Genomic DNA, 115,439 nt, shown 5'->3' with positions numbered 1-115,439 from the left:
GAAAAAATTTGCCCGGGGGTTGGCACAGAAGGGACAAAGTATATTTCTAGGTGGGCTAGTTGTCTCCCAAATTAAGATCGCTGAAGCAAGAGGGGGGGGGCTGAGCTTTTGGTTTGGGGAAATGCACGCCCTTCCTGTCCCCCCCATTGGTGCCACCCAATATTGTAGCAGAATAAACATATATATATCATGTTCTAAAACACCAATGCGTCTTTGCAAAGTATCGCTAATCTAAATTCTTTGCACTGTTGCAAGCTCATTTTGTGAGTCACTCTGGGAGAAAATAAGCAAGTCTCCATGGTGACTAACTCCTGCAGGATGGAGGGAACATGAGTAAAACCAGCTTTCCCTCCACTTCCAGTCATTTTTCGCCTCCTGTTTTGACAAAGCTTAGTTCTGGAGAATTTCTCCACTTTCTCCATCCCTGTGGTTTGAATGTTTGGTGTAAATAATCTCACCCTTCCCTGCTATAACATCATTCTTCTGACTCAACATCTGCCATAAACCACAATCAAGGATCGGCCTGATGAGCATTCATTTAAATGACAGGTCTCCCAAGTAGGTTAAACTAACATAAGCTCTAGCAGACTCGCCCCATGCAAGAATTTCCATGGTGGAAAAAAACCAGGTTGTTGTCTTAAACTTTTCTCAGACAGAATTTCTGCTGAAGAGGATGGGCTACCGTGTGCTAGATCCAGCGTTGCAGCATTAGAAATCTTCCTATAAACTTGACGGAGTACTAGTATAAGTGAAAACAAACCTTGTGCGACAGAAAACATCAGTTCTGCAGCGACTTTCATTCCAAGAAAACCAAACCTAAGGTGTGAACTGAGACCCATAAAATCTCTCCCAGCTGAGATTGGGGTGGGTGTAACAATACAAGGGTGATATAATGTAGTGATCTATACACACAAACATGAGAGAGAGAGAGAGAGAGAGAGAGAGAGAGTGTGTGTCTTCCTCAAGGCTTCTTGTTGTTTTGATGTGTGAGAAGAAAGCTTTCTCTACATGAGATGCTACAGTAGGACAAGGCCAACAAAATCATCTGTGCACTGAGACTCCGAGGTCACAGCATCAGTAGGATGCCAGAAACGCAAGAACATTGTTTGCACAGTATATTCAGGGCCGGCCCTACGGCCAGGCTGGGTGGCGCAGGGCACCACGGTGCCGGCCTGCCAGGGGGGCGTCGCGACTGCGCCCGCCCGCTGGCCAGCCGGTCCGCCGCGCAGCTGCGCCCACAGCACCCGCGCTGTGCCTGCCTGCCCGCCGCGCAGCAGCGCCTGTGGCAGCCGCGCTGTCCTCGCCCACCGCACTGGGAAACGGGGCGGGGGGGGCTCCGGAGGGATCTGTCGCACCACGGCACCAGGGGCGCTTAAGACGGCCCTGAGTATATTTGAAGCCCATGGCATATATTTCACCTTAATTTGAGTGGAATTGTATTAGCCTATCCATTTGCCTTCCATTCCCATTGTGGCCATGTGCCACAATAAATGTGTGCTACAAGACTTTATTGTTTTTGACCTTAGGAAATTATTCTTTGTACAGGTATGGATTCTGTATGTGAACCGGCTTCAGAATTCTGCATTTTCATTGAACACTTGCTTCCGCTTCCAGATGGTGACAACATTCTGTTACAGGTGCACAATTAGATGCATGTAAGACAGGGCCATTGCCTCAGTACTTGTGTTTTCTCTGCCTTGATTTAAAACAAATTGATATGACTTGGACTGAATATTCCTATTTCAAATGCACGCACAAAAAATTAGAGAGATCAAACCTGTACCACTGATCTAGGATTTCTAGGATTTCTCAAGATTTCTGCCTTTGGAGCACATTATCTCAAATGGAAACTATTTCAGTTCTTGAATGTACAGCTCCCTCATCCCCACCTAGCAGCACACACACATTCTTCTTCATTCAAACAATTTGGTCACATAGGTGAATGTTTCGTCCATAAATGGACCTCAGCCAGAAAATTGAGATCAGTTCTGCTGTAAATGTATCTACGGTAATTCATATCAGAGGGAGAGTGTGCACAAATTTCTATAGCTATAATACCAAAATGGCCAAAAGGGTTCTGCAGTTTTAAATATGAGCCACTAATTTCTGGACATGCTTTTCCAATTTGCAGTAACTGAAGGCAAGCTGAGGTCTCACTAAAATAAACTTCTTATTCTGCACCCTGAGAGTTTTGCAACAAATGTTCTATGAACTGTCAAAACAACTCTGGAAACGCAGCAAATGCTTTCATAAGACTCACATGATACAAATGTTTGACACAGTGATTCCTGTAATGATTGTGAAATTTTTGTTTAGTCTATTTTTATCCAGCCCTTTCTTTTCCCCCTTTTGGTTGATTTTTTTTTTACTAAGATACAGGAAGAACTAGTTTATCCAAGCCCCTTTTTTCAAGGAGCTCACAAAAGCATTCAGGGTTATTCTCTTCTATCTACAATTTTATTATAGAATGGATCGGACTCTTATACAAAAAAAATGCTTTTATTCAGTGGCGAACGGTGCCGGTTGGCTGCCCGGGGCGGCACCCCCTGGGGGCAGGGCATTGCCGCATGCATCCTGACGCATGCGTCGTGATGTCATGACGCATGACGCACGCACCAGGACAGACTGCGCATGTCAGCACATGCGCAGTCTGTGCGGGTTGGTGCTGCTGCTCTGCTCGGCCGGCACCACTCTGAAGCAGAGCGCCGGCCGAGTGCGTGGAGGAGGCGAGGGACAGGCTAGGGGCCGCGGGCACTGCCCCCGCTAGACTGGAACTAGGGGCGGCCCGCCCCCTACGCTCCTCCCTTGCTATGCGCCTGCTTTTATTAAAACATTTATATGCAATGTGGATTTCTGGGTGGTATGCAACGTATGATGAATACAGTAAAATAGAAGCAGCTTTTTAAAAAAGCAGATTTTAATTTAGAGTATAGGAGGCGGGTCAGGTGCAAAAGCACAGACACACACATATTGAAGAGTGTTAAAGAGTAAATCTTACAGCAGCCATTCCATCAGGTTGCAGTGAGGGCTAGAAGGGAAGCAGGAGAAGGCAAGCAGGGCCACACTAACAACTCTGCTGGGAAGTCAGTTCCACCAGGCTTCTCCCCCTCCCTTTCACCTAGCAGCTTCCATTCTATCAGGCTACAGCTGCAAACTCTCTGTGGGCAGTTTCCAGGTGGGACATAAGGACATAAGTGCAGAAAGAGTAATGGCTGTTGTGCTATAATCTCCTAGCTCTTTAAAAGAAAACACGTTTACATCTTTCAAGCTTAAGTTGTACACTCCCAGCTCTGAAATAGACAGGGTTTTTTTTTAATATATTCTGTGTGCTAAATATAATTAAGGTGCCCATGTGCCCTACTTTACAGAGGACAGAACTCTGTTTGAAGGTGTCCTCTCTTTGAAGGGGCTGCTGTCCAGACTCATTCCATTTTTAAGATGAAGAACCTAAACACAGCAATAGCAGCACCAAGGGACTTAAATTCCCCACCACCAGTTAGCACCTGAACAGCAAGGGAAGCAGGCACACAGCTCACCTGGTTAACTTTCCCCCTACGGGGCAATTACGGTACTGTAATCATATTTCTATTAATGTTATTGCAAATATTTCCAAACAAGCTTCTATGCATAAAAATGGAGGCCGTGATAGATTTTATTTTCTTGGGCTCTTTGATCACTGCAGATGGTGACAGCAGTCACGAAATTAAAAGACGCCTGCTTCTTGGGAGAAAAGCAATGACAAACCTAGACAGCATCTTAAAAAACAGAGACATCACCTTGCCAGCAAAGGTCCGTATAGTTAAAGCTATGGTTTTCCCAGTAGTGATGTATGGAAGTGAGAGCTGGACCATAAAGAAGGCTGGTCGCCAAAGAATTGATGCTTTTGAATTATGGTGCTGGAGGAGACTCTTGAGAGTCCCATGGACTGCAAGAAGATCAAACCTATCCATTCTGAAGGAAATCAGCCCTGAGTGCTCACTGGAAGGACAGATCGTGAAGCTGAGGCTCCAATACTTTGGCCACCTCATGAGAAGAGAAGACTCCCTGGAAAAGACCCTGTTGTTGGGAAAGATTGAGGGCACAAGGAGAAGGGGACGACAGAGGACGAGATGGTTGGACAGTGTTCTCGAAGCTACCAACATGAGTCTGACCAAACTGCGGGAGGCAGTGGAAGACAGGAGTGCCTGGCGTGCTCTGGTCCATGGGGTCACGAAGAGTCGGACACGACTAAACGACTAAACAACAACAATGCATAAAAAGTAGCGTGTGCAGACTGTAAATAAATCTGTGTCTTCTTTGGGGTGAGGCATTTCCTCTTTTTCAACAAACCAAAAGTGGTGGCTTGGCCAGTTGTGGCATTGGTTGTTTTGTCTCTGGTTGCTGGATATCATGGGTGGGTAGTATTGACTGGTGAAAAGGGACTTGTAGATCAGCATAATCAAAGTTCGTGCAGATATGTGTCATGCATGCATTTGCACCATGCACCTGGCAGTACTTCTAGAAGAAACTGCAGCAGGGTGTAACTTATCTCACCTTTGCAGGACAAGCTACGTCAGCCAAATCTCTCTAAACAACTTGTCTTCCAGCCTGGTGATTTAGACATTAAGTCCTGCTGACTCACTACCAACTTGCAAGTTAAGTATTGCACAGGATTACTGCTTTCTAGGCCCATTCATTTAGAAGCAAGCCCCACTGAATTAAATGGGGCTTTCTCCCGGGAAAAAGCACACTGTATATTATTAAAACCTTGGGCCAATTACGCCAATGCATATCCATTGAATCCAGGGATTGAGTTGTAGCTCCACACAAAGTATTGTCACTCCCAGATAATTGATACAGTCTGTGGATCTCAGTTGCCAGTTTGCAAAAGATTCCAAGCTTGTTGAGAGACGAGCAAGGGCAGATGGAAAGGAATTTGAGATGATCACACAGGATGAGTTGAATATATGCTATATGGTAATTTATGGACCTAATAGGTATCTAAAGCCATTTGCCACTATTGCTGTATGTAGGTTTTATTTGTTTTTTATCTTATATTTTGGAAATGTCCACAGATTTGTTTTTTTCCTTTAATTTTTTGCCCCCCCCAATAGTGTTTAAAAGGCCATGGAGGAGTGCGCCCACAGAGACCCACAGAGGAGAGACATGTTTTATTGCAGCTGGGCAGAGGAATGCGTCCAGTTGCGCTGCTGCAGACAATAATAACACCCCCATAAGAAGCGCGTCGCTGCCGGCTTCCAAAGGCTACATTGGAGTCCGTGACCCCACAGAAAGAGACGGAGAGGGCGGGAAAAGCGGAAAGACTCGACAGCCGATTGCTCACCGCTGCTTTGGTAGGCCAAGTTTGCAGGACAAGGCCGCCTAAACTCTGCAGACTTTGCACCCTACTGAAGCGGGGAGGCGCCGTCCGCCCTTTGCTCCTCCTCCCTTTCGCTCCCCGGCGGCTCGGAGGCGGAGCTGCGCCGAAGCGCTTTTCTCGCCCGCGCGGACGCCGCTTGCTAGCAGTGCCTTGCAGAGCCCGTCGCTGCTGCTGCTCCGTTTGCTGCTCCTCAGCCGCCATGGCCGTCTGGAGCGGGTCCGACTCGTGCAACTCGGTCCGGCCCAGCTTGACCTCGGTCTCGTCGGGGGAGCTGCAGAGCCTCCGGACGTGCAACTGCGAGATGGCCGTGCTGCCTCTGCAACAGCTGGCGTTGCTGCAGCCGGAGTCCTTCCAGCTGTCGGGGGGCGCCTTGACCGTGCGGAGCCCGCCGAGCCGGCGGCTGGGAGGCGGCTTCACGGTGATCAGCGACGGCTCCGTCCACGTGGACGGGCAGTACCATTGCAAACTCACCGACTACTTCAAGAGGTAGCTTAACTTCCTTCTCATTCGTGATTGGTGGGGGGGAGGCACCCTTCATTTTGGGGGAGTAGGTGTGATGCCTCCACCTTCAGATCCAGGCTTCCGCCCTGCTAGCTGGGAAACTACACCTGTTGAATTGTTACATGCCATGCGGGCTAGCAAAGACACTGGAGCCCTTGTGGGGAGGGAGCGAGAATAAAGGGAGACTTATTTGTAGGTCCAAACCCCTATAGGTCATCTTAGACCAGAAGCAGGATTGGTACTTTGTGAGGTTGCCGGAACATGGATGAAAAGTATAAAAGCTCTGGGTTTATGGCAGGTGGTGTGAAACTATTGCAGTATAGTAAGTAGTATTTGGGGGTGTTTGTGCTGACTTGGTTGGTTTGTTGTGGAAATGGGCTGGAAAGAGATGAAATAGGTGTGGGTTCATAGGAAGATGCCATATACCAAGTCAGACCAGTTGTCCATCTAGCTCCCTGTTGTCTACACTGACTGGCAGCTGCTCCCCAGGGTTTCAGGCAGGGGTATTCTGCATGCAAAGCAGATACTGTACTCTTATCACTTAGCTGGGAGGGTCATTCCCCATTACACCATAGCCCAGGGGTTATGGAAACTGCTTAGCGGGTTTTACCTTATATAGATAACCATCTTTTACTGCCTGCTCTTTCAAACAGCAGCAGTAGTAGCTTACTCCTGTACCAACTTCATTTTCCTTATTGTTCTTATTGTCACCTAGCTGGGGATTTGAAGCTCATTTGCTCTCTTTTCTCTGGGTGGAAATATCAAAGTGCAGGACTGAACTAGTTTTTTCAGCACTGTGGCTTAGCTCTGGAACATGTGAAATGTCAATTATCGAGTGCATCTGAGCACGAGGAATATGCCTTTCCTTTTCCTGCTCCCAGCCTGAACATATGAAGACTGATAATGGCAATTACTCAAGGTGTGTCATCATACAAAGGTCGGCAGGTTAATTTGTAAAAAAGGAAGTATCGAGAAGGTCATTGGGTATTGGATAAGGGTGAATGCTAGGCAGCGCCTTGGAAAAAGAGTATCCAAGGGACTTTGGGTTTTATGATCTGAAGGGTCCTTTAGTGGTTAACTGGGCATCACCAGTTTTCCACTGTGGGGTGCATTAGAAAAGACATCAGGCTTGGTTTTTCAAACTAGAACTCTCAAGGTTCACCAACCGGAACCAGATGGGAAATTTCAGGAGGACATAAACTTAGGTCCCATTCACCCCATACATATGTGCATTTTGCTACCACTTTAAACAGTCATGGCTTTCCCCCAAAGAATCCTGGGAGCTGTAGTTTGTTAAAGGTGCCGAGAGTTGTTAGGAGACCCATGTTCTTCTTGCACAGCCAGGGTTCTCAAAGTGATTTATCAATCAATGCCTCTTTGCAGGGAACCGGGGGAGGGGACTTTAGGAGGGATCTTCTAACAACTCTTAGCAACAGGGCCCATAATTATTTATGGGAAGCCATGACCATTTAAAGTGGTATCATAGTGGTTTAAACGTAGGTGGGCGCAAATGTGGCCTTAGAACTGACGGAAAGGGTGCATTTATCCTGAGTTTTCGGGAGAGACAAAGGTCTGATACTATCATTGGCTGTCTCCCAGGACCTTGGGATCCCTTCAGCCACCCACAACCCCTCAAAGGATAGAGTGCTTCACTCCCTTTAAGTTTTTCCTTTTTAACTTGGTTTCTGCTGAACATTAAAAAGAAAATCTTAAGGAACAGGATGCCTCAGAACACATGCTGAGCCCAGGGATTTCTTTCCTTGATCTGAAAACACCAAAGCAGATAGAGAAGGGATTAGCACAAGGCCGGGTTATTGTAGAAGATCCTTTTTCCCCTCTTTGCTGTTTCAGCTGTTTCTGTTAAGCTGCTGATTCAAAAACAGTTGCTGAGTCACTACAGACCACCAGAGGTCTTGTAGATCTCTGTCTGCATGCTTCTCTGCCCCTCACTGCCTTGGGATTTTCCAGTGCTAACTTGACAACAGGGTTCAGAAGGATAACCATACAGTTGCGTGTTCAGACCCAGAGACCTTCCCCCTAAATAATTTCACACTTGACTCAAATTTTAGTTTTGGCTTTTGGCAGAATTTAGGCCACAACTTTATTGATTACAGAAAGTGAGTGGTTGCATAGGCTCTGGTTCGACTAGCTCCCTGCACCCTTGCAGGTAGCGCTGACCCAGGGCACCAGCATAGGTCAGCCAAGGGTGAACACCTGGAAAGCCAGGAACAGACTATGTCCGCCACCCAGATCTCCCCCTGGACTCAGGCACAGGCACAACCCCCTCTCAGGGGTTGACCAAACCAATTGAGTCCCTGGATTCCTTTAACGGAATACCCTCCACATAGGGATAGCGAGAGCGTTCTCCCATTCCTATCACCTGAACCAGTGCCTATCCGCAACCTTAAAAGTTGTGACGATTTGCTACATGGCAGGCAGAACCCAAAAGGCAACAGTCAATCAGCCAAGTGGGGAAAATTCCTGCCGTGCCCCTGTCCCAATGACAGATGACACACGACGGTATAGCAAGGTCAAACGCAAAATCCCTAAAAGTAGGGAGGGGTGGGCGGGTTCCGAATGCACGCACCGAAAGAGGAAGCTCTAGGTCATGTGCATGGGTATTGTCAGAGGGCCTGATGTGGCTACTCTAGAGTAACGACTCCAGCATAGTCTTTTTAGGCTTTTATTAAGTGCTGATTATTTACAGTGGTCAGAACGATCTATATACATGCTTAAGGTGAGGTGTCAGAACCTCCGAATGGCGATTGGCGCGTTTTCTTCCAGCAAAGAAGCTTTGGGAGACCCAACCTCTTCCCCCTACGTTTGCGTCGCAATTCCGGAGTTGGGGGGATTGGCCTTCCCCCCGTGCTCCCATCTTCCTGTCCCACCTGGGGCATGGGCTCCGCAACCTTGCCTGAGCCTCGGACACCACTTCCTGACTCTCCGCTGGAGGCAGAGCTCTCCCTACTCTCTCCAGCGCTTGGGGATGGGCTGGAACTTAAGATGGGAGGGACTTCCCTGTATCCCTTGTCCCTCACAGGTATATATAAGTCCCTCGATCCGTTTAGACTGCACCCCATTGGCCAGATTGAACCCAACATCGAGGGACCTACCAATCGGGTGTTGTGGCTGACCAATCTTACCCACCCACAACACAGGCGGTCGGTCTCCAGGCCTCACCCTCTTTGAGGGAGGACACAATTAATAGTAATATATTTCATGCCTTGTTTCTGAACTTCTTGGCAGCATCTAGCTGGTCATCACCATGGAAGCCTGAGTGGGGAGGAAAAGTCGTAGCCTGGCACCTAAAAAACTGATATGATGATGCCACCAGGCATATTTCCCTGGGAAGATCCATTTGCATATTGGGGGGGGGGAAGGCACCCTACAGAAAAGGCCCGTTTCTTGTTTGGTCACCCTCAGGTGAGGTACATGGAAGAAGGCCTCTGATGAAGACCACGAGGTCTGGCTTGGTTCATATGGGGAGAGATGGTCCTTGAGGTATCGTGAGCCACATAAGACTTTATAGGTCGAAACCAGCGCTTTGAATTGAGTCCGGAAACTATAGTCAGTAGCCAGTGCTGTCTGGCCAGGATTGATGTCATGTGCTCAGACTTTCTAGTCCCAGTTCATAATCTGGCTGCTGAATTCTGCCCAAGTTATAGTTTCCAAGCTGTCATCAAAGGAAGCCTCATGTCTAAGAGACATGAAACCCCCTGCTTGGCAGGGGGTTGGACTGGATGGCCCTTGTGGTCTCTTCCAGCTCTATGATTCTATGATTCTATAAGGAGAAAGGGAATGAGGAGGCAAGAGGAAAAACATGGGACATTTCAGGGACCAGCGTTTTCATTCTCTTACCGTAGCTCAGTTGGTTAGAGTGTGGTGCTGGTAATGCCAAGGTTGCAGGTTCGATCCCCGTTTGGGACAGCTGCATATTCTATGATCATTTCAGGGAAGCAACTCTGAAATGGGAGACTCCATAGAGTTCCTGCCAACTCTACAATTCTATGAGCCTAGGACACTTCGTCCCATCTGAGCAGATGGGGAGGGCCTTGCAGCCTGGAGAAATAGGCCCATGAACAGAGGTAGCTGCCCTATACAGTGTCGGACCATCTTGCTCAGTATTGCATACACTGGCTGGCAGCAGCTCCCAGTGTTTCAGATTGATGTCTGAAAGGGATTAAACCTGGGGCCTTTCTGCATGCAAATAACTACAGCCCCTCCCTCAAGAGCATGCAGTGGTGGGCATGCTGCCACATAGGCAGCATTTTTTCATATTGTTATGAAAAACAATTTTTCATATTACATTTATTTATTTTCATATTTCACATTTCATATATTTCATATTGTTATTTTTATTTATTGTTTTATTTATTGTTTTATTTATTTATTGTTATTTTTTCATATTGTTGCTTTCCTCAATTAGAGGCTTAAAAAAATTATTTCCTTATTGTGGGGCAACTACCTTCCCCTATGTGTAACCTCTTTACTTCACTGTATCTGAAGAAGTGTGCATGCACACGAAAGCTCATACCAAAATAAAAACTTAGTTGGTCTTTAAGGTGCTACTGAAGGAATTTTTTTATTTTACTGTAACCTCTTTGTTATTTAGACTGGTTCTCTTTCCTTGAAAACTACAGGGTGTGGCAGCTTATCCTTTTATTCTTATTTACTCTGGTTGTTTGAAAGAGCAAGCTGAAATCCTGTTTGGTTCTTGTGTTTTGTCAGGCCTACAATGCAAAGATTTGGCCTCTCTAAAACCAATGTTGCAGGCGGGGGTGAAACTCTTCCTTTGCTAAAACCTGGCTCTGTGAAGCTGTTCTTGCTGAAAATCTGGTCGGCAGAGAAAAGAATGCATCATAGCCTTTGGGAATCTTCAGCTGTAGATGCAACTTTTGCCTTGTGATCTGAGCTTACTGTATAAAAGAACAAAAAAAGACTGGCTGGGTGTGAGACACTATTTGGAATGTCTCTAGAGGGTCTGGCTCAGTTAACATTACATTACTGTATTGAGAAAACGAATCTGAGCGGTTATTTAAAACTGATGGTTGCTAGGCTTAGCTAAAACTCTTTCAATATGTGGCAATTAGTTTAAACGACAGTTTCCCAGTGTTTAGAATCTAAAGGTGAAATAGTTATGCATTGCTTTGTTGTTGTTTAGTCATTTAGTCGTGTCCGACTCTTCGTGACCCCATGGACCATAGCACGCCAGGCACTCCTGTCTTCCACTGCCTCCCGCAGTTTGGTCAAACTCATGTTTGTAGCTTCAAGAACACTATCCAACCATCTCGTCCTCTGTCGTCCCCTTCTCCTAGTGTCCTCCATCTTTCCCAACATCAGGGTCTTTTCCAGGGAGTCTTCTCTTCTTATGAGGTGGCCAAAGTATTGGAGCCTCAGCTTCACGATCTGTCCTTACAGTGAGCACACAGGGCTGATTTCCTTCAGAATGGATAGGTTTGATCTTCTTGCAGTCCATGGGACTCTCAAGAGTCTCCTCCAGCACCATAATTCAAAAGCATCAATTCTTCGGCAGTCAGCCTTCTTTATGGTCCAGCTCTCACTTCCATACATCACTACTGGGAAAACCATAGCTTTAACTATACGGACCTTTGTAGGCAAGGTGATGCTTTACTTATTCATTCCATGATCCCAAAGTTTTCTGCAGGAATTGCTATCCAGTTTGAATGCCCTAAATCCCTTTTACAGGCAAGTACTAGTATGGGACAATTCCTCCCCCCCCCTGCCCCCAGCTCAGTACTAAAAAAAAACCCCAAGGGCTTTTCCAGATGACCTGTTTGTTGGCATTCAAACTCAAAGCTTTTAGTCTTTATTGTCCAGACTTCATTGAGCATTCATTCCAACTTGCTTGTGGAGTGTTTGCAGGTCTTTCCATTGACAATTCGTTCATGCCACAATTCTCAGTGGATTTCAACTTTCCAAACCACACAAAGTTCCATTTTAAAAAAAAAAGTGGTTTGATTGAACTAGGACAACAAAGCACTTAAATCCACTTTAATTGTGCCAAGCTTAAAGTTGCAATATGCTCTTGAGTCCCCGGTCCAGAGGTGCCCCAAATTTAATCTTTATGGCTATTTCTGGAAGATGGCAGGAATGTGTATATTGACACCTGAAAACAGCCATTTATCCTTTTTCTCAGTGGCTATAACTGCTGTGTGTCCCACAGCTCATTGATATTTGGACTTCCAAGATCTTCCATATATACACATGGGTGATATACAATAATGCTTCTGCAGATCTAAGATGCCCCTCCTGCCTTTGCAGCAATTTAAATACTTGCATTGATGCACTGGGAAGAGGGGGAGAATAATTAGGTGTGGAGGAGGGTCAATCTGTCAAAATCCTTAAAAAATATATAAAACAATCAGAGTAGTGCAAGGGATGGTGTGGGTATGAAAAGCGACACTTTATAAATACGGTATGCATTTTATGGCAGAATTTGCTGCAAGTTCTTTACAAAATCCAAATAGATGTGAGCTACGAACTCTGAAGTTGGACGCGGGTGGCGCTGTGGTCTAAACCACAGAGCCTAGGGCTTACATGCAGATCAGAAGGTTGCCGGCTCGAATCCCCGTGACTGGGTGAGCTCCTGTTATTCGGTCCCAGCTCCTGCCCACCTAGCAGTTCAAAAACACATTAAGTGCAAGTAGATAAATAGGTACCGCTCCAGCGGGAAGGTAAACGGTGTTTTCATGTGCTGCTCTGGTTTCGCTAGAAGCGGCTTAGTCATGCTGACCACATGACCTGGAAAAACTGTCTGCGGACAAACGTCGGCTCCCTCGGCCAGTAAAGCGAGATGAGCGCCGCAACCCCAGAGTCGTTCGCAACTGGACTTAACTGTCAGGGGTCCTTTACCTTTACCTTTTTTACCAACTCTGAAAGATTTAAGATTCTGGTATATGTATATTATATGGGCGAATATTTGTGAAGACAAGCATAAATTAAAATGAAATATTGGTTAGAAACATCTGCTTGGTTACCAGCTACGCTGATTTTCAGCGGTGGAAAATTAGGCCCATTTGTCTTGGTAGATGATGTTTTCAAAAAGACGTAGTGACTTGAGTCTTTTCCAGTGCCTTGCAATTGGCATTTAAGAAATGGAGTACAATTTTTGCACGGACTAACTTGTATCTAGCACATTTCAAATTAATCACTTTCAGGGGATAAACAGCATGACTGTGGTTCAGCCAGAAAAATGACTCATGGGAGTCTGTACCACCCATCCAACTTTTCCTGTGTCTGACTGGTATCCTGCGTTACCACCTTACACAGTCCAACAACCACATCATAAGCTGAGGTGGGGAAATGAACCTGGCTTGTCGGTTGTACCATCTCTGTACTTCCAATGCATTAACAATTTTAGTTTTAAACTGTAGCTGGGGAGATACAAGCTGGGGAGATGCGTCTATATTGTATGGCGAGCCAAATACCAGTAGCCGAACCCATGCAGGATTAGCGGTTTATATGGTGTGAAATTGAGTAAAAATGGCCTGCTTGAAAAAAAAGCAAACCACTTTGCCTAAACAAATGTGACAATGTGTTTACAGAAGCAGCAGTAATGATGCATTCTGTATTTAACTGATCTAGTAATATAAACAACCTCAGATATGCAGATGACACAACCTTGATGGCGGAAAGTGAGGAGGAATTAAAGAACCTTTTAATAAGGGTGAAAGAGGAGAGCGCAAAATATGGTCTGAAGCTCAACATCAAAAAAACCAAGATCATGGCCACTGGTCCCATCACCTCCTGGCAAATAGAAGGGGAAGAAATGGAGGCAGTGAGAGATTTTACTTTCTTGGGTTCCATGATCACTGCAGATGGTGACAGCAGTCACGAAATTAAAAGACGCCTGCTTCTTGGGAGAAAAGCAATAACAAACCTAGACAGCGTCTTAAAAAGCAGAGACATCACCTTGCCGACAAAGGTCTGTATAGTTAAAGCTATGGTTTTCCCAGTAGTGATGTATGGAAGTGAGAGCTGGACCATAAAGAAGGCTGATCGCCGAAGAATTGATGCTTTTGAATTATGGTGCTGGAGGAGACTCTTGAGAGTCCCATGGACTGCAAGAAGATCAAACCTATCCATTCTTAAGGAAATCAGCCCTGAGTGCTCACTGGAAGGACAGATCCTGAAGCTGAGGCTCCAATACTTTGGCCACCTTATGAGAAGAGAAGACTCCCTGGATAAGACCCTGATGCTGGGAAAGAGTGAGGGCACAAGGAGAAGGGGACGACAGAGGATGAGATGGTTGGACAGTGTTCTTGAAGCTACGAACATGAGTTTGACCAAACTGCGGGAGGCAGTGGAAGACAGGAGTGCCTGGCGTGCTCTGGTCCATGGGGTCACAAAGAGTCGGTCACGACTAAACAACAACAACAACAGTAATATAAAGCAGAACAAGTTGCTTTTTGTTTCTGTTACCATCTCTCCCTCTGCCTCCCATCTCTCTCTCTCTCTCTCACCCCCTCTCCCCCAAAATGCCTCTACACTCACTATCTTTATTCCAGTTTGGGGACTTATTAAATAATAATAATGAAATTTTAATTAAATAATAGAATGAAACTTTAGAGTGGTTTAAAGTTTCCATAGAAGGCAACCGCATGGATCTATCCAAGCAGGCTTAAGCATTTGACTGAAATAAAGCTGAGTCCCAGAGTATTGGAATTTTAAATACTTCTGCTTGACCTCTGTGGGGCTAATGCATTTTCTCCTATGGGGCTTCCATGGTTTGCACTTAAGAATGTACAGACTGGTCACTAAGCATTCTAGCTAACGCTAACATGTCCTTGCATTCAGCTGCTCCTTGCCCTGTGAGCACAGTGGAATGCAAGAGGCTTAAATGTGTTTATCTCTTTTAGAAAGAAAGAAAGGATTCCTTCTAACAAAAAAAAACCCTGGTTAAACTAGTTTGGTCAGGCTCATCAAACTTCAGCTTGGTGCACAAACAGAGCAATCGATCAATCAAACCTCCTTTGATGTCTGTAACCTAAAAGAGTTTGTTTGTTTTTAAAGTTTAAAACCATGACAGGGACTTAGTATCTGCTTCATGCACGAGTTGCGAACCTTTTTGCACGAGTTTCAAATTTTGAGGAAGTGCTTTGGGCACCTGTCACAAAATGGCTGTCATGGAGCTTGTGGGATAACACAAAATGGCTGCAGTGGGGAGCATGGTAGAACGTAACATGGCTGCCATGGGGCTGTGGCATAGCACTGCCTTAGGGAGAGGACAGTCATTGCTGCTCCCTACACCCTGGACAACCTCACGCTTGCTGTAGGAAGTCAGTTGTTATTTGCTGGTCCTGACTGTGGAGATAACACAATATTGGTTTTCTCCTGCCCCGCACCCGAAATACTGTTTCTGTCTACCAATAGGGGCAATTCCCCAGTACTAGAAAAATATACATAATGTGTTCACAGTCATCCTCGGACACACATATTTCACATAAACACAACCACACAAACCAGCATACAGGGCCCCACAGAAGGCCTCAGAGGGTGGCTGTGGAGCCCTCAAGTTCCGGGTTGGTAATCCCTGATGTGTGATTAATGGATGCCAACTCTCATAGTTTCAGAAACCAGCATTTTAGTCCTGGCATGTAGGCACTAGATCCAATTTCCAGAGACGTTTAAACCTGTGCTTTTTAAAGGGTGGATTTTTTAAAAAACTTGTCCTTCTTTTTACTTCACTGGACCAACGCCAGAGTACGTGGTTTGAAGACTGTGGTCTAAAGTTCCAATTCAACTCTCTCATGGTTGAAGAGGAAGGTTAAAAACACCAGAAGCTTGGCTTCATAAAGGGAAAAGGTGACACATCCTTAACCACATGTCCTCCTCTCTCCTTTTTATGACGCTGTTTTTGCTTTAACAAACAGTCACATTGAAAAGGATAGCCTTCAAAACAGGAGATGTGGTAATTCCTGCCTAATTAAGTATACTGGGCGCTTCAAAAATAATAGTTTCCTAACCAAGAGTGGTTCTACTTCACAGTCACTTTAAATTTGTTTGCGGGGTGGGGTCCTTCTGTAGAGCTCCATTTTCACCCCTCTGTCCACGTAAATGGCCTTTGGTGGCTGAATACCAGAAACATTTTATCTGACTTGTTTCATTTTATTTCTGTGCTTCCTGCAAAGTTTGCTTTAATCCTTAACTGCCGCACGCTGAAACTATTTCTGTATCCTGCTTTTCAACTAAGTTGCGTTAACACAGCTTTCTTCTCCCGAACAGATACGTAGAACTCAACACCCACTATGACTATAAAAACTACAGAGAGACTATACTGGGTCGCCCATTGGTATTCTTCTTCAACGTCAGAACAAAATATAATTCTTCGAAAGGTAAACCTATGTGTGAACCTTTTTTGTAAAGGGCATATTTTGGATCTAAATAAACTCTTTGTGTAAAGAGCCATGGTTGAATTTGAATCCGGTATGGTTAAATACAGTTCAGTGACGCCTTTTTAAAAATGAAGCTGTCACCATGCGACATCCCTATAAGATTGGCAACTTCGATTTATAACAGTCTTAAGCATGTAAAAATATAATTTGGTTTTATATCAGTGAAACATGCCTCCTGCTGTGACACAGTTATGCTTGCCCAGTGGCAGAACCGGTTTTGGTCACTGGTGGTTTCCCAAATTGCTATTTGGTTGGATAAGGATGTTTCTGCTGGACCTTCCATGGATGAGTACTCTGATCAATTTGAAAACTTGATCCCAATTAGGTCCACCTCTCTGTGGACTACAAGAGCTCCAAAACTTACTGAAATACCTTAAAAGCACATAAAGCTGGATCTGGGGCTTTTTCCCTGTTGAAATGTTTAGAGTACCAAAATTAAATAGATCATGGGCTGAGCTTGTTGTGCCCGCAAGGATGTCGTATCAGAGTGGCTGCCTTAGGATAAGGAAGGTGGTTGGGGCTGGCAGTCAATCTCTGAAAACCAGCGACATAGATTCCAAGAAGATACTGCTAAATAAGTCGTGATTAAATATCAGATTGGAAGAAAGCATAATCAGAGGGCTACTCTTTTACATTTCATGGGTTTTGAGAATCTCAACTTTCACTTAAATAAGCTGGACCAGGCGGCTTTACTTTAAAGAGAAAGTTGGGGTTCACAAAGCCTGTCAAATGCATAAATGTGGTTTTGGTTCCAGTCTAGTATTTAATCATGGCAAGTTTAGCAGTGTTCTCTTCAGATCTATGGAATCTGAATTTAATACTTAATATATCTCCTCCCTAAAACATAAGGCAGTTTAACCTTAAATGGCAATAAAACATTTTAAAGGGGAATAGGAACTCAGATTTTTGCAGCAAACCAAAATAAATTTAGAGACTATGGGGAACAGATCAAAATGGTGTTGAACTAGGCCAGGGGTCCCCAAACTTACACTGCCGAGGGCCGGTGCCACCAGCGCCAATTGCGCTGTGGGCCGGAGCACGCAGGAGTGTGCACCCATACGTGTGTGCACACGTGATTTCCAGCGCACTTCCGGGTCACCGGAACATCAGAAATAGCTTGTGTGCATGCACATGGGCCTCCTCCAACCTAGAAGCACGCCGGAAATGATGCTTGTGCATGCGCACAAGCTATTTCCGACGCTCCAGCAACCCGGAAGTGGGCAGCTGCGCCGTTAAGAGCAGGCGACAGCAGTGGGCGGGGGTGGTGGTGTTGGGGGCCGCATAAAAGAGCCTCGTGGGCCACATCCGGCCCCCGGGCCTTTGTTTGGGGAAGCCTGAACTAGGCTCTCCTGTGAGCAGAGACCTTCTGGAAGGTGTAATTTCAAGTGGCTTAATTCCTGTGTACAGGCACTGGAGGTCCATGTGCAGTACTCTTTGAATTAATGATCTCTTTAGATAACACAGAGTGCTAAAGAGACTACGGGATCTATAACAGCAGCAGCAGTTATACGTCCGATCAAATGTAACTATCAAAGGATTGCTTTGCATCTTACAAGATTAGCAGGCAAACAAGACGTACGTTTGACATACTTGGTAACGTGAGAAAATGACACACGTTAGACTGTGTATAATACATACTGTATGATCCATAACAGTGCCTCCCTAAAGCAAATTCACAGATTCAGAAAAGGTGCATAGTCCCCTTACATAATAAGACGTGTGCCATGCTCACACGTTTGCTAACTTAGTAGTGTGTGATTTGCAGCAGCAGTCCACAGAAGAGAAGAGAACCCTAGCAAAACTTTGTGTATATGTTTAAGAGCAACATCTGAAATACAATAGTAAGGTCTGGCTTTAATAAATAACAATAATTTCTAATCCATCCTTAGAAAAAACATATGCTTTGCTTGTGAACACCCGCCACCCAAAGATGAGAAGGCAGATTGAGAATGGAATGAACAACATAATATCTTCTGTGATTGGAGAAAGTTACAAACTTCAGGTGAGTTAGACAGAGAGGTTGTCCTACATATGACTGTTATGTTATCTTTCTTTCTGTCTGCACCTGTGTGATTGCTCTGTGATTGGTACAAATGTGACTTCCATCTTATTTCTATAGCCGTGCTGGTGCTGTGCTTTTAAGGAAGCTTAAAATGCAAAGCTGCATGTCCTTAGAGGTTTTTCCCCTCCAGGGCTCTTCCTTTGTTTTTGCTCTAACATTTCAGGAATGTGGAAGCAATTGTAAAGTATAAAACATGGTTGTTTAAAGGGCTCTCCCTGTTAGACTACTAAGTCCAGGGTCTAAAATGACCTAGCTGCACCACTGTTTGCTCTTGGGGTAAGATTAATCCTAACCTGATTCCAAAACTTTAATATAAGTGGCTTTCATAACTAGAGGTATAAAAGGTACAAAATTTGGTAATATACCTTCTTTTTCTTTGTACAGTTTGATTTCCAAGATGTTGTAAAGAATTTTTTTCCTCCTGGAGCCCATCTGGTCAATAAAGAGAGCCTGAGCTTTTCCTACGAGTTCAAATGCGACGCCTTATTTGACTTCTTTTATTGGTTTGGGATCAGCAAACGGACAGTTATGGTGAATGGGAAAGTTCTGAATTTGTCCAGTACCAATCCACAGAAGAAAGAGATGATAACAAAGTTTCTGGATAAAATGAGTGAACCAAACATGCGGTCAAACAGCTTTTCAGACAGAAAGTTTAGTGTTACATCCAGCGGTAAGTTGGTGTCGTGTTTTTAAATGAGATTTTTAAAATCTGTATCTCCACATACTATTCACAGGTCACGATGATTGAACTGCTCATGGATCTTTGATTTGAAGAAACCCAAACCCTAAAATGGAGGTTTGGTTTGAGTCCCGAATACTAATTTGGGGTACTCTGGGAAGTGTGAGGGAAGTAGGGATCGCCTAACAACTCTCAGCAGCCATAACAAACAACTGATTCCATGATACAGTATAGTGTCCACATCAAGGGAAGTAATAGTACCGCTGTATTCTGCCTTGGTCAGACCCCACCTGGAGTACAGTGTCCAGTTCTAGGCACTAGTTTAAGAAGGATATTGACAACTGGAACGTGTGCAGAGGAGGGCAACCAAGAGGATAAAGGGTCTGGAAACCAAGCCTTATGAGGAACAGTTGAAGGTATTGGGTATTCCTAGTTTGGAGAAGAGGTGAAAAGATAACCACCTTTAAATATCTAATTGGAAAATAGAGCAAGCTTCTTTTCTGCTGCTCCAGAGGGTAGGACCCAAACCAATTGATCCAAATTACAATAAAGGAGATTCCAACCAAAAATTAGGAAGAACTTTCTGACAATAAGAGCTGCCCAACAGTGGAACAGACTCCTTCAGAAGCTGGTGGACTCTCCTTCAATGGAGGCTTTTAAAGAGAGGTTGGATGGCCATCTTGTCAGGCATTTCAGGAGGTTGGACTAGGCAACCCTTGGGGTCCCTTCCAGGTCTACAGATCTATGATTTTATGAGCCTTTGGGAGAAGTCCTGACTGTTTAAAGTGGTGTGATACTGCTTTGAAGGCAGAGTGCAGATGAGGCCTAAAAATAAGTTTTGACTCTTCCGGAATTACAAGACTAAGATATTTTTATGCCTACTAGGTTATATGCATTAGAAGGTTTCTCAGTTTTGTAGGCAAAAGGATTACAGTGGCCTATTTCCTTAGATATGTTGTAATTCTCCTCCTTGTGCTTTCTTGCAGCTTCAGTAGATGATGTGTTTAATGGCAACCTCACACCACAATCACCTTGGATGGAATCGCCTTTTGTAGTTTGGACACTTCCAGGGGCTCAGGAATCGGAAGAAGGATCACATACATACATCAGGTTTTCATGAAGGAAGAAATCCACCAAAGTGGAATTGTCTTAATTACAGAATGAAAGAAGTTATGGAAAGGAAGACTTCTGTTTTCCTTTGCATTTTGCCCAGAAGAATAGGGAACTTTTGCATTCCTGCTGTGTTTGTTGGTTCAGGAATAGCCACTTCTGGTTCTTAAAACAGTGCTTGCCGAGTTCGTCTTTCAACATTATGAGCTTTCTGGAGGATAGGGTTTTCTTGTTACTGCAGTCAGAATGCATATAGCTAGAGTCATTTCAGTGATTTTTAAATCTAGATTATTCAAGTGGTTTTAAATTGCAAGCTTTTTAAACACCACTAAAATCATGTGTAGTATGTTGCTAGCTTCATTATTGCTCCAGCGCTTAGCACTGTCTCCAGTGGAAAAAATTAATGGGATACAGAACGGCTTTTGAGGCTAATAAAATGCAGCTACACTTCCTGCAGGTTTTTTTTTTAAAAAAAATGGCTAATGGTGACCTTAAAGAACTAGCAGAGGGAATACTTGAACCCAAAAGCTTTTAGATGATGATCAAAAGTCCGTGGGTGCCCAGATTTGTAGTTCTGTTCTGGCTTGGAGAGATGAAACACCCTAGATAAATGTGACTGCCATTCGGAATGCTTGAGAGACTATTCTCAGCTCCATTACACGCTTCCTATATCTCCCCAAGTCAAAATAGCTTATTTTGTGCTTCATCTTCCCGTAGGCCAAAAGGAGAGCTAATCTACACCATAAACTGTTCATTTATTTTCTTCCAAAGCACTTAAAGGAATCCACTGGGAAAATCGGGCACTATGTTTTTTAAATTACTTTTTTCCCCTTGCATTCCCTCAAGTAATGATCACGGAAGTCTCTGAAGTTCTGATGCAGCCTCTGTAAAAGGCCATATTCCTTTGATACTGCTATTTTGTATTAAATGCTACATTTTGACACTAGCATGCCAATCATGGTAGGATTTAAAGGTTGTGCTTTTTAAAAACGCTGCATCAGTTCTGAAGAGAAATGCATTACAGTACTGGTTTTTTTTTAAAGTACGGTAACTTGTAAGAAAACCGTCACACTTGAAGGCAGATGGAATGTGCATTGCTTTCTACATTAAAGCCTAGTTCAGTCATTTAACCTGTAGCATAATATATCTTCTACTCAATCTTTAACTTGCCTTCATAACATACCTTAAGCAGATGACATAGCAACAGGATTTTCTTCTCGGGAGCTTCGCCAGTTGCTGTAAATGGAGCACAACTGTTCTTAACTTTGCTCCAACCCCACTGTTGATGGCAAAAGCCATCTTACACATAGAGCGGATCACTGTACATCAGAGAAACATGTAGGTTTTCAGCCATAGGAAGCAGACATTGGGCCACCATGTCCACATAATTCTGTATCATGCAAAGAGCATATCAACCACATCTTCAATTTCTCATTTGGTTCTATATATTCAATACCATGTGGACGCATTTACTGTCAAGGTGGCATACGATTGCCTGGCAGAGAATCTCCAGGTGTGCTCTTCACTTGTATTTGAAGATTTTGTGATGTGGGAACGCATATTGTTCCTGAATATTTTTCCAGAAAAGCCCACAAACTGAAAATTGGCCCAAATAGCACTTGGCTAGAGTTTCAAGGACTCTGATAACTTACCCAAGAGCTTAACTGCCCCTTTCCTTCTGAGGAAGACTCTTATTTCTCTTCTGTAGATGGGGCATCACACTACGTAGTAATATGGGTGACCTGCACTGGGATATAGATTAGGGAAAATGTCTGTTCCCTTCAGACACTAATGGAACTAATGAATATAATATATGACATGTAGGCTCTCCCTTGGAGGTTAATGACCTTAGACTGAGCACTGTTTCTTGTGAGGCATCCCATAGTAAAGCAGGCTACTTTTTAAGAATGGTGTAGTTTTCATCTTTCAGTCAGCCAGTGGACAACATGACAGTGTTAGGTCTTTCTCTGGTGAATATTTTGCCTCCTCCCCCACTCCGCAGCATAATATTTGAAAACCAGTTTTATATTGCTTAAAGTATAATGTCTTCCAACAGTGGAAATGCTGTCTCTGTATACTGACTGATTTAAACTGGTTCTGTATGGGACTTCAATAACTATTGTTTTTGTCTTGTTTGCTTGGAAAAAGGAATCCTATGAATGAGTTCTACCCCCCAAAAGAGCAGGCTATTCAGTGCCTTTGTATTTCTTCCATGTACAATAAAGGGAGATTTTTAAATAGGTGTCTTCAGTTTTTGTTCCTTGTGTATCTATACATGCCACATAGCAAGTCATAAGAAGCAGGATTCATCAAAATGACAGGAGTAGGTAGAAGGAATCTACTGGTGGTGGCTCCGTGGATGACTTGCAGTAGATCAGCAAGGGATTCTCGCTCCCAGCTGTTCAGCAGTAGCAACAGCAACAAAAAGCAGCCTGTTCTGAATTGGATTCTGACAAACTCCTGTGGTAGCTATGATATTTAGGAACTCCACTGTAGAATTGTATGCAGGCGAAGCTGGTGTATGGCTGATTGTGTGCTGTAGAAACTCAGCTCCAAACTCTTGTGTCACTATTTGTATCTGCCTCCAGCTGGTGAATCTATAACAAAGTTGATATAACGAACTTGCCCATGCTTGGGATGACTGTGACAATGGTTGATAAATTCATTACTGGCCCTTCCAACAGCATGTCCCAGGGTGCAAGTTACAACAATTTAAAATTGAGAATTAAAGGCAATGAAAACAGGTAAGTCACAGGGATAGGATGGGCCCTGAAAAAACACATCTCAGGTGTCAAAGGCAAAGAGGTGCGTCTTTAGCATTTGCTGAGGACTGTATAGTGAAGAAGCAAGATGAGCCTCTGTCGACCTAAGTAACAGATTCCTCCAGAAGAGCCAATCAGAGCAATAAAATTGCTGTACTCAAGTCTAAAAGTCATGGGCTGAGACCCAGAGTTCTTGTAGGGATCATGTAAGTGACTGCATCTCAGGGATTATATTGGGAATCATGCATTCATAGCTTTATGTGCGGTTTGAGGGGAATGTTCTTGAGCTGGTGGCTCCACCTGAACAGACTACTCCTGCCTGGGTTATGAAATGTATGGCTTCTTAGTGTATATCCTGTGGGATGTATGTACACTCCATGATCCTCTACCTGGCAAGCACGTTTCAGTCTGGGTTTCAAGAAACAGGCATCTGTTGCCATTTGTTTCCTGCCTGGTTGTAAAACATTTGGTGTCTTTGACCAAAAGGGCATTCTGCATTCCTCTCTGGCAAACATCCTCCCAAAGTGCCTTTGATGTAGATCTACTATCTTTCACAGGTTTCTGTGTGTGTTTACTGCTTTTACAATTTCCTGCTTCTGCTCCTGTTCACATGCTTTGTAGTGTTAATCAGGGGAATGTGAGAAGGGGGTAGGATTTCAGGATAGTCGCTGTTAATTATTCACTGTACTAGAATCTTATTGGAGCATTTGAATCTTGGTGTCACCTTAATTATAATAAAAATGGCCTGGAGAGGAAGGGGAGTGATTCATTCATTCTTTTCCTTCTCTCTCTCAGGCTACTTGCTGGTCAATAGCTCTGTTCCTTTGTCTTATTTCCAATGTGGTTTTGCCACAAGTTCTAACAATTACTTGCACATGTGCATTGGGGCTTGGGGCTTGTTTCTTGAATGGTAAACCTCCAGTTCAGGTGACATCTTAGTTTTTGAAACTGACAGCTTTCAAAAGCTAGCTCTCTCTGTGTGTGTGTGTGTGTGTGCGCGCGCGTGCGTGCGTGCATACCCTGTGTTTCAAAGTGAAAAGGCAATGTTCAAATACAACCCTGTGTTAGCAATTGTATATATGCACAAAGTAGTTCTTCGGATCCAAACAACTTGAGGGCTATTGTTCCCCATCCCACCCACTTGGAACAACTTACGAGAAAATTCAGCCTGAAAGTGGTTGGGCCTGGTGCAGAGGAAAGAAGTCAGATGAAAAGCACGGGTTCCAGGAGCAATATACGGGCCCAACAGCATAGGAAGAGGGCATAGAATTGAGCCTTCAGTCCATGGTTCCATGATGATGTCTAGGTTTGACTAGGAAGGGGCAACCATGTCTCATGTAACTGGCCATACAACAGCCCTGTCCCTGCAGCTCTGCACTAAACCAGTGGGCTGTTGCCAAAACGTGTGGCAGCTTTGCATGCTACAAGAAAAGGATACAGAAGCTTGAGCTCTTATACTTTCAATGAAGGATCAGCCAAAGGCTTTGAACGGAAGCAAAGTGTATGAGATGCTACCATAATGCCCTTTTCGTAAACCATTTCAGATAGTTGCATCACGCTCGCCTGTGCTAGCCGATGAGTGACTATGACACAAGAAGCTAAATTTAAATAATGAATTCAATTCTGTCTGCAATGTGAAAAGCACAGCTTTTATTTAGTAGTACTGGGCAAGAACCTTGACATATCTCAATGATTCGAGATTAATGGAGTGGCGGATCAAATGTATTATGCAAGCAAGTGCTGTTGTTCTATTTGCTGTCCAATGATATAATACACTGTGGACCTTAAAAAAACATGTTTTTACCATGGTGAGATGAAATATTGCAAGAGCTGGCTGAATCACCTCTTCAAAGGGATTACTCAGATATTAGTCATGCTTTCTGACCTAAAACTATCCAACTCACCCCACTACTATATTCCGTTACCACCACAGCTTCTTCAAATTAATGTTAAAGCACCAATGATTTATACTGGATACATGAAAACATCCCCCAGACTAAATAATGGTAAGATAAAACTGAACCTTATCAGAGACATGAGATTTCTCAGCTGCACAGAGTCTTGATGACTCTGTTCGGTTAGAAAATGTAAATGCCTGCCTTTTCATACTACCAGTAGATAAAAATCCCAGTTAATTTTGGTATCGGCTGTATTTGAGAGGGGTAGTACAAGTAGCAGTCAGTGTGACTTGCCAGTCTCAAAGCAGAAATTTGACTGGAGAATAATCTAGATGGCTGGAGAGACCAGGGTTTCCACACTACCCAAAGCCATTCTTGTCTCCAGTAGCAGCAGATTATGGGACTTCAACGCTGTGTCTGTTTGGGGCAATTTGTAGGATGCTGGGTGACTTTTGTGAGAATCTAAAGATAATGCAGTCCCACACCACTTTAACTTAGGTCTGGTGTGAATGATAGATAGCAGTTACAGTTCAACGGGTGTCAAGGTGACAAGGGAAAATCACTGGCGCACTGGTAACTTTTCACCAAGACACTTGTAGGTGGTCTATGGCGTGGCTTGAGAGGGAAGTACTGGAAGAAGTTGCAATTGGAGTCTCCTCTGAGAGTTCTGAGCAAAACCTGAAACTCGTATGCATCAGGCATGGACATTCCAACTGAGCTGGCAACTTTGGCTAGAGCACAATTTTTTCCTAACACTCCTGGGAATTCTATAAGATATATTAGGCCTTTGCCACATTGACCTTGCTTATTTACAAAGAAATGGACTAATTCCTTCACTCGGCCATACTGCAAATAGAGCTGTATGGAAGCAAAACAGTAATGGGGGAGGCATACTGAACACAAATTAGTAATAATGATAATACTGTATTAGAACCGATTTATTAATTGCCTTCTAAACCACTCTCTCAAGGGTACGGAAACATTCAAAGGGTATGTGGAAGGGGAATAATATGAATAAAAAATGAGACACAATGTTTTGATGGTTTAGTTGGAGCGAACCCTTACAAAATAGGATAAAGCATTAGCATTTGGGAAGCATGTACATTTGCTATACTGCTGGCAAAGTGATGGGGGGAAATGTGCTGAAATCCCTTTTAAAGGCAATTATGCTGAACATTGATTTGATCCATGGTTTCTGCCATAAATGTGTATACTGAATTGGATTAAAACTTTGCTTGTTTGAAATTGCAATCCTACATATGTTTTATTGAAATTCATTGAGATTGTCTTCAGAGTATCCATGCATTGGAGCTGGCTGTATGAATTTCAACCACTGAGAATTTTTGTTGTTGTTTAGTCGTTTAGTCGTGTCCGACTCTTCGTGACCCCATGGACCAGACATGCCAGGCACTCCTGTCTTCCTGAAAATTTTTATCTACATATAAAAGCCAGTAACATGACTGGGTTCCCTTTGAAGACCAATACTTGACTGACCGGGTGGCGTTGTGGTCTAAACCACTGAGCCTCTTGAATTTGCCGATCAGAAAGTTGGCGGTTCAAATCCATGCAATGGGGTGAGCTTCCCGTTGCTCTTTTCCAGCTCCTGCCAACCTTGCAGTTCAAAAGCATACCAGAGTCGATAAATAGGTTCCGCTGTGGTGGGAAGGTAAATGGTGTTTCTGTGCGCTCTGGCACTTTTCACGATGTCGCGCTGGGCCAGAAGCAGTTTAGTCATGCTGGCTACATGACCCAGAAAGCTGTCTGTGGACGAATGCCGGCTCCCTTGGCCTGAAGTGAGATGAACACCACATCCCATAGTTGCCTTTGACTGGACTTAACTGTCCAGGGTCCTTTACCTTTACCTTTACATGGCTGAGAATATAAACTCTGCAACAAAACATTCCTGGGCAAAGATCTCCTATTCGGTGTTGCAGACAGTCATGTCCTTTACTTGAGAGATTAGATTCACCCTGTCCCACCACTCTGCAACAGACACTAAACTTTCTATGGTCAATGCCAATTGAACACACACCATTCTCATTCAACACTTTCTGGGTTTTCTTGCACCCTTAGTATTTTTCCCCCGAGTTTTTTTCTGTATTTCTGCGGACCTTGTTCCACCAAGTATGCTGATCATGCTCACTCTAGTTCCTCAGTCCACTCATTTTGTAACCCTGTTTGCCCTCACCAGCTGTGTTCACTATTAGGAGGAGTGACTTCTGGTTACATTTTCCCCCAGGCACACCTCCTTAACAACAATTCTCAGGTAGTAATGATGGATATCGGAATTTATGTATAATTATGCCACTTTTCCTGCAAGTTTGTCAGACAATCCAGCCTGGGACTGGGCTAATAATGTCTGGCAGCAATTCCCACAAGCAAGCTCTTAAAAAGATGAACTCATTACGTTTACTACTCTGCAAAACTTGTTGAAATCAGATGTCCCAGAGAGTGGTATGCTAGAACATTGAATAAGATTTGGCAGAATAAAAAGTTTTCATGAATATGAACGGCTCCAAAACCAGCTCAATGGATTCTGTAACTAGAATGTTGCTTAAAAGCTTTTCTGTGCCATGTGACCTTTTTGGCAGAATAATGACTGAAAATGTATTACTACTTTATGCCCTCAATTACTTCCTTTTTTAAGTCCCAAAATAACAAATTAAGGTGCAACATTAATATGTCTTCAATGCAAAGCAGCACCAACAGGTGATATACATCTTCCCTGAAAGTTTGGAGTCTGATGCTGTACCACAAATGACTATTTGCAACATAAATTCTCAAAATGTATCCAAATGTGTAACATTTTTAAGCAAGGTAATTAGTAGGGGAAAAACAAGAGCAGGCAAAGGCAAACTCGGCTCTCCAGATGTTTTGGGACTACAACTCCCATGATCCCTAGCTAACAGGACCAGTGGTCAGGGATGATGGGAATTTTAGTCCCAAAACATCTGGAGGGCCGAGTTTGCCTATGCCTGGCTTATATGAATGAAATAATGCTAATTGCATGCATGCTTATATGATTACATTGCAGCAAGGGTCAAAAATTACGGCAGACTTGGCTTTTTCAACCGATTGGAATGTTGCAGCTAAAAGGCAGTGAATAGTGTTTTAATACAGCTGCCAGCATTCCAACAGAGAAAGACATTTCCAACATTAAAAAAAACCAACTAAAACCAAAGTTAGAGGCTTAAGAAGCTCTTAGGCAATAATACAGTCCATATATATATATATATATATATATATATATATATATATGTGTGTGTGTGTGTGTGTGTGTGTGTGTGTGTGTGTGTGTGTGGGCAGGGATGGGGGACCTGTGTCCCTCCAGATGTGCCCTAAGGGCAATTTACAGCAATGCATGCAGTTACAGGTAGGTAGCCGTGTTGGTCTGCCATAGTCGAAACAAAATTTAAAAAATTCCTTCCAGTAGCACCTTAGAGACCAACTAAGTTTGTTATTGGTATGAGCTTTCGTGTTTTTTACTTTTACTGGAAGGATTTTTTAAATTTTGTTTCAGCAATGGATGCAATATACAATAAATACCAACCAGGCTTAGTAGCCATGCCAGCCTTATCCTCCATGAATTTATCTAATCCTCCTTTTAAAGCTATCCTGGTTGGTGGCTATCACTGCCCCTTGTAGGAGCAAATTCCATAGTTTAACTATAGAGTAACTATAGAGTATGTGTTGACTACACTTTGCGTTTTCGGGAAGAGAATGTCATACACACATACCATGACCATGTACTATGAAATAACAAAGTTTGTGTTTATTACTTAATAGGAAGCTCCAACCAATCATGCTTTTAAAAAATAAGTGCAGCTATGTAATACATGCACTTTTGAACATGTTAGTCTCATTCACAGGGTAACATTAAATCTGCCATGTGGAATGGTCCCATCTGGTACATGATAATTTTTACTATTTTCTTACAAACAAGGAATTAAGGGATAGCGACGATAGCAGGCATATGAATGATGGGGCCATGCTGACACATGCCTAGTTTTCTGCAGCCCATGTTTGAAATGCTAGCGTGGGTAACTACAAATATCCAGATAATCCACTTGCACTGCAGTTCTACTTAGCCTTCACTCCAAAACCAGCAATTGCCATTGTCTGACATGCCACTTCCCTGCCCCACCAAGACGAAACTTTCCCTATCATTGCATTTTCATGCCCAGCAAAGAAAAGGTGAAGCTCTTAAATATTATTGCAGGCAAGCAATAATAAAAGCAGCAGGAATCCTGCATAAAAAGTTGGCAAACCTAGTCTGCCTGCAGACTAACCAAATATAATCAGTCCATTTGGGATAGCTGGGGACAAAAGGCAGTCTAGATTCCTGAGCAGAAAAAACCCCCAAACATTTAGCAGGGTAAACCAACTCAGCTGCAAATAAAACGTTTTAAGTGTGCTTTATGTGCAATATACAACATGACTCAACGTTGCAATATAGAACATAATGGCGATGGTGAACCTTATGGAAAATTCAATCTATATTTTTTTATAAAAAAAACAAAACTTTTTTTAAAAAAGCCTTTTCAGAACGGTTTTTATATGTGTGAAGATCCCACCATGGCATGGGCATCTATCCAAAAACTCCACAATTCTAAAAGAACAGGTATGCCCATCTATTACAAAACAACAACAACAACAACACGAGCTGTCGGGCATCTTAATAAACCATGGACTTGTTGCGGCATAAGCTGTGGTGGGCTTTAAAAGGACCACTTTCTCTGGCCACCCCAGAGGCGGCCTCCCTCTCTGCCCTCCTGCTGTGAAACCTCACCCTGCCCTAGCGAGGCACGAAAGGGTGTAAAGTCACCGGCTGGCTCCCTCCCTTGGTCACAATAACAAGCCCGGCGCCGGGGCAACCGAGCGGGCAGCAGCGCCCAGGGAGTCCCCCGCCGCCTCCCGACAGCTCCGCCGCCCGTCTTGGCGCGCCATCCTCCCTTCCCCATCTCGCCCCGTGTCTCTTCTGCGCACCCCCGCCGGCTGCGGAATACAGCGCTCGGGTGGGTTGGAGCTAACCCGGCCCGCATGGAGCCCTCAGAGCGCGAGGCCGGCCCTCTCCTGCCGCCCATCCATGGCACCGCCATGCCGCCGCCCCCGGCCTCCATGCCCTATGTCCCCCCGTGGAGACCCAGGTCAGCGCGACCGGCGCCCCCGGGTGAGAAATCTTTCCGCGCTTCGCTCAGAGGGTTAGAACGCGGGGCGGGAGCAGGGGGGGGAATCTAGAACGGCCAGGACGCGCAAGCGCGAGGAAAGGAGCTTGCGCATTAGCCACCGTGAAGTTCTTTGCCCTTAACTCCTTGCCAGATAACTTTGCTATGGGGGCGGGGTAGGGGTAGGGGAAGCAAGAGTTAGGTTGAATTTGAGGCGGGGCGGGGCGGGGGCCATATATTGGTTTGATTATGTTATGCATGGTTAGGGTCACAATATTATGCATGCCTGGAGTGTTTGGAATACTTTATTAAAATATACAAGCCAGTCATCAGGGCAGGCCCAAGAGATTCTGGCACCTGAGGCAGACCACAAAACGGCGTCCTTCCCCCCTCTTCCGCCAGGGAAAAAGGGATGAGTGAAAATCTACATCAGGGACAAGAGGGGAATAAAGATCTACATCTGGATCTGCTGCCCCTGTGGATCCTGCCGCCTGAGGTGGTTGCCTCACCTTGCCTCATGAGCGGGCCGGCCCTGGATACTAGCTCTTCTCAGGTTATAACTAGTCATTTCATGGTTCGCCTCAGATGCCAAAATTTCTTGAGCAGGCCCTACTGGTAACCAACCAGCCACATGGTTAGAGTGTTGGTCTTGGACTGGTAAAGACCCAGGTTCAAATCCCCACTCACCCATGAAGGTCACAGTGTGACTTTGGCCCTTTTCTCTCTCAAGCTAATCTACCTCACAGGGTTGTTGTGAAGCTATGATGGGGGAAAGGCCACCATGAGCTCCTGAGACAAAAGGCAAAATAAATATGAATTATGGAAGTTTTTTAAAAATTGCATACTGTATTAGTATATGTAATTAATATAAATGTACAAAGTGTCAACATAGCAGAATGCTTTTCTTTGAGCCTGAAATGTGTGGGCCTATGTAAACATAAAGACACAAAGCCCTTTTAATGGTAGAAATCAGGAGTACCATGAGATAGGGGGAAAAATAAAACTTCTTATCCACTGGCATTCAAGCCTGGTGCTTTCCAGAAAAAAAATGTACCAGTTGAATTCCTGCAAGTCATGTATTCCTGCAAGGCTTAGCAAATTTGGAAATAATATTCAAACAACTGGATGAGTAACCCAGAACTTTTGTTTTACTCATTCACACATCTTTTCTTGCAGGCAACATTGCTCAAAGAAGTAAATTTAGTAAAACAATAATTAATTTAAAATTTTTTTGAAGTGTATTAACTGTACCTAATTGGCACATAGGCTGTCTAAGGACAGTCTGGTCAAAATTAAGCTTTTAAAAATCCAATTGATTGTGAGGATGAGAAAATTTTTATTTAGTTTGGAATACACACAAGAGGATTTCTTTTTTTTTTTACCATTCTCACAGTTTATGTTCACTCTTACATGGTTGGTTGTTGTGAGTATAATTCTACAACTCACATTATGAGAAGAGTATATGGGAACACTTTGATAAGTGGCAGAAAGTTCTTGGGAGGGGTAGGGCACTGTCTCTTTAAATCAAATCAGAATGGATCCTGAATGTTGCTTTTGTAAAGGTTCTTTGCAAAGGTAGAGTGCCAGTTGGCTGGTTCTGAGAGAGAGAAAGGTCAATGCAGAATCGGCAGTTTCGTGAACTGGCTAAAATGTAAGGCTGTTTTCTGTATCTGTGATCACCTCAATGTGACAATAACCATGCAACTAACTGCTGCATGGTTATCTCTTTTTTAAAAGGAAATAATATCCTTTGGGAAGGGCAATCTCAATCAGGTTCACCTCATGGGAAAAGGAGGACTTTCCCCTGTGGCCCTGATCCAGATTACCCCCTTCCCAATGGCTAATATTTGCATTGAGAAACAAGCTCCCATTGGTGCCAAGACACTTCAAATATTTTTGGGGGAAATAGTTCACCCACTGTTTATCTCATTACTGATTAGTAAAAAGAAGTTACACTAGTAAGTGTTTAGGATTTATAGCACTTACAGTTGCTGTTTTTAGTAGGCAGACTAAAGTGGGATCCCTATGAAACGACAATGAGACACGATTTTGTCTTTAATCCTGCAACAGATGCTGGTGCAGATTGGTAAGATAATACCGATTTAACTTATTCAAACCATTCAAGCATTTAAAAAAAAACATTTGCTGTTTGGCTCCTTTTTTTAGCATGTATCTTAAAACATTACCTTCCCCTTGCTGTATCTGATCAGCACCACTAGAAAAGGAAAGTGAAGATAAAACATTGTGTAAAGTAACAAGTAGTTTGGCCCTATAACTATCATGTGGAAATAATATTTAAAATGCTTCACTATGGAGACTACAGTATATAGAACCCTCTGCCCTGAATACAACTAGAAATTGAGCCCCTGTTACCTTTTGGGTCTGGAGTACACAAGTTGTTTAAGGCTGTGAAATTCTGGGCTGGAAGGGTCTCTGTGCACTTTTAATGTCCATGTAGAGACATTTGGCAGGGGGAGCTCTTGCTGTCTTCTAGAGGTGGCCTTGCCACGTGCAGTATGCCACCAAAAGTAGCACAAGGAGCTGGCAGAGCAGAGTTGGCCCTTCAGATGTAGTTGGACTCCCATTTCCAACAGCCCCAGCCAGCATAGCCAATGGTCAGGGATGATGGGACTTGTAGTCAAGCAACATCTGGAAGACCAACTCCCCCCACCCATCTTATGAAACCATCACAGCTAGCAAATTTTGCTTTCACTGCTCCCTTTCCTTCCATTCACAATTCCTTCCTTTAAAACACTTCCTCTCTGAAATGTCCAATTGTCTACTCTGACTGGCAGCAGCTGTCCAGTGTGTCAGGTGCAAGTCTTCTACATACTCTGATTCTTAAACTGGATATTCCAACAACTGACTCTGGAACCTTCTGCATGCAAAACATATGTTCTCGACAACTGAGCTATGGTCCCTTTCTCACCTCTCCCTTGTTTCTGGTTTGGTCGCATCCACTTCCTCCTATCCTTCCCAATGGAGGTAAAGCCTCAGCGCGGTGGCAGCAGTGGCGAAGCTGCATGCTCCAGCACCGGGGGCAGAGAGCAGGCTGGGTTGTGGCTGGTGCGCCGCCCGCAGGGGCATGGTGCCCGGTGCGATGGGGGGTGCACGCGGCACGTGTCCTGGGGAGGTGACCACGATGGTACGCCCTACCTGATGGTGCCGGGGGCAGTGCACTCCCCCCCTTCTCCCCCAGTGATGGCAGAGCATATGTTCTGCATGCAGACGGTCCCAGGTTCAAGTCAAGTAGGGCTGCAAATGACCCCCATCTGAAACCCTGGTGATCTGCTGCCAATTCTGTGTGAAGACAATACTCAGCTAGATGATCCAACTAGTGTAAGAGTTCTTAAGTACTGTACAGTACTTAAAACAGGAGCAGTTGAAAGGTAGCAGCCATGATTGCATTTCATTAACATCTCAATTGTTTCTTACAGTGCCAGAGCAGGTAAAGGGACTGTCATTCCCTTTCAAGTAGATGAGCCTACTGGAAGGAATAACTACAGAGATGAGTTCTGTTGGAAGCCTTATTCCAAGGCTGAACCTATAAGGACTGGCTCTGCATCAGGCATAAGGAGACACAATCCTCAGCCTGGAGAAGTAAGGAATGCAGTTGTTCTTCCCAAGGTTTTACATGTGCTTTGCATTTTACTTTTACATGAAATGACCTATTGGAGAATATCTGATTTTGGAAAACCAAATTGTCAAAGAAGATTATCAGGGGAAAGGAAAGACTTAGCAACCAGAAGCATGCAGCCCAGCTTTATGCGTGTTTACTCAGAAGCGAGTTTCACCTGAGTTGAATGAGACGCCAAGTAAACATGCTAAGAGCTACTTAGCTTCCGGGGCAGGTAGCAGCTGTGGGGAATCCAATCTGGATTTAAAACACTGTCAAGGCAAAAGGTTAGACCTGCTCTTTCCCCAAGCTGCAATCCCACTATGGGTTGGGCTGAGGGGGTTGCAGTGTCTGAGAGTTAGTAAACAAAAGCCAAGAACCCAGGAACCCAGGGGTCAGCAACATTTTTCAGCCGTGGGCCGGTCCACCGTCCCTCAGACCGTGTGGTGGGCCGGACTATATTTTGAAAAAAATAATGAATGAATTCCTATGCCCCACAAATAACCCAGAGATGCATTTTAAATAAAAGCACACATTCTGCTCATGTAAAAACACCAGGCAGGCCCCACAAATAACCCAGAGATGCATTTTAAATAAAAGGACACATTCTACTCATGTAGAAACAAGCTGATTCCCGCGGGCCAGATTGAGTCCGCGGGCCAGATTGAGAAGGCGATTGGGCCGCATCCGGCCCATGGGCCTTAAGTTGCCTACTCCTGCAGGAACCCATTGTATGCTTAATGTCACATCTAGTTTGGCCTCAGCAGAATTTGGAACAGTCATGCACAAAGCATAGGGTCATAGCTCAATAGCAGAGCATGTGCATTGCATGTAGATGGTCCTGATTCAACCCTCGAGAACTTGAGGTAGGGCTGGCAAAGAATCCTATCTGAAACCTTGAAGAGTTGCTGCCAGTCAGTGTGGTATATCATTGTTGCAGGAAAAAAAAACTTATTTGCCTGGAACCGAAACAGTCACATGGTTGGCTCAGGCAGGTCTCCTTGGGGAGAGCACTTGTCACTGCTCTCTAGACCTCCCTTGAAGATGGTGTTTACAGAGGACTCAGATGGCAATCTCTATGAGGAAAGGTGGTCCTTTAAAGCCGTATAATTGGGCCCGGAAACTAATTGGCAACCAGTGTGGTTGTTCCAGGACCAGTTCATAGTTTCTTGTTTCAGTTAACAATCTAGCTTCTATGTTCTGCACTAAAACTAGATGGACCGATGGTTGCCCAAGGAGGAACTCAGTGAGAACTTTTGAGCACTTTGCTTATTCACTGTGGTTATTAAACCACAGTTTGTTCTTAACTGTGGTTTAATCTGACATGTTTATAGGTATTTTCCTTAGAAAGGGAAAAAATGATTATCGAACAACAGAGCATAATAAAGCACAAGACCGGTTTATATGAAATGCATCTTTAACCAGCAATTTCATATTCAGTCTCTCTCCTCCCCCTCCCCACTTTCTACATTGTTAGCGGTTCCTGATGTGGCAAATGCCTCGAGAGGAAACACCAATATCTATAGAAAGTTTTTCACCTTGGACGAAACCTATTAGTAAGCAAGAGATCGAGGATTTATTAAAAAAACAGTATAAAACATCTTACGCAAGAGATTATTTAGGGATACAACCAGGTGAGGACTTTGGCTTCCCTTCCTTCTTTGACAATATTATTATTGAGGTTATGTTGAGGTTTATGGTGGCATCTATAATTGAAAGCCGAAGAGGCATGTTTCAGTCAAAAACAGTCTGGCATGGAAGATAGCATTTAACTTAGATTCTGTATGTCCTAGAATCAGAGAATCACGGAATTTTAGAGTTGGAAGGGACCACAACACCCTGCAGTGCTGGAATCTTTTGCCTAATGTGGAGCTCGAACACATGATCCTGAGATTAAGAGCCTCATGTTTGGTAAAGAAATCATATGCATATGTCCAAGATGATCAAGGGTCTGGAAACCAAGCTTTATGAGGAATGGCTGAAAGAACTGGGTATGTTTAGCAGGGCCGTCTTAAGCATGTCGGACACCCTGGCGCCGTGGTGCGGAGATCGCTCCAGCGCCCCCGCTGTGGCTGGTGGGCGGGCACAGCGCGGCTGCCCTGCGCCACCCAGCCTTCCCCTAGAGCCGGCCCTGATGTTTAGCCTAGAAAAGAGGAGATTGAGAGGAGATATGATCGCCACCTTCAAATATCTAAAGGGCTGTCACATGGAAAATGGAGCAAGCTTGTCTTATGTTCTGGAGGGTAGGATTTGAACCAATAGCTTCAAGTTACAAGAAAAGAGATTTTGACTCGGCATTAGGAAGAACTTTATGGCTGTTCAACAGTGTAACAGAATCCCTTGGAAGGTTATGGACTCTCCTTCCTTGGAGATTTTAAAGCAGAGGTTGGATGGCCATCTGTCATGGATGCTTTAGTCGAGATTCATGCATTGCAGAGGGTTGTACTAGATGAGCCCTTGGGGTCCCTTCCAACTTTTTTAGAAGTAAGCCTCATTAAGTTCCATGGGACTTAATTCCCATGAAAGTGTGTATAGGACTGCAGCCTAACTGGCTTTCTGACACTTGCTTTTTGCGTGATTTTTCCTCCACATTTCTTATAAAAAGAAATTTATTTCCTCTTTACATTTGCTGCAGCATTACTCTTTCATTTCAGGTGCTCCAAGAGATGGTGCTCCTGCTCCTTCGGACTGGAAAATGTTAGTCCCCAAGCCACCAGATACTGAATCCAGGCATCATTACCAGCCCCAAGTCAATGCTCCGGAGTTAAGGGATTATACTTGGAAATATGGATGTAATGCGAAGCGCCATATTCCGGCGAAAGGCACTGGTGAGGATATCTTTGGGTACAATAAAATAGATGAAACTCTGGGTTTGAAGCCCAGTTTTGGAATTTGGTTCATTGAACCCCATTTTCTTGCAAACATATGCAGACAATACTTTCAAGGTTAGCTTTGTTTACATATTTGAGCAGTGATGCTGAGGTGTCCGAAGAAAATGAGAGAAAGAAAATGTCTTCTCCCAAGAGCCACTTTGACCCAGTAGGTTGCATAGGAGAATTGCGCTTACTATGGAGTAGGCTATGGTCTTGGCATCCATCACAATGAAACCATGGCACCAAGTATGTGGGCCGTGGGGGTCAAGGCCCCTCCCAAAATTTCAAATTTGAGGGCCGCTCCCCCAAACTTTTCCACCGACCATGTGTGCACACCATGGGGCATCCACACACACGTCAGCATGCCCCATGGCATGCATGGACAACACCTGCACACCGCCGGGGGTGCTGACATCATGCAGCCCTGGGTCCCCTCAATCACAGGGGCAAGGCAGCACATGTGGTTAGCTTGAAGGAAACTCGCCACTAAATTATTCTATCATTGCTTTCTTTTTAAAGAACTTTTTATTTTTATTTTTAAAGGATATTTCCAAGAAAAATATCCAAGGTGGCTTACATCAGTATAATTAAGCATTACAGTTAAGAATTCAACAAGAGAAACCCAATCCACCATATAACCTAAAATAGTTTCCCTCCCACTCCAGTATTCTCCCTCCCTAAAAAGAGGAAAAGAAAATATAGCTTCTTCTTTATATCCCCTAAAGCGGCATTGCAGGCAATATTGAATAGAGAATATGTTGACTACATTTCACAAAGGGCTAATCATTATTACATGCTATTATAGGGAAGTTATATTTTCTCAGCTATCAGTTATGTGCTGTGTTAGTTTGCCCGAAAAAGGCAAACTAAGCACTATCTCAAGGAAAGAATTCTAGACTCCATATAACTGAAAAACAAGTGCACATTTGGAAAAGTACATGTGCTTTGTAAATTGTGGATCATTATTAACTAAGTCCCAGCCTTTGTGAAATGTTAGGTCCTGCATATTGATTTGTGATTTTATTTACACTAGTGCTTGTTATAGGCAAAGGTGTCATTGGCTACATTCATCTTTGAGTTCTATCAGTAGAAATCACAGCATATGAGTTATTGACCTATAAGGAAGAAGTCCATCAAAATCATGCACCTGAACAGCAGACCACCTGAGAGGCATCCTTTGCCATTATTAGGGCAAAACCTGGAATTGTAAAGCCAGAGCATTCCAGAGGAAGGAGGGGAAACAGTGGTGTGATTTCTTTATTTCATGGTTTCACTTCTCTCTTTCTGGCTTCTCTTCACAGTTCCTTCAGTATCTTTTGCTCAGATCTGGAATCATGAAAACACCAAACATCTGACCACATACCAAAGAGATTTTGGGAAAGATTATAATGAGATCCTAACAGTTTTGAATTCTTTAGACCCAGAGGAAATTAAAGCGTATGTGGATAGAGCTCCTCATCCAGGTGAGGGTGGAGGATAACAAACTGTGTAATAGGCAAAAACAGCGTAAGACTTCTTGAATGACAAAATCTTCTAAGTATTCTCATCCCCCCCCCATTTGTAGAGCTGATTTGATTCTATTTGCTCAGCCAAATAAATTACTTGGCAGTTTTAAGACTTAAAACATGCAGTTTCAACTACAGTTGTACCTTGGATCCCAAACGCCTTGTGAATCGAACGTTTTGGCGTGTGTAGCCATGGCTGAGCAGGTAGAAAACTCCCCCAAAAGTTAGCATCAAAGACAGGAGTCTCTGCTATAATTTGGGTCCATGTCCACAACATAGCTGCCAAGTTATCCCTTTTTTTAAGGGATTTCCCCTTATGCTGAATAGGCTTCCTCGCAAAAAAAGGGAAAACTTGGCAGCTATGGTCCACAATTTTGGTTTTCTAATATTTCCAAGGGTTACCAGTTTGCATGGCAGTCAGTAGAGCATAAGGCTCCTGAATCCTATTGAGTACTTGAATTGACCTGGGAGGAAGTATGAAAGGGAAATTAAGTAGATTGACCTAAGAGGGGATTTCTGACTGGAGGAAGCCAGCTCTACTCTCTCAGCACAGCCCTCCAACGTTGCAGACTACTTCCTCAGCCCAACATGCAATGTGGGGATAAAAGCAGTGGATTAACATTGCAAGGTTGTTGTATACTACAGCCAGCCTCCTGCCTAATTCCCAACTGCAGTAGTGGTCTAATACATCTGGACAACAATCCAGAGTTGTAAACCACCTGCAGTATTTAGTGTGATCTACACTGCAAAGCTGTCATAATCTGCCTTGTCGCAAGCACAGCCTCTCCAACTTCCAGTATTAGGACAATTTGACATTATTTGCCTTGGAATTTGCATTAGCTGATTATTTTTTAAAATGCATGTTTCACCTTAAATATTAACTGAGTTAGAAACAGCAGGAGCTTCTCTCTTTGCTGCTACTGCTACCTTTTGGGGTTTTTTTTTTAGAGTGGGTGGGGTACTGGTGCCCAAATCCAGCTACATTAAGAACTTGGATTTACCCATTTATGTCTATGGGCAGTTCTCACTTCCATCCATGAGGACATGCTCAATGCAAAGCAGGATATGACCTATCCAGATAATGTGATAATTCTCTCCTTCATTTTTAAATCTATGTGTCTCTTCCTCCATCTCCCTTTTCCAGGATACTCCATTCTCCCTCCCGTGGTCCCACCCTTAAACTGTCAGTCAGCACTCAAATGCACCTGAACATGCTCAGTCTTCGTCAGGATGTTTGGTTTTATTTTCTACTTCCCCCTAGGGTTTCCCCCTAAAGATCTTTCATCCTTCTGCAAACCTCTAGGTTCCTCTGAGTTTGCTGATATATCTTTCTGTTTGTGATACTGTTTTGGCTGTGCGTGTTTTTGACTGAAGATGGGAAAGAATGGGGACAAGTGGGGATCCTGCAAGAAAAGGTTGTGTGTACATGTATGTTTGGAGAGGGGAGTCTTCAAAGCTCTCCCTACTCCGAAGAAAACAAGTGAACAGGTAGGCAGGTGGGGAGAGTTTTGTTCTCTGCCTGAGCTGGCGAGAGAACAAGTGAATGGCTTGTGAGAGATGGAACAGCTGAGAGCCTACTGGTGAATGAATACGTGAATGGGTGGCTTGCGGACTAGTGAGTAGTGAGCAAGTGAACGGGCAGGTGCTGGCTGATGCAAGAGTGAATGAATGAGCAGGAGCCCATGGGGAAGAGCAAGACTGCACACACACCAGACATTTCAAAAACATGGCTCGCTCCAAAGAATCCTGGGAACTGTAGTTTACCCCCGAGGGCTACAATTCCCAGTACCCTTAACAAACTACAGTCCCAGGATTCTTTGGGGGAGTCATGTGCTTTTAAATGTATGTTGCGTATGCAGCGCAAGATAGCATTTGGTTGCTGGCTGTTGAGAGAGAATGGGCAGTGGCTGGCTACAACCAAGAGAGCAAGTGCATGTGTCTTTATATCTATGTGTCTCCTCTTCTGCCTTTCCCCCATCTCTCTGTTCCATTCACCTTTCCTCCCAGCTTTTGGGGTTTCTTTTTTAACTCATCCGGCAGAAAGCATTCTGTGGGCACTGGGTGTATGCTCAGACCTCGTTGGGCTGTTTGAAGGGAGGGGTTCTTCTTCTCCTTCATCTCTCTCTCTCTCTAAAAAACTCAAGGTTACCCCTGGTTTGCTGACTTGTGCATGACTATTGTCATTTTTGGCTACAAAAGTAACGGCACTCAGAGAATTGAATCATATGTGAGATATTGGATGATGCATCTCTAGAATGATATCCTAGCTGTTCCCATCCAGGTGGCTGACTAGATCCAGGTCTACTTAGTGACAGAAGCACACCAGGCATCTTTGTTTCCTCCTATTAAGTTTGATGTGATGGCCGAATTATCTGTGCTGTTTTGGTGACTATATACGAAGCCAGTGAGTTATTTTCTCCATCTTCGCTCCTGCTTTGTAGGGTTGTTCTGGGGCTTTCTCTCTGAAGGGTTACAGGGCAGTGCTCTTTCTCTTTTACTTTGCTCTGTGATGATTGCCATATATATTTTTTTTTTTCTTGAAAGAGGCTCTGTGCACGGCAGCGATTCAGCAGGCTCCATTTTCCTCCAGATGGAGCCACAGTAACACAGAGCTAAGGGAACCTATGGCACTCCAACCCCCATCAGCTCCAGCCGGCATGACCAATGTGCTAGGGATTCTGGGAGTTGTAGTCCGGCAACACTGGGAGGGCCACAGGTTCCTCATCCCTGCAGTAACAGGTGGAAAGCTGCACCGTTTGGATTTCTGCTTCTCAGCTGCTAAAGGCACAAGGCCCTCTGTCAAGGAAAAACAACAACATATTCCTAGCCTATTTTTTATTTTCCAGGTATTTCCTATAGGAAGCCCAGAAGGATTTCCTCTGAAAAAATATAGGTAATGCCCAATGCTGATGCAATGATTTTCACAACTGCTGCCTCCTGCCCTGGCCCTCCTCTGGTCCTATTACTGACCATCCCCTTTGTTTGTCACATCCTTTGGCCATTTGGAGAAAACCGGATTCTCACTTTGCCTCATAGCAGGCTGTGTGTGTGGCAGGACCTGAGGAGTAACAAGGAAGGAGAAACTGTAGAGCTGCTCAGGGTGCATATGTTTGGGCAGTAATTTTACAAGAGAGCCCTCTAAAGGCTCACCTCATTTGTCACAAAAATATATCTCACTGCCTAGTTGGAGTCACAGGAAACATATTTGTTTTCAGTAGAAACCAGAGGAAGGGTCAGGACAGGGGGTTCTAGGGATTGGTAGTGGGCATGGGCCTAGACCAGGGCTTTTTTTCAGACGGAACTCAGTTCTGGCACTTCTCAGGTGGGTGCCAGGTTCGGAGGGTGGCAACATGAGAACGGGCCTTCTCTGCAGTGGCTCCCCATCTGTGGAATCCTCTTCCCAGGGAAGTTTGCCTGGTGCCCTCATTATACACTTTTAGGCGCCAGGCAAAAACGTTCCTTTTTAACCAGGCCTTTGGTTGATCCGATTTACAGCCTATGCCCTTTAAAAATGTGTTCTTTGGGGGGGGGCTATTGGGTTGTTGTTTTTATTTTTATGAGGTATCTTGTGGTTTTATATCTTGATTTTATTCTGTGAACCACCCTGAGACCCTTGGGTATAGGGCAGTATATAAATTCAATAAGCAGCAGCAGCAGCAGCAGCAGCAGCAGTAGTAGTAATAATAATAATAATAATAATAATAATAATAATAATAATAATAAGTATTACTTCACAGTGAGTTCCAGCACCCCTTTTTCTAGAAAAATAGCTCTGGTCTAGACAAGGGCCTGATTATGCCAATCCCTAACATCCCCTCCAGTTTCTATCAGGGGTTGGAAGACAGTAGGCCAGGATCTATGGGCAATCTCTGGGATGATTCCCAGTCCATTGGCAAGGATTTCTGACTCCCACTTGTTTAACAATGACAGCAACAAAATGACTCCCCACCCCCCACCCCAATTATGTGGCTGAAATAAAGAAAATAGGTGTGGGGTGGTAACAAGGAGTAGATTTGTGTGTGGAAACCCTATGAGGTCAGTTTCAGTTCTGATACTTAGAACAATTTCCTCATTGCAGCATTATTTAATTCTAAGGGTATGCTTGCACCTGATGAACCTCTCCGTTCCTGTAGGGAGGGAAAAACAAACTTGCATGAGCCTGGACACCTGTCTACCCCTGGTCTGTATGACAAAAGTATTTCTGGTTAGAAGGATTGTGTTTGTTATGGGCTAACTAGACAGAGTTTGGGACAAACTAGACGCAGCATTAAGTTTGTCTTTGCATCTAACGTGCCCGCGACTGGCCTACAGGGTTTTGGTGCCTAAGGTCTATCTCATTGAGCTCAGCTGCTACTTGAGCCACTTGTTGCTTCCAGGTAGTTGGTGTGTTGCTTTTACGTTCTCCTGGTGTAATGGATGACTGGGTGCCCTAGGTAGCTGGTGGGCTGGCACACTGGAAGCCTAGACAGGTGGACACTTCTGTCGTCACCTGTAGCTTAACCACCCAAAAGCCCTAGCTAACAAAAAGCGGGCAAGTGAATGAGTGGGTGGGGGAACGACTGGTTGAGTGAGTGAGTTAGTAAATGGTGTGTGTACTATTTATAGGCCACTTTTCTGAAGAATTACAAAATATAAACACGAAATAATTTTTACAGGTATCCCGGTAAGTAAGTCAGTGAGCAAATGGAAGAGAAAGTGAATGTGTAAATAAAAGTGAGTGAATGCGAGTGACTGTGAATGGGCAAGAAAGCTTAGAAACTCAAAGAATGGAACATTGGGGAAAGTGGCGTGAGGATCGGTGCTTTTGCCCAACTATCTCGATTTTTGCCCACCCCCACCCCCTGGATGCTTTGGGCCCATAGCTATGCCCAGCAAAGTAGAGAAAGTAAACAGTTGCAGGCCCAGCAAGTTCCAAGAGAGACCAGTGAGGTGCCAGGCAAGGGTCCAGCCATGGGACTGGGTCGCACTGGAAGGAGATTCTACATTAATGGCTTCCTTTAAGCTAGTGATACATTTTCTTTCACTTGTTTGTGCAGAAAAAACCATCCTTCAGAACTTCCTTGAAAGGGTCAGCGGGGACAAGAAATTCCAAAGGCCTTCCTCATCGAAGAAGCCGGAAGAAAATCCAGTCAAATGTGTCTAATAGCTTTAAGGAGAAAATTCAGCAATATTCTAAGAGGCTGAATCACACTTGAATACCCTTGTGGTCTTTCTTTATAGTAAACCTTTTGAAGAGCTACACCGAACTTTCTTATACTTTAGGCTTTCTTTTGAAGTTGTAAAAGACTGTAGTACTACCATCTCGTTGACCTTGGAAATATAGTATGGATTCAGGAACTTTCATTCCAATCAGAGAAGATCTTGCATATTCCATATATTGCAAATCAAATATTTTCCCCTGCCCTATTATCATTTCCTTGTTATAATGCTACTGCAATTTAAATAAAAAAATAATTACGATAAACTTCTTTTTTAAAAATAGATAAGAAAAAGAGAACATTCATTCTAGCTTTAGAATTTTGCTCTTCTACTAGATTATATTGATTTCTGGATATCAGAAATTTAATTGGGACTATGACCTTTAAGTCGATTAATAATATGAGTTTTACACCACATGGATTTTTACAGTGCAAGCCTTTACATGTCTATGCAGAAGGAAGTCCTATTGAGTTCAGTGAGATTTACTCCCAGGAAAGGGGTAATGGGTTTGCTGCCTTTAGTCAATGAACTAAACAATTAAATTTGGAAATTAGTGAAAATAATAGTTTTGAGGGCAAAGTATTCCCTTTGTTTTTAGATTATGTACACATGTGTTGTAGAAAAAAAATGATCTTCTAACACAGCGATGACCAACCAGTCGACCGCGATCAACAGGTAGATCCCCAGATGATTGCGGTCGATCGCAGGATCCTTATTGATCGCGGGATGAAAAGCAATGTATAATGAATGTTTCCGCCCCCACCCCCGTAAAAAAAACAACAACAAAACTCTGGGCAATCCTCCCCTTCCACACACACACACACACATGTTCCTCCTCCCTCTAATGACAATGGGTAGATCACTGCCAGTTTTTTTATTATACTGGGAGTAGATCTCAGTTTATTGGGAGTTGGACGTTCCTGTTCTAACAGATTGGCAACTAAATATTGTAGCCCTAGTTTTAATTCCTTGAGTTCCCTTCCTCAGCAGAAAGCTGTTTTATTCCTCTGAAGTTACATCTTCCCATTACAGGTAGGTAGCCGTGTTGGTCTGGATCTGAAGAAGTGTGCATGCACACGAAAGCTCATACCAAAATAAAAACTTAGTTGGTCTTTAAGGTGCTACTGAAGGAATTTTTTTATTTTACATCTTCCCATGTTGGTCAGATTAAGAGTCTTTATTTCGTTATGTATAAATTATGTTTGCTGCTTTGTAAACTGATTAATTTAGGAACAGAACCCAAATAAATCTGTTAAGGCTGTGTAAACGCAACATTTTATTTTATTCCAGAATCAATGGAGACTGAGTACTTCCCCCCCCACCACCAATCCACACACGAATTGCATCCACACATCTATTGCATTTTTTTTTGTCCCTGAAAAGTACTTCTTGTCACAGGTAACCTGTATGGCTAGGAGTGCATTATTGTAGGTCCAGCTGGTTCATCATCTGTGGCCCCCTTCAGACAGAGATGACTTGACCATTCCGTGTTTTGCTAACTGCCAGCTTAGACTACGGTATTGCAATGTGCTCTTCAAAATGATTTGAAAGCTACAACTAGTGCCATCTGCTGTGAGAACCCATGCAACACTTCTAAAGTAACCACACTGGTTGCCTATTAGCTCTAAACCCAATTCAAGATGCTTACACTAATGTTTAAAGCCCTAAATGACTCCCTCTTGGTGGCTCCTCTACTTTCAGAGTTTCTGTGGGCCATGACTTGTGAGTGGGCCTTCTCGGTGTTGGCCCCAGTAATGTGGAACTCCCTACTCATAGAGATGCATCTGGCATCATCTCTGCAGCTTCCGTCAATGGCTGAAGATGAATATCTTTACCGTGACCTTTGAAAGCTGAAGAATTGGTGTGTGTGTGTGTGTGTGTTGGGGATTGGTTGTTGGTTTGGTTACTGTATTAATTGCATCTATATATTCTGTAACCCACACTGCGACTTTTTGATGAAGGGCAGATAGAAAATACAATCAGTAACAATAATACATGTATAAAATTATGTCTGATGCAGAGAAGGGGCTTGGAGCAATTCATTGATGAAAAGGCTACTAATCATGGTGACTGTACACTACCTCCAGAATCAGATCCTTGGAATATCAGCTGCTGTGAAATGCAAGCAGTACTGTAGGTCTCATAGGGCTTCCCACAGACATCTGGCCAGCCACTATGCTGGACTAGATAGCCCTTTGGTCTGACTGAGCAGGGTTCTTCTTGTGGTCTTAGCTCAGAATTCAGCAGCAACAAGCTAACCAGAAATGTAGCTGACACCATAAAAAGAAGTAACACACTTACTGTTCATATTGAGATGACTGTGCAATTCAAGAAAAATAGCTGATGATTTACAGGTGGCAATGAGAGGTCATTGCAGAAATACCGCCAAGGCAGGAATGAAAATGGCATGCATCAACCAAAATGAGGACTTGTTTGGAGGGCTGATTACAGAGGCGGTAGGTGATATTATTTTTCAGATGTAAAATGATGACTTTCAAGTCTTATTATGGCTTCAGGGTGTTGGTTTTGCCTGAGAGAGGAGGCAGGGATATTGTGCATTAAATTACAGTGGTACCTCGGTTTAAGTACACAATTGGTTCCGGAGGTCTGTACTTAACCTGAAGCGTACTTAACCTGAAGTGAACTTTCCCAATGAAAGTCATGGAAAGTGGATTAATCCGTTCCAGATGGGTACTCAACCTGAAGCATACTTAACTCGAAGTATGACTATAATTGGTTCCGGAAGTCCGTACTTAACCTGAAGCGTACTTAACCTGAAGCGAATTTTCCCATTGAAAGTCATGGAAAGTGGATTAATCCATTCCAGACGGGTCCACGGAGTACTTAAACGAAAAGTACTCAAACCGAAGCGTACTTAAACCGAGGTATGACTGTATTATGAAGTGTGTCTGTCTCTCTCTGTGAGTGTGTGTATTTGTGTGTGTCCTATATGTATTCTGCTATATCACAACTATCAAACATAGTCAAACTACCTTTACATGTTATCAGCTTTCTACTGTTGATATATATATCTCTCCATCTATTTTCCCTTTGAGATTTGATGACTAAATATCTGGCAGATGGAGTGCTGCCTATTATCAGCCTGCCTGCACAGGCCTGAGCCAAATTTAGCTCTTCCCTGAAATAATTTTCATTCTCAGAAAAAAACAATTAAGCACTGATAGAGAAAACACAGATTATGACAAATAAAAACAGCACCGTGCTAGCCACTGCTGGAGCACTATAACCCAGTTCTGTTCCTGAGGTTATTACACAAATTCTTTAGTTTCTTAATATGTGCCACAAGCCTTCAGACTGAGGTAGTTGTGGTTTTCTGACATTTCACTTGCAATACGAAATGTACTAACTGGAGCACTCTGTGCATCATAATGGAATTTGCTGGCTGGTGCTATGAATTGAGGATGAAAAAAATCTAAAAACTTTGTATAACTTGTGCTTTGTATAACATAATGCAGAACAGGACATTCTGGATTCACTTAGGTCTGTTTTGTACATTCTTCCTCTTTTTTCTTTTTTGTAAACTGTGTGGTGTTCCTCACCAGGCAAAGAAGTGATTGTGCAAAAGTGAATGTCATGTGATTTTCTCCCTCTCTCATCATTTCAGTTTTTCAGCACCAGAAGAAATTGTGGGGTGAGTCAGAAGCAGGAAGATGTTGCTTCCTGCCATAATTCTCCTTTGATGTTCCTTCTTCCCTGCTGTAAGTTCACAGCTGTTTTCAATCAGAACAGGTTAAGTAGCCATTTGCCTTGCTTTTATTTTGGGTAAGAATCAGGGCTGAACGGAGTATGTCAATGTTTGGAGCTGAACCGTTAACATCTAAGAAATTTCATAGCATGTTCCACCATTATAGTGAAGTAAGCAGGGTTATTCTGATAAACAACAGACAAATAGAGTTCAAGGAAAATCACCTTTATGTCATAACTTAAGTTATGCTCCCCAGTCCAGGCGGACTGAGGCAAAATATGCAGCTCAGTCCAGGCTTATATAGCCTGTAGTCACTCTCCCTGCTCCCTCACAGAGAAGACATGGAAATTTCTTATTGGTCAAAAGACAAGCCATATATGATGTGGGAACCCCCAATTGGTCAAAAATAAGCCGTCTATGACTATAAGCTACATCAGAGGGAATGTTCCTCATTTTACATCCTTTTGTTTTACAGGCTTTTGGATCATTTGCACTCAAATTGGTGGTTCAAAATAAATTCTGATCAATGCCTCCTACAATAGCATGGGCCCAGCTTCTGGGTTCTAGGTACACCTGATAATTAAAAAAAAACATTATCAGTGAATATTCCCTCTTGCACAAAATTGATGTTTGGAGCCATCAGGGACAGGCTTTTCATTGGTCAGGTATCTACATCTGGATGAAGTTGGATCAGGATAGGACCAGAGGCAATTAGCACAGACCAGAATGACAGCAATCAAGTTTCAGAAGAACCAACAAAGATTCAAAAGGCCAGAGACAATCCAAGGCAGAGGGCCTTATCGGTAGTGGCATCCGCCCTGTGGAATGCCCTCCCATCAGATGTCAAGGAAAGAAACAACTATCTGACTTTTTGAAGACATCTGAAGGCAGCCCTGTTTCGGAAGTTTTATCGTGTTTTTAATATTTTGTTGGGAGCTGCCCAGAATGGCTAGGGAAACCAATTCAGATGGTTATATTATTATTATAGGGGGGCCCTGGGGGGGGGAGGAGTGAGGAGGGGAGAAGCTCAACTATAAAATGGACCACCTTTGACTGCTCACCTTTCATGAGACTCTCTTGTGGCAGATGGGGACTCGTGGAGGGAGGGAGGGAAGAAGGGGGAATATGTTTTGTATTTTCTTTTCTTTATTATGTAAAATCAATAAAAATTATTACATATATATAGTTGTTGTTGTTGTTGTTGTTGTTGTTGTTGTTGTTGTTGTTATGGCAGGTGTGAGGTCAAGTTCCAAAACAACAGGCCCTTATTACCATTGTTATAAGAATTTTAAGGTTATATATACAGTGGCATGTAAATAAATACAAAATAAAAGGATGTGGGGATACCTTGTCCTGTCACTCGCAGGCTAACCTCTACTTAGTAAGGTTGTGGTGTGCATAAAATGGAGGGGAGAGAACCGCAATGAATGCCGATCCGAGCTACCTGGTGGAAATGGGATTTCAAATAGTGAATTTCTAAAAGTTCTGGCTTGACAACAAAGGACAGCTCGAGGCTGCCTAACACACCGTATACATTTAAAGCATAATTTTACAGTCAAAACAATATGCTCTGACTTAAGGTCCTACTCCTACAGTGCCTCAGGACTTGCTTTTATCAGGCTTGGTGGCAGAACTAGATACTCAGGTAGGTAGAGGGACTTTTATTGTGGTACAGGTGGCACCTTTGGAATGAGAATCACAGCTCAGGGCCCTTCTACATGTCATTTTTATAGTACTGCAGCTGCTGTCCCTCCCCCCCCCTAATTTTTCCATCAATTTATATATATCTTAGCAAAGGGTATACAAATATGCACATGTTCCCCCAAGACTCTTAAGCACCTAGCAACACCCCTGCCCTGAGGGTGCTGCAATGCATAATCCCCAAGCTGTGGTGCTTTGGGACTTGGAGGAGGTGCTAAGTAACCTGAGCTGTGGCAAACTCTGGACAGACGAGATCTAACCAGCAGGCTCCAATCTTAGGAAAAAATTGGGCACCCACCGCTGCCTCAGGGGAGCGGAAACAGCAGTGGTATTGTGATATTCAGTAGCTGGCACTGGGAAGGGTAAATTTCTGGTGCCAGAATGCCTCTGGGGAGAAAAGTGAGACCAAGTTCTGCTTCAGGACACTTAGAAACATCCACACTTAGCAGGTAAGAGGTGAAGGGGGAGGGGGAGGGTTTGTTTTTAAAAAACCTCTCAATGCATATACGGTATTTTTTTTTAAAAAAAAACAGATTATTACCAGCTTTAAAAAATAATAATACAAGGAGTTTGGGTGCAGACTCAGTCCAAGAGTGACTGCAGTGCTGATCAGTATTGTTTGGAAGCTATTTGCTTGTTGTCAGGGAACCAAATGCTGTTCTTTTGCTTTCTTATGAATTGTCAGAATTTTCAAACCCTAACGTGAACAGTTCCTTCATTGAGACATGATCGCTTCACATTCTATCGCCTTGGTGAATTCTAAATCACTAGTGCACATTCTTACTGTGAAAAATCCTTTTTTTGTTTGTTTTGTTTACTCAGTCTGCTTTGCTTGGGAACGTGCAACGGATTATAATTAGCTTCTCTCACACACATCGGTACTGCCTGAGAAGGAGAGTTCCTTGACTTGGTTTCTTAGAACAAGAAAGATACAACAAGGCTTAAAGCGAAGAAATAAATAATAGCAAATTTGGGAGGGAGGGAGTGGTTGCAAAGAAACAGTATTTCTTTTGTCAAATTATCAATTATATGCAATTAGATGGCATGGCATGGAATGCACTTTGTGGAACATGCAACCCAACACCCTGCAAACAAAAGAGACCCTAGAACTGTAGAGTTGGAAGGGACCTCGAGGGTCATCTAGTCCAACCCCCTGCAATGCAGGGATCTCAACTAGATCATAAATGGCAGGTGGCAATCCAACATCTGCTTAGAAACCTCCAAGGAAGTAGAGTCCACCACCTCTCACGGGAGTCTGCTCCACTGTATAACAGCTCTTACTGTCAGAAAGTTCTTTTTGATGTTTAGTCGGAATCTCCTTTCTTGTAACTTGAATCCATTGGTTTGAGTCCTACCCTCCCTAACAGAAGCATTGGGGGGGGGAATACAAACCTGTTCACGTTTCCTCTTGTTTATATTAAGGTTTGAAGTATTCCTAAGAGAAGAGCCAGCTATTCATCAAGCATCATGGATCGAGTGTTCATAGTTATAACAGTGTTATACAATTGTTTTCTATATGCAACTGTTTTATATCTAAAAAATAATGATTATAAATTCAAAAAAAAAACCAGTTTAAAATAGCACATGCATAAAATCAATTCAATTCCACGACACATGCCGAGATGGAGATTTTAGAAGGCGTGTTAATTTTGCTATGGGCATTTGATGCGGTTTGAATCTATGTCCCTGCTGCTTGCATTGTTTCTCAATTCTTTTCTGAGAGGTAGGAACAGAACAGTAGCACACTACTTTTCTGTTTCTTTTTGTAGAGGCATAGTTTTGACATGTAATTTGAGCCCACTTCCATTCTTATCCTTCTCATCAGCATCCTTTTAGCAGCTTTTTTTTGGGGGGGGAGGGGGGACAAATGGCAACAAAACACTTTTTCACCTACCTAATTTTATTTTATTTTGCAAAAGTTTTAAAATGAACAAGTGTCCTGTTATAAGCAAAAATCTGCTCTTATTCCCTTATGGGGTACATCAGTTGGAGAATATATAACAGAGGCCAACCAGAGAAGTTTGAGAAGCAAAGCCTTTATTTTTGCTGTTGCAACAGGGTCCTTCCCCTCACTCAGGAGAACAAGGAAGGAACCCAGAACAAAAGTGAACCTCCACTTTTATCAGTTTTCCCATCACCAAGAAACACCCCCAAAATACATCATTCCTACATCACAGCTACGTAATCAATACCTCACAAAAAGGGAGGGTTCAAGGTAGAAATCTGAGCACCTTTGACACCTCTCCTAGTCCTCCTCTTACCCCTCACAGGTGTGAATTCCTAAACACAAAGAGAAAGCATTTTTTTAAGCCCACTGCTAAAATGGCATGATTCGGCACACATTTACTCCTGTAGCCGCACAACTATGCTACACCCACTAGTATAGTTATAACAGCAGGATGTTCACACACAAATAGCGCCATGCTCATAGAACGATGGAGAGTCGCTTGTAATTTATTTTGTAGCTTATAGTGGAAAATCAATGACTAGGTAGCACTAAAACTGCACATTCTAGAAGCACTCTTAGAAGCCATCCCAATTTATCGCCTAGCCTTTGTCCAATGCTGCCTCCTTGTGCATTTAAATAGATTAGCATTTATTGTTTTCGTCTCTGGGAGAGTTGTCGCACATAAGGCAGCCAGCCATACAACACTATACACTAGTTTCCAAGTTGGCCTTCTCTTATGGTACCCAACCCAGGAAATTAAGGTTGTATTAAATGATGCTGCTTAGCTGATGTTAAGGCTTCCAACCCCATTGGAGACCAGCCAAGACCAGCTTGTTGTTGACTCGTCCATTTACATTTAATCTTCTCCAGCACATGTTACGGAGGCTGACAAAAAAGCAGAAATATTTGTATGACTCACCCACCCTGCCCCTACAGTCCTCTTGTTTGTGCCCAACCAGCCACTCTAGGTATAGTTTAATATAGGAAATGTCCAGATTGGAGACATGCTAATGTGTCCTCTCTTTTTTTGCGGTGCCATTGTTCAGGTCCTTTGAGAATCTGAGTGAGTCACTTCACCTTGTTATGCCCTCCATTTCCCCACCCCCCATTTAATCACATGATAACTGAAAAATGTGAGGGTTGTAGTTGGATAGAGTTGTGTCCCTGTGTTCGCACTATACCTTTCAAGCACATTTCCTCCCTCAAATACTTCTGGGCACTGTAGTTTACCCCTCACAGAGTTACAATTCCCAGCAGTGCTTTAAAAAAACAAAAACCACAGTGCCCAGAATTCTTTGAGGTGAAAAATGTGATTTAAAGGAATTGTGTGTGTACATAAGCTGTGCCTTGTAAAGGAAGCTGTTACCTCAGTCTGGAAACAATCTACTGTTGTTTCTACTGTTACTGCCACTACTGCCAGCAACTAATAATTAATGATAGGTAATTTATTATTAAGAGATAGTTAATTAATAATAATAATAATAATAATAATGCCTGCCTTCTGGTGTTTGTGCTCTGACAGCATTCTGAATGAGTTGAAAGAGACGACGGATGCAACAGACCTTCTGTTTCGACGTGCACAGACTTCATTAGGAGCGTACAGGTTGCCAGCTGTGTCTCCAGTTTCCCTTAGCAGTTTTTCAGAAGCTCGGGGGGAGGAGATAGAGCAGCTTCCAGAATGGCTGCTGAAGGAGCTACTGAAAGGGCAGCAGAGGAGTCACTCCATTGGACTCATGGAAAATATACTGGAGAGCGAAAGCGTTCGCCATCGTGTCGACTCATCCAGAAGCCAATGGAAAGGAAAGGTATAGTGAATTATCTTGCTGGGCTCCGAAGGGCTTTTCAAAATGGTAAATGCTATGAGAGGACGGGGAGAATCTGAATTTGTTGGATGACAATGGGCTCACCGGCTTTCCATGATGTCAGAGAGAAGTTCCCTCTATAGAGTCAGTTAGAACCACACAGCACACACTGCAATCTCCACAAGGATACCAAATGAAAGCCACTTTGCAGACGCATACCCAACAACCACCTGGAACATGAAACAAAGAGACAGAGGTTCACACACCATGGTTCCAACTACCGTACTTGCAAACATTATGGACAAGATAGGAGTCGCTTGGCATGGAGAAGTCTCCCCCCCCCCCGCAGCATCCTGATAGCATATGCTCCGGGTCTGGTCCTATCATTAGGCAGAATGAGGAAGCTGCCTCAGGTAGCGGATGATGCAAGGTGTCATCTAGTGGTAGTGAGGTTTCGGAGGACTGAGCTGTGTGCCAAAGTGGTTCAGTGGGTGGGGTGGAGCTGCTACACTAGCTTCCCGGCAGGTGAGTCGCAATGATTTACTGGGGGGAGGGGGCAAGGCTGTGGGAACATAGGTTGCAATGAATTGAAAGGTGTCCTCACGTAACATTAAATCCATGAGCATCTCCCAAATCCTAAAAGGGGGCCTGTGTGCATCATCATTTATTTATTCCATTTTTATCTTTTTTTTGTCTTGGCAAGATTGAGCAGCAAGTAACTCTGGAACAGCTTCAAAAGCTACATGTGGCCTTTCAGGTACGATCAACCCAATGAACTCATTTCACTGTATATTGTTTCGCTGTTAGCATATTGACTGGAAACAAACTGTTCTCTCATACCAATTACAGAAGGGCACCTGTTTAACTTGCATTTATGCCCCAGAAAGTTTGGAGTAAGAAAGTATTGAGAAAGTGAGTTCATTAATATTGTGAAGAGATTTGTGTCTGCAAGAGAGCAATGTAATAATTACTGATGTAATGTAATGCAAGATAAATATCAGTTCTGATATGTTAGCTTGCAAGATATCTCAAGCAGGGCTTTGTGGGCCCTGTGTCCAGCCCTCACCTGCATCCATATCCTTGTCCTCTCCTCTCTTCCCCATGCACTGTAGTCAACCAGGTGCTGTGGATCATAAGAGCCTCCTGGACCAGGTCAAAGGCTTGTCTAGTCCAGCATCCTGTTGTCACAAAGGCCGGCCAGAGATGCCTACTGGAACCTCTCAAGTAGGACCTTAAGTCAGGTCTTCTTACGATCCAATGCATCTTAAGGTCCAATCACATCCTTAGATGCATCAAACATCTCTTGGGAGTTCTGGTTTCATGGACTTCTAAGGGTTCCCTATGAGCAAAGTATTGACAAGTCTCCTTGACACATGGAGCAGAGAGAGGCTTTCAGCAAAGTCTGTTAATAGCCACTTCTGAATGAGCGAGAAGCATGAGTTTTTGTGTGTGCAGAAAGCAGACCAGAGAAGTGGCATGGCTTGCTTACGTGCCTTTAATAAAAGAAGCAGCGATCAGCAGGCAAATTGTATTATGATGACCTGGCACTAAATGTTATTACTTGCTAATTACTGAGCATCAAACTGCTGTTAAAGTGACAACCACAGGGCAGGATCAAAAACCGGCAAACCTAGAAGTGAAATAGGTCTGCCTTGTGACATCGAAAGCAGCTCAGGGTCCCTAGGAACCCCAATACACTGGGAGGGTCTACCCAATTTTGGGCAAAGATATGAGCTATGCAATATCTTTGTGCCTTATGTTTTCATTCAGGTTTGATTGCAACTTTGATCTGTCCAGGGAGAAAGAAATAGTACCAGAATGAGGCCTTGCTTTGAAAAGTTGTGCTGCTCTCTTGGCAAGTCTGCTGCTTTATAATAGCACACTATATTTCCTGTTGCTTTATCTGCTTCCAGGACTTAGAAATTAATGGACATAAGTATTTGGATGTGGAAAACTTCAAGCGCACGTTGAAGAAATGCATGGGGTCACAAAACGCAGTAAGCAAAGCACAGTTGGAAAACCATACCGCAGTGGCTTAATACCATAGATGAGATGGAATGGGGAGAGGGGGAGGTGGGAGCACTTTCTGTCCTGCATTTAGGCTCCAGTGCTCTGCACACTTACCTGGGAGTAAGTCAGTGGGGCATGCATCAGAGTAGATATGCATAGGATTCTACTGTTAACCTCTGGCTTCCATGCACAGCCCCATTGGCCCTTAATCTTTGTTGGTGCCGCCATTCATGTTTGCTGGATTGAAGCTAGAAACTGTACCTCATGTAACCTCGACCATTTGTGCGTTAAAGATTGTTGTGTACACCCTTTGCTCCTACAGAGTGATGAACAAATAGAAAAGCTTTTCATGAAAATTGACTGTTCTGCAACTGGCAGAATTCGTTGGGTAAGTGTGTATTGGAAGCGATAATTAATTAATTGCTTAAAATAGGATGTGACTATGGGTGAAAAGGTGATGCCAAGTCAAGGAATATGCCTCTGAAAGAAAGAAGCTACCGGTAATGTATTTCTCTATAAAGGTAAAGGTAAAGGGACCCCTGACCATTAGGTCCAGTCGTGACCGACTCTGGGGTTGCACGCTCATCTCGCATTATTGGCCGAGGGAGCCGGCGTATAGTTTCCAGGTCATGTGGCCAGCATGACAAAGCCGCTTCTGGCAAACCAGAGCAGCACATGGAAACACCGTTTACCTTCCTGCTGTAGCCGTTCCTATTTATCTACTTGCATTTTGATATGCTTTCGAACTGCTAGGTTGGCAGGAGCTGGGACCGAGCAACGGGAGCTCACCCCGCCACAGGGATTCGAACCGCTGACCTTCTGATCAGCAAGCCCTAGGCTCAGTGGTTTAACCCACAGAGCCACCTGGGTCCCTCATTTCTCTATAAAAGAGGGCACTAAATAAGTATGCCAACCTTGAGTCCCCAGATGTCGCTGAACTACAGTTCCCATCATCCCTAGCCACCGGCCCTGCTAGCTAGGGATGGGAGTTGTAATGCAACAACAATTAGGACCCCAAGGTTGAGAAAGGCTGAAGTATGCTATGATTTCCCTTGCCCCACGAGGTGTTAAGGTTTGGCAGGTGGAGGGGCTGGTTCTCAGAACACAAACGAAACCAAATTTCTCCTCCAACCACACACATGTATCAGATTGCATTATCAATGTGAAGTTTCATCCTTAAAGTGTGGAAACTGAGCTTCTTAGTCTTATGCTTATGATGGCATTGTTCCTATGCGTAGTTTCTCAGGAGTAAGCCCCATTGAACACAGCAGGACTCCATTTCAAGTACATATGCATGAGATCTGGCCTTTTGAGCGCTGAGACAATGACTGTCACTTTTCCCCATCCCAGCATGACTTCTGCACATACATGCAGCTGGAATATGCTGAACAACATGAGTCATCTGCCCGGTTGAAAGAAGTCTCTTTTGCACTACCTGCCACCATAAAGGAGATCCCACATGGAGAGCCTGTGCTGAAAATTTGCTCGCTGTTGGATAGCACATTGATAACAGCTCGAGAAGACGGTCTTGTTTCCTTTTGGTCACCACAGCTCAAGCTGATACGAAGCAAGATGGTGTTTGTATGTCACATTTTCTCATGTTGTAGGTTCTGGGGTGGCAAACATGGTTCTCCCTCTCCTCATTTATTCCTCACAAAAGCCCTGTGAGGTGGGTTATGCTGAGAGGCAGTGACTGGCACAAGGCCTGCTTATTTATTTCGGTTTATATTGCACCCTATGGCCCTAAATTCTGGCAAGATTGCATTTTATAAGTTCCTCCTCATTCACCTGAACTTCCATAACATAAAAGGTTTGTGTCCTCCTGTCTTCTACCCAGGACCGTCTGTACCTCAGCTACTTTTAGTTCAATTTTCCTTTGAAAAGATGAGAGCTGAAGTATTCATGATTCAGGAATGATTGTTTATTTTCCCCTTTACATTTAAATCCTGCCTGTTTTTCATCATGGAACCCAAAGCAGCATACTTGTGTGTGGAGGAGGAGGAGGAGTTTGGATTTGATATCCTGCTTTATCACTACCCGAAGGAGTCTCAAAGCGGCTAACATTCTCCTTTCCCTTCCTCTCCCACAACAAACACTCTGTGAGGTGAGTGGGGCTGAGAGACTTCAGAGAAGTGTGACTAGCCCAAGGTCACCCAGCAGCTACATGTGGAGGAGCAGAGACGCGAACCTGGTTCCCCAGATTACAAGTCTACCGCTCTTAACCACTACACCATGCTGGCTCTCAATGCAGTCTCCCATCCAAACCCATATCTACATTGCTTCACCAAGATGCTGGCCCCATGTGCATTCAGACCATACCTTGGAATTAGCAAGCAATACTTAACTGCTTGCCTTTTCTTTTTTTTTTAAGGAGAAAGCCTACAGAAAATCTAAGTGGTTGATGGATTTCACTGTCATGACACCGTATAATAAGTTGATTTTGGGAACTGGGTAAGTGCCCTTTGCACAAAAGCTCAAATAAAAGCATGTTACCAGTATTTCTTTCGCCCAAAGCTGTGAGGTTGACTGGAGAAAGCTGCATAAACAAAACAGTTTGGGATCTTGGCCAGCATTACAGGGTTTGCCAGGGCATTGGCAGTAGTAGATAGGGCATTGGCTTTGGGGCTAACCTGATGGGATGATGGAGATCAGAAACTGAATCTCAGTTTCTTGTCTCGTTGAATGTTAACAAATAGAAGCTGCAAGGGTCGCTCAGTTAGGGTCACAACTTGGGGGAAAGTTTTGAACCCTTTCCCCAACACTGTTTTCACAAGGAATATCCCACCTTCAAATGCTAATTGCCTCCTTATTATGGGAAACCTGCACATTCAACCCATAATGGTATACAGTTGAACCTCGGTTTACGAACACCTCGGTTTACGAATTTTCAGTTTACAAACGCCGTGGACCCATCTGGAACGGATTAATTCACTTTCCATTACTTTCAATGGGAAAGTTCGCTTCAGTTTATGAACGCTTCAGTTTATGAACAGACCTCTGGAACCAATTACACCCATGCTTCGGGTTAAGTACGCTTCAGGTTGAGTACTCTGTGGACCCGTCTGGAACGGATTAATCCACTTTCCATTACTTTCAATGAGAAAGTTTGCTTCAGTTTATGAACACTTCAGTTTAAGTACTTCGCGGACCGTCTGGAACAGATTAATCCACTTTCCATTACTTTCAATGGGAAAGTTTGCTTCAGTTTATGAACGCCTCAGTTCATGAACAGACTTCCAGAACCAATTGTGTTCATAAACCAAGGTACCACTGTAATATATAATATTTCAACTTTGTGACAGGGATCGCGAACTTCAGCTCTATGAAAGCTCCAACTTTGAACCCTACCTACAAATTAGTGGTTTAGAAGCTATACCTTTGAATGTGGATTACTGGTAAGGCACTCAAAATTCAGGTCTTTTGTCAATTATCTGCTAATAACCATGGCATACTTCTATATGCGTGGCTATATCTATTATTACACTTATATCCTCTTCTTCAAGCTCAGGTTGGCCCAGAATCAGGACCCAACACCCTCTAGTAGCTACCAAGGCCTCAGGACCTGCTCTGGGTCTCCTTGGGCTGAATGCCAGCCTGTGTGAAGTTGTTGTGTTAATTTCCCCATGACATTAAACGATGAATGCCCTGAGTACTGATGCCATAAAGCGTGACTCCAGGAAACCACAGGAAGGGAAAGTGATGTGGTTTATATACTTACGCATGTGTGTTTACTGTCTGCACTTATGAACATTTATTTCACATTTGAGACCTTAGAATTCTTATAACAGTTGGTTAGCTCTGCACTGCATGAAGACAAGCTGGCAAAATCAGTAGTTTATGCTAAAAACCTTGGGTGTTAACATGATCTCCTTTAGATATGTCTTCAGGTTTGTCTTGGAAGTTATTGTGCAATCCAAAATGTTATTTTGGCTCAGAACACTGATTTTAAGGAATACTTAATTTTTCTTCCTCTTTGTTTCCCCCCCCCTCCAATTCAGCTACACAGATCATGATGAATGCATGATTCTTTACGGAGATGACCAGGTGCGTATTGGGAAAAATGCTTGCTAGGGAAACTGCAGGCCTTAAAACTCAGTGGGTGGGGAACCCATCTTGCCACAGCTGCTGTTTAATTCCTTTGATTATGGAGTAGATATGTAGGGAAAGTACAACAGATAGCAAGAGAATGCCAGAGGTTGTACTGTACTACCAATTGGCTAGATGCAGTATGTATGGCAAAGCAAAGAGGACTTTCAGATAAACAAGGTTGGACTAAGGGAGATCCCTCTCATACATCCCTCTCGTACATAATTTTCTAATGGGAAATCTCCCTTGCAATCATGCCCCGCCCCCCGTGTCCATAACTACATGCGAAGCAGGCAATCAGTACAGATTCCCTATCAATAAGAACAGCTGCTGCAAGAAAATCCTACTCATCCTATTTATCTCAGGGTTTTTGTCTTCAAAATCCTGAAAGCCGCCCGATTGTGACCTTTCCTGCGGTTTGTTTTCAGCATGTTTCAAGTGTGCACCTTCTTTGTGATTGCAGGGCTGTGTCAATATCTTGCTCATCTGCTCTGTAGGAGAGGTCCTAAGGCAAGTATTTTAATGTTTTGAAAGTGTCTGTTGAGAATTAAAGTAGACATTTCGTTAATCATTCCACAAAAAGTGTGCTTCCAGTTGCCAACTTTCCTGAGCAACGGTAGCCACAAACCTGGAACCGAAACAGAAAACAATTCCTAGAAGAGGCCCTGTTCTCTTGGGAAGTTTGGAGCTACTATTGCTGTGTTTCTACAGTGGCGGCTGTTTAACACGACTGATGCAGCTAGTAAGTTTGGATTCCAGAAGCCGACTTTTCTGTGTACAGTAAGCCTGCTAACTATACACATTCAACTTGTGCGCATTCAGCTTTACGCATTTAGCAAAAAATGAATGAATGAATGAATAAAAAGGGGGTGGAAAGGGGGTAGGGTACTGGGGGAAATGACTTTGGCAATCCCATCTGCTATTAAACGCAATGGGTTTTGATTACAGAAGTACCTTGGTTTGCATATACTGTATCTTAGTCTGCATATGTTTTGGATTACAAACACATCAAACCCAGAAGTGCATGTCCTGGTTCGCACCCATTTTTTTAAAAAAATTACAAACAATTTTTTGGGGGAGGCCCCATTGGCAAAAGCGCGCCTTGGGTTACAACCTGTTTTGGTTTACAAACAGACCTCCGGAACGGATTATGGTCGTAAACCAAGGTACCACTGTATATGCAATTTTGGCTTTAGGCATGATCCCTGGAACGTAACCCCTGTATAAGTTGGCGGTTTGCTGTACAGGGACTAAGCTCTTCTGCAATACACATGACCATGTGGCAACTGAACTCTAGTGCAGAGGAGCATTATTTCTCTGCTTCCCTGTCTCTGCGCTGCTGCAGATAGAAATACAAAACTAACAAAAGGTTAGGGTGGCATCTAGGAGGACATTTTCCAGCTGAACAGAAGGGGAAGAGAAGGGGAAGAGAAACATCTACTCTTCTTAACAAAGAGAGATAACTTGACTCTGTGTTTCAGTACTTAATTGGAAGGTCATGCAAGAACTCTGGGCTCTCTCTAGTCAGTTGTACAGTGTCCTCTTCAGTCATGAAGGCCCTGCAATTGGCTTTGGAGCCCACAGATGAGAAAGGTTAGGGACCTACAAGGTGAACTCTGAAACAACAGAACGCGCTGGGGCTCTAAGAGCTTCCACTAATGAACTCATGTTGTTGTTGTTGTTGTTGTTGTTGTTGTTGTTGTTTAGTCGTTTAGTCGTGTCCGACTCTTCGTGACCCCATGGACCAGAGCACGCCAGGCACTCCTGTCTTCCACTGCCTCCCGCAGTTTGGTCAAACTCATGTTCGTAGCTTCGAGAACACTGTCCAACCATCTTGTCCTCTGTCGTCCCCTTCTCCTAGTGCCCTCAATCTTTCCCAACATCAGGGTCTTTTCCAGGGAGTCTTCTCTTCTCATGAGGTGGCCAAAGTATTGGAGCCTCAGCTTCAGGATCTGTCCTTCCAGTGAGCACTCAGGGCTGATTTCCTTCAGAATGGATAGGTTTGATCTTCTTGCAGTCCATGGGACTCTCAAGAGTCTCCTCCAGCACCATAATTCAAAAACATCAATTCTTCGGCGATCAGCCTTCTTTATGGTCCAGCTCTCACTTCCATACATCACTACTGGGAAAACCATAGCTTTAACTATACGGACCTTTGTCGGCAAGGTGATGTCTCTGCTTTTTAAGATGCTGTCTAGGTTTGTCATTGCTTTTCTGCCAAGAAGCAGGCGTCTTTTAATTTCTCACTTCCATACATCACTTCGTGGATCAATGCCTTGTCATGGCGAAGGGGCTTGAATAACTCAGAGAAGCTATGAGCTATGCCATGCAGGGCCACCCTAGATGGACAGGTCATAGTGGAGAGTTTTGACTAAACATGATCCACCTGGAGAAGGAACTGGCAAGCCACTCCAGTATCCCTACCAAGAAAACTCCATGGACAAAGACAACAGGCATATAACGAACTCATAACATTTTGCAAATCACAAAACAAAGATCAAGTGCTTCCTATGGTGATAAATGGCCAAATTAGGAACCTGATAGCATGGGCAAGTTTAATTATTTTTCTTTAATGTTATTGTGTTCTCTGAACATGTTTCAGAACGTGGAAGAAGCTGCCCAAATTGGAAAACCTTCCAAATATTAGCCTTGAGAATGCGACTCTTTCTCCTAATGTCACTTACATCCGTTGGAAAGTTCACGGAGACTGGGTTACTCAGGTAAACATTGTAAATTTGGGCCAAAGACAATTATAAAACAATCTCAACAACACAACACTATTTAACCAATCTTTTGTAGCCTTTTGATAATGTATTATTGTTTTCTGTCTTTTTTTAGCTGAAATACTATGATTCTATTAAAGCAGTCATTTCTGCTTCAAGCCATGAGCCTACAGCCTTAGTAATAGGTAATTATATTTCTGCTTTTAAATCTGGGAAGTTGTTCTTACATGTTTCCGTTTGCTTGGCTTATCTACAATTTCTTTTCCTTCCCATGTTACAGTGTTGTAGTCACATTGCAAGTACCATCCATGTGATCAGTCAGGATGAAGAGTTTAGAGCAGGGTGAGGAACCTCTGGCCTCCAGAGGTTTGATTTTTGATCTGGTTTAATAGCTGTACTCTACTTTTCAATTGTTGAGCTCAAAGCGGCTCACAATAATCACAGTAGTGTTAAAAAAAGCAACGAGCATTGCAATCTCAATAATATCAAACACACTAGCACAGGGGTTCCCAAACTAAGGCCCGGGGGCCGGATGCGGCCCAATCGCCTTCTAAATCTGGCCTGCGGACGGTCTGGGAATCAGCATGTTTTTACATGAGTAGAATGTGTCCATTTATTTAAAATGCATCTCTGGGTTATTTGTGGAGCCTGCCTGGTGTTTTTACATGAGTAGAATGTGTCCGTTTATTTAAAATGCATCTCTGGGTTATTTGTGGAGCCTGCCTGGTGTTTTTACATGAGTAGAATGTGTCCTTTTATTTAAAATGCATCTCTGGGTTATTTGTGGGGCCTGCCTGGTGTTTTTACATGAGTAGAATGTGTCCTTTTATTTAATATGCATCTCTGGGTTATTTGTGGGGCCTGCCTGGTGTTTTTACATGAGTAGAATGTGTCCTTTTATTTAAAATGCATCTCTGGGTTATTTGTGGGGCCTGCCTGGTGTTTTTACATGAGTAGATTGTGTCCTTTTATTTATTGTGTATTATCAATCGTGCCAAAGTCTACTTGAGACCTGACGGTTGATTCAGAAACATTTGCCCTTCTACAGGTTGCGTTGTGGGAGCAACCAACGTTGAGCAACAGATGAAGGAAATAAAAGAACCCAGGAAAGATTCAAAGGCAAGAAAAGCTCAGTCGGTCCTAGGGTCTCCCTCCTGTAGAGCTGAGGGGGATCAGATTGTTTTCCGAGTCCACAAAGGAGTGAAAACATTTGCACTTAGTAAAAAGAACAACCTTATTGTAACTGGTGGGATGGATCGAATCATTCGGATGTGGAATCCCTATATGCCTGGGTAAGATTTTATTGCATTGCTGTAGCTGTTCTTATAAGATTTTGTTAAACTCTTTGGGCCATTAGTTATAAACTAGTATCATTTAGAACAAATAGATTGCTGTGATTTGTCTTCTGAAATATTGCATAGATGGACCTAGTATAAACCACAGCTACATCAATAAACTCTTAATAAATCCCAGAGTTTCCTAGGACGAGGGATGGATTGTTAAACCACTCTGAGAACTGTAACTCTGTGAGGGTGTCTCCTAGCAACACTCAACACCCCTTAACAAACTAAGGTATACAGCAGGCATCCCCAAACTTTGGCCCTCCAGATGTTTTGGGCTACAATTCCCATCTTCCCCGACCACTGGTCCTGTTAGGTAGGGATCATGGGAGTTGTAGGCCAAAACATCTGGAGGGCCGCAGTTTGGGGATGCCTGGAATAAAGGATTAGTTGGGAGGAGCCATGACTTTTTAAAGCAGTATACTGCTTTAAATGTTTAATGCCAGCAGAACCTTTGTGTTGACATCCAGGCCTGTCTCATAGCTGCCAAGTTTTCCCTTTTCTCGTGAGGAAGCCTATTCAGCATAAGGGAATTTCCCTTAAAAAAAGGGAGACCTTGACAGCTATGGCCCGTCTGCCAGACGAGGGTTATTGACAGTTACGGTGATTGAATCCAACTGGTGTCTTAACGTTGCATGAAAATCTGAGGCAGGTAGAGTCAAGAACAAAAGAATCACAGGTCATGCCCACACGATACATGTAAAGCTCTCTTATACCACCTCAACAGCCAAGGCTTCCTGCAAAAGAATCCTGAGAACTGTAGTTGGTGAATGTCCTACCCACTCTCAGCCCTCTTTAAAAACTACAGCTCCCATTATTCTTTATTTTGGGGTGGGTGGGGTGGGGAATCCCTGACTGTTGAAGTGGTTTAAGAACACCTTAAATGTATAGTGTGGATGTGGCCACACTGCGCTAGCTCATCCATCTTTCTCGCTTGGTACTACAATTCTCCCTCATTCGTATGTATTTCAGTTACAGTAGTGCCAATGTTAACCCATCTCTTTTGTTTCATCATATGTCTGAAGCTGCTCAGTCTTTAATGTTCTGGTCCAATTGCAGAAGACCAACAGGCATGCTCAGAGGCCACATGGCCCCTGTCTTCTATGTCCACATATCTGAAGAGGATAAAATATTCTCCATGTCAACGGACAACACAGTGAAGGTCTGTCTCTGTTTTTTGCATGCGCTGAGTTACACTTGTCACATCTTCAGTAATTTCTCTTTAGCGTGTCTCAATTTATTTATTTATTGCAGATTTGGGATGTTGAGGACCAGACTTGCTTATGCACAGCCTGTTCAAAAAACAGTGGAATTAAAGGAGAGATTAGTGCTTGCCACTACATACCAGGCATAAGATCACTCTGCGTTGCCACGGATACACTGGCTATTCTCCATCTAAGACTACGGTAAGAAGAAGAAGAAGAAGAAAGCAAACAGACCAGAACTCATGGTCTTAAAGCAAAGCTATGTGTTTAAATGAGTGTTCATGGACATGTTTATTTTGGAGAGTCCCCAACCTGGAAAGTGTTTCTAATCTGGATTGCGGTCCCTTGCCAGTTTTCTGCTGAAAATCAGCCCATGCTTGACTTATATTTGCCCTTAGAATAATAGAATCTTAGAGTTGGAGGGGACCCCAAGGACCATCTAGTCCAACCCCCTGCAATATAGGAATCTCAGCTAAAGCATCCATGACAGATGGCCATCCAACCTCTGTTTAAAAACCTCCAAGGAAGGAGAGTCCACCACCTCTTGTGGGAGTCTGTTCCACTGCTTAAACAGCGCTTACTGTCACAAAGTTCTTCCAAATGTTTAGTCGGAATCTCCTTTCTTCCAATTGAAGTCATTGCTTTCAGTCCTACCCTCCAGAGCAGGAGAAAGGAGTGAATGAGATGTTAGCAGTAAACCATGAATTTGGGGTGGGAGGGAGTAGCCAGGAAGAAAAAATAATTGGACACCAGGAAACTAGTTTGAGCCCCAATCCAGATTGGGATCATTCTCCGAATTGGGAAACCTCTGGCTGCTTTTTCTCCAAAATAAAGCAGTGTGATTACTCACGTTTGTTTAATCACATGATGAGCAACACATAGTAGTTTGGCCCTTAAACATCTAAGATCTGAATTTATGCAGGGGCACAGCTATGCAGGGGCGGGATGATCCGCTCACAGGGGTGCCACGGCAATCCGCCCAGGGGGGCAATGCGCTGAGCTGCCCGCAGTGTCCGCCTAGCAGACACAAGCCCTATGCTACTGTTTCGGGCAGCGCGGGACCCTGAGCCACCGCGTCACTCCCAGGAGAGACGCATGCCTCAGGCACGCTGCAGGCCAGGCCCCGCGGTAAGTGCCGCCCCCTGTGGTGTGTCATTTTGTCACCCCCTCAGGGATGACACCCGGGGCAGACCGCACCCCCCCCCCACTCTCTTCTTCCTACGCCCCTGTATTTATGGAGAATGGAATACTTGAAACTGCTGCCAACAAGGGTTAATTTACAGAGATGAAAACATTACAAAACCACAAAATGTTACAAAGTTAAATTCTATGTTTAATTTCAAACATTTTAAAATTTTGTTTTTGAAAATAATCTTGATGAGATCCCGGGGTGTTGTTGGACTGCAAAATATGGAGAACGGAGTTTAGGACTGGAAAAATGGAAAATGGAGAGAACTGACATTGACAGATCCTTCTATCCCTAATCTTAATGCAAATTTTTATAATGGGCTAGTGACTCAAGCCCTTTAAGTACTCAGTAGCACCCCTGCCAGCCTCAGATGAGGATATTTAGCTCAGCAGACACACCCCTGAACTTCAGCTATATTCACATCAGCTGTGCTTACACACCTCCCTTGCTGTATAAGGGACAGGTGTCAGAACCTGGTTTTTTTCCAGGCTGATTCTCACTTAACATTAAGCAGCAAGACTTAATTAAGAAAAAAAACTCCCCACATTTCCCACATATTGCAATTCTAAATCAGTTCTGGGGAGGCTGCCATCCAGACAAGCCACATACATGTGTACTTCCTGCTGTATTGATGGTTTGATCCTCACTTCTTTTGTTTTTTTATTCTCCATAAGGAAGATCGCCTCCAGATCCTCACTTGGTTACTTCCCATAAGAAGCCAGTTTTGTGCTGCAAGTTCAACAAAGTGTTCAGGCATGTTGTGAGCTGCTGTGAGGGTTCTGTAAGTAAAACGATACTGTAAAATAGAACCAATGTGCCAATGCGTAGCTGTTCCATTTTGACACATGTGGTTGAGTTTTTTTGTGTGTTTGCCCTCTATGCATAGAACTGGACTAATTTTTACTTCTCTTTCAAATGTGGGCCATTGAATCCTGACCATGGCGTTTATTCAGATGCTTTCCTATGTATGTGTGTGTTTGTGTTAAGGTGGTCAAAGTGTGGGATTTTGATAGCGGAAAGCACTTATTTGAATTTGGCAATGCTCATGGTGGTTCTGCGGTAACCTGCCTCGCCTTCGATCCTAGCAGAAGGAGGTATGTTTCTAAATACGCCTTTTTTGGGGGGGAACCCCCACTCTATATAAATTTTAGCTGTGTCCCCCCACGGTGGAATAAATGCATTTATTTCATTCACATTCTAGACTAATTACAGGAGGACGAGATGGTTGTTTGAATGTATGGAATTACAATAATGGGCATTGCCTGCACACGCTGAAAAGAGGTAAGCAGCATGCTGATGCAAACGGCCAAAAAAAAGGTTATGTCTGTAGAAAACTCACAGTACTTGGATGTTGCAATGCGGCTGCATTTTTCTTACCTGCAGAAGACAAAAGTGATGAAGTCTGTGACTGCACCTACGTGGAAGTCAACAAAAACAAGTAAGCAGTGCACACCATAATTGTATCTTGCCATTGAAGGGTGACCTCTTACGGAAAGGGGCGTGTCAGAGGGTCGTCGTGGCTACTCTAGAGTAACTCCGCTTGAGTCCAGTTTGCCTTTAAAGACTTTTATTGTGCAAAGTATTTACACTGCAGAGACAGCTTAAAACATGACCTCTCATTCCGAATCAGAATCCAGCAATGGCGTACGCCTGTTCCTACGCCAGCAAAGTAGTCGGGGCACCCCAAAACGCCTCCCCCTTGACCTGCGTTGCGGTGCTCTCCTTAACTCTTGCGCCGGAAGGAGCGATGCCCTCTCAGCCTCCTCCCTGTCAAGGCGGTGGAAGGGCTCTCCAGCATCCTTGAGCCCTTGCCTACATCTCTCCTCCCCTGAGCTTTCCCATCGCTCCGCACGCTGGCTTCTCTCTCCCTCTGTGTCTTTCGCCTCCCCCGTGGCTGCTTCAGACCCACTGCTGCTCCCTGTGCTTGGCGAGGTGGACGTTAGGATGATGGGGGCTGGCTGGGGTTGGCTCCCTGTAGGGAGTCACCCTTACAGGGCGGTTAATTTCTTTATATTCAGGTGCATTTTTCTTCTCCATATGGCATTCTGAGAATCAGACATGTATCTTTGTCACCTAAATTGCCCCGCCCCATGAGTGTTCCACAAAATATCCTTACTGTAAGGACTTCTTCGCCTTATACGGAGTGAGACCATTGATGATGGCTCCTCTGGGTTTCAGGGTTGGCCTTTCCCAGCTTCGTGCTACCTCAAATCCTTTTTAGTTTTTAGTCAAGGAATGCTAAGAGTTCAGTGTGCAGCCCTCTACAATGCAGAGCCTACACTGAGCTATGGAGCTTCCTTTGGGTTGTAAAGGCATTTGATCGCATATGAATACATACAATAGTGCTGCCAAACTGCCAGGGAAAAAAACACACGAACACCTTGGGTGCCTTTAGCAGGTGTTTAATATGTAGAGATTAGCCGGTAATGCTTTGAATGGCATGGAGCCAAAGGTGGACACCTGCCTATTCATGCAGATCAAGCCATTCATAAAAGGGATGCCTAGAGAGACCTGCTCAGAAGTTGTCAGACAGAATGCACACTGGCACATTCCCTGCTTGCTAAAGACCACATCAGGTAAAGAGTTGTTTCAAGATTTGTGTGTAGAATACCTTGTGGCTTGGTTGGGGGGGGGGGAGGAAGGAAATTCCTAGAAGTGAAACAGTAGATGTTTAGGTACTGTATTTGAAATATGCTTTGCTAGGGGGTATATGCTTTGCAACTGTAAAAAAAAGTACTTCCAATTCCGATTCCATCCCAGAAGAATACCATGGTCACTGGTATCAAACCTATCATGCATGCAGAAAGTCCCAGGTTCAACTCCAAACATCTCCAGGTAAGGCTGGAAGAGACCACAGCCTGAAAAACCTGGAAAGCTACTGCCAGTCAGTGCAGACAATATTAAGCTGCATGGATAAATGATCTGACTTAGTTTAAGGGAGCTTCCTCTGTTCCTGTGGCTTGAAACAGAACCCAACCAAATTGGGTTTTGATATTTCTAGAATATGGGGTTGTCATATTCCCCAAAGTGAAAATCAGGACAAAATTGAACTGGGGGGGGTGCTTTTTTAAAAGTTTTTTTTTAGAAATCCGAACATTTTGCCGATTCAGCAAAAATCCGCCTGGACGTCTGGCAGCCCTAAATATACGTGTAATATTTGTTTGCTAACTCTTCTTCCAGGTACATCATAGGTGTTGGATGGGATCGAAGGATAAACTTGTTTTATGTAAGTAGCAAAATTGCATACAAAAAGCATATTGATACGGTATCACATTTTATTATTGAAATTCACATTGCGCCAAAGCACTGGGATAGAAAACAGGTGGGGCAGATATTGAGCCTTGCCAATGGAATGGTAGAATTAAGGTTAAACTCTCATTTTGCACCTCTGGCTAACAACATTGTTGTTGGAGTCAAAAAGGCAGAAAGAGTATCATTGTCATAACCTCATAACTTCATGGACTTTGAAGTCATCTTATTTTACTTGTTATTTGTATTATATTTACTGTTTTTAATTAGGTTTTGTAATTTTGGATTATGCGGAATGCTTTATCTGAGTGGATGTAGCAACTGAGTAATTTCGTTGTTCCCACAAGGGGACAATGACAATAAAGATATCTTATCTTAACACGCATATATAGCCTTATGTTCACACACATGTATCTTTTTGTTTGGATGTATGTATGTTGCAGGATTCCACAGAAAACTTCCATCACTTTCAGAAACCTCAAGCCCACTGGCAGGATGATATAGTAAGATTGCATCTTGTCCTTATTCAAATCTAAATGACTTTTTTGTATACTTCGAAAACTATTTATTGATGCTGAGCTTATGTATGGTGTTTGATATGTAGAATTTCATATAGGTGATATGCAATGCAGTCTGAAGCAGGTAAAGTTCTGTTCAGCTCGCTGGAACTTAACCTCTCCCTTAGTAAGCCCTGAATGGCTGGGGAGGCCCGGCCAGATGAGCGGGGTATAAGTAATAAATTTTATTTTTATTTTATTTTATATTTTTATTTTGGATGCCTTTGAACAGTATGCATGGAGCTAGTTATGCCAGATTATAAAACTGTAAAGACTCAGCTACATTAGTCAAAAAACAGTGTTTTGAATACATTATAAACATGCAACACCAGATGGCGATGAAGAGCACAATATTTCTATGCAATTTTTCATAGTGTTTCTTTTTCTTTTTCTATGATTTATGACTTTTTATAGTGTTTGTCCCCCTTTGTGTAGAACCACCCTAATACTAGCCAGGGCCGTCTCAAGCAGGTCGGGCACCCTGGCGCTGAGGCGCAGAGATCGCTCTGGCGCCCCCGCCCTCGCAGTGCGCAGGACAGCTTCCGTGCGGCTTCATCGCGCAGCGCCCCCACTGCCGGCCCGGCGCCCTGGTGCCCGCGCCACCGGGACTACACCTAGAGCCGGGCCTGATACTAGCATTGGATGAACTGGACAATTTCAGTTTCTGCCTGCTTCTCTTTTTTTCCAGCCTTTAAGTTCAGTTCTCCCCATTTCCATATCAGTTTGCATTATTATTATTTTTTTAAAAAAGTATGCATGAAAGTTCAGGTGTCTTTTGAATGCATTTCATTTAATATATGCATTTCTGTATGGAATTTTCTCTACAATATACACATTTTTGCAAACAATTTCCTGTAACATAAAGCTTTTTAACCTTTATTTTCACTAATATAATTATTTTTTATGAGCACATTCCTATTATATAGTATATCTTTTTAAAATGCATGTTTGGGGTGGAGAATTGCCTTGCAAAATCAGGAGACTTGCAAACGAGGAAGTATGTCTGTATTTTAGTTTGCACACCTGTTCAGGAAGTGCAAATTGATTTCTCTCACATTCCTAGAAGAGACCAAATGAACACTGTTGGTTTTTCTGTGAAGGAGGGCCCAATAAAGAGATACTCTGTAGTTAACTATTTTCTGTGGTTGTGCATGAGCTGCTGTACTTCAGCAAACTCCTAGGGCATATAATGAGCACTGGCGGAGGAAGAGGAGTGCAGGGGGAGCGCACCGCCCCCGGCAGCGCAATCCCAGTAGGGTGCCATTGCAGCTTTCCCCCCCCCCATGCTGGGCGCCATGCCCCTGTAGGCGGCGTGCCCTGCCCTTGTGGGTGGCGCAGCCCGCCCCCAGGGTGCATGCCCCGCCCCTGTGGTCAGCGCGTTCCTCCGCCTGCTATCTGCCCCCCCCCGGTGCCGGAGTATGAAGCTCCACCACTGATAATGAGCTCAATATAACCCAGACGTCCTGTACATTCTAAGGCACAGATGGCCAAACTCCCATGATCCCTAGCTAACAGGACCAGTGGTCAGGGATGATGGGAATTGTAGTCCCAAAACAGCTGGAGGCTCAAGTTTGCCCATGCCTGTAAGGGGTAAAAGTTGGTCTGTTTTATTTTTTATGAAGACTTGTTCTTGGTGGAGTAGAGTGGGGGGCGACGACACGTAGCAACAATTTTGACGTTTGAGGCTTTGTGGTTGACCACAATTCAGTCTTATGTGGTGCCAATTTTCAAGGCTTGAACTGCCCATTGATCAATACATGAAGTACAGCTGCAAAGCGACAAGCACAAGTAACAACCAGCACTGTTTTTTTCACTCCCTCTCTCCCAGAACCGGGGACACAAAGAAGATATTTTGTGCATTGCTCAGTGCCCACCTACTCTCCTTGCAACCTCAAGTTATGATGGTGAAATTATTGTTTGGAATATGATCTCAGGTCACATATGTCGTAAATTCCACACTTCTATTGCCGCTGTTACCAAACGTAAGTTCACTCATCTAAAAAAATACTGCAGAAAACAGATTTACCCTTTATCCAGGACTACTATGTATGGATGAATCATTCTTCATGAATAATTGCCTGTGGAATTGAATAGATGTGGAAAACATGGAAGTTGAAACATGGAAGTGCATCCCAAGTTGTTTTATTGGCTAACAGGCCTGTTATGGTTGAGAGAGACACCAGTTTCTATCCCACAAGGATGTGATGTAGCCAGCTCAATATAATGACAGTTGCTGTTTTTTTTACAACTTTCCACTTGTAATTGGTCGTCTCCCAATTTGCAGATGGGTGGGCAGAAAGTCACCCTGCATCCGAAGTTAAGGTCTGAAGTCTCTGATATAGTATTAGTTCCACACAGCCCCCCCCCCCCTGCAAATAGTATTGTGATTGTGAGCAGATATCTTGGCATACAGCTCTTATTTTCTTGGAATGAGGACTTTTAAACAACCATCCCTGTCCCATTTGTCACGCAGATGTTATTTGAGTTGCTATAGTACAAACAACTGTTTGGGCTGTGGCACATGGGCATAGGTGGGGGGCAGGGGGGGCAGTTGCCCCCCCTAGAAGCAGGGCCGCTGGCCAGCCTGCCCTGCTGCCGTCTCCCTTCTCCCTGGCTGGCTGTAGGGCGGGTGGAGGGAAAGCCCCAGAGCCGCGCAAAGCGTTTGGCTGGCTTTCCCTCCGCCCGCCCCACAGCCAGCTGGCTAGAGGACGTCTCCCTTCTCACTGGCTGTGGGGCGGGTGGAGGGAAAGCCATCCAAATGCTTTGCACGGCTCTGGGCTTTCCCTCCACCCACCCCGGCGATCGCGGAGGAGGAGGGGATCGGAGCAGCCCGATTTCGGGCTGATCCTGGCGCCCCCTCGCCCCTGAACGACCATGGCTTTCCTTGCCCCACTGTGGCCCCTCCCCTCCCGTGCCTTGGCCCCACCCCTTGCCCCTCCCTAATTCTGATCCTGGCTACGCCCCTGCTGTGGCAGCTCTGCATGCATTCATGGAGTCAGGTTGAAAGCGATAAGGAAATAAACATTGCTACTTTTCGGCGACCCCCTGGAGCAGATTTGGGGGCCTGCAAGGAATGAAAGGGCAACTCCAGTTGCGTGAATGAAATGCAACTTGCATATTGTTGGATGCAACCCCTTAGGTTAATTTTTTTTTAAGATTACATTTAGTTTTTAGTCAGTTGGCAGACTGAAAGCCTGACAAATCTGCCAGGTATTTACATTGCATTAGAAAGCTAACTGTGAGGGAGTGATGCAGGCCTCCCTTGGAAGGGAATTCTAAGCCTCGGCATGGCAACAGAGAAGGCCCAATCCCCCATCCCAGTTAAGTGCAATGAGACAAAGAATTTTGATTCGGCATTAAGTAAATTTATACCACATGGACACAAAAATGTAGCAAGTCTTATATACATTTCAGAGTTCAACCTAGCAAAGCACCTTTCATCTACTCAATAGTAAGTCTGGGTTTGGAATGAAGCATCTGAAATCCAAGGGAGAGGAAATGTAAAAGTAAACATCAGGAAAGTTAATGGCAGGAGTGCTTGCCTGCAAATTGTGCCTTTTAACTGTAGCTTAAGTATTTGAATATTTAATGACGTTTCCTTTAAAGGAGCAGGTCTTTTCTTTTTGCCCTCCGCAGCTGTTGATGCAAGTGTTAGCCGTGTAATCTTTCTAAAGACCCGTGCGGTGAAATTTGAATCGGCTGCAGCCTCGCTTGTTTCCAATGGGCCGCAAGGTATGATTGGTTGAAATGTGGTTGGTGTTGTAGCCTACCAAAACTCTAGGCAACCAAACTAACCTAGTCAATCAAAATCATCAAGGGGTTGGAGCAACTCCCCTATGGAGCCTCTTGTACAAGTGGACACATATAGAACAGGAGTGGGGGTCCTTTGGCCCTCCAGATGTGGCTGAGTTGCAACTCCTGTCAGCCCCAGCAAGCATGGCCCATGGCCAGGGACGATGGGAGCTTTGGTTCAGCGACATCCACAGGGACAAAGGTTCACCTATCGTCAACACTGCAGAAACCCTTGCATAACCTTTGCAGAACAGGAAGTAATTGCCATGCTGATTTCTAAGGTAACAAAGCTGCGCATCCTACTAGGATCCTGAAGGAAGGGCACCTGGAAGAGATAATAGGCCTGAGGCTTAGGGACAGTGGAGCAGGGGCCCAGGAGGGCATAAGGTCTGGGCCTTGACATCCTGCGCCTTTTAAACATTGTATAGAAATGTTGTCTACCAACTGGATTTTGTCATCACTGTTGTACTATCATGGGGTGCCGAATTTCCGGCATCGATTTCATTTACTACATTCTTCTGTTTAGTCCTAATGCAACCAAGACTGACAGACTGGATTTCTTTCATCGTCATTTCCAGTTGGTGTAAATTGTTGGTCTCAAAAAAGTCACCAGAGATTCTCCCTGTGTCCCATAATTCAGTGGTCTGTGATTTGGAGAGCTGTTACGTTAGACCACGCTGGTGGCGCTGTGGTCTAAACCACTGAGCCTAGGGCTTGCTGATCAGAAGGTCGGTGGTTCGAATCCCCGCAACGGGGTGAGCTTCTGCTGTTCGGTCCCAGCTCCTGCCCACCTAGCAGTTCGAAAGCACGTCCAGCGGGAAGGTAAACAGTGTTTCCGTGCGCTGCTCTGGTTTGCCAGAAGCGGCTTATTCATGCTGGCCACATGACCCAGCAGCTGTCTGCAGACAAACACCGGCTCCCTCGGGCAGTAAAGCGAGATAAGCACCGCAACCCCAGAGTCGTCTGTGGCTGGACTTAATGGTCAGGGGTACCTTTACCTTTACCTTATGTTAGACCACTTATAATCATCATTACAAATCCCGCTGGTTACATGATTTCTACTCAAATGTTCTGAGCCACTTCAAGCCACGTGTTCAGTGTGGCACTGTAGTTATGTGAACCAGCCTTCAGACATTTCTGCTCGCATTAATAGTTTGTTGCTAAAAAAAGTATGCTTCTGCTTTGATACTATTAACTGGTTTGTCCCCTTTTGTTACAATTTTTTCAGGTCATCTGTATTTTTGGAGCCTGCGCGCTGGGGATCCACTCATAGCAAGTTTTGCACCTGTAAGTTTTGCAGATGTTTGCTGGGGTGTGGGGGTTCTGTGTTTAATTGCAGCAAAGGCTTAACAGTCTCTGTTTGAATGCATTGTGAGCTGAAATGTTTGTGTGATATATGTAGCCCAAAGCCACAATCATGTTAGTTAATCACATACAAATTGCTTGGAGGGTTGCCACAATTAACACCAGCTTCCCATGTGGTGTAAATCAGGGACAGCAATTTGGCAGCCTACAGGCTAGATGTAACTCAAGGCTGAGTTGCTGCAAAGCATTTTATGTGGGGCTGCCCTTGGGTGGCACAATTGTGGTGATTGTGGTTGATGGGAGTTGTAGTCTAAAACATCTGGAGGGTACAAGGTTGGGGAAAGCTGTGCTAGATGATGACAACTTCAGGACACCTTGATTGTTCTGGCATGGAGATTGAAGCTCTCCTTCCATTAGAATAGAGAAGTTGCCCATCCCTTATGTAACTGTGTTAACTAACAACATGGTCTGCATCAATGTGTGTTCCAGTCAAGAGGGAAATCCTTGATCACCGGCATTGCCGTGACTGCTGATGATTCATATTTGTATGCCGCCGATGAGGATGGATACGTGTATGTCCATGACATCAAAGATTATGCTCTTCAGCATCCAGAACAAGAAGCACCAAAGTGTATGTATATTTTACTTATAGTAGAGACGTTTAGCATCTTTGCTTTTGGGTTATAGATTGACAGCACAAATGCACATGTGTACTGAAAAGCAAGTCCAGTTGGACTCAGTGAGTTGAAATATCATTTACCCGGGAGTAAATCCAATTGAAATAAATTGTGTTTACTTCTATGTAGACATGTATAGGATTGCACTTCATGTGACTTCAAACACACCACACTGCGTGTAAAGGGATGTGGGTGGCGCTGTGGTCTAAACCACTGAGCCTAGGGCTTGCCGATCGGAAGGTCAGCGGTTTGAATCCCCGCGATGGGGTGAGCTCCTGTTGCTCGGTCCCAGCTCCTGGCCCACCTAGCAGTTCGAAAGAATGTCAAAGTGCAAGTAGATAAATAGGTACCGCTCTGGCAGGGAGGTAAACGCCGTTTCCGTGCGCTGCTCTGGTTTGCCAGAAGTGGCTTAGTCATGCTGGCCACATGACCTGGAAGGTGTTTGCGGACAAACACTGGCTCCCTCGAACAGTAAAGTGAGATAAGCACGCAACCCCAGAGTCATCCGCAACTGGACTTTGCGGTCAGGGGTACCTTTACCTTTTTACATACTGTAATGTATGTTTTATCCATGAACTGAGGCTGGATCTAGACACATCAAAAAAGCATTTCAGAAAAACGTGTTGTGAACTTCATAAAGGGAAAACACGTTGCCAAAGGACAGGACTCCACAGCTCCATCTGGTGACACAGTGTTATAATGCACATAAAGCGCTTTTTCTTTACTAATGTAGCTGAGTCCTGTGTTCTATTCCTTTCTGTTGCTACAGATGTGAACCACTGGAGAGCTCATTTGAATCTGGTTCCATCGTAAGTATTGGCTTAACCTTTAACAAAAATAAGTTGTGCACATGGATTTCTAACTGGTTGTCATCTCTGGCTTGATAAATAGGTTAGAAGTTATAGATGAAGAGAACATCCTGCTATCTTGTTCAACTGATCGTACTGTTCGGTTGTGGAGCCTGGATGGAGAATACATTGGTAAATGGCACATGCACAAAACACAAGGACCATATTACTCATTTAAGAGGAACTGACAGCTGTGTGTAGGAATGCACCCTAACATAGACGGTTGACACATTAATATTTACTAGGGCTCCAGTGAGCACCCACTCCTGGTGTTTGAAGCTGTGCGCATGCAAATCTAGCCGCATCTTCCCTGTAGTTTATTGAGAAATACTGCTGTTTGATATGTTTTCTCCTCGAACCAGCTTCTGTCTGATTTGAAAACTTAAGCCATGTGCCCATTGCAATTAAGCCGAGGTGTGTACATTTGAGACAGTAATTGCACATGTGCAGATGACAGGACATGCGCAGGTGACAGCTTCATGAATTAGAGTTGGAAGGGATGCGGCTGCCAGGAATGTGGGCGAAGACATTTCTGTCCTCTCTCTGGTGCATACAACATTATGCAACTTGAAACACGGGGTGGTGGATTTTGCTGCATTTTAGCCCCTCATGTGAACACAGTCTGAGTGTACTTGGCAACAAAACAAGTTAGACAGTCATTCCTCAAGTCCCTTTGATTCCAGTCTCTGTGGCTTAGTGGATGAAATCAAATTTTAGAACAGCAAATGCATTCCTTCTCATGCAACATTACTAAAATATTGAGCTATCCTCGCTCCAATTTTTAAAAAGAACTATGCGCAATCTCTTGTGCTTATCAAATGTCCACAGTCTAAGATATTGCAGCAGGTTGTTGGTTTAGCCGCCCTGAAGCAGAAGTTACTCTGACACACAACTGCTGTGTGCAAAGACGTAAGCACCCAATCTGCCCATGACTCCTGTAGGTACGGTACATTCCTCATTCCTATGTTATCATGAGGAGTTTTGGAACAGCTAGCCCTAGGACTTCATCTCCGGGTGTGCATCACCGGAGAATACCAAAGAGCTTGCAATATGTAAAGCAAAATTTTTTGAAAGGCACAAATATAGGATGGGTGACATCTGGCTTGAGAGCAGTACATGTGAAAAGGATCTAGGAGTCTTGGTAGACCACAAACTTGACATGAGTCAACTGTGATGCAGCAGCTAAAAAAGCCAATGCAATTCTGGGCGGCATCAATAGGAGTATAGCATCTAGATCAAGGGAAGTAATAGTACTACTGTATTCTGCTCTGGTCAGACCTCACCTGGAGTACTGTGTCCAGTTCTGGGCACCACAGTTCAAGAAGGATACTGACAAGCTGGAATGTGTCCAGAAGAGGGCAACCAAAATGGTCAAAGGCCTGGAAACGATGCCTTATGAGGAACGGCTTAGGGAGCTGGGTATGTTTAGCCTGGAGAAGAGAAGGTTAAGGGGTGATATGATAGCCATGTTCAAATATATAAAAGGATGTCATATAGAAGAGGGTGAAAGGTTGTTTTCTGCTGCTCCAGAGAAGCGGACACGGAGCAATGGATTCAAGCTACAAGAAAGAAGATTCCACCTAAATATTAGGAAGAACTTCTTGACAGTAAGAGCTGTTCGACAGTGGGACTTGCTACCAAGGAGTGTGGTGGAGTCTCCTCCTTTGGAGGTCTTTAAGCGGAGGCTTGACAGCCATCTGTCAGGAATGCTTTGATGGTGTTTCCTGCTTGGCAGGGGGTTGGACTGGATGGCCCTTGTGGTCTCTTCCAACTCTATGATTCTATGAAATGGAAGGTACTGCTATTTGACCAACATCCTGTTTAAGTAATATTTCTTTTTAGAAATGCTCTCTGCAGCCTCAAGTTACTGAAGGAGCTACAGTACTTCCATGGCATGCTGTTTCTTCAGTTACACTTGTTTAGAGATTCATTTCCTTTCTCTCCCCATAGGAACCTTTGGCCAAGCCGAACCTTGGGAAATTTTTACCCCATCCTCCTGGAAACATCCCATGGTTCCTTATGAAATCCTGATACATCCTCAAAGTATGCCCATTCACCCTGTGCTAGAAGGCAAGTCCTCCGATCTGCAGCTCAGAGAGCAAGAGAAGATAACGCAGGATCCTGCCACACCTAAGGTCCGTATGTCAACTGCAGTGGTGCAGTTAATAGGGGGAGGCCATGAGCCACATCCTGAGCCCACCAGTTTTTATGTATGCCTTTGTGTTCTGAAAGCATCGCTAGTCAATGCAAAATGAGCAAGTTGAATCGTTTTATTTTCCTGCATCTCCAGCAATTGTTGCTGGGGCAATGTTTCTGTTAAGGTCCCACTTTTTCCTTTAAAGGGAGCAATCCTATGGTCCTCGGGGTGGTTCTCTGGGCCCAGAGGATTTTGCAGATTTCCCTTTCTGATGGCAGGGAGAGGGAGTAAGCAAAGAATTCTGGGAGCATATAAGGTACAGTAAGATAAGCACAAAGAAATCCTAAAGCAGCCATGACCACACCCTGCCATTCAGTAGATGCTAAATGCACCTCTCTGGCCTATTAAAATTAATATGTAAATCCAGGAGGAAGGAAAAACAAACCTGTTAAATGAGTACCATGCTGAAATAGCAACTTAAAAGGCAGATGTTGGCAATGAAACCTTGAGCAAAAGGAGAACGATTTAACAGCGTGCAAAGTACAGAATGGAAATGGCTGCCATCTGATTGGGTACCAGCCTTATGCCATCTGCTTCAGTATGGATTCTCCAACATAGCAGCTCCCCAAACTTCCATGGCGGAAGATTCAAGAGCAGCAGCATCACCGGCTGCTATTGCTCTTCTAACAGCAGTTAAGGTGTATGAATAATGCAGTGGCTGTTCTTCTGCTTTCGGCAGGAAGCAATCTCTAATCCCCGGCTCTCCCCGGCTACAGTTACCACTGAGGACATTCAAGATGAAATTAGCAAGCGTCTTTATGCAAACACTTCAAGCAGGAGGTAAGCGGGAAGCCCAGGCTGGCAAGTAAATTGACCACAGAGTTTTCTCTTCCCACCTGCAACTTCCTTTCCCCACCCCCTAGGTTGAAGCATGAGCGATCCAAGCTTTTAAACAGACGGATTAGCCACGGGGGACCCAACACTTACCGCACAATCAACTATTATGAAATTGACAGTTTCCCGGGAAACTGTCGGAAGCCCGATTTGTCTGTTCTCGGTACAGACATTTTCAGTGCTAATTACCAAGGAGCAGCAAGAAACTGAGCCTGTCATTTGCCAAGTCACTGGAACCAGTGAAAAGTCATGCTTTAAAGTCCTGGTGTAATTTCTTCTGTTGTGTTATTCCCCCCCCTTCAGCTGAAATGGTGCTTAATAAGAATTTTCCTGAGCCCAATCCTCCTCTTTAAAGGTAACAGCGTTGCTGTTCTGTTGTCTCATCACACTGATACATACCTCTGCTCAAATGGATGGCAAAAACATTGATAGCCAGTATGACGCAAACTAGAGTTTAGCATGCATGTTTCACTTTTTTTTTTTTAACCGTGAGAGAGACTTAAAGGCACATCCTTAATTCTTCCACTGAAAACTGTTGGCTTTGGGTCTAGGTCAGGCACCCCCAAACTTCGGCCCTCCAGATGTTTTGGACTACAATTCCCATCTTCCCCGACCACTGGTCCTGTTAGCTAGGGATCATGGGAGTTGTAGGCCAAAACATCTGGAGGGCTGCAGTCTGGGGATGCCTGGTCTAGGTTCAAGTCATAATTTGGGTAAATGCATGGAAGATCAGCGAGACTTAAGTTAGACATGGCTAATTTGCATTCTAGTGGTTTCATACTTGAACTGGAGGCTAGATCCAGTCCACTGAGCCATAAGTATCTAATTTGTTATTCAGAAAGTATTTATGTGCTACTAACAGCTTCCGAGACCAAGGCTAGGCTAGAAACTGAGTAACACAAAACCAACACTGTAAAGAACCACACCATTTCAATGAACTTTATTAAAGCTCACTAAAGGCACCACAAGAACTTACAACAGGATCAGTTTAACCTTCATTCAGTTTTTTCACACATGAAAGCGACTTGTTGAGCAAGAGACGGAACTTAAGCAATTCTGCATGCTGCTTCACATATTCCTTCTAATTTTTTTAGTCTAGCAAATATTATGGACAATGGGTACAAATAACATTTTCTTTAAAGTTTTGGTTTTCGTGTATGCCTTTGACTGAATGTATTTTGCCAGTGGAAGAAATGTATCAAAAATGGAGAAGAAAGGAAAAACTACCTTGGTGTCTACAAAAAGCTCTAGCTGCAACCCTTTTGTAACAACCCCTTGATATTAGGTAGCCTTAACTGATTACAAAAGGTTAAATTCCCACACAGAAGATTTTGTTAAGTGTTCACAATTCCACAGGAATCTGAAAGTTACCAAGGGAATTTTCCTTTTAGGATTATCATGATCTCAACTTCTACCTTTTCAATATATTCGTTCCCCAAATAATAAAACAAAGTATAAATACCTCCCCTCAAACATTACATCCCCCCCATATCACATAACACATCTGAAGTCTTTTCCCATGATGAAGCTGCTCACTGAAATGCATTGGGTCTAGTCGAGGTCCATGTTAACTGGACTCTCGTTTATGTGACAGTCGCCATTTTGCTGCACTGTCTCAATGTTCTTAATCTCTTCCAGCTCTTCGTTTTTATGATTAGGCAATGGTTCTGGTTGCTCTTCCTGTTTGGGAGAGTCTACCTTTGGCTTGGCTTGGGTTACAATGGGCTCACACAAGCTGTGAAGCTCCTAAACAGAAAATAAAAAAAACCAGAAATTATATTGATGCAGTTGACCAATATGTATAAACTACTGCCTTATTTTAGCTCAGTCACCTTGACATGCTTGAAAAGCAACGGCTCTGTTTAGGCCAGAAACTAATTACAGTGGACGCTCGGGTTGCAAACGGGATCCACGTTCGCAAGCCACAGCCTTCGCAACCCGCGTCTGCGCACACACGGGTTGTGATTTGGTGCTTCTGCGCATGCACACGCGCCGAACCCGGAAGTAACCCGTTCCGGTACTTCAGAGCGCAACCCGGAAGTACGTAACCCGCAGCAAACGTAACATGAGGTATGACTGTACTGCGATAACCTGGCTGATGGCAGAAACATGCAGCCCTGCCTCTCCTCTCAACATCTAGTAATACAAAGTGCATCAAAGACGCCACCATGCTCAAAACCTTCCCACTCCCAGAAGTGGCAGCCAGTAAGTGCAGAGAGGAAAGGATGTAGTCTTTAATCCTATGCCATGTACCAGCAATGGGGAACCTGTGGCCCTCGTGATTCGGTTGGATCTTTCATCAGCAGCCAGCCAATAGCCAGGGATGATGGAAGTTGTAATCCAGCGACGTCTGGAAGGCCCCAGCCCTGCAATATCTCAACATCTATGCTTGCAATAGTTCACCCTGCTCTGCCCCTTTGTCTTCAGAATGAACTTCACCTAGGCTCGCCTTTCCTGGGAGATGAACCGTCAGAAAGTGTTTCTGTACCATGATTAACACTTACCCTCAGCTTTCCTTTGATCTCATTCACACACACGGCAGGATCCTGATCTAGACTTTGCTTTGCTTGGGCGTTCCGAATGTTGTGTAGCCATTCCATGGTGTCACAGACACATTTTTCTACTTTGTTGATCTCAGTTTCGTCAATATGGAGGTACTTCTCATCCTGAAACACAGAATAATGCAGTACATTGGAGATTATGTTTTCCCTGGCATCCTCAAGCTGATGAACAAGTAATATCCTATATCTGATGCTTAACCTAGGATGTCAGTTATGACTACAGTGGAACCTTGGTTCCCGAACACCAAGAACTTTGAAGTAAGTGTTCCGGTTTTCTAACGTTTTTCAGAAGCTGAAAGTCTGATGTGGCTGTTGGCTATTTTTTCGGCTAAAGGTTGCCAACCCCTGAACTAAGTGCTGCTTTGCATAATCCTCTCAAAAGGGATAAACGGGATAGTGTGAATAATGAGCGCTTCCTCTTCTCCAAACTGCGGCCCTCCAGATGTTTTGGCCTACAACTCCCATGATCCCTAGCTAACTGGACCAGTGGTTGGGGAAGATAGGAATTGTAGTCCAAAACATCTGGAGGGCTGAAGTTTGGGGATGCCTGTTTTGTTGAGGTTTTTTCACTGTGTGAGTACGTGCATCTGGTCACATAGCAATTAAAAGCTGGCAACATGCCCAGAAGAGTGATTCAGCAATCTCCAGGGCTGGATAATTAGCTTGGTGGTTGGTGCAGTAACCCTATTGGACTAAGGCTGAATTTGTGGGGTTTTGTGGAGAGTTGGTGGTGTGTTTCTGATGTGGTTATTGTGTTGTGGAGAGATAGAGAGAAGTACTGATCTATGTACTGTTTGTTTTGTTCTTGTAAATAAAGCTGTATATAGTTACACAGTACTAGTGGCAGTGAGTTCCTGTGTTCCTGCAACTTGCCTTCATCTTGCAACCAAGAAGTTTCCGCTGTGCCTGCGCTACTCTGCTGAGTTCAACTGGTATAGTTGGCATTTACAGCCAGGTTCAGCCTTGCCGGTCTTTAACATGTTTTACACCCTCCTATGTAAGAAACAAGAGTGGGCTATATAACCATTTATGGTGAAATATAAATTCTCAATTATTGGCTATATATAAAAGTACAGGAAGATTCATGCCTGAACTCTGCACTTCGCTTAGAAACAGGATTTATGATGCTGACATACAAGTTACAGCTAATATTTGATTAAAACATTTTCCCTTGTTTATTTTTAATTTTTGGTTGACCAGGTGTGTGTGTGGAATAAATCTGCTGGTGGGAAGCTTTTCAGATTAGTTTGTGATAACGACAGTTTTGGAAGGAAGATATGGGGAATTTGCTTTATGACAAAACGTGATGTCTTCATGAAGCTGGAAAATTTTGATGGGACATGGAAATTAAATAAAAATACTTATCTGGCCTTAAAACCATACTAAATTTGTGGCCATTACCAAATAAAATCAAATATATTATTAATGTGGAAGACTGGTTTCTTGTCTTCAACTTTGCAGTTTTTGCTGGGCTAGTGGCTGAATGAAAACCACCATATGAGGCTTCCTGTTTCCGGCGGTGAAAAATGGGTGACTCCCACACGATGAGACCTCAGCCGTGCTGGTAATTCAGGGTTGAACCGGGGGTAATTATGGGCAGACTCCCCAGGGTGGGGGAGGACTGTCTCGTAGACCTGCAGACCATCCAATATTGTCAGCTTGCATCAAGGTGCAAGCGGCAGGATGCTGGGTTCCAGAGCACGGCACGGCTGGCACTCTCCAAAGTCACCCTCATGGCTGGAAATATATGTTTGATAAAATAATTAGATTTGGACAATAAACAGACATAGTCTGGACTGAAGACTGAAAAAACCTGCAGAACTGCACAGTCCCTGGTGGTTAAGCTTGGACTTCAAAGAGATTCTCATCATGGTGTTTGGATTATGGAGGTGATTGGTATGTTCCTTTTCTTCTCAATACCTACACAATTGTTTTTCTATGCCAAGCCTCATTAAGAAACCTAATTATTTTTTTAAAAGTACAGATGGACTTCTATTTATAATTAAGTATTCAATTGTGCAGCTTTACTTAGACTTGAAAGACTTTATAAAGATAAAAGAAGAAACAAGATGGCGCTTGTTAATATGACGCAGCACGGAAAAATGAGAATTCCTCCCTTTTTCGAAGGAAGTGGGAAATACTTGCTAGCTGACTTTATAATGATTTGGGATAACATACAGTGCATCTGTGTGCAGAATTTATTCATTATGACCGAGCGAGAAGGCTTAAATGGATGTCTAGCAAACCCCCCCTTCTAGGGCCCAGAGGGGGGGGGATTGTGTGGTTTCCGGAAAAGCTGATCGATCGCCAAATGACTTATATCTGCGGAATACAGTTCATTTACACTGCAATATTGCAAACAGTATGCTCAACAATTTAACGACAGGAAATCAGTAACAACTTAACAATGTGGAAGTAAATGCGTCATTAAATTTCAAACGACAGGCTTGGACAACAGCCTGGATTGGAAGATTGGAATGAATTCAGGAAAAACTGTGCTGGCAAATAGACTGTTGAAAAAATATATGTACACAAATAAAGCTGTACTCGATGGATGAAAGGATATATGATTTCTGACATGATTGAGAATCGCATAGCCAGGGACAGAGAACTTTAAAGCGTTAAGATCAGAATGTGGAAAATATGAGAACAAGAAGGCGGCAGGAACGAAGATATTGGAGATATACTTCAGAGGTCCAGACTATGGGAAGCCCGGGAAAATTAATAATTTGGATTGTAATATTTTTTTTTAAATTGGATTATGATTAGATGGATATGTTAATTGGCTGTTTTTATTGGAAAATCAATAAAAATGATAAAAGAAAAAAAAAAAAGAGAATCACCAGATGAGAAAAGTATCTCAGAGGTTTCCCCAAATGTTTTGGACTACAACGCCCATCAAATGTGGGCCCAGCTTTCTCTTATTAGGTATCAGGCAGCCGCCATTCTCACTAAGTTTCAGATAGCAGGCTAAAATGGTTTTATTTCAGGAGACCTTTTACACCGTAAATGCTGCTCTAATATTTAAAAAATAAGATAAGATATTATTTAACCAAAATGGTCAAAGGCCTGGAAACGATGCCTTATGAGGAATGGCTTAGGGAGCTGGGTATGTTTAGCCTGGAGAAGAGAAGGTTAAGGGGTGATATGATAGCCATGTTCAAATATATAAAAGGATGCCATATAGAGGAGGGTGAAAGATTGTTTTCTGCTGCTCCAGAGAAGCGGACACGGAGCAATGGATTCAAGCTACAAGAAAGAAGATTCCACCTAAACATTAGGAAGAACTTCCTGACAGTAAGAGCTGTTCGGCAGTGGAATTTGCTACCAAGGAGTGTGGTGGAGTCTCCTTCTTTGGAGGTCTTTAAGCAGAGGCTTGACAGGCATATGTCAAGAATGCTTTGATGGTGTTTCCTGCTTGGCAGGGGGTTGGACTGGATGGCCCTTGTGGTCTCTTCCAACTCTAGGATTCTATGATTCTAAATGTTTTAATCTATGTCTTAATTGTTATACATTACAGCTTTTAATTATTGCATCCAGCTTTGTGGGTGTACATTTTTACAAACATATTTATAATTCTAAGTTATTAGCTGCTTTGAAGACAAGTCAAAAAGTGGGATATAAATCAACTGAACAAGTAGCAACAACACATCATATTCATTCTCAGTGATATCACACACACCTTCTTCCTGTATTCATCAGTAATCTTGGCATAGTTTTGCGCTTTATGCTGCAGCTCATCCAGCAACTTTGGTCGTTCTTCCGCTTCTTGATATCTTGCTTCAATGGGAGCCCCAAATGTCTAGAGAGACCAGAAGGATTCACTATACATTCAAGGAAACTTTTAGATCGCTTATCTGCCACCTAAAATGCCTACGAAAAGGTCTTTGGCCCCTTGCACTGGATCTTCCTGCCCCCTAAAGACTCTTCTAACCCCCCCTACAAAACCCCCCAGTAAATCAAATGTTTATTATGGTTGACTAACCATTAAAGAAATGGCAAAATATTATTATTATTATTATTATTATTATTATTATTATTATTATTATTATTATTATTATTATTACGGTCAGAGACCAGCCTGTAAAATACATAATGGGACTGCACTCCCAAAGCAAAGCAGACATTTAAAACAACATACAGCCGTGACTTACATGTTAAAAAATGCGCTAAATGCGTAAGCATATAAAATCTTTAGGAAAAACTACCGAAGAAAATTGGCCCAGAGTCACCCATGGGTCCAAGTATGGGGATTTCTTGACGGACTAATTTGTATCGGGGGATGGCCTGCGCCTACAGATCTGTAGACAGAATCTGGCGACCATCTGGGTCGTCTTATGATCTTTACCTAAAAGGAGATCAAATTTGTGTTTTTCCGGGAGGTCAGCAAGCCTCTTCAGCAAGTGGTCAATAGTATCTCTACGTGCCTCATTATAGAAAGGACACCTAAAAAATAGATGTTCGGGGGTTCCTATATCCCCCAATGGGCAGGCACAAAGTCTCTGGGCATATGGGACTTTTTTGAAGGATCCTTCCAGGACTGGGGAGGGCAGAGTCGAGCTTCTGGCAAGTGTAAAGGCCCTTCTTGCATTTTTGGATACAAGAAAATAGAGATATGCTGCCAGTGCAGCAACATATCTCTCAGTTTCTATAATTTTGTAGGCGGGGCACCTTAGGCAGTCCTGTTGTCTCTCAGTGTCTTTCATTCTTTGCCTGACTGTAGCTTTTGCTTGGCCCAAGCCCATTCTTAAAAGAGCTTGAGAGGCAAAGCCCCGTTTCTGAAGAATGTTCAGGACTGCTGTGGCAAAATATAAAGTAATGCAGAAATCACATCCGTAGGAGGACCAGTTGTAAAGGCGAATAGTGATGAATTAATCAAAGCAGGTCTGAGAGATGTGCTATTGAAATGTGGTCTTTTTTGTTATTATATTTTTGTTTTGCTATGTTATTATGAAATTGTTTTTGTAGTGTGTGGTTGAAATGCATCCCTGCTTCTTTGTTCTAAGCCGCTTTGAGCAGGATTATTTTTGTTTGTTTGTTTGTTTGTTGTGTGTGTGTGTGTGTGTGTGTGTAAAAGCAAATTTACAAATAAAACGAGTGAATGAATGTTCCAACGTTCAGATATATTGCCACCACCTATCCCAGTAATAGAATGATTAGACAGCCCCTGAACCCAGGAAGATACTCATATTGTCTCTTAAGGATCGACCAGAACACCCCCTCATAATGGGATGAATTATACTTTCTCTAATAAACTGGGTTTTCAACTGGTGGGCTGGGATGGGACCACCATGCAAATATATGGTAAAAGATTACAAAATAGTTCCCCAAATGCATGTTTGGGTTAAAAGTGGGGCCTGGGTCTGGAAAACCTCCCTGCTGTAATCCGTTGATAGAATCGACAGCATAAGAATACATGGGAGACAGTATCGAGCTTTACGTAGTTGCAAAAACTGTTATGACCCCTGAAAGGAATTTAAGCAAGCCATAACAACTCTTCCCTTCACACCACCTGCATCACGAAACTAACTGTACCTTTAACTCAGCCAGTTTGTCCATATAGACCTGTTTAGGCTGGTCCTCTCCTTCCTCGTATAGCCAGTCCTCTACCTCTGACAGCAGCGCGGAGAAGCGGTGGCGATCCTACACAAAGGTCCCAAGAAGACGTTGTTTTTGAGATTGTGCCAACCCACCCCCCTGCTACCAGGGAAACTTTACAAAACAAGTAAAAATGTTAACTGGTGCAAAATAAAGCCACGCAATCTTGACGGATTGTTGAGGAGGAGAAAAAGGAGCTCCGAGGGAAACCTCAACAATGGAGCCAGCTCACACGCTGTGTATCTGGGGAAAGGCGTGACACAATACAACCCTCCTGCAGTGAATGACTTCTCAAGGCAAAAAGATCCCCTGAGGTTCAATACTCTAGACCAGGGGTAGGCAAGCTAAGGGTCGTTTAACTGGCCCACAAGCCAAGCTGCCTGCTCGGCAAGTCCCTTCGAGCGCGTGGTGCAGGGACTTGCTTCCGCAGTGCCGGAAATCGCAGCCATGTGATCCGGCCCACGAAGTGATCTCCGCTGGACTGAACCGGCCCAGGTGAGGTAACCCTTGCTGACCCCTGCTCTAGACCAGCGGTTCCCAACCTTTTTTGGCCATGCCCCACCTAAGCACCCCCCCCCAATGACATATAATTCAGATTATTCAAAAAGTGAACTCCTATTCACGTGGAGGAAGCCTTGAAGGCCATTAACTTGGTCTAAACAAGCTTCCAAATTGCCCCCCCCTTAAAAATCAAATTGCCCCCCTGTGGGGCATGTGCCCCACATTGGGAACCATGGCTTTAGACTGATTGGAGAGTGGCGGGCTGAGCCCCTTCCACCCCGCAAGCAGATTAACACTCCTTGTCTCTAACTCACTAGCCTCTACATTCATAACCAGAGTCCTGCTAGGGACCATTCCTTAAAGGGTTGGGCTCCAATTGCTGATCTCCTTTCCATACTGGGCCTTTAAGCCCCATCTGCACCACCTTAAACTCTTGATGCTCCAGAGCAGACTCAGGGGCTGAATGCAACCCAGCAGGCCCCTCTCTCTGACCCACACAACTCTCCCCATGAGCCATGCCACACCCTCTGAGTGCCTGTGCTCATTGAACTACAATAATGCCCCCTTGCTTGCCTGGATGGAGAAACATGGGGGGTGGGGGGCTGGAAAAGCGCTTTCATTTGGGGACATCTTTTGCCTCCCTCAACCACCATTGGGCACATACCGCCCCCCAGGACAGAAGGCAGCCCTTGGATTTTCCCTCCTTGCTGTCGAGGCAGCCAGCATAAAGAAAGGAGATTTTGATTGCCAAGTAACAGCAAGATTTAAAAACCAACCACCTTGAATTTGAGGGAAGCTCTGACAAACCAACCATCAAAAAGCTTCCTAGAAATAATTTGACACACGTGTTGATACTGATACCAACTAATCTACTTGTTACTTTTACAGTCGGATGCACCAAGAGCTGCTGAAATCCACCCCGTTTGTGGAATTTATAATATTTTGAAAACGTTACGATAGGCTAATTATTTGAAGCCACTGTTTGATGAATATCTACAGTATTTCACTTACATTTTGCTAACTACCTTAGAGGCATTCTTGATTAAGCGTGGTACAGAAATATGATGAATAAATGAAGTAAGTACCTGCTCACACACAAATTTCTCATATGGTCCAGATAACTTGTCTCTGAAATCATAAACATATTCTTCAACCGCATTCTTTGCATCATTCCTTTCCTTCTCCAGTTTGTCTTGCATAATCATCTTGCCCTATTTGATTAACAAAAACAAATACATTAAATCATCAGATTCTGAAGACCAGGTAACTATACAGTGGTACCTCTACTTACGAATTTAATGCGTTCCGAACGCACATTCGTAAGTCAAAAATTTTTTTAAGTAGAAGCAACCCTATCTAAACGACATCCAAGATGGCGGATGGAGCTCCATTCGTAAGTAGAGTGAAATGGTGAAATGAAACGCGAAGGCCCTTCAAAGACTTTGTTTACAATACATATTAGTGAAAAAAATGCAGTACTGTAAAGCTTTTAATTTATTCACATTTTTAAATAGCCACCAATATAATATTAATCTTTTGTTGGAATAATTTCTATTATAAAGAAATAGTGAAAGAGGAAAAAGGTGGGAAAGTGGGGGGGGGGGGAGAGGAGAGATCAAAGATGTGTTTCTCACACACACACACACACACACACACACACTAATATACTCCCATCTATTCTTATAGAAATTGATATAAGAATTTTCCAAAGAATCCTGGGAACTGAGTTTGTTAAGAGAGTTGTTGGGAGACTCCTATCCCCCCTCACAGAGCTACAGTTCTCAGAGTTCTCTGGGAAGAGGGATTGATTGCTAAAACCACTCTGATAAATTGGAGCTCTGTGAGGGGGAATAGAACTTTCCCAGCAGCTCTCAGAATCCTTAACAAACGACAGTTCCCAAGATTCTTTGGGGGAAGCCCCAAGTGGTATGACTGAGTCTTAAACGTATAAAGCATTTGGGGCCTGAGATTTAAGACAAGTGGGACTTGCAACAACAAAAAAGGATGTGTGGGGTGCTTCTGGCCAGTGCCCATTCCACCACCACCACCCTGGCTATGGTGCCCACTGAGGATGCATAGTCCTCACAGGGTTGTTTGAGGATCTTTCCCTCTTAGGTTTCTTTCAGCATGCCAATACCTCCTCCCCTCCCCACCCTGTGCGTGGGTGGGTGCCATCTTAACAACTTAACTACCACCGTTCAGAGGTTGTGACTGCTATTTGTATATACAATACCGACACTCATTTCACACACCTCTGTTTCAATGTACAAGTTGAGCAGGTCTCTTCCGAGCTGCCAGACCAAGTTCGCCTCAATAGGCAGCTCGACGTTCTTCGCTTTTATTTTGGGCTTTTTCGCTTCGGGGGGCTGGTCGTTCTTCTTTTCATTTCCCTGGGGCGGACAGCAGAGAAAGAGCATTGACACATCCCGGATTGGCAGGCGTTTCTCAGAAAGTCTGTTTTTAAAGTTCTCGCGCAATCTCAAGCGACCTTGAAACGATCCTGCCAACACACGTTGCCAGGAGCGCCAGGTTGCTTATAGTCTTTGATGGGAGATTACTTTTATACGGAGTTAATTGAATTTCTACTTTTCCTTTGGCGGAAGGCATTAAAGGGTCACTCACTTTTCTGGCATCTGGGGTTTTGTTTTCTTCAGAGGGAGTCTCAGGAGAAGGGGGAGACTCTGACGTCTGCAGACCATCTGTTTGTACCTGGGGCTGAGCTCCAGCCTCATGATTGCCCTGCTGGATAAAGTTCTGAAATGGGAGCCCAGGCACAAATGATGTGAACAGGACATGCACATGTATTCAGTAAGAATCTTCAACAAATTTAATGCTCGATAACACACAGGCTGTAAACAAGATACCGCAAGAAGCTTTCCAAAACATCATATTGTTATTATTATTATTATTATTATTATTAGTCACTTGTGAGTGCATCACAAATAAGTATTTTGCTGGAGATAAATCATTTGCAATCGTCCAGATGTTGTTACACTGAAATGCCCAGCGTCCTTGACTGGGGCTGGTGGAAATTCAGATCCAAGTAGCCATCCCAATTATTAGAACAATCCCAAAGAGATGATCCACTCTGATAGGTGAATTGTGTAATATATCACAATCTATAATAATTATTAATATGAATATATTAGTTATCGAATTTGTATATCGCCCTTCATCCAAAGATCACAGGGCAGTTCACAACATAATTCAAAATGAGAACATGCAATACATAATAGAACAAAAGCAATCCAATAACAACCACTTTCCTGCAAACATTCTTAAAAGGCCATAGAATGTTACGCCCAAAGGCCTGGTTGTAGATCAGGCATCCCCAAACAGTGGCCCTCCAGATGTTTTGGCCTACAACTCCCATGATCCCTAGCTAACAGGACCAGTGGTCAGGGATGATGGGAATTGTAGTCCAAAACATCTGGAGGGCCGAAGTTTGGGGGTGCCTGTTGTGGAGAAATGTTTTCCCCTGGAGCCAGAAGGTAAGTAATGATGAAGGTGCCAGGTGAGCCTTCCTGGGAAGAGCATTTGACAATTGGGGACCCATTACCAAAAAGGCCCATTCTTGTGTCGCTGTCTTCTGGATCTCTTCAGGAGGAGGTACACAAAGAGGGGCCTCAGATGATGATCGCAGTGTCATACGGGGAGAGGTGGTTCTTGAGATATTGCGGTTCTGAGTCATTTAAGGCTTTCTAGGTCAAAACCAGCACTTTGAATTGGGCCTGAAACTAACTGGCAGCTGGTGCTGTCGGGCAAGGATCGGTGTAATATGCTCAAACCATCTTATCCCCGTGAGTAGCTTGGTTGCCAAGTTCTGCACAGGCTGAAGTTTCTGGACCATCTTCAAAGGCAGCATTACATATACATTGCAGTAATCTAACCTTGAGGTTACTAGAGCGTAGGCAACTGTAGTTAGGCTATCCCTGTTCAGATAGGGGCACAGTTGGGCCACCAGCCAAAGCTGATGGAAGGCATTCCACGCCATTTCTATGGCTGCATACACATTATACCTTTGAATGACATTCTTTCCCTCAAAGAACTCACTCCTCACAGAGTTAAAATTCCAAGCAACCCTTAAAGTACAGTGCCCAGAATTCTTGGGGTGTGTGTGTGTGTGCGCGCGCTTTAAAGATACAGTGTTTACACAGTCTAATTCTCCCCATAAGGCTGTAGAATTACCTCCCTTCCCATCTTATAGACAAAGAAAAGAGAACAGAAAAAAGCTTCCTTCCTCATGAGTAAGTATTTTTTAAGTACTCCAACCAGACGTACACAGAAATCTGCCTTTTATATCATCTGTTCTGACTGGCAATGTTCTCCAGGGTCACACAAAGGGAACAGCTATCTGAGCTATTTAATTGGGGGTGTCAGGGATTGAACCCCAGCCCTTCTGCATGGAAAGAATATGCCCTACCACAGAAGGATGGCTGTGTATTCCAGGTGAAGAAACCAACTTACATTAATGTCCTCCTCTGAAGATTTTTGATTCTGAGCATCTGCTACAGCCTCAGCACTGTGATTTTCATTCTCTTCCGCTTTCATCTGCTCCACCATAGATGCAGTAGAGACGCTAAATATGCCATGAGTATTGATGCGAACTTTGACCTTGACCTTAGTTTTCTCCCCATCATTCTGAGCTGCGATATTCTGGATAATGTATTTGCCTTTAAACAAGAGAGTGATCCCAAAGTTAAGCACAGGGGGTTGCAAATTATTCCCCAAACCATGCCGTTTCTAGAAGGCCCTCAACTATCGAGAGATGCAAGACTCAAAAAGGATGGAAAATTTCCAAACTATGACTTTAATGCTTAAGAGTTGAAGCCAACATTATTAGAGCCAATGAAATGAATGGGCATGAAACTCCATTGCAATTCTCGTTATTGTTTCAACAACACTGACACAACCAGTCGTCACTGCAATGTTAAAAAAAATACTGGGTGTGTACACAAAACCCCAATGCTACTTTTTCTTTTTTTAAAAAAGGAACTTTGTGCAACATTACTGCAGTATACCACACAGCCAACTCTGCATGTAGTGCAGAGATACAAATCTGCCCATGCCCTGGTTTGTGCATAGCATTAAACCATAGTTAAAAATGGTTTAACGTAAGCTGGCACGTTAGCACGTGTTGCTGAAAAGCTCTTGCTTCACTCGTTTCCCACTCCTGCTGTTGGCATGCTAAGGAGCAAACAAACCAGAGCAAGGCTTGGTGCTACATGCAAACCAGGGCTGGTAGTTTGTTTCAGCCAAACAAATGAGCCAAACAATAAGCCAATAACAAATATTGGGTTCCAGTCCTGGTTGGTTTGGAGGGAAACTGCATGCAACGCTAAGCGAGGCTGTGATTTTGTCTTTCTATCATGACACAGCAAGGGAGGAATGAAATTGCACAGTCATATTAACCAGAGTTTAACATCATGTGTGTACCAGGCCATTATCGGCCTAGCAATGTCAATTTTATACTGCTAAACACTGCCCAGGATTGAAATCTTAAGAACTAGGTGGATCGGGCCAGTAGCCCGTCTAGTCCAGCATCCTGTCCTCAGAGTGACCAACCAGATGCAGGATTTGACCACAAGAGCCCTCTCCCCTGCTGTGTTTTCCAGCAACCGGTATATTGGCTGAGAAGGGAACATTCACTTACCAATCATTTTCTCAGGGTAGGGGGTGCCACCGGGATCAGAATAGAAAGCTTGGAGTTCAAATGGGCCCTTTCTGTAAAAAGTCAAGACTTTGGAAAAAGGTGCTGCATGATGCCTGCTGAACACTTCATGAATTCTACGGTCAAAACAAAAGAGAGGGAGAGCAAGTTAAACTTCAGCATTATTTTGAAGCCAACCTTACAGTAGATTGCAACTGGCCCACCACATCTGACCGGCTGTAAAATGTGTATTGCACGTAAGACTTTAATATCTAGGAGCTATTTATTTCAGGACTTGATTAGGCCACATTACCTCTCTCACCAATATCATCTAAAGCAGGCTTCCTCAAACTCGGCCCTCCAGATGTTTTGAGACTACAATTCCTATCATCCCTGACCACTGGTCCTGCTAGCTAGGGATCATGGGAGTTGTAGGCCAAAAACATCTGGAGGGCTGGGTTTGAGGAAGCCTGATCTAAAGTATATCTTCTTATCCAGGAACATAGGAAGCTGCCTTATTCCGAGTCAGGCCACTGGACCATCTAACTCAACATTGTCTACTGACCAGCAGCAGCTCTCCAGAGTTTCAGAGAGACTCTCGACCAGCCCTACCTGAAGACTGAGCAGGGGACCTTCCGCACAAAACGCAGGTGCTCTATCAATGAGGTACAGCACTTCCCAAATCCCAACAGAGCTGCCCTGCCTTCTACATCACCAGCTGCACCCATGTGGGGTACAACATACAATGATGTCTTATCTGTAAAATCCAACGTACACAGGCCCCAATTGTGCAGCTGGCTAGCTCCAAAATGACATTAACATTAGGAGGTCAGTTGTGCAAGAACAGGATTATTATTATTATTATTATTATTATTATTATTGGGGGGGTGTTCTTACCCATCAGTATCTTCAGACTCTGTGCTCCACTGCAGTGATATTGGGAACGGAACGGATTCAGTGATGGAGAACTCTCGAACTTTAAAAGCTGGAGACAGAATTGCACACTAAGAGATAAAAAGATGGAATTAGAAAAAAAAACCCCAGTTAAGGTCTATCCATTAGCTCAGAGAAAGCAAGATGTGAGGAAGAAACAGTGGGATGTGCTACTGATTTAGCCAAACAGAAATGACTAAACATCAGAGACAATGAAGCATCTTCCGGTGCAGAAGTTATGGCAAAACCAATTTACGATGTAATCCTAGTGAGACATGTTACCTGGAATTAAGTTATTATATAACAACAAAAAAGGACCAGCTTATCTTGAGGACAGAAGTAGAAACGGCATCTTCTATACAAGCAAGTCACCCATTTCATTTTATTTGAACTTTCCCCCCCAAAAAATAAAAAGTAATGCTTATTTTTGTGCCAATCTCATGAAAATTACTCTCTGAGGTCTGCCTGAAAAGCGATCTATAAATAGTATAAAATAAACAAGTAGATATACTCATGAGGTAATACATTAATTCAGAAGCTACAGATTTGCCATACAACTCGAGGATAACTGGTGAGGTAGGAGGGGAATTTCCCCCCCAAGGACTTTAAATGTTTTTCCATATAAAAAGTTTTGTTTTGCAAGCTCATGAGTAACAATAAATGGATGCTGACCACAAACGCCACGTGATGCAAGCTTGGAAGCGTCAAACATTTGAAGTTTCGTTTACTAAAGATAGGAGCAACAAGTTTCCCAATGAGGCTGATTTGCATAGGGATTTTTTTTTCTGGGAAACTCACATCACTTGAGATGCATGCACATTTACAAGTGAGAAAGTGGGTGTCCATTAAAGGAAACAGAATTACGTCATTCAGACAAAACAAAGACAACACTAAAATCAGTTGCCAGGTACATATATCCAGACAGATTCAACATGATAACAAGACTTGTTTTGGAAGCATACATGTAATTAATAAGTACTTGTTATTAACCTGTGGAGGGAAAGCTGCCGGCAGGGTGGGGGAGATTTCGAGCAGATCAATGATGGGTGGTGTAAGAGAGAGGGCTTGCAGAGAGCAGCCCACTCTGCTTACTTCCATCAGATGGGAGAGCAGCAGCAAGTCTGGGAGTTCAAATCAGGAACAGGAAGGGTTAAGACGGGTCCAGGGCTCTGCAGAGTCCTGGTGGCTCAGCTCCAGGCTGGTAGCAGGGAAGCAGGGGAGGAGCTAGCTTCAGCAGGGGCTGGAAAGGAGGGAGGAGAGGGAACGGCACCTCAGGAGCCTGGTTTGGGACCACGGAGGACCCATAGAGCAAGGAGGAGGGGCGTTTGGAGTCTTAAAAGGGGGGTCAGAGCCCACGAGACGCCATTGTGGGCTTCTGCCCCATGCAGAGCAGACATGATTTGAGACATCTCACCACTGTATATAGCATGCACAATAAAACTATGAAAATCCAGAGGATGTGTGGAGTGCTTACTCGGGAGTAGCCAACACCCCACCTGTGACAGCAAGCCCACAATCTTTTGATGGCTACCCCGAGGGAAGAGGGCTGCAAATGTAGCAGCCGGCATGAAGTTGGCAGCATCTAAAGCAGAAGAGAGAGATGCCAAGGGAGGATTGGCATGCGTGAGGGGTGTAGCAGAGAGCAAGCTGCAGCCAGCACCCTGCAACTATGGAACGGCTCAAGCACCAGGTAGGCACCCGGGCACAGGGGAAGCCAGGCTTAGTGAACCGAGCAGCTCTGAACACAGCCAAGCCGGAGGAGTGGAGGCTGGACAAGCAGAGAGGACACTCGGGACGGGCCAGCACTTTGTAGGGCGACCCTCAGCACAAGCTGGCTCTAAGGCTGAGAGGCATGGTGGCGTGGAAGTGCAGGAGGCTGAGAGGCGAGTCCGGGCAGAGGGGACAGACGGAGGGGAAAGGCAGCGGCCACAAGTTCCCATACAGTCCCTGGAAGGCAGCTACAGCCCAGCACAGACCCCTCCAGCCAGATGTGATGCAGAGGGACAAAGCCCGCGCGCGGGTACTTTCAAACGCTGACGCGGGAAAACAGAGGGAAGAGAAAGGCGGGAGATGCCTTTACAATGCACCCAGCCACTGGGTGGAACACTGCCCCCAGAGGAAGGAATGGCGAGACCAGGCAGGCACAGACACAAGCCTGGATGCCAGATCAGGAGGGGAGGGGCCAGGCAGAGCACCAACAACTGAGCCCTCCTGTAACACCCCACAGCACGACAAAGAGATGGAAGTAAGTCTGCAGCTGCCAAGAGGCCAGACCCAGGAGACAGTCGGGCTTCTCTGCAGGGGCAGCAGCAATGATTTCCTATCGGTGGACTTTGCTAGGCAGAATCAGATTCCCCTTTTCCCAAGGAAGCTTCCCATGAGCGTCTCGGCCATAGACGGCAGGGAATTGCAGGAGGGTGAGGTCACGCAACAGACCCCCTCTCGGAAGATGACAGTGAACAAGCACGCAGAAGTGCTAGCTTTGGACTTAATGGACAATGACCCTGTGGGCAGCCAGCGCCGGGGAGATCTCACCTTTGGAGATGCAGACGGCAAGGAGCACTGCAGGAAAGAAGGAGAATCCTCAGGATCGCACCACATCAGCTCCCCAGGCGGATGGAACGACGCCGAGGCGGGGATGCAGGAAGAGAAACTGAGCCAACTCACCAAAGAGGACACTTTTACCCAGAACATACGGAGGGACTTGAGGGAGGGAGAAGGGGCAGGGGAAGGGCTTGCAGAGAAAGAGGGGTTACTCTTTAGCAATGATGCCCGGTATATGCCCCAGGACTCCCTCAGAGGGAAGATTCTCAGGCAATATCATGACAACCCCACGGAGGGGCATGCTGTACATGTCTTCACGAGGCTCACACCCAGTAAGGCCAGTCTTGGGCGAAACCCCAGAGCCTTCCCAGAGCAGGGGGAGGGGGAGATTGGGGGACCACCTATTGAGGCATGGGGGGAGAGGAGGGAGACAGTACACCAACAACTGGATGGAGACGTGGCAAGGAGCAATGAGGCTTACAAGGAGGGGGCAGACCATCACGGGGGACTGGAGAAGGTCTTCCACGGAGGGGACAGGGTCTGGCTGTGGTCAGAAGGCCTTCCCATGGGGGGAAGGGGGAAGAAGCTGGCACCCAGAAGGCTGGGGCCCTTCAAGGTTCTGACACAGATCAAACCTGTCACCTTCAGGGGGGAAGTACCTACAGCGAGAAAGGTCCATCCCGTGGGCCACAGGTCTTTGCTCTCACACTTTAGGGAAAGCCCAAGGTTCAGAGGACGTGACACACATCCAACACAAGACGCTGACAGGAGGGAGGGGGAGGAAATCACACAAAAGACACTAGACAGAAGGGTGGAGGGAGAAGGCAGCCAAGAGGTTCCAGAAAGAAAGGAAGAGGAGGAGGTCTACAGTGCCACAGCGAGCCCGGGCTCCCGGTGGGGGGAGGGGGGGTTAAAATGTCTGATGGCCAGGCAGGGCACTCCTGCTTCCCAAAACGCGGAGGCAACCACGCACACCATGCAAGGGGAGGACCGCACACTGGAACTGCACGCTCCTTTCTCCCACAGACCCAAACCACCACACGTCAGTAGCACAGGGAACACAGAGGGGGAGGGCGATCCCAGGTGGGGAGCAGGGGAGACGCAGACCCAAGGAGCCCTCCGGGAATCGGAAGCAATTTTCCAGAGGGAGGAGGAGGATGACAACGGAAGGAACTACACGGACCAGCCACCCAGCACCGACTGGGAACAGGATTTTACACACACTACAGAGGAGGAAGACCTGTCAGGCTTCCAGCCCTCTTTACAGACATCAGACCAGGCAAACCAGGCCTCAGAAAGGGGGGGGGGAGCCTGGAGGGGGGGTGGATGTAAGAGAGAGGGCTTGCAGAGAGCAGCCCACTCTGCTTACTTCCATCAGATGGGAGAGCAGCAGCAAGTCTGGGAGTTCAAATCAGGAACAGGAAGGGTTAAGACGGGTCCAGGGCTCTGCAGAGTCCTGGTGGCTCAGCTCCAGGCTGGTAGCAGGGAAGCAGGGGAGGAGCTAGCTTCAGCAGGGGCTGGAAAGGAGGGAGGAGAGGGAACGGCACCTCAGGAGCCTGGTTTGGGACCACGGAGGACCCATAGAGCAAGGAGGAGGGGCGTTTGGAGTCTTAAAAGGGGGGTCAGAGCCCACGAGACGCCATTGTGGGCTTCTGCCCCATGCAGAGCAGACATGATTTGGGACATCTCACCACTGTATATAGCATGCACAATAAAACTATGAAAATCCAGAGGATGTGTGGAGTGCTTACTCGGGAGTAGCCAACACCCCACCTGTGACAGGTGGGTTAAAGCCCCACCACCCGCCACTTCTGCAGCAGAAATGCTCCCTTCCAAAGGCATCCACAAAGTGTGGACCAGCTGAAGCCAAGAGACCCATCTCCCGGAAGGAGGAAGGGTGTTGTCCACATACCTGCAAGGCACAGCCTCTTGCGACAGCTTCGTCGGCGTTCAGCGTGGTGCTCACGTCTATGCCGAAGAACTTCCCGATCCTCTCTTTGACAGCCGGCATGCGCGTGGCTCCGCCAACAATTTCCACAGCGTGCACATCCTCCACCTTGAGCTGAGTCTGGTCCATCAAAGAACGAAGGGGAAGCTCTATTTTTTGCAAGAGGTCAGCACACATTTCTTCAAACTGGGATCTAGGCAGACAAAACACAAAGAGGAACCGAGGGCTGAGGCTTCCTTGGAGTTCAGCCCAGGCAGCCTATGGGGATGCTCAACCCTGATCACCTTGGTTGGTTCAAAAGCAAGAGAAAGCCTTTCTTTCGCACCCGTAAACTAGGGACAAAATTGAAACGAAGGAGCTGCCCCAAAGCAGGTGTTTGATGGCAAACACACATTCACATACAGGTGAAACTCGGAAAATTTGAATGTCGCCGAAAAGTGCATTTTATTTCAGTAATGCAACTTATTATTTTTTATTTTTCTTTTAATTTTTACAAATGCTATCTTTTGTAAATTCCACAGTAATAAAACAAATAGTTACAATAATACAAAAATAAGTATCGCTATTACATTTCATTAATTACATTCCATTTATAATTGACCCAGCTAACGACAAATAATTACAATTACAACAAATAAAGGCTTGACATATCTTGTTTTGCATGTCATGCATCTCTCTCATATATTGGTTTCACCTTTTAAGTTGCTTTAAATAAATAAATAAATAAATGCACTTTTCGACGATATTCTAATTTTCCAAGTTTCACCTGTATTGTGGCTGGATACAGAGTAGGGACCCAGGTGGCGCTGTGGGCTAAACAACTGAGCCTAGGGCTTGCTGATCAGAAGGTTGGTGGTTCGAATCCCTGTGACGGGGTGAGCTCCCATTGCTTGGTCCCAGCTCCTGCCAACCTAGCAGTTCGAAAGCACATCAAAATGCAAGTAGATAAATAGGAACCGCTACAGCGGGAAGGTAAATGGCATTTCCATGTGCTGCTCTGGTTCACCAGAAGCGGCTTTGTCAGGCTGGCCACATGACCTGGAAGCTATACGCCGGCTCCCTTGGCCAATAATGCGAGATGAGCGCGCAACCCCAGAGTTGGTCACGACTGGACCTAATGGTCAGGAGTCCCTTTACCTTTACCTTACAGAGTCTTCAGAGCTTTCACTTGAAAGGGGACAAAGACGGCAACTGCCTCCTGTCCAGAAGTGGCTCATCTGTAAGTCAGAGCTGCTGTGCAGGGGTGTTAATGTTAAGCTTAGACTTAATGACAATTATTTCCACTTAGCAGGAGGAAGGGTGGGGCAAGGAGGTTGGAGTTGCGCAGTGAAGTTGATCCGGAGCTCCTGTGGGTGCGCTGGCACCCCCCCCACCTCTCTCCTCCTCGGTAAGCAAAACAGTTGCCAGGAAGCTAGCACTGCAGCTCCACCTCACTGGGCACAATACTGTGCCCGGGTAAGACAGGGATAAAGACAGTTCACTGGTGCCTACACTAGTAGCTCCTGTGCATGCCTAGAAAGGGCTACTTCACACATTTTACAAAGGATGGCATTCAGCTACTACAGCATCCTGTAAGTGCAAAGACTCCCGCTTGCACAATTTCCTCTCCTCTTCCTGCCACTGTGTGCACCCTGCACCTTCCCCAAATCTGCTCCAGAGGGTTGGGGGAACCCCTAGGACAGATTTAGGGTGTGTGCAGGGGGAGCAGAGGGGAATAACGCCCTATTGGGCAAGCAGAAATCCTTGTGGTGACAGAACGGTAACACAGAGCTATATCTGACGTATTTCCTATGAAGTATAAACCAGGCACCCCTACCAGACTTGGCCCTCCAGCTGTTTGGGGACTACACCTCCCATCATCCCTGACCACTGGTCCTGTTAGCTAGGGATGATGGGAGTTGTAGTCCCAAAACAGCTGGAGGGCCAAGTTTGGGGATGCCTGGTATAAACCTTCTCGTTTGTCTTTTTGTTCAGATCTATTCTTTCCAGTACAATTTAACTGCATCAGATGGGTCTCTCACCTATTCATCTTTCCAGACACGTCTGTATCATTCATAAAGCATTCAATATTAAGTGGGATATCTGTGCTGTTTGAGCTCATTAGTTTTTTCAGCTTCTCGCACTCCTGGTATAAACGAAGAAGGGCCCGTACTTTAGATCTGGGGTCCAGTTTGTACTTGGCTTTTATTTCAGCACAGAAGTGATCCACTAGTTTTTCATCAAAGCTTTTTCCACCCAGAAAAGGATCAAAAGCTGTGCCAAGCACCTGGTTGGAAGAAAAGAAGGCAATGTTAGCTGCCCTACATAGCACTGTCATTCAAACCTGGAATGAAATGACTACTGATATGAAGGCTAAGCAAACGGCGCTACCAGCCAGCGTTCTTTAATCATAACGTTGACATCCATGTACAAACATATACAAAGCTCCCAGTGCATGCTAAATCAACACAGGCAGTACCAGTTTAGGGCCACCTTGGGAGAACATACTCAAATCAAGCAGGCATAATTCATGGGTAAGATTCTGTCATTCCGTCTATTTCCGAAGTTCTGGTGTGAGCGCAGTTGCTCATGTGGCCGAAACGATACCACAATACAATGGGAGCGGAGTGTGCTCATTGGCCACATCATGCTGAACACTGGGAACAGGTAACTCGGCAGAAGGATGAATGGAAAGAACAGGAGTGGATCACCCGATGGGGTGGAGCTGTAGCAATAAATAGCCCATCAGTGATGCCCCTGCCATTCTCTGGGAGACAGGGAGGTTGGAGTTGTGCAGGTGTATCAACAGAGCCCATCTAGCACTCCTGTCAACACGCCCACTGTTAGCGACTTGTGCAAGCCAGTTGGTAGTTCACCACACCACAACCCGTGTGATGTATCGTCGTAGTATGCAGAGCCTCACAATAGTCTTCAGGGTTTTCCTGCTCCCAGCAGACAGCTTCTTCCAGTCCCTAGTTGAGGGGGAAACTCCTCTCCCACACAGTGCAAAACAGGCATCCCCAAACTTCAGCCCTCCAGATGTTTTGGACTACAATTCCCATCATCCCTGACCACTGGTCCTGTTAGCTAGGGATCATGGGAGTTGTAGGCCAAAACATCTGGAGGGCTGAAGTTTGGGGATGCCTGGTGCAAAGCAACAAAGTGATCACTGTCTCCAGGCCCAAGACAAAAGCTAAACACTGCTATCTACTAGATACAGTTCTTCTGGTTTCTGAATTAAAGATACATATGTACAGAGAGATCTGCTAACGCTATTGCCATGCTAGCCAACGCTGCTGTGCAAAACCCACAGCCTTTTCCCAACTCTCACAGATTCAGAGTCAGACCAGGACAGCACCAGGAGATGTAATTGGACCCAATGAAGCCAATGCCCCAGAGACTATTACACCTATCTCTACATCCCTGAGCCAATGGGAGGGTGAATGACTCAGCAGTCACACACTTGACCTCTGTTGCTATGGTAACCAGGCGCGCCTGGTCTCTTATCTCAGAACATCCAGATATGCGGGGTGGGGGTGGGGGTGCTCCTCAAGACATGAGACTAAGCATTGTGTTATTTATCCCATTGTTCACATTACACCGATACAGATGCAGCCCTGACCTCACTTATCACCTCCTTCTCCCCTTCATGGGAAGCAGCAGCAGCACCGCAGTCAGGAAGCTCCTGCTGCAGCTCTGCCCCGCCTGACGCACCACTCCTAGCTGAATCGCTCAGACCTCTGGCCCCAGTTGACTACATGCTGCTTGCTTTCTGTCCTGTTTGCAACACTCTGCATAGAACTTTTCTCCTCCCCTTTTCCAGTTTTCGCCGTTCTGCATGCACATTCCAGGAAACGAGCTCGCCAACAGGTCTGCTCATATCGGCCCCTCAGGCTCTGCCTACCTTCACTTTACCCTTGTTAAAAGCGCAGGCGGAGACTTGAAATGCCGAGTAGCCCATATCTATGAACACCACCAATCGTGGTTTCTCTTCCAGAGCTGGAAGGTCCTGCTTGTAGATCCCGTAGTTCAGGGCCACTGGGAAAAGACAAACCATTGATGTTAAGTCAAAGCTACTTACGATAGCTAGAAAATCAATGGCACTTCCAGTTGGGGAGGTGACATTGCACTCAACCACTTGAGACAGCAAAGTTCGCTTACTCAGAAGTGTAGCAGAAAAGATGGAGAATAGTTCCAGTCTGCCTTTTCCCTTCACCATCCTCAACCATGGGGCCTTGGTAAAAAGGGTAGAATATCGTCAAAAAGTGCATTTATTTCAGAGTGGCTGAGGTAACCCAGCCAGATGGGTGGGGTATAAATAATAAATTATTATTATTATTCTTTTAATTTTTACAAATGCTTTCTTTTGGAAATTCCACAGTAATAAAACAAATAGTTACAATAATACAAAAATAAACATCGCTATTGCATTTCATTAATTACATTCCATTTATAATTGACCCACCTAACGACAAATAATTATAATTACAACAAACAAAGGCTTGAGACAGCTTGCTTTGCATGCCATGCATCTATCTCATATATTGGTTTCACCTTTTAAGTTGCATTACTGAAATAAATGCACTTTTCGACGATATTCTAATTTTCCAAGTTTCACCTGTAATGCCCTTACGAACCCCAGAAGCAGTTTTCTGAGCTTACGCATCTGCCGGGAAAATTTACATGCCTGGACAGCACATTTTCACAATATGCTTTCACATCGACGGTAGGCGTGGCTATGATCGCGAGAGGAGACACTTTGCTCTGTGTAAACAGGAAGTAAATTTCATTGGCCCACCTGCTGTCATATCATTCATGAGCCTGAGGCAGTTCAAGCCCACAACCTGGGCAGCATCCAGCAGAGACCTCCTTTCAGGATCAGTGAAGAAAGATGGAACCTAAGGGAAGCGATCACATAGAGGTATGGAGGGTTACCGAGAGGAAAAGTCCGGCTAATTTGTTTTTAAAATACAGTGTCTCTGGGCTTCTTTTGCAGTAATTTTAAAAGGCACATTGTTTCAGCCCTGACTACTAGGTTGGCCTCTCATTCACCGCCCCAGTGCAACCCTGACGGTTGATTTCAGCAAGGACATTGCATTGAGTAACATGTTGAGAAGATTGATTGATTTTACTAAGATGTGACTTTTCCTCAACGAGCTGTGCCCAAAGTGGCTTACAGCACACATTAAAAACATCAAAATAGAGAACTTCGGAAACACAAACATACAAGACACAAAACACGTCAGTAAATTCAAAAGAACGAAAGCCAACAATTTAGCAAACACAGAATAAATTCAATATTACCAAACAAAAACAAAAAAACACTTCACCCCAACCTATGCTTAAGTACATAAATACCAAGCAAATAAAGTTAGCAGACAATAGGGCGGGATATAAATAAATGTTTTAAAATGCAGATTCTCACACTTCTGCAGTTATTTTAAAAGGAATGGCACACTGTAGCAAGATGCAGTATAATACATTTACATAATATGTTTGCATAATTATAAATTCATGGAAAGCTGGCAAAAAACAGTGCCCTTTAAGACTTCAACATAAGCCACCCAATTTTAAAACACACATCGGTGGTTTATGATGTAGAATTAATTCAATTTTTTTTTGGCCAACTATCCATGTGAATGTATAATTAATTAAAAGCCTTATATTAACTTAGGAATTTATAATCATTGTGTATATGTTTACTGCACGATTTCTTTATGTCTTGGTGAGCAGAACTCACCTTGCACAATGGAACTCTACCCAACTCTTCTCCTCCAGCCCTGTCCCCAAACTGCTTCAGAAGGTCCCCATACCCCAATATAGCTGATTTTGAGGGTGCAAGGGGGGGGGGTGCAGGGAAGCAGAGAGGAGGGGAAGTTTCATCCCACAAGTGGAAGTCTCTTGCATTGACAGAAAAGGAATGATATATGTATTATTAGTACTTGTCATTATCTGTTGCCTATTTCAATCACACTCATATACAGGGTGAGTCCTTTAAAAGGACTCAGAGTACACATGTTTAGAGTACACATGTTCCACGGGGCCTCTTTTAAAAGACTCACCCTGTATTACTCTTATCTATAAGTAACTGAGTGCAATGTTTTCTTTTCACATCTTAACAATATCTCCACATTTACATGGGTGCCCCAGAGGATTCCCATCCAGGTTTCTGTTTTGTTCTCCACCTGCTTAGCTTCACCGATGCTGCAGCATCAGATACCCCCACATCATCCGCCGGGTCCAGTTATATTCAATATTCAAAGTTGCTTAGACGCCTGCACAACAACATATTGGAAAGCTTCCGCAGGGTCAGCACAAGAGGAGACAAATACAAACAAGGTTAAATGGAGCTACTTACTGAAATAACGCAATCGGAGACCGGCTTTTTGAGGTTATTCTCGGCCGTCTCCTTCAGTTTCGTCAGCAGCATAGCTGTTATCTGCTCCACACTAAATAAATGCTCCTCGTCCATATACATAACCTGAAGAAACGAAACAAGAGTAAAGCAACTATTGCAGCAATTCCAAGCCAGGTCAGCCCACTATTATTCCTAAATTCTAATCACCAAACATTCGTTCTACAAAACAATTATTTCCAAAAACATTTCCTATGGCACACCTGAAAGTCAAAGCTAGCTGTGGATGAGCATCAGCCAGACTGTGTAAATGAGCAACACACACACACCCCGCCCCGAGAATATGAGAAAACTGACAGGAGGCCAAGATCTGAGGAAAAGGCTGTATGAGGGGCGGGGGAAAGCCACAACCACCACATTCAGGTGTAAAGATAAACTGTGGTTAATCATGACTTGAGTAGCCTTGCTCCCCTCCAGTGTGGCCATGAGAAGCTTTTGCTTTCAATTAAGCACAGCTTAGTATTTCATCCAAACCCTAACAGTGTTAAATCTTAACAATGTTTTGCTGAGATAAGCCAGCTTCATAATTATGATCTGAGGTTGGTTTGTTCCAAACAAAACACACATTAAAGCTTAACCACAGTTTATCTGATTCAGGCAACACGTTACAGCTGACTGGTGGTACCTACAAACCCCTTTACCTCCTTCATGACATCAAGTATAAGATGGGCAGACATGGCTGGGCCAAATGGAGATGCCTAGAAGACCTAATGAGGTGAGCAGACCAGAGATTCTCTACCCCTGACTCAACATTACCATCAAACCAAAGGTCATGGTTTGTCTTGCTCCAGACAAACCATGAGCTGCAGTCAAGGTTGGCATAGTGTGATGTACTCCCATTTATCTTATGAAAGGAGATTGACAAAAAATAAATAAATCATAGAAACGATGAATTCATCTTACCTTTATTCCAACATTTCCATTTTTCATTGGAACAACAGAGTAGCTCAAGTGCTCTTTCTCCTTCTGGATAAAAGGATCGTTACATGTACGGCCGTGGAATCTCTTGAAGTTGAAGACCGTGTTCTTTGCATGAGTAATTAACTACAAATTGAAGGGGGGGGGGAGAGAAAACCCTGATGACTGGCCATCTTGTCAAAGAAGATGCCAGAAACAAAGTGAGATCTATTGTCAGCAAAGACATAGTTAAAGTATAGGCATGTTTCAAGTTCTGTTTATTGCTTAAAGTTTTGTTTATTATTACTAGTTGAAGCAGGGGTGGGCAACCTTTTCTAACTGGCCCCATCTTGCAGGCCAACTTTTACAGGTGGGAGGGACACAATAATTTAACTCAGGCATCCCAAAACTGCAGCCCTCCAGATGTTTTGGCCTACAACTCCCATGATCCCTAGCTAAGAGGACCAGTGGTCAGGGATGATGGGAATTGTAGTCCAAAACACCTGGAGGGCCCAAGTTTGGGCGTGCCTGATTTAACTCATTACTCTTTTTTTAAAGTAACTCAAAGCATCTTACAACATTTTTTAAAAAAAGCATTAAAATTAGCATAAAACTAAAGCAGAGTAAAATCTGTAATTCATTCATATTTTTAAAGGGCAGGACTAAAACATCCCACCCATTGAAGGAAGCCAGAGATCATGAAAAGTCCAAGGCCTGGTAGAAACACTTTTGCCTGGTGCCTAAAGATAAGTACAGTCATACCTCGGTTTAAGTACACCTCGGTTTGAGTATTTTCAGTTTAAGTACTCCGTGGACCCGTCTGGAACGGATTAATCCACTTTCCATTACTTTCAATGGGAAAGTTCGCTTCAGGTTAAGTACAGACTTCCGGAACCAATTGTGTTTGTAAACCGAGGTACCACTGTAATGAAAGCGCAAGGCAGGCCTCCCTGGGAAGAGCATTTCAATAAAAGGGAGCTAGTACTGAGAGGGTCTGTTCTTGTGTCAACACTCTCTACTCCTCCCTTGGAGGCGGCATGTGGAGAAGGGCCTCAGGTGGTGAGCCCAGGATCCAGGTTGGCCCATGTGGGGACAGTCAGTCCTTGAGGGATTGGGGATTCAAGCCACATAAGGGTCTATGGGTCAAAACCAGCACTTTGAACTGAGCACAGAAACAAAATTGGTGGCCAGTGCAGTCGTGATGGAATTGATTTTATATGCTCAGACCGTCTTAACGTCAGTCATCTGGCTGTCGAATTCTGCACCAGTTGCAGTTTCTGAATCAACTTCAAAGGAAGCCCTGTGTATATGGCATTAAAATAATCTAACCTAGAGGCTATCAGAAAAAGGGTAACTGAAATGAGGCTGTTTCTGTTCAGAGAGGGGAGCAGCTGGGCACTCTGCACCACCAAGACCACTTGAGCCTCAAGCGACAGTCCAGCTATGTGCCGTCTCCTTTGAAGGGAGTGTAGAGCGCGCAACCCCAGAGTCGTCCGCGACTGGACCTAATGGTCGGGGGTACCTTTACCTTTTTTAGCCCCATCGAGAACAGGGGATCACCCACTAACAGTGTCTCAGCCTTGTTGGGATTGAGCTTCAGTTAACTGGACCCCATCCGGTCCGCAACCCGAGGCAAAACACTGGTCCAGCATATCCACTGCCGCATTTGGACAATATACTCCAAAACTCTGGATGAGCTTACTCAGCAGTTTCATGTAGACACTGAAGAGCATGAGGTAGCGCTAGAACAGGGATGGGGAATGTCCAGCCAGTGGGCTCATCTTGGCATGCCAGAGGGTCCTGAGGGGGGTATTTCCCCCAACCAACCCCATCTGTCAATCAACTGACCCAAAATCATGTTGGATCCTAGCAGTGGGGCTCAGTCTTGATGGGCTTTGACCCACCAGTGTGCTTGCTTGTGAGGAACATTCTGGTGAAGCAGACCCCCAAGCAGTGGCGTAGCTAGCCGCTCGGGTGCCCAGTACAGCGTGCGCGTCCTGCACCCATGGGGCGGGACATGCTGTGTGGAGCCTCTCCACCGCCTCCCCCTCAGCTTAGGGAGAGGTGGTGGGCAGACGCAAGCCCCACGCTGCCGTTTCAGGCACTGCAGAGCCTGCAGCGCCCAAGCCACCACGCCACTCCTAGGAGAGACGCGTGGCTTGGGCACGCTGCAGGCCCTGCGGTAAATGCCGGCCCCTGCGGTGTGGCGCCCAGTGGCAGCCGCATTTCGTTACATTTCTTGACTGAACTGAAAAGTTTCGCGAGCCCATTTTAAATTTTTAAAAACTCATATTTTTGTCATTTTGTCACACACACCCCCAGTGATGACACCCGGGGCGGACTGCACCCCCCGCACCTCCCTTCCTCCGCCACTGCCCCCCGACCCCAATCCCTGCAGGTCATGATGTTGGATGATTCATCCATCTACAATTCAGATTTGGCTTTGATAGGCAGATGAATAATATAGGTAGCACCATCTGTTTATCTGGTTTACCTGGTACTTTAAAACGCAGCAGCCAAAGGGGGACAGGCCATTGCCCCATCTGATGAGTTTCTGAGTCACTGCAAAGCCCAAGCAGTGTAGAAAACAGCTGCTTGAAGGGCTACATTCAGCATTTGCCTCTCTGCCCAGTATAGGAACATGAGAAAAGGTCTACTGGATTAGGAAAGAGCCCAGCATCTAGCCTAGCATCCTGTTTTCACAGTGGCCAACCCGATGCCTTTGGGAAATCTCTAAGCAGAGCATGAGTGTTAATAGTCCACTCCCCATCTGGCAGGTCTAGCATTAGTTATTAGTATAATTTCAGCAACCTACATTCTGAGAAGCAGCATGGGTAATTTATTTTTCCCCTATTCCCAGTGTCTTATTTTCAAAACAGCCACTTTACTAATTTCCCAGTGTAAATGGCTTTGCTGTTAATCAGAGAATGACTCACTTGGTTCTTAGCGGACACTCCAATTGCCCTGTTCTTGGACCCAAACGACACCACCGACCTGAAAAGAAAGTAATCACCAGTGAATATAATATACACAGTAAATTGCCATTGGTTGAGAGGCTGGTGGGCTTCTCTGATATCATTCGATGATTCTAAAAACATGCACTTGTAAACGTTTCCTTCTGCACCTTACATTTAAAGCGCTCTTTGGCAGTCATTGCCAAAGAATCATGGGTACTGTAGTTCGTTGAGGGTGCTGGGAATTGTAGCTGTGAGGAATCTCCCAGTGACTCTGTTGGAGTCATGGGGAAACCCAGCCAGATGGGCGGGGTATAGATAATAAATTATTATTATTATAACCGGTAAAGTGGTATAGTAGCACTTTAAATGGATGGTGTGGACGTAGCCAGTAATGAGAATTTTTTAAGCAGTGCATTCCAACAGCATCAGTTCATGCCTACCTAATAGTGACTGCACAGTGAAGATCCTAAAAAAGTAACTTCTGCCCAAAACTATAGAAACACTTCATTTCTACAAAGATTTACATATTTGCTGCTGTAGGTAAATGTGTTGAAATGACCCAAGTCCCAACAGAACTGCACCATATGGCACAGTTAAGAGCTGACAGTGCTGATAATTTAAAATATGCAAGGGCTGGAATTTCCCACATCTGATCTCGAATCACAGGTCAATTGGTCAGGGGGTCAAGATTGCATGAAGGAAATCCCTGAGGCACACACACACACACCCAGCTTGTTATGAAAGGAAGAGCTGTACAAAACCGGTAATTTAATCAGAGTGGAAACAAAACTCAGGACAGTAGAGCTCTCAGCAAGGCAAAGGACGGTAACAGGTATTATGAAAACAAGAGCTCTGCCCATAATGGGCAGTGAAACTTTCTTCTCTCCTGAAGCCACAGTGCCCTGAGTTTCCATGGCCATGGGTCATCTACTTGAACCCCCTGCAATGCAGGAATATGCACCCATACGGGTTTCAAACCCATGACCTTGGCGTTATCAGCACCATGCTCTAACCAACTGAGCTAACCAGCAAAACAGGGTTGGGGAAAGAAACCATGTGATGACATCATCATAATTATTTTTTGTAAGTCTTTTTTTTTAAAAGATATATTGTAAAGTTATTTTTGTAAAACTAAAAAGCAGGGTTCACCATCCTGGCACATTCTGAATTTTTAGAAAGAGGGAGGGAGGCAAAACAAAACCCTGAAACTGCAAAGCAGGCTACTTTTGCACAAAACTGAGAAGAATTGTCTGTACGGTGGTACCTCTACTTACAAATATCTCTACTTACGAATTTTTCTACTTACAAATGGAGCTCCGTCCGCCATCTTGGATGCGGTTTAGATAGGATTTTTTCTACTTATGAATTTTTAGATAGGGTTGCTTCGACTTATGAATTTTTTCTCCCAATGCATTCCTATGGGATTCGACTTACAAATTTTTTCGACTTACAAATGTGTGTTTGGAACGCATTAAATTCGTAAGTAGAGGTACCACTGTACATTTTTTCCTCACACCTCAGGTTCTAAAAAGGCTGGAAACTTGCTGCTGCTTTTTTAAAATGAAAGCTGGGAATCTGGAGTTGTAGTTGACACTTTGAGGGGGTCTGATCTAAAGGAAGTAATTACACTTATGACGTCTTAAAAAATTACCCGTCAAACATACCATATTTTTTGGTGTATAAGACAAGCTGTTTTGATCCAAAAATGGCCATTCGCCACTTAAAAACTCAGCCTCATGCTTCGTTCTGGCGGGTGAACGATTTTTAGCATTGCCCGCTTGGTTTTTTTTGGGGGGGGGGTTTATCCCGAAAATCACTCACCCGCCAGAACGTAGCACACAGTCGCTCACGCTGCAGCTGCGTGATTGCCGCCATTAATCATGCTGGCGGCGATCGGGGAGCTGATAGGTGGTTTCTGCAACACAAACGGAACCAAAAGGTTGTGGTGGGGAGAGATTGACTGGTTCTCTGCATCCCCCAACAGATGGTGATTTGCAAGTGCTCCCTGCGGAGAGGCAAGAGTTTGGGAGGAAGGCACAAGCCTGAAAGGTACAGCGGCTGTAAGCAGGCTCCTTTGCTCTTTGCTCTGCCCAGGACAGGCGGGGGGGGGGCGCTGTCCCTTTGAGGAGGAGGGTGCCTGGCAAGGTGGTGGCTGGCTGTTCTGCACACTCTCTCCAGGCCTGATCAGCCAAAGTGCAAGGATGAGTTTTTAAGCAGCGAATGGCCACTTCATTGTTGGGGGGAGGGGAAGAGATGCCGAAAATCACCCCCCCCCAAGCCCAATATTGTAAGCGGTGTGAGCGCCTGTGTGTTGCGTTCTGGCGGGTGAGTGATTTTCGGCATTCCCCCCAAATAATCCTCTCCAAAAGTTCAATCCCCCTATTTTCTAAATTTTGAGGCCCCCAAAATAGTCTTATAGACGGAAAAATATGGTAGTTGTACAATTAATACACAAGTGATCCTAGTTTGATAAACGAAGATGTATTGGATTGGGAATGACCTTTCCATCCTCACCCCTTCTTCCCTTGAGCACCTGACTTAGATGAAGGTTTCTTACATGACTGCTTTTCACATCACCCAAACTGAGGGAATTATGCATTAAGAGCTCCCTCTAAATTGGGATACTGACAAGGAAAGAACACTTCCTACATCACTTCTGATCAGTCCAATAAACGATAGTTTGAGAGATTAGGATCATTATGCCTCAACTGGGCATCTGAGTGATTTTCTATGAAAATAAATAACAGGGAAATACCTTTTTTAGACAAAGTATTAAAAATATGGCACAATACATCAGATACTCCATTGCTCTGATAAACACAAGACTGGGGCTTGTGCCAAGTCAACAAAGGCATTGGAATTGAGCCTCTGTCTCAAAGATATGTCGCTGTATAGCAGGCACAGGCAAACTCCGGCCCTCCAGATGTTTGGGACTACAATTCATCCACGATCCCTAGTTTACAGGACCAGGGGTCAGGGATGATGGGAATTGTAGTCTCAAACATCTGGAGGGCCGGAGTTGGCCTATCCCTGCTGTATAGCTTGTATAAACAAGTGCAAAGTGATGCATGTTGGAGCCAATTTTTTATTTATTTTTTACATACAGTATGCTTGTGTGGTCTGAATGGACAGTGAATGACCAGGAATGAGACCTTTGGATCATACCACATAGCTCAACGAAGATGTTGACCCAGTGTGTGGCATCTGCGAAAACCGTGTACATTTCTGGTAGCCTCGCTGCAAAAAGGTTATTGTAGAGGTGGAAAGGTTTATGGAAAGGGCAACCACAAGGATCAAAGGGATGAAGCAACTTATCTAGGTGGAAAGATTGCAGCATTTGGGCCTTTTTATTTTAGGTAACAGGCAAATGAAAGACCAAATGATGGGAGTGTCTAAAATCATTTATAGCATTGAGAAAGTGGATAGAGAAGTTTTTCTCCCTGTCTCATAAATTATTATAATTATTATTATTTATTAAAATTCTATACCACACTTTATTCAAGGATTACAGGGTGATTTAAAATATGAAAACACAAGCGGGAAGCCACTGAAGAAAAGGCCGTTCTTGTGTTGCCACCCTCTGAACCTCCACAAGAGGCACACAAAGGGCCTCAAATGATGAATGCAGGGTCCAGGTTGGTTCATATGGAACGAGGCGGTCCTTGAGGTATTGTGGTCCTGAGCACTAGAACTTGTGGACATCCAAAGAAGCTGGATGTTGGATGAAAGTACTTCTTCGCATGATGTATGGTTAAACTATGGAATTTGCTCTCAGAAGCAAACAGGGAGGGCAAGAAGAGAAGTTGGGGGAAATGCCAAGTTCTACACAAATTGCGGAATATACTCTGCTGAATCAGGCCAAAGGTCAATCTTGTTCGCTTTTCTGATCTCTGTTCACAGCGATCAGCCAAATGCTTGTTAGGAAGTCCACATGCAAGGTCTGAGTGCAACAGTTCTCTCCTCACCTGATATTCAGAGACATATTGCTTCCAACAGAGAAGGCAGGACATACTCCACTCAGATGCAATACAGTACAGTAATACCTCGGGTTACGAACGCGATCCGTTCCGGATCGCAGTTCGTAACCCGAATAGTTCGCAAACCGAGCGCGATGGGCGCCGCCATTTTGCGCATGCGCAAATCGCGCGATCGCGCGGCTTATGCTCGCGCGGCGAAAACACTTCCGGGGTTGCGCAGTTCGTAACCCGAACTGTTCGCAAACCGAGGTGGTCGTAACCCGAGGTACGACTGTACATTCTAGGGATTGCAATTTAAATAAAAATGTTGCTTATTTACAGATAGCTTTTATGAACAATTTCATACCCCCTATAATGGACTCCTGAACTTCTGGGGAAAGGGTGTGGTACAAAAATGGCTTTAAAGCAGAGCTTTCCAAACTCTTCATGTTGGTGACACACTTTTTAGACATGCATCATTTCGTGACACAGTAATTGCATTTTACTAGCAAACGGGAGGTTAAATGAAATCATTTTGATGAATGCAAGACAACAGGGTTTTTAAAAGATTAACAATGCATCAACTTTCACTTAGGCAGCTTTGGGTGTGGAAATGGGCACTTGTCGCTGGTCTCCCACCCCTATGGGTGTCTCAACTTTCTAGAGTTTACCAGTCTAAGCTTTATCTCAAAGGCCCACTCTGGGTTGATGCTCCACCCTATTGAGATAGGCAGAAAATACAGTTTATTCATTAGATTTCATCCTCCGTCTCTATCCGGAGGATAGAAAACTCCAGAAGCTTCTAGATCCTGGTCTGAGATTCCTGAATATTAGTCCATCTCCCCATAGCTGCACAGGATCCAGCAAGCTCTTCTTTCAAACTGCATCAAACTGCATCATCCCTCTCCCTCTCCCACTTCCTTAGTGCCTAAGCACTAAGTAGGTGGAAGCTGCTTGGGGATAGGGAGTGAAGGGGACACAGATTGTGAGGAGGCACTGCAGCATCACCTCTGCCCCTCCCTCTTCAATCAAGAATCCAAGAAAAAGCCAATACATACTCAACATCTTCTCCCTATATACACGCCTACCACAGGCTAAGGGAAGCGTTAGATAGATCATTTGCTTCTATGATGCACTCAAATTTCTATGCATGAGATGCTGGAAGCGGCAATGGTGGGAGGAATGCAACAAAACTGAGCTTTCTGGGTGGGACATATACACGTGTGAAATAAGAACCGTTTGCCACATTCTTGGCAGCTCACATATCTTGGAAAGAAAATTTTAAAAAATCGTTCCAGTAGCACCTTAGAGACCAACTAAGTTTGTCATTGGTATGAGCTTTCGTGTGCATGCACACTTCTTCAGATAAGTGTGCATGCACACAAAAGCTCATACCAATGACAAACTTAGTTGGTCTCTAAGGTGCTACTGGAACGATTTTTTTGTTTTTGTTTCGACTACGCCAGACCAACACGGCTACCTACCTGTAATTATATCTTGGAAAGAATTAAATATCACTCCCAGCCCCCCCTTTAATTTAACGCAGCTGGCTCTGCTTCTAAGAAACAGCTGCAGCCCTAGGCACAGTTACTTGACAGCAACCTCCGCTAAACTAAACGGGACTCATTTACAAGGAAACGTGCTTACTTGCAAGTAAATGGCATTGAAGTCTCCGCGGTTAGAATTGGGGATGAAAATAAATAAAGGGAAAGGGAAAGGTCAGCAGATGTCTGCCTTCATCGTGCGTGGGGAACCACCAAGCCTATTATTGATTATTATTAAAGAAGGCTGTTACCTGATCGCTACTTACTCGCGAGTAAGCCCTATATACACTCAACGGGGTTTGCGTGAGAGCAAAGATCCAGAGGATCACCATGTGGTATCACTTCCATCAGACGCAGGCATTGTCGCCTTCAGTTTGACACAGGTGTATCGCACGCCTGCATTTGCAAAGCCCGCGATCTTTCGCCTGCCTGCCTCTGACACCAACCCAGCCCACCCTCCGGATCTGTTACTCACGGGGTGCACCGGTCACTGAACTCGTTGGCCACGGTCTCTATACCCCCGGCTCTGGCCACCGCGACGTAGCAGCTCTGCGAGCCCAAGTCAAAGCCCACCACAGCCATGGCGGGGCTCCCCTGCGCCAGACGCTGCCGCTGCTTGGGAAAGTGTGGATCGGGGCTGGAAGCGCCCTCGCCGCTCGGCTCTCCCCCGCTGCAGGTGCAACCCTCGCCCAGCCGTCGCAGCAGCCGCAGCCGCGCCCTCCCTCCCTGCCTGCCTGCGTGCGAAAATCTCTGCCTCCGGCGAGGAGGCTTAAATGTGACAATGGGCAGAAGTTTCCAGAAACTGCGACAAGCTCCTTCGCCGGCTCCACGTGCGGCTTCCGCTTCCGCCTTTCTCCGGCGAGCTCGAACCCTCCCAGCCAATGCAGAAGCCGGGAACCAAGTGACGTCCACCGTTGCCTGGGCGACGGCGGACGCCGCGCGGCCTTCCTCCACCCGGCTGCTCACGAACGTTCCAGACTGACGCAGGTAAGAGGCGTGGACGGGGGAAGTTCACGTAAAGGCATGCGCAGCCGGGCCGTGGGTGGCGCTTGCCTTGCACCGTTAAATGGGACGGGAAATGAAATTATCCAGAGTTGTTATTAAAAGGCGCTCTCGGCTTTTCTTGGCGGGTGTTCTGCAGATTGGGCTCTTTAAGCGGGAAAGTGATGTGTGTTTGCTAAAATAGTGACAGCTCTAGTTCTCCGTTATTTGTAACCTACGTGCTTGTTTAATTCATCATGAGAAAACATGATGACTGTTTTTTCATCCTCTGAAACTCCGCTATCGCCACTTCCGAAGTACTATGGAATTGTCATTATGCAGAGCAGTGCTGTAATTTTTACCCTCAAGCTACGGCCCGCTGAATTCAATGGCAATTCCTAGATTTATGGGATTTTAGAGTTGGAAGGTATCCCCCTACCCTCTCATCCTCCCACAAACACATTTAAAATATATTGGATGTTAGTCAGCCCAAGGCCTGGCTGATGAGGAACGTTTTCACCCTGCGCCTAAAGATGTATAGTGAAGGCGCCAGGTGAACCTTTTCTGGGAAGAGCATTCCACAAACGGGGAGCCACTGCAGAAAAGGCTAGTTCTTGTGTTGCCACCTGCCAGACCTCTTCTGCAGGAGGCACTTGAAGAAG

At 44.5% G+C, this 115,439-nt stretch overlaps 4 protein-coding genes across 11 annotated transcripts; 3 read left to right on the top strand and 1 right to left on the bottom strand.

Moving 5' to 3' along the window:
• Nucleotides 1-5,515: 5,515 nt before the first annotated feature.
• On the top strand, nucleotides 5,516-22,364 carry MEDAG (mesenteric estrogen dependent adipogenesis). The gene is made up of 5 exons (XM_035115878.3): nucleotides 5,516-5,845; nucleotides 16,106-16,215; nucleotides 18,165-18,277; nucleotides 18,722-19,007; nucleotides 20,003-22,364. The coding sequence occupies exons 1-5, from the start codon at nucleotides 5,559-5,561 to the stop codon at nucleotides 20,134-20,136; spliced, it is 930 nt and encodes a 309-aa protein (XP_034971769.1). The 5' UTR covers nucleotides 5,516-5,558; the 3' UTR covers nucleotides 20,137-22,364.
• Nucleotides 22,365-28,550: 6,186 nt separating this feature from the next.
• On the top strand, nucleotides 28,551-44,411 carry TEX26 (testis expressed 26). Of its 5 annotated transcripts, none has more exons than XR_015949675.1 (8): nucleotides 28,551-29,956; nucleotides 31,953-32,037; nucleotides 33,389-33,551; nucleotides 35,045-35,201; nucleotides 36,222-36,395; nucleotides 37,742-37,903; nucleotides 40,227-40,349; nucleotides 42,982-43,409. XR_015949675.1 is itself a non-coding variant. In XM_088668238.1 (8 exons), the coding sequence occupies exons 1-7, from the start codon at nucleotides 29,827-29,829 to the stop codon at nucleotides 40,836-40,838; spliced, it is 915 nt and encodes a 304-aa protein (XP_088524364.1). In that variant the 5' UTR covers nucleotides 28,551-29,826; the 3' UTR covers nucleotides 42,982-44,411. The 5 variants fall into 5 exon arrangements, 4 of the variants coding, with proteins under 4 accessions (XP_088524364.1, XP_034972193.2, XP_060129788.1 ...); XM_088668238.1 differs by lacking the exon at nucleotides 40,227-40,349 and adding an exon at nucleotides 40,792-40,838 and having other exon boundaries at nucleotides 31,956-32,037; nucleotides 42,982-44,411; XM_035116302.3 differs by lacking the exon at nucleotides 40,227-40,349 and adding an exon at nucleotides 40,792-40,838 and having other exon boundaries at nucleotides 42,982-44,411.
• Nucleotides 44,412-48,710: 4,299 nt separating this feature from the next.
• On the top strand, nucleotides 48,711-79,288 carry LOC118085230 (cilia- and flagella-associated protein 337-like). Of its 3 annotated transcripts, XM_035115657.3 has the most exons (30): nucleotides 48,777-49,000; nucleotides 52,022-52,304; nucleotides 53,005-53,058; nucleotides 54,215-54,298; nucleotides 54,634-54,699; nucleotides 55,662-55,892; nucleotides 56,683-56,762; nucleotides 57,614-57,706; nucleotides 58,310-58,355; nucleotides 58,861-58,907; nucleotides 61,000-61,117; nucleotides 61,236-61,305; nucleotides 62,169-62,412; nucleotides 63,520-63,622; nucleotides 63,715-63,866; nucleotides 65,533-65,635; nucleotides 65,842-65,948; nucleotides 66,056-66,135; nucleotides 66,238-66,292; nucleotides 68,035-68,080; nucleotides 68,547-68,606; nucleotides 70,489-70,642; nucleotides 72,297-72,392; nucleotides 73,681-73,739; nucleotides 74,247-74,388; nucleotides 75,204-75,243; nucleotides 75,326-75,414; nucleotides 77,233-77,417; nucleotides 78,159-78,259; nucleotides 78,343-79,288. In XM_035115657.3, exons 1-30 carry the CDS (start codon nucleotides 48,933-48,935, stop codon nucleotides 78,521-78,523), a joined length of 3,237 nt encoding a protein of 1,078 aa, XP_034971548.2. In that variant the 5' UTR covers nucleotides 48,777-48,932; the 3' UTR covers nucleotides 78,524-79,288. The 3 variants fall into 3 exon arrangements, 2 of the variants coding, with proteins under 2 accessions (XP_088524362.1, XP_034971548.2); XM_088668236.1 differs by lacking the exon at nucleotides 57,614-57,706 and having other exon boundaries at nucleotides 48,711-49,000; XR_015949674.1 differs by lacking the exons at nucleotides 75,326-75,414; nucleotides 78,343-79,288.
• On the bottom strand, nucleotides 79,239-114,770 carry HSPH1 (heat shock protein family H (Hsp110) member 1). 2 transcript variants are annotated; one of them, XM_060273803.2, is made up of 18 exons: nucleotides 114,272-114,770; nucleotides 108,276-108,333; nucleotides 105,346-105,486; nucleotides 104,386-104,508; nucleotides 102,826-102,925; nucleotides 101,932-102,065; nucleotides 100,070-100,314; nucleotides 98,013-98,241; nucleotides 93,521-93,627; nucleotides 92,627-92,760; nucleotides 91,441-91,646; nucleotides 89,596-89,727; nucleotides 89,226-89,363; nucleotides 88,059-88,184; nucleotides 86,410-86,517; nucleotides 84,557-84,676; nucleotides 80,818-80,979; nucleotides 79,239-80,059 (listed from the first exon to the last, which is right to left on the bottom strand). In XM_060273803.2, the coding sequence occupies exons 1-18, from the start codon at nucleotides 114,376-114,378 to the stop codon at nucleotides 79,865-79,867; spliced, it is 2,565 nt and encodes an 854-aa protein (XP_060129786.1). In that variant the 5' UTR covers nucleotides 114,379-114,770; the 3' UTR covers nucleotides 79,239-79,864. The 2 variants fall into 2 exon arrangements, with proteins under 2 accessions (XP_060129786.1, XP_088524363.1); XM_088668237.1 differs by lacking the exon at nucleotides 114,272-114,770 and adding an exon at nucleotides 110,118-110,206.
• Between the last annotated feature and the right edge of the window lie 669 nt (nucleotides 114,771-115,439).

Source organism: Zootoca vivipara, chromosome 4, assembly GCF_965207765.1.
Source record: "Zootoca vivipara chromosome 4, rZooViv2.hap1.1, whole genome shotgun sequence".
NCBI lineage: Eukaryota > Metazoa > Chordata > Lepidosauria > Squamata > Lacertidae > Zootoca > Zootoca vivipara.
The sequence above is the reverse complement of the archived record's forward strand: the minus strand, read 5'-3'. Positions and strand labels throughout refer to the sequence as shown.

What these genes read in the sequence shown, in the direction of transcription:
- MEDAG (XM_035115878.3), top strand. Translation starts at nt 5,559, where the DNA reads ATGGCCGTCTGGAGCGGGTCCGACTCGTGCAACTCGGTCCGGCCCAGC. An exon ending in CTCACCGACTACTTCAAGAG is followed by an intron (nt 5,846 to 16,105) that starts GTAGCTTAACTT and finishes TCTCCCGAACAG; the next exon opens with ATACGTAGAACTCAACACCC. An exon ending in AAAATATAATTCTTCGAAAG is followed by an intron (nt 16,216 to 18,164) that starts GTAAACCTATGT and finishes ATCCATCCTTAG; the next exon opens with AAAAAACATATGCTTTGCTT.
- TEX26 (XM_060273804.2), top strand. Translation starts at nt 29,827, where the DNA reads ATGGAGCCCTCAGAGCGCGAGGCCGGCCCTCTCCTGCCGCCCATCCAT. An exon ending in AGCGCGACCGGCGCCCCCGG is followed by an intron (nt 29,957 to 31,952) that starts GTGAGAAATCTT and finishes TGCTGTTTTTAG; the next exon opens with TAGGCAGACTAAAGTGGGAT. An exon ending in TTATTTAGGGATACAACCAG is followed by an intron (nt 35,202 to 36,221) that starts GTGAGGACTTTG and finishes CTTTCATTTCAG; the next exon opens with GTGCTCCAAGAGATGGTGCT.
- LOC118085230 (XM_035115657.3), top strand. Translation starts at nt 48,933, where the DNA reads ATGCCTCTGGGGAGAAAAGTGAGACCAAGTTCTGCTTCAGGACACTTA. An exon ending in CCTGGATGGAGAATACATTG is followed by an intron (nt 75,415 to 77,232) that starts GTAAATGGCACA and finishes CTCTCCCCATAG; the next exon opens with GAACCTTTGGCCAAGCCGAA. An exon ending in AGGATCCTGCCACACCTAAG is followed by an intron (nt 77,418 to 78,158) that starts GTCCGTATGTCA and finishes TGCTTTCGGCAG; the next exon opens with GAAGCAATCTCTAATCCCCG.
- HSPH1 (XM_060273803.2), bottom strand. Translation starts at nt 114,378, where the DNA reads ATGGCTGTGGTGGGCTTTGACTTGGGCTCGCAGAGCTGCTACGTCGCG. An exon ending in GAGTCTGAAGATACTGATGG is followed by an intron (nt 92,761 to 93,520) that starts GTAAGAACACCC and finishes TTTTGACCGTAG; the next exon opens with AATTCATGAAGTGTTCAGCA. An exon ending in AAACCCCAGATGCCAGAAAA is followed by an intron (nt 89,364 to 89,595) that starts GTGAGTGACCCT and finishes TGTCCGCCCCAG; the next exon opens with GGAAATGAAAAGAAGAACGA.